Here is a 144,179-nt window from a genome sequence, read left to right on the forward strand (position 1 = left end):
AAGCCAAAGTCTAGCTTACAAGCTAGAGCACATCTAACCTCAGGCATGGAGAATTTACTGATGAGGAAAAACTCCTGGCCCCAAATCCTACAGTAATGTCTGTGCCCTGTGTAAATGACATTACAGACTCAACACAAGGTATTCCCCTAGCTCTGGGACTTCTCAGCCTGTCCAGTATGTTGATCATTATTATATGAGCAGAGTGATGTGGAATTCAGTCCATTCATACAGTCCACTGGGGAGTCGGTGACCTGTCTCCAGGGTATCTACTCTTCTGAGACGAGACCACTCTACCTCAGGTTACTATGTCATCTGACAACGCAGAGGGGTGCATTCTATTACAGGTGAGAATAAAATAGATTATTTTGAGAACAGACTGAGTCAGAGGGTGGATATTTATGGTTGGGTTCAAGGCATTAGCTATGCATTCTCAGGAGGGGGAGGACTTCATAAATACTATTTTCATTTAATATGTTATTTTCCATATCCAAGTTTTAATCGAAAGTCAGCTAAATGCAGCTGAAGCCCCCACTACAGTAGCTGTGCTCCCCGGCTCCGCTTCAATGTCGGTCTTCTCCCACAGCCCCTGCGTCATTCACAAAAATCATTCAAATGGCTTTGACCTCAAAGCCTTTTTCATTGAGAAATCTTTTTATAGCAGGAGCAGCAGAGACAGGCGGGAGTGAGTGAGAGCAGGAGGGTGAGAGTTGTGGAGGGAGGGGGTTCGCAGACTGTGCTGTCCTTACCTGACTAGCAATGTACTCTGAGCCACTGCTTCTGCTCCTCTCCATCTCTCAGAGGGGGAGCCATTGGCCGGCACATGTGTCTGTTTCATCTCGTGTGATGAGCTATTGGCCAAGATACAGATCTCTTCTGCTTCTGATAGTGAAAAATTGGCTGGAGCAAGCAACAGTCAGACTGTGCAACTATTGAACAGTAAACCATTGGCTGGAATATCCCTCTGGTTAGGGATTGGCTAGAGAAGGCTTTTGGCTCAAACTACAGCAGTGCAGACAGGTTTGAGTGAAACAGTGAGCTAGTCTTGGAAACAGGCAAAAATACTTCAGCTCCTTTGTTCATCTCCCAGTTTAGCAAGAATGCACAGCACACACACAGCCTACACACGCATGTAGAGCTCCGATTCCATTGGTTGGGTCATGGACATGTCTTCAATCATTGACGTTTTCCCAATTTCAAGAGGATGTCATTTTTTCAGCCATACTAATTGAATCTTAACATGATTCTACCCACTTTTTTCATTAAATGCATATTTCATATATTATCTTTCTTTTATATTCTTCATTCTATACTTCCTTTTTCAAAGCTATGGATAGTGTTCCAAGACTTATCATAAATATAATTTCCCTTTTCCAAGGTGACTCGACAGCGGGGATCCAGCATGCACGCCCAACCTCCACAAATAGCCTACCCCCCACCACCATACCATCTCCACTCAGCCCACTCAGGATTTCACATAATGGACAAAAGGTGTCTAATTATGGCTAATTAGAATGAATGCAAGCAGGTATCTCATTACTTGCCCAGATATTCTGTTGACTCACATTTTTAATTGGTACATTCAAAGAAACAGTACGCAAAGTCAGGGTGGAGTTAGGAGATGAATGTATTCATTTTGGTCTAGAATGAACAGCCCAAAGCTAATGCACAGAGCAGGTAACAGGAAGTGTTAAACATTATTTCATTGCCCCTCCCCATTGTAAATATAGCCAAACTTGTGGAAACACCTGGAAAAGTGTCAAATCGTTAATTAAGAAAGCAGATCCATTCATAGCTTTATCCTTTGTCTCCTGACAGAAAGGCGTATTCCAATATGGTCAAGGCTGTCAAATCGATTCCTATTTGAGACTTATAGTAAACAACCGAAGCATACACAGAGAAAAGGACTGGATTTCATTTTTTATTTGCATTCAGTTACAATTTTCCTCTGTAAATCCTTTCTCAGAAAACTGAGGTGAGTTAAGAAATCGGTTTTGTGAGTTTGTTCCTATGACAACTGACCCAATACACACCTTTTGTTAGTACATGGGGGACGGACGTGTGTAACTCGTCTGCACACTAAAAGACTTAGCCAGAAACAGGCTTCTGAGAACTGATTAACATCTTCCTGGTAGGTATTACTTATTACTTTGTAGTAATTCAATCCAAGGATTGATTCATGGCTGTTAATAACAGAGCAAGTTATCCCAACGACTGTTCACTTACGCCACTGTTTCCATGGTAATTGAGAACATACAAGCACAGGTCAGTCTCATTTACAACCACTGACATATCTGCTTTATGCTCAAGATTAACTCAATTGATGTTCACAATGTACAGTCGTGGCCAAAAGTTTTGAGAATGACACAAATATTAATTTTCACAAAGTCTGCTGCTTCAGTTTGTATGATGGCAATTTGCATATACTCCAGAATGTTATGAAGAGTGATCAAATGAATTGCAATTAATTGCCAAGTCCCTATTTGCCATGCAAATTAACTGAATCCACAAAAACAAACATTTCCACTGCATTTCAGCCCTGCCACAAAAGGACCAGCTGACATTGATTCTCTCGTTGATAATAACACAGGTGTAAGTGTTGACGAGGACAAGGCTGGAGTTTACTCTGTTATACTGATTGAGTTCGAATAACAGACTGGAAGCTTGAAAAGGAGGGTGGTGCTTGGAATCATTGTTCTTCCTCTGTCAACCATGGTTACCTGCAAGGAAACACGTGCCGTCGTCATTGCTTTGCACAAAAAGGGCTTCACAGGCAAGGATATTGTTGCCAGTAAGATTGCACCTAAATCAACCATTTATCAGATCATCAAGAAGTTCAAGGAGAGCGGTTCAATTGTTGTGAAGAAGGCTTCAGGGCGCCCAAGAAAGTCCAGCAAGTGCCAGGACTGTCTCTTAAAGTTGATTCAGCTGCGGGATAGGGGCACCACCAGTACAGAGCTTGCTCAGGAATGGCAGCAGGCAGGTGTGAGTGCATCTGAACGCACAGTGAGCCAAATATTTTTGGAGCATGGCCTGGTGTGAAGTACAGACTGATATTCTGCAAAAGGTACAGGGATTGGACTGCTGAGGACTGGGTTAAAGTCATTTTCTCTGATGAATCCCCTTGTCCGGAGAAGACAAGGTGAGCGCTACCATCAGTCCTATCTCATGCCAACAGTAAAGCATCCTGAGACCATTTCTGTGTGGGGTTGCTTCTCAGCCAAGGGACTGGGCTCACTTTTGCCTAAGAACATAGCCATGAATAAAGAATGGTACCAACACATCCTCTGAGAGCAACTTCTCCCAACCATCCAGGAACAGTTTGGTGACGAACAATGCCTTTTCCAGCATGATGGAGCACCTTGCCATAAGGCAAAAGTGAAAACTATGTGGTTCGGGGAACAAAACATAGATATTTTGGGTCCATGGCCAGGAAACTCCCCAGACCTTAATCCCATTGAGAACTTGTGGTCAATCCTCAAACGATGGGTGGACAAACAAAAACCCACAAATTCTGACAAACTCCAAGCATTGATTATGCAAGAATGGGCTTCCATCAGTCAGGATGTGGCCCAGAAGTTAATTGACAGTATGCCAGGGCGGATTGCAGAGGTCTTGAAAAAGAAGGGTCAACACTGCAAATATTGACTCTTTCCATCAACTTCATGTAATTGTCAATAAAAGCCTTTGACACTCATGAAAGGCTTGTAATTATACTTCAGTATTACATAGTAACATCTGACAAAAATATCTAAAGACACTGAAGCAGCAAACTTTGTGAAAATTAATATTTGTGTCATTCTCAAAACTTTTGGCCACAACTGTACGTTACAAGTCTTAATAAATCAGGATCCATAAACAAGAGCATGCAGTGTAAAACAGAGAAACCTGGCAACAATTTTTGACAGCTTTAGTTAATACAAAAGACTTGATAGATTTGAGTGTAAAGAAGAATGTGGAATTTGCTACGTGTTGAGGGTTCATTCCTAACTAGCAAAATACAAAAGTTGACAGGTTATGAGAAGTGGGTAGAAACAAAGCAAAGTTTGTTAAATTGGTTCAAGTTAGACAAACTTGGGAGAACTGAAGAAAGCTTTAATTTGGTCAGGTGGCAGAGAGGGTGTACAGGAAAGAAAAGGCAGATGATGTGTACAGGTGCTGACGGATATCTATAGAATAATTTATGGTTGGAATTGTCACCAGTTGCACGATTATGAGTCACAGTTATAGTGGTCATCAAAAGGGAGAGTCACATTTTTAGTTTTGAATTCAGATTCCAAACACCAGGTATTCCATGTCTGAATCATTCCTGATTAGATGGGAGAAATGGGGGTCTACAGAGTAAGGGGCTTAGAACCCTTGGACCATCCATTAAAGAACAGATCAAACAGGATTACCATTCTTATTTCAAATTGAATTCAAATAACCATGACGACTGTGTGACGTTGACTGACCTCAAAGAGGGGCGTCAAAATTCTACATACGGCATCGTTTCGCAGAAGATTAAAACAGAAAACACATTTAAACACAGTTAAATGTTACTTGTGCTGTTTAGTTTCCAAGGTAACAAGAAGTGTATATTTAGAGTGTACAGAACGAGGCAGAGGGGAAGAAAAGTGTTGAACCTCTTGATGGAGCAATTACAAATAGACAAAGTCCAATAGCACAGATCAAAACACCTCATCTGTTAACAGTTGGAGGAGAAGGCTCATGAACGAAACAGTCATCCGCTCATTCACCACCACTTGTGACACTTGAGTCACTTGGTATTTAAAGACATTACTGATTCATGCAGTGCAGTACACATTCGGCCAAAACTACCTAGGAAGTTGTTATCTCATTGCTGGAGTATACAGACATCAGTGAGGGAGGTTAGTGCCTACATCCGTTGATCTGGATACTCATCAGTCGGTTGGAGGCAACATTGTTCTGATGAATTAATCAGTCAAAAGAGCAAAGACATTATGGGTTCAGCCAATGGGGAGAACTGAGGAAACTCAGAATTCAAGACAGAACTGTTACTGTATGCAACGTTGTCAGCTCAGCCATAAAGTAATGCAGTACAAATTGAGTGAGTGAGTGAGAGACTTTTTGTCTTCCGTGTCTCTGGCTTCAGCCTAGGTTGAAGATACCCAGATTAGAATATTTCTAAAAATAAACAGATTCATGGGATCAGCGCCGTTGCTAACTAGCATAGCTGGCCCCTTTGTTTTCTGATTATTTCTCATTTATGCAAATAGTTATGGGATATTAGAATCCTTATCTTAACCTTTGTTATCTTCAACTTAGGCTTCAGCACAATTGTATTTCCTATACTTCAAAAATGGTACACAAATCACTTAAACTAAATGAAATAAAAACTCTGTGCCAACACACAGTATACTACGAACTAAAGAGCACATGCCTACATGGATTGTTGACTGTTAGTGCATGGCAGTTAAATACCAGTCAGCCTCAGTGTTCCACCATTAACAAGGCACTTGTTCTGTATGTCACCCAACCGACACCAGTGAGACTGTGCCTGGATATGATCAGTATGGTCGTGTCTGACGAAGACCAGCCTGGTGGTTCTGTAGTCTAGTTAAAAACAAGGAGGATTTAATTGGTGCAGGTTGAGGCCATGTTCCAGAGGGTTATTGTTTGAATGCTGCCCTGAGTTTGGCTGAGCGTCCCCGTGGATTCTCCAGTACGTCTTCTGCCTGTGGCATCAGCACCCCTCTCTGCAGGTCAACCCAGTGACCACTGTCCTTTTCCCCACCCTTCTCTTCTTCCTCCTCCTCTTCCTCCCATCGCTGGACTCTCTGACGGACACTCCGGCGGGGTGGGGCACCTACATCCTCTCCATGGAGAAAACGCTTTACCAAGCGGTCCTCTAGTGAATGGAAGGTCAGCACACAGAGGCGGCCGCCAGGTTTAAGCACTGTCTGAGCAGTGCAGAGTCCAGCATGCAGTTCATTCAGCTCATCATTGACAAACATACGCAGCGCCTGAAATGTCTTGGTGGCAACGTGTGAGGGTCGCTGAAGCCGATCTTTGCGGGCATAGAGAGCGCTGGCAGCAAAAGATCCTAGAGACAAAGAAATGCTTTTATTTTAAATAAATCAAACAGTTGACATGAAGCATTTATATAGCGCAGGAAGCATGTTATTCGTCTTGAGAGCAGCATACCTGAAATGTTTCACATTCTATCCAGGAGACACGTGGTTCTCAGCAACAGACCAAAAGACTCTCAGCTCTCTAATGACGCTTAGTTTTTAACCTAACTCGCAGTCTGAATAAGCCCCAATCATAGCCACATTTTCCCATATCTTGTCCAGGCTGCAGCTTTAATATGTGATTGACAATGACAGTAAGTAAAACCTGTAAATAAACAGGTGCAGTGCCTTCCTGGCTGCTGAAGCGCTGCTCTGTTTCCTATCTGGAGCTTTGGTGTCCCATGTACAGAGTAATGCCAGCATTGACGTAGGACCCAGCCCATGTGTGTACGTGAGAGGAGAAGACCTGGAGGGCGGGAGAGAGAGCGCGGGGGGAGGAGAGGAGAGAAGAGAGAGAGCAAGAGATAAAGCAAGAGAGAAAGCAAGAGAGAGGGGGAGAGAGCAGTGTGGCATTTCTCTCCTCCTGCGTTAGACAGCACTGACTGTGAGTCACCCAGCAATCAATAGAAAACCTGCGCTGCGGCCGTGGCCCAACCTCACCAAGTTGTTCTCTCTCTAATTCATCTTTCAAGGGTCCCACAGCTAGAGTGCATGAGGGAAAAAAGCAAAGATGCCACAAACAGGCAGACTGGGAAAGCTAACACAAATCTAGCTTTATCCAAACAATCTCATTGATCAACTGAACAGGCTGAACAAATAGCATTGCCAAACAGACACCAAATCCTCCAGACCTGTTGGAGGCAGTGGAGTTCTGAAACCCCTCTGGAATGTGGTGGTTATTCCCATTTTATAAGACCAATCACTTTGTCTTCATCGCTAATGGATAAATAATCATCTAAAAATATGTTTGTCTAATGTTATTTGCTACAACCCTGACATAAAATCTGGAAGAATTACAAAAAAGCTTAATTATTAACAAATAATTTAGTCTAAGAAACATAAGAATGCTCTTGTTTAAATACATTTCTTAATAATAATAATAATAATATAATAATATATAAATACATTTCTTCTCCAGGTGATGTTACCCCTGGTGATTGTCTGGTCCGAAGGCTGACGTGATGGACTCTGTCTTGCTATGAAATGAAAGGGTATCGCTGAACTGTATGTTATTTTCCATCTCATTTGTTTCTATAAAGAGGGTCAGGGAAAGGCATTCACTTCACAATAATATTACAGCAATTACTTCTCAATAAGGACAGTACTGCACTGTGGAACAACACACCACTAAAGATAAGGGATCCAAAGTACATGGCTTCATTTGGAGTCCTGGAAGAACCATTCCTAGGCAGCCATACGCTGCCTGTTTATGTACAAGAGTATTTCAGACTGATGCTTGATTATTAGTTCATAAATCCTGTGTTCTATAAAGCAGTGAGGCACTTGAGGATGTATTACATCATTAATATTGTCAGGGCTTGAGGCATGAGTGCAACGGACTGCTCGTGAACTCTCCATGGAGCTTGGGCTTGTGCCGTGGTGATGATTCGTTTCTGTGAGCTGAAACCACCGCCTCATTCACAGTCTGTGGTTAGTGAAACACCACCGCCAAATGTCACCAAGTTGCAGACACCATGACGAGGATAGAAAACATTCTCTCAAATTGACTTAGAATTCACATTAGAATGTTATTCTTTTGAGGTTGTTTAACCCTGGAAAAGTGTGATTTAGAAATCAACACAGCGTTGCAATTCTAAGGGCGGTTCATTTGTAATGGAAGAAAACTAGGGTGTCCATTTAGCTGGGCAAACTTCACACTGACACAATGCATTTATTGAGAGGCAAACAACCATTACTAACCGCATCCGTCACGTGAGTGAATGTTGAGTTGAAAGGCCACACACTCCTACAACCAGTTTCGTTATCCTCACTAGCTGTGTCCATCACCATATCAAGGATGTGCCTGTTCACTCTGCTGCGTTAACTCTCAACACCGTGAGTCCATTTGAGATGCATTAGTGGTTGGATGCACCACTCTGACCCAGTGAATAACAGAGCCTTTATGGCAGGGGTAGACAACTAGATTCATCCGCGGGCCTATTTTTGTCGGAACGGATGGTCAGGGAGCCGGAACATAATTAGAATAATTTTACACTGCAAATTGACCACACCTTAACCTAAAAAGAGATTGTTATTTTCAAATACAATCATTTCATACCTTGATTACATTGAGCCATGACATATATATATATATATATATATATATATAAAACTTTTTGTTGTTGTTGAGAATTAAACACATTTTTAGCTGAATTCCTGGATATTACGGTCTGATTTGACAAAATAATGTATTGCTGACCCCTGCTATATGGGCTAAATGGATTGCTCTCCATAATAATATGTTAGGAGTTCTTTAAAAAAATATATGAAAACATTTTATGGGCCTCAGTCAGCCACAGCTGTGTGGGTTTACACAAAAGAAGGAAGAGAGAGACAAGGGGATGTATGGAGGGAGGGAGGGAGTGAGTGGGGGGAGCAAAAGGCTCTCAAGGTACCTGTCATTATGGTGTCTCAACACCTTCAACATTCCAACCACCACTGCTTAATTTGTAACAAAATAGATGCTGGGGTGCAAGGGATAGGGGGTAGGGAGGACTCATTAGGCATTACTGTTGACTCTGGCAGGGAAGGGGTTGGGCGACAATCGGCTTAGAATTAATATATTGGAGCCATAACTGAAGCAAAACTGCATGATTGTGTTATGCAAATGTATGTAAGCTAAACACACACAATTAATTATAATAGTCTAATATTTGATTTGTTAGTGGATTGTAGATTTTGTTCATCATACCCCGAAAATATTTAGTTGTATTCATATCAATTTTTATAACCTATGGGTTGGTTAAGTCATATTTATTTGACTGGTTTGTCTATATCTGTTGTGTTTTTCTCCTCATGAAATCAGATCCATGTCCTTTAGCTAGCTCTGCTAAAGAGGTTAATAAACAGATGAATCAAATTCAAATTTCGGAATTACGTTCAGTACAATTAACTCTGAATGGCTCTATTGAGGCAGGAACTATTTGAATTAGTACGTCACTACATTTTCATAATACAGGTGAATGGAAAGGAAATGTAGAAGGCAGGTCTACTACTCCTTATAGAAGAGCTGCAGGGCTACTACTCCTTATAGAAGGGCTGCAGGGCTACTACTCCTTATAGAAGGGCTGCAGGGCTACTACTCCTTATAGAAGGGCTGCAGGGCTACTACTCCTTATATAAGGGCTGCAGGGCTACTACTCCTTATAGAAGGGCTGCAGGGCTACTACTCCTTATAGAAGAGCTGCAGGGCTACTACTCCTTATAGAAGGGCTGCAGGGCTACTACTCCTTATAGAAGAGCTGCAGGGCTACTACTCCTTATAGAAGGGCTGCAGGGCTACTACTCCTTATAGAAGGGCTGCAGGGCTACTACTCCTTATAGAAGGGCTGCAGGGCTACTACTCCTTATAGAAGGGCTGCAGGGCTACTACTCCTTATAGAAGAGCTGCAGGGCTACTACTCCTTATAGAATAGCTGCAGGGCTACTACTCCTTATAGAAGAGCTGCAGGGCTACTACTCCTTATAAAAGAGCTGCAGGGCTACTACTCCTTATAGAAGAGCTGCAGGGCTACTACTCCTTACAGAAGAGCTGCAGGGCTACTACTCCTTACAGAAGAGCTGCAGGGCTACAGGTAGCAAACACATTGTTGAGCCCTGGCTCAAAACAAGCTCTTCACCCCAACATGGACAAACAGTCTGGAAGGCTTCCTGTCACTGTAGTCTATGAGGCTTAAGAGATCTGCCTTCTGATCTAAGTGTGCCTGCAAAAAGGTAGAGAGATGGAGAGAGAAAAAGAAAGACCCGTCCAATAAATCTATAGCACACTATCATTTCGGTCCTGAACACCCCCAACCATTGCGCTACAAAGTGTGCCCCCTTACACAAATACAACCTCCCCTCCCCTCCGCCCACATGGCATTCTTCCCTAGGCAACGGTGTCACCAGCAGCCTAGCTGACCCCTGGGACCCGCACGAGTCAGGACCTCTTGGATTGATTGGAATAAAGATTGCTGGTGACTCGCTCTGCTCTTCAAGAGATCAAACAGCTGTCCTCCCTCACACCTGTTCTCCCTGTGTGACGCACGTAGCGCCTAGCTCCGTAACAGCCATTGAGAAGACCTCTCTTTCTAGCTCTCAGAGGGAAGCAAAAAATATATATTTTTAAATGCATTAAAAAATGATGATACATCCTCAATGTGTGCATGAGTGTGTGTGCATGTGTGTGAACGAGACGGGCTGCGGGGATGGGCATAAAATAAGACAGGGTGGGAAACGAAATCAAAAGCAACAAATGGGAGGAGGAAGATGGGAGTAAGGGAAGGGAGAATGGGGGCTCGTGTGAAAAAGAGAGGTAGTCACTCTCTCTTGTCAGAGCGGCAGCCGCACCCTACGCATCTCACCGCCTTATTACTAGTAATCTCATCAGGAAAGGGGTGCGAGAGGCATCCAAAATCCAGACAGGAGAGGATGATGCTTGAGATTAGAGCCATCGTGATTTTCCCCTAGACAAATAGGTCCCACAGGGAGACGGGGGCTTAATATTTCCCTACCGTTTCTGCACTGAGCCTCTAAGACGATGTAGGGAATTAATGAGGGTACCTGCCACCACGCTGGCCAGCTGCTGTGTCCGGGTGATGGGGTAGACACTGCGTGCCTCCACCATGGCAGAGGCTATTTTCCTGGCATGCCTCTCCTCCCCATAGGCAGTGAGGATGGACGCAAGCGCCTGTTGATCTAAGGCGTTCACAACGTCAGCGGCGCAGGGCATGTCGGGGTACCTACGCACAAAGAAGAGCCCAATTAGGCTGCTTGACGTCACGTCCTTGCTGACAGCGGCGAAGTCCGACATATCTCAGACACAGCTGAAAACCTCTGTGGCTAACAAAGGAGATGTAGCCAGTGGCAGAGCCATATGTCTATATTTGCCAGTTCATTTGTCTCCATTTACTCATCGACAGGTTCTCGGTACATCTCGTTAGAGAAACATACTTAATGTGGATAAAAATACACCAAAGTGTTTGGAGGGAAAGACATTTAAAGCTTTAGATTAATAACGTGCCAATGATCATACATATCATGTGTTGTTTTAGTTTGTGCTGGAAAACATGCAAAAGGTTATGTCAGAGGAAAAATCAACGCTGACCTCTGCATATTAAAATTCCACATACGCCTCAACAGATTGGAATGCATAGAAAAGGAGCAGGCACACAAACATCACCTGTACAGTAGATCTTGAAATAGACAGTGTAGACTACTTTCTACAGTCGGAAGTTTACATAGACCTTCGCCAAATACATTTAAACTCAGTTTTTCACAATTCCTGACATTTAATCTTAGTAAAAATTTCCCGTCTTATGTCAGTTAGGATCACCACTTTATTTTAAGAATGTGAAATGTCAGAATAATAGTAGAGAGAAACATATATTTCAGCTTTTATTTCTGTCATCACATTTCCAGTGGGTCAGAAGTTTACATACACTCAATTAGTATTTGGTAGCATTGCCTTTAAATTGTTTAACTTGGGTCAAACATTTCATGTAGCCTTCCAAAAGCTTCCCACAATAAGTTGGGTGAATTTTGGCCCATTCCACCTGACAAAGCTGTTGTACCCGAGTCAGGTTTATAGGTCTCCTTGCTCGCACAAGCTTTCTCAGTTCTGCACACAGATTTTCTATATGACTGAAGTCAGGGCTTTGTGATGGCCACTCCAATACCTTGACTTTGTTGTCCTTAAGCCATTTTGCCAGAACTTTGGAAGTATGCTTGGGGTCATTGTCCATTTGGAAGACCCATTTGCAACCAAGCTTGAACTTCCTGACTGATGTCTTGAGATGTTGCTTCAATGTATCCACATAATTCTCCGCTCTCATGATGCCATCAATTTTGGGAAGTGCACCAGTCCCACCTGCTGCAAAGCACCCCCACAACATGATGCTGCCACCCCCGTGCTTCAGTTGGAATGGTGTTCTTCGGCTTGCAAGCATCCCCCCTTTTCCTCCAAACATAACGATGGTCATTATGGCCAAACGGTTCTATTTCGGTTTCATCCGACCAGAGGACATTTCTCCAAAAAGTACAATCTTTGTCCCCATGTGCAGTTGCAAACTGTAGTCTGGCTTTTTAATGGCAGTTTTGGAGCAGTGGCTTCTTCCTTGCTGAGTGGCCTTTCAGGTTATGTCGATATAGGACTGGTTTTACTGTGGATATAGATACTTTTGTACCCGTTTCCTCCAGCATCTTCACAAGGTCTTTCGCTGTTGTTCTGGGATTGATTTGCACTTTTGGCACCAAAGTATGTTCATCTCTAGGAGACAGAACGCGTCTCCTTCCTGAGAGGTATGACGGCTGCGTGGTCCCATGGTGTTTATACTTGCGTACTATTGTTTGTACAGATGAACGTGGTACCTTCAGGCGTTTGGAAATTGCTCCCAAGGATGAACCAGACTTGTGGAGGTCTCCAAGTCTTGGCTGATTTCATTAAATTTTCCCATGATGTCAAGCAAAGAGGCACTGCGTTTGAAGGTAGGCCTTGAAATACATCCACAGGTACACATCCAATTGATTCAAATGTTGTCAATTAGCCAATCAGAAGTTTCTAAAGCCATAAAATCATTTTCTAGAATTTTCCAAGCTGTTTGAAGGCACAGTCAACTGAGTTTATGTAAACTTCTGACCCACTAGAATTGTGATACAGTGAATTAAGTGAAATAATCTGTCTGTAAACAATTGTTGGAAAAATTACTTGTGTCATGTACAAAGTAGATGTCCTAACCAACTTGCCAAAACTATAGTTTTAATGACTCCAACCTAAGTGTATGTAAACTTCCGACTTCAACTGTATAAACTTGAGATCTGCCATATGAACAATTATTGAAAGAGGTTCATTGGTCATTTCAACTCGGGTAACAGAACAAGGGTAATATAATAAATATTTTTTTAAAGGAATATTAATGACAATAAAATGCTTTATTGAACTTAGTACAATTGTCATACCTTATCATAACCTAAAAACAAAGGATGTTTTGCTCCCTGTCTGTTTATACTATCATAAGAGACAAAAATATGTAGCTTCAAATAGTGTTTAAAATACATTACCTTTGAGGTTCCTCAAATGGGGTAAAAATAAACCACATAATTGACCGAGATGGGTTTTTACAGTGTAAATGGGTGGTAAAGATAAAGAACAGATGCAAGCCCTAATATATTGTTCATCTACAACAGCAAGAGTGACTCATTCATTCATCAAACACTAACATGATATACTAGTTCATGAACCACTCTGCTTTGCTACTGTGAGCTGTATCGATCATTTTGCTGCTGTAAGGGTTGGCTGATGCGGCGGAATCCTACCGATTATACAATAACAATTGCTGTTCCTCTCCGCAGAAACATAATACCTGTCAATTTGAAAAGCTCATGTCAAATCACTGTCCTCGGAGGCAAGGATAGATTGATAGACTACAAATTCCAATGTGCATATATATATATATACACACACACACACACAGTGGGGCAAAAAAGTATTTAGTCAGCCACCAATTGTGCAAGTTCTCCCACTTAAAAAGATGAGTGAGGCCTGTAATTTTCATCATAGGTACACTTCAACTATAACAGACAAAATGAGAATCCAGAAAATCACATTGTAGGATTTTTAATGAATGTATTTGCAACTTATGGTGGAAAATAAGTATTTGGACAATAACAAATGTTTCTCAATACTTTGTTATATACCCTTTGTTGGCAATGACAGAGGTTAAAAATGTTCTGTAAGTCTTCACAAGGTTTTCACACACTGTTGCTGGTATTTTGGCCCATTCCTCCATGCAGATCTCCTCAAGAGCAGTGATGTTTTGGGGCTGTTGCTGGGCAACACGGACTTTCAACTCCCTCCAAAGATTTTCTATGGGGTTGAGATCTGGAGACTGGCTAGGCCACTCCAGGACCTTGAAAAGCTTCTTACGAAGCCACTCCTTCTTTGCCCGGGCGGTGTGTTTGGGATCATTGTCATGCTGAAAGACCCAGCCACGTTTCATCTTCAATGCCCTTGCTGATGGAAGGAGGTTTTCACTCAAAATCTCACAATACATGGCCCCATTCACTCTATCCTTTACACAGATCAGTCGTCCTGGTCCCTTTGCAGAAAAACGGCCCCAAAGAATGATGTTTCCGCCCCCATGCTTCACAGTAGGTATGGTGTTCTTTGGATGCAACTCAGTATTCTTTGTCCTCCAAACACGACGAGTTGAGTTTTTACCAAAAAGTTCTATTTTGGTTTCATCTGACCATATGACATTCTTCCAATCTTCTTCTGGATCATCCAAATGCTCTCTAGCAAACTGCAGACGGCCTGGACATGTACTGGCTTAAGCAGGGGGACACGTCTGGCACTGCAGGATTTGAGTCCCTGGCGGCGTAGTGTGCTTTGTTACTTTGGTCGCAGCTCTCTGCAGGTCATTCACTAGGTCCCCCTGTGTGGTTCTGGGATTTTTGCCTACCGTTCTTGTGATCATTTTGACCCCACGGGGTGAGATCTTGCGTGGAGCCCCAGATCGAGGGAGATTATCAGTGGTCTTGTATGCCTTCCATTCCCTAATAATTGCTCCCTAATAATTGCTCCCACAGTTGATTTCTTCAAACCAAGCGGTGCAGGTCTACAATTTTGTTTCTGGTGTCCTTTGACAGCTCTTTGGTCCTGGCCATAGTGGAATTTGGAGTGTGACTGTTTGAGGTTGTGGACAGGTGTCTTTTATACTGATAACAAGTTCAAACAGGTGCCATTAATACAGGTAACGAGTGGAGAACAGAGGAGCCTCTTAAAGAAGATGTCTGTGAGAGCCAGAAATCTTGCTTGTTTGTAGGTGACCAAATACTTATTTTCCACCATCATTTGCAAATAAATTCAATAAAAATCCTACAATGTGATTTTCTGGATTTTTTTCTCTCATTTTGTCTGTCATAGTTGAAGTGTACCTATGATGAAAATTACAGGCCTCTCTCATCTTTTTAAGTGGGAGAACTTGCACAATTGGTGGCTGACTAAATACTTTTTTGCCCCACTGTATATACAAATAAACATAATATATATATATATATATAAATATATATATATATATATATATAAATATATAAATATATAAATATATAAATATATATAGATATATAAATATATATAGATATATAAATATATATAAATATATATATAAATATATATATAAATATATATATAAATATAAATATATATATAAATATAAATATATATATATAAATATATAAATATATAAATATATAAATATATAAATATATATATAAATATATATAAATATAAATATATATAAATATATATAAATATAAATATATATAAATATATATAAATATAAATATATATAAATATATATAAATATAAATATAAATATATAAATATATATATATATATAAATATAAATATATATAAATATATATATAAATATATATATATATATATAAATATATATATAAATATAAATATATATAAATAATATATAAATATATACACACACACACATACCTATGGGAATAAATTGTTGACCCAAATGACTTTCCTCTCATGCCAGTGACAGAAGCAGGGAAATAAAATTTCCCAGCATGATGTAGGAAGGAGATGCCGTATGTGTGTTGAGGAACACATACTATGTTAGAGTAACCTGGGCTGGAGGTAGTTCAATGTATCCTCCAGACACACAGGCCTATATCATTACTATTCACTGATACTACCCTATAATACATAGTGATGGACATCAAATGACAATAATGCTTTGTGCAACTTGTGGCGAAATCGTGCACTGAGCCTTCACCGTGCACTGCCACTTTAAGAGCGCATCAGCAGTGTAGGGGTGATTATGCGTGGTCCCACCTGTCTGCATCCATCCTCATGTCCAGAGGGCCATCCTTACTGAGGGAGAATCCTCTCTTGGGACAGTCCATCTGCATGGAGGAGCAGCCAGCATCCAGAAGAACAGCATCCACACTACCTGACTGCAACCTCAGTCCAGACAGCAGGGCTCCCAGCTCACTGAAACGCCCCAGTAACGGGTGCACCCGGCCACTGGGGGAGGGAGGGAGGGGGGGGGACCTTTCATCAGATAATTAAATGTCAGGAAAGAGACATGGAGAAATGGGTACAGATTATGTAAACACATTCAACACAGGTCAGAAATACTGTACAAGAATTTGTACAAAAACTCCTGTTGACTCTTCCTGTTTGTTATGAATGCTAATGAGACAAATAAAAAGCACTATAAAAACCTTTAAAGCAAAAGGGGTGGACAGAAAAAGTCACCCTTTCCTTGCTGTTCAACACCTGTTTCCTCTGGACCCCATCCCCATGCAAATCCTTCCTGTACAACACACAGCCCTGTACAAGACACAGCCTCCTGCCTCAACACACACACAGCCCTGTACAAGATACAGCCTCCTGCCTCAACACACAGACAGTCCTGTACAAGACACAACCTCCTGCCTCAACACACAGACAACCCTGTACAAGACACAGACTCCTGCCACACACACACAGCCCTGTACAAGACACAGCCTCCTGCCTCAACACAGACAGCCCTGTACAAGACACAGCCTCCTGCCTCAACAGACAGCCCTGTACAAGACACAGCCTCCTGCCTCAACACACACAGCCCTGTACAAGACACAGCCTCCTGCCTCAACACACAGACAGCCCTGTACAAGACACAGACTCCTGCCACACACACAGGTAGTGGGATCTTCCAATCACGGTCATGCATTTTTCATGTGACCTTTTCAGATAGTCAGCAGAGATGATGGCTGGTGTGAGCTAGAGGGGCAGCCATAAATCAGCCTGAGGGGTCACCCAACACTGGCAGACAGAAAGGGAGAGACAGAGGTGAGGTCTTACGACACCACACCAACCTGACATATAACGTCTTCCACATCTCAGCACCGCAGACAATTGCAATCCCTCCGCATCTAACATCCACTAATCTCCTCTCAATAGTCTTGTAGAAATAAAAGAAAAGACCCCCATTGCGGCAATAAAGATATAATAGCAGTGGCCATCTCGATAAGGTCTCTCCCACTAACGGCTTAGCAAGGGGCGTTACCAAGCAGCCCTTGGGGTCCTTGTGTTTATACACCCACTGACGCTTGAGAGACCAAAGGTTGAGTGCAGCATCTCGCCCGCGCTGTCAGGCCAGGGCTTTTCCTTATCATGCTCTAGAAGTTTTCCATTCTTCGCTGCAGTCATTAATATGCTGTAAAATCTATAGCAAGGCATTCTCCACACCCACGTGCTTCACAGACCCGTCCACCCCCTCCCGGTCCCATCTCAACAGAGCAGTGCCCCCAGACAGAGCAACCATGCCTACTGTGTACCAACACAGTATACAGTAAGACCTTATGTCAATATGCTGAGAATTTATGGTTTCTGCAGCTCAATGGTTTAAGACCATTTTTATCAATCAGGACTCTTGATGCATTTCACTCCCTTCAGAGACTGAAGTCCCCTAAAAAGTTACATTGAGTATAAAATGTAATAAAGTGTAGGAAAAATGAAGGGATATCATATTATCCATACATTGTTTCATGGACATAAAATCTAAAATGTACAAACCTTTGTAATCCCCCTAATTCAATTAAACTTGGTTACCATAGTAAACAACACAGTGTGTGGAGATACATTTAATTTCATCCAGGTAGTTGACTTGTTCAAATGCATCGTAAGGTTTAATCATAAACTTGATTTGGTACAGATGGTGTCGTGTCAACTCTTCTAGCCTCCTCCACAAATCTTACATTGTCTTCAGCAATAAGGCAGGCAGGCAAGGAGAGGAGGTGGATTAAGTAATGAAGAGACAAAGACCCTAACAAACTGTTCTTGTAGTAGTTATGGCTAAAAACGTGTTGAACTACAAAAATTATGATAGAGCTTTCTTAGTAAGGGATTTTAATCTATGGGCTTTATTAATTGATAATTGCAAGAGATGAGACACTGACCAAGTGGGCAATTTCCTTATCATTAGTAACCATTTTCAGTTACTATATTTAAGATCCTGGTTCTTTTTTTCTACACACCCTCAGCTATGCCGGTTGAACTCCCCAACACACTGAGGAGGCTCCGATGCTCTGTTTCTGTGAGTCACAGGAGGATTTAAGAATATGCAAAACAGTTATAATGTTTTTTATTGATTAACTTCTTTATGTGGCTTAGACACATGGTTGGATATATAAATGCCTTATGTAAGGTGTTATATTATTAAACATGCCCAGTTTCAGAAGTGTGTGTGTGTGTGTGTGTGTGTGTGTGTGTGTGTGTGTGTGTGTGTGTGTGTGTGTGTGTGTGTGTGTGTGTGGTCCAAGTATAGGCTTATAATTGCTTTAGAGAACTGATCTATATGTAATTGTGCAACCCACAACATTGACATCATTCTTAACTTAGAACTGAATAAAAGGTTGTTGTTGTTTTAAATGCCATCTCCCCTGGCCCACCTACAACATGTTAAATGATTGAAGAGAAGGCCACATTGGGGCATATGGTGGATTGAATGACCTTAAGTAATGCTGGACAATGCCCTGCCCTGCTGAGTGAGGTAACAGGGCTCCAGGCAGGGCAACCTTGTTAAAAAAATTAAATGATTAACTGTTTATTGTTACAACCACTCTCCTTCACGTGCATGTGTCAAACTATGGCACTCTTCCCTCTGGACAAGGTAGGCCCCAATGCCCCAGGGAGGTGACTGGGGTTACTGTCCTGCAAAGAGCGCCATTCGTCAGATGAGATGTTAACACTGAGGCTCTGACTGTCTGTAGTCACTACAACTTCCATGTCACATATCACATTAAAAGGTGTTTTGGGAACTGCTTCCATTTAAGTTCATTAGGGTCTTCAGGACGTGTGAAGATTGGCCATTAAACGGCAAAACTTCTGTCTTTCTTAATCAACACCCTGTTCCAATTTCTGTCAAGGTTCTCCACAAGTGCTCAGCTTGCATCTATTTTTGCTACTTGCCCCAGAAAATGTCCCCAGTTGTCCACAAATGTTATAAAGAAATCCCTTCCCCTGTCTGTGTACTGTAGGCCAAGTATTGGTGGTAGTATTGGTGCCCTATAGCAGGACCTTAATAAAGGAACAGAGCTTTGAGCTGCTGCAGTCTTCTTCATATGAGTGTCTGTCACCTGGTTATCTGGGTTTGAAGTAGAGCAGATAAGGGTTTGCCTACACATATTCTGTCATTGTAAATAAGAATTTGTTCTTTACTGACTTGCCTAGTTAAATAAAGGTTCAATTAAAAAATCATTAATAATACAATTCCTTTGTTGGTTTGTTTAATCTTTGAAGCACTTCCTCTGACGGATGACAGATGTACAGTACGGATGTACTGTGTAAAGATTGTGTCCCTTGTTTTCCATTTTCATGACTGTAACCTGAACACATTACACAAAAATGCACTATTTTCAGCAGCACTTGAAAACACACATCCCAACGCCCCATCTTGAGGTAAAAGTGCCTGGAGTCCTCACCTTTGAGTGCTAAGCGTGTGTGTGTGTGTGTCCAACGTGACGCGCTGCTTCTCCACAAATCAAGTCTGAAATATTCCCCAGTGCTGACCTGCTCAGCTCCTCTATCTGCGTCACTAAGGCCTAAGACAAGATGCTGATTGATTGCTTTCAGCAGGGGAGCAGTGATGAAAATATCTACAGGACATGAAAAAAGAACACACAAAGTACCACCGGCGAAAGATGCTTGTGTTTGGTTTGGAATGTGAACTTAAGCAACCTCAACTCTAGAAGTTTAAACTAAACTTGAAAATAAACAAATTTAGCATGAAGTGTTTAAGATGTAAGCCTAAGACTAAAGAGAGTTAGAGCTACGTAGATTCTCAGTAGAGTGCCACAACTCATGTCGTTTCCCCTTTCTTCTCCCTGGTAGGCCTGTTCACTAGATGTAACCCTAGGAGAGTGGAATGGTGTCTAAAGTAAACATGATAAATCAGGTTATTTACTAAATGCTAATCACCCCATGCAAATCACTGACACACAGACACCAATCACTAGTAACTGACTTTCTCTTTTCCCCCCCAGATGTGGCTTTTGTCAATTTTCCACCTAAAAGTTCCACACACATAAAGTACGTAAGTAACAGCAATAAGAAAGATATCGCTGGTAATAGACTAGTGCGTAGAATCTCCACAATATTGTCACACTCAGAATAGAGAATTAAGTCTCAACATTAGGGCCTGGACAATAACAGTATCAATACTCAGTGTCGTGGCAAGGAAACAAAACACAAAGCGGATTTACCTTCTTTAGGAAAACCGCCCTAACTGTGGAAACAAACAACACAATGTCATTCAGAGTTACATGTATTGATTTTCCAAGCTCAAGCACACACTATTTCACATACAGCAGGTTTATAAAGGACCAAAGACTTTGATCTGCTTCGCGTTTCCATTTTTGGCAAGGAAAAAAATATTGCGATACTGGTATCGTCTCAGGCCTTCTTTCATTTTGATTTTGGCACAAATGAAAATGTGCAACTGATTTGCCCATTGCTTGATGTTTCAGCATTGTCTCAATGAAGAGTTCAGCATTCAACTAGCCATGTGTGACATGTACGCACAGTTACAAGCCTGATAGAGTTTGCGGCAGGCTTCATACCATAGTAATACAGATGAAGCCTGAGTTGGAATCTGAAGCTAATTGAAGCTGGTTAGCTTTAGAAAACCCTGAGTAGATCCAGCTTCCTTCGTAGGATACCCCTCAGACCACTGCAACCAATGTGAAAGTTGTCAGGGCGTCTACTACGCTAGAAAATCGAACTCTTCCTCTGGGCACTAATCTAAGCAATTACATAAGTGCAGATTCACATCGCTCTTCAATAGTTTGCATCAAGGCTGTACTTTTTGCAAGGCAAAAGAGAAGTGAAATCAGTGAGGATAGAAATACGAGAGAGAGAAGAGAATGCTCTCCAGCCCTGTTGTGTGGAGGCATTACGTGGGCTGCAAGGGTCTTTTATACAGGCTTCCAATAATATTAGCTAATTGCTAGATTTCTCTGGCTTCTCTCAAATCGTGAGTGGAAGGGTTTATAGCTGGGGTATATTGCTGCTGACAGAATGGCGTACTCTGATTTTCTCTCTTCCGTCACATCCCCCTCTCATAGTCACGTTGGTGTAGCAGACATTCCCCCCCGAGAGAGGTTTCCCCGGAATCTACGTAAAAGGATTCCTACCCACGCCATGGTCTTAGGAACATCTCATTTTCATCCTCCCTCATGCACTCTCGCTTGCTCTCGCACACACTCTCTCCCTCATTATTAAACACAGTGGCCCGGTGTCTCCCTCCTCTCTCTTCGAAGTTTGCTGGGCTCTCCTCTCTCTTTACCTCCCACTCACCGCTGACGGAACCTCAGTGGGAGGCAGCATCTCCCTCACACTGGGGCCGTGGGCCTCTGTTCTGACAAATGAGACACCAGGCCCACCAGCTAAGCGTGGGGGGACTGGGTTTAAGTCTCCCTGACACAATGGATGTGGATGGTTTGTGAAACGAGGGGCTTTAGCAGCAGTTACTCAATGATTTGCTTTCTTTCAGGGTTTGAAGGTTGGCAGGGAGGTGGAGAGGGTTGGGAGCTGGGATGCAAAAGGCTGTATCATGATCTAGCTAACCTTCAATCAAAACTATGATCCATAAATTGTTGACTGTATAACTTTGAGGGAAAATAACCCACATAACAGCATTAACAATGCAAGCACATACCAATCACATTCGGCAGTAGAGATATTGTGAATCAGACTTCATTAGAGTGTCTATTCTGTTTTGTAGTCTCACTTCAAATAACTGCCTCTAAAGCATGTATATATTAATCATAATGTAAGCAGGTACAGTGAAATTAATTGCATTGTAGGTAGCCTACACAATTTACAATGACTTTTATGTTACTGCATATTAAGATGTGTTAAAGGGATCCTTTGGGATTTTGGCAATGAGACCCTTTATCTACTTTCCCAGTCAGATGAAGTCGTGTATACCATTTTTATTTATTTGTGTCTAACGTTAGCACAATTTGTAACTAGTTAGCAACTTCCTTCATACTGCACGCAGAGACATAAAAATGGTACCCATAAGTTCATCTGACTCTGGGGAAGAAGAAATGGCCTCGTTGCCAAAATCCCAAAGGATCCCTTCATGTTCATTGACATTTCTACATGCAGATTACATTTGCAAACAAATGTATTTTGACTTGCAAATCTGTGAAATATGTGACTTAAGTACAATGTATAGCAATATTATACATACCACTGTAATTATTATAAAAAAGGCAATCACCTGTGTTCCTTGGCCAGCTGTTGAGCTAAGCTGAATGCTGTGGGGTCTCGGTCTAGGGCCACGACTGTCACCTCAGGAGATGCCCTCAGGATGGCTTTGGTGTGACCTCCACCTCCAAAAGTCATGTCCAGAACAACCTATGGACACAGACAATAGGTAGTCTGATGTCAAGGACAGTGCTTTCAGAGGCCTTACAATGACAACACTCTATCAATTAGCCTATACATGGTCCTCATTTCTAAGGTGATTGCTCAGAGAATGATTAGTTAGCATACCTCAATTCCTAATGCACTATTACACTATGAAAGACTAAATAATCATGAAATGTCCAATAATATAATTGCAATTATATTATATATTATTGCCATTGTATTAATTGCTATCATGCACTTAAACATAGTTGTGAACATTTGAAGAACCTTTTAACCAACCGTACTGTTTGAGTCTCTTTTAGTTGTCACAAAACACACAACAGCTATCTAGATAGACAGTTCTCCAATCGCATCAAAAAGTCAATTGTTTGGTCATCCTTGCCCCTCTTGAAAGATCTTTGTCAACTCAGCCTGCCGTCCAAGCTACACCCCAGCCCCAAATTCCCTGGACGATCTAAGCTACACCCACACATCACACAATATGTGTCCTGATAAATAAAAATGCCACTGAAAAATAAAGACTTACCCCCAATAGCACCTTGTGAAAAATGTACAATTAGTTTGACTGCCAATCTCTTTCTGGAGTTATAAACTCAGCCCCTGCACATACTTTATCACGAGCCTTCTCGGGTCTCTACTCCTCCCGTTACGGGGTCTGAGACGCCGAAGCCTCTCACCATTAGCTCTGACAAATTGAAAACCCTAGTCATTGGCGACTCCATTACCCACAGTATCAGACTTCAAATGAATCATCCAGCGATCATAGACTGTTTACCAGGGGGCAGGGCTACCGACGTTAAGGCTAATCTGAAGATGGTGCTGGCTAAAGCTAAAACTGTCGAGTGTAGAGAGTAGAGGTCGGACGATTATGATTTTTCAACGCCAATAGCGATTATTGGAGGACCAAAAAAGCCGATACCGATTAATCGGACAATTTTTTAAATTAAATTTGTAATAATGATAATTACAGCAATACTGAATGAACACTTATTTTAACTTAATATAATACATCAATAAAAATCCATTTAGCCTCAAATAAATAATGAAACATGTTCAATTTGGTTTAAATAATGCAAAAACAAAGTGTTGGAGAATAAAGTAATAGTGCAATATGTGCCATGTAAAAAAGCTAACGTTTAAGCTCCTTGCTCAGAACATGAGAACATATGAAAGTTGGTGGTTCTTTTTAACATGAGACTTCAATATTCCCAGGTAAGAGGATTTAGGTTGTAGTTAATATAGTATTTATAGGACTATTTCACTCTATACCATTTGTATTTCATATACCTTTGACTATTTGATGTTCTTATAGGCACTTTAGTATTTCCAGTGTAACAGTATAGCTTCCATCCCTCTCCTCGCCCCTACCTGGGCTCGACAACAGCCACCCTCGAAGCATCGTTACCCATCGCTCCACAAAATCCGCAGCCCATGCAGAGCAAGGGGAACAACCACTCCAAGTCTCAGAGCGAGTGACATTTGAAACGCTATTAGCGCGCACCCCGCTAACTAGCTAGCCATTTCAAATCGGTTACACCAGCCAGTTGATAGGCTTAAAGTAATAAACAGCTCAATGCTTGAAGCACAGTGACGAGCTGCTGGCAAAACGCACGGAAGTGCCATTTGAATGTATGCTTACGAGCCTGCTGGTGCCTACCATCGCTCAGTCAGACTGCTCTATCAAATCATAGACTTAATTATAACATAATAACACATAGAAATACGAGCCTTTGGTCATTAATATGGTCGAATCCGGAAACTATCATCTCGAAAACAAAACGTTTATTATTTCAGTGAAATACGGAACCGTTCCGCATTTTATCTAACGGATGGCATCCATAAGTCTAAATATTCCTGTTACTTTGCACAAACCTTCAATGTTATGTCATAATTATGTAAAATTCTGGCAAATTAGTTAGCAACGAGCTAGCCGGCCCAAACTGTTGCATATACCCTGACTCTGTGTGCAATGAACGCAAGAGAAGTGACACAATTTCACCTGGTTAATATTGCCTGCTATCCTGGATTTATTTTAGCTAAATATGCAGGTTTAAAAATATATACTTCTGTGTATTGATTTTAAGAAAAGCATTGGTGTTTATGGTTAGGTACAGCCGTGCAACGATTGTGCTTTTTTCGCAAATGCGCTTTTGTTAAATCATCCCCCTGCGTTGCATCAATTATATGCAACGCAGGACACACTAGATAAACTAGTAATACCATCAACCATGTGTAGTTAACTAGTGATTATGATTCATTGATTGTTTTTTATAAAGATAAGTTTAATGCTAGATAGCAACTTAACTTGGCTTGTACTGCATTCGCGTAACAGGCAGGCTCCACGTGGAGTGCAATGAGAGGCAGGTGGTTAGCGCTGTAAGGTTGCAAGATTGAATCTTGGCCTGTTGAGGAGTGACGGACTTCATCCTAGCAGGAGGGGTGCTCTCATCTTATCTACGAATAGAGACAGGGCTCTAACTCCCCTAGCTCCACAATGAGATAGGGTGCAGGCCAGGCAGCCAGGTCGGCCAGGCAGGCCAGGCAGCTGGCAGGCTGTTAGCCAGCCTGCCAGCTTAGTGGAGTCTGCCACTAGCACAGTCAGTGTAGTGAGCTCAGCTATCCCCATTGAGACCGTGTTGGTGCCTCGACCTGGGTTGGGCAAAACTAAACATGGCGTTGTTCGCCTTAGCAATCTCACTGGAATAAAGACCTCCTCCATTCCTGCCATTATTGAAAGAGATTGTGATACATCTCAAAATAGGGCTCCTTAATGTTAGATCCCTCACTTCCAATGCAGTTATAGTCAATGAACTAATCACTGATCATAATCTGGATGTGATTGGCCTGACTGAAACATGGCTTAAGCCTGATGAATTCACTGTGTTAAATGAGGCCTCCCCTCCTGGCTACACTAGTGACCATATCCCCCGCGCATCCCGCAGAGGTGTTGCTAACATTTACAATAGCACATTTCAATTTACAAAAAAAGTTTTCATCTTTTGAGCTTACATTCATTAAATCTATGCAGCCTACTCAATCACTTTTTATAGCTACTGTTTACAGGCCTCATGGGCCATATACAGCATATCTCACTGAGTTCCCTGAATTCCTATAGGACCTTGAAGTCATGGTAGATAATATTCAAATTTTTGGTGACTTTAATATTCACATGGACCCACTCCAAAAGGCTTTCAGAGCCATCATCGACTCAGTGGGTTTTGTCCAACATGTCTCCGGACCTACTCACTGCCACAGTCATACTCTGGACCTAGTTTTGTCCTGTGGAATAAATGTTGTGGATCTTAATGTTATCCCTCCTGGACTATCGGACCACCATTTCATTACGTTTGCAATCGCAACAAATAATCTGCTCAGACCCCCAACCAAGGATCATCAAAAGTTGTGCTGTAAATTCTCGGACAACCCAAAGAATCCTAGATGCCCTTCCAGACTCCCTCCACCTACCCAAGGACGTCAGAGTACAAAACTCAGTTAACCACCTAACTGAGGAACTCAATTTAACCTTGTGCAATACCCTAGATGCAGTCGCAACCCTAAAAACAAAAAACATTTGTCATAAGAAACTAGATCCCTGGTATACAGAAAATTACCCGAGCACTAAAGCAAGCTTCCAGAAAATTTGAACAGAAATGGCGCTACACCAAACTGGAAGTCTTCCGACTAGCTTGGAAAGACGTACCGTGCAGTATCGAAGAGCCCTCACTGCTGCTCGATCATCCTATTTTTCCAACTTAATTAAGGAAAATAACAATCCCCTCCAAAAAATTGATACTGTCGCAAAGCTAACTAAAAAGCAGCATTCCCCACGAGAGGATGGTTTTCACTTAAGCAGTGATAAAATCATGAAATTCTTTGAGAAAAATATAATATAAATATACGTTTCGGACACCTCTTTAAATCTGCGTATTCCTCTAAAGCTCAGTTGTCCTGAGTCTGCACAACTCTACCAGGACCTAGGATCAAGGGAGACAATCACGTTTTTTAGTATTTTATCTCGACACATTAATGGAAATAATCATGGCCTCTAAACCTTCAAGCTGCATACTGGACCCTATTCCAACTAAACTATTGAGAGGAGCTGCTTACTGTGCTTGGCCCTCCTATGTTGAACATAATAAACGGCTCTCTAGCCACCGGGTGTGTACCAAACTCACTAAAAGTGGCAGTAATAAAGCCTCTCTTGAAAAAGCCAAACCTTGACCCAGAAAATATAAAAAACTATTGGCCTGTATCAAGTCTCCCATTCCTCTCAACATTTTTAGAAAAAGCTGTTGCGCAGCAACTCACTGCCTTCCTGAAGACAAACAATGTATACAAAACGTTTCAGTCTGGTTTTAGACCCCATCATAATGGCGTCAGACCGAGGCTATGCATCTGTCCTCGTGCTCCTAGACCTTAGTGCTGCTTTTGATACCATCGATCACCACATTCATTTGGAGAGATTGGAAACCCAAATTGGCCTACGAACAAGTTCTGGCCTGGTTTAGATCTTCTCTGTCAGAAAGATATCAGTTTGTCTCTGTGAATGGTTTTTGCTCTGACAAATCAACTGTAAATGTCGGTGTTCCTCAAGGCTCCGTTTTAGGACCACTATTTTCACTATATATTTTACCGAATGATGTCATTCGGAAACACAATGTAAACTTTCACTGCTGTACATTTCAATGAAACATGGTGAAGCCCCAAAATTGCTCTCCCTGGAAGGCTGTGTTTCAGACATAAGGAAGTGGATGGCGGCAAATGTTCTACTTTTAAACTCGGACAAAGCAGAGATGCTTGTTCTAGATCCCAAGAAACAAAGAGATCTTCTGTTGAATCGGACAATTAATCTTGATTGTTGTACAGTCGTCTCAAATAAACCTTGGCTTTACTCTGGACCCTGATCTCTCTTTTAAATGAACATATCAAGACTGTTTCAAGGACCGCTTTTTTTCATCTACGTAACATTGCAAAAATCAGATACTTTCTGTCCAAAAATTATGCAGAAAAATGTATCCATTCTTTTGCCACTTTTAGGTTAGACTACTGCAATGCTCTACTTTCTGGCTAAAGCACTAAATAAACTTCAGTTAGTGCTAAACACGGCTGCTAAAATCTTGACAAGAACCAAAAAATTTGATCATATTACTCCAGTGCTAGCCTCTACACAGGCTTCCGGTTAAGGCAAGGGCTGATTTCAAGGTTTTACTGCTAACCTACAAAGCATTACATGGGCTTGCTTCTACCTATCTTTCTAATTTGGTCCTGCCGTACATACCTACACGTATGCTACGGTGTCGTGGCAGAATCAGAATTCTTTAGGTAACATTTATAAATAAGATGTTTTCTTAATATTTATAAGCATGCTTATGTGGGAAAAGTTACTTGGGGCCCAGAGAGGGGAGAGGTCAGGTTAGTCTTATCTGTGAATGTGTCTGTAAACTATTCCTAAACCATGTGAAGGGATGGTGTGATTAATGGGGAACCAGTTAGGTGGCTCCACAATGTCTGTGTGCCAGTCACATCTCTCTGTAAGCTTGTCCAGGAGGGGGTGTATTTGATATATGCCAATGGTTGAGGTAATGTTTTTGGTTCTAAGTGGTACAAAGAACGAGATAAGAGCTTTTGTTTAGGAGACCAAACTGAACGATAATTTATAGCTAATTCTATAAATTATGGGATACTCCTTTTTCTGGTAAAAGGTTATTTCCTAAGATCTGTTATTTGTCATGCGAGTTTTGATTGGTGTGTCTTGGCTATAAATGATACTAAGGACTGTTTTGTAAGCACTCTCAGAGAATACATTTATAGACACTGAATTGATCTGAGAGTCACAGGGCTATGGTGAAGCTCATATAATTAAAAATTGACTTTATGATAACTCTGACTTGTGTGTGGTTTGCTCTCTCATGATTTGGTAATACAGGAAATTTCCACAACAACGTTCACAAGACACAGGCCTCCTTAATGTCCCTAGAATTTCTAAGCAAACAGCTGGAGGCAGGGCTTTCTCCTATAGTGCTCCATTTTTATGGAATGGTCTGCCTATCCATGTGAGTGAGTGAGTGAGTGAGTGAGTGAGTGAGTGAGTGAGTCAGGAGCGGTAGAGATATTCTGGATGATCGGCTATGAAAAGCTAACTGACATTTACTCCTGATGTACCTGTTGCACCCTTGACAACCACTGTGATTATCATTACTTGACCCTGCTGGTCATCTATGAACATCTGAACATCTTGGCCTTGTTCTGTTATAATCTCCACTCAGCACAGCCAGAAGAGGACTGGCTCCTCTCTAGGTTTCTTCCTAGGTTTTGGCCTTTCTGGGAGTTTTTCCTAGCCATCGTGCTTCTACACCTGCATTGCTTGCTGTTTGGGGTTTTCGGCTGGGTTTCTGTACAGAACTTTGTGACATCAGCTGATGTAAGAAGGGCTTTATAAATACATTTGAATGATTGATTGATCACTCTCTGCATCATCACTGTGAATGGGGATTGTGGAAAATGGCTGTCTGTGAAAGAGCATTCAAACAAATGGTAAAATTGTTGAACATAGTAAATAATATTGATGACATTTGTCAAAAGTATTTGTCTGAGAAAATCACTACATAGTTTTGTAGAAATTACCCATTGATTATTTTCTGAGAAAATCACTACATAGCTGTTTCTCTACTACCTAGCAGTCTCTCTCTTTTACTTCAGTGGTTTGTAAAATAATTGAGTCATCCAGACATCTTTTTAAAACACCTACAGAGCTGTTCTCTTCCAGTGAACAAAACACAATGAGCATAAACAAGTTAAGATATAACCTGTTAATCAAGGTAATTTGCTTATAGATCAGTCTATGTAAAGTCTATTCACTCCCCGACTGTTTTGGCTCACAGCTACGGTTTCCAGCTTGAATTGAAGACTCTCGGGTATCGGGTTACATATCCACATCCATTGGATGACCACGCTGGTCAGACTGTCGGTACGTTTTTGGTGGAAGGATAGGTCGCACCCTCATATGCAGCACAGAGTTGGAAAACTAAGAACCTTCCATATAGATAGCATCTAGTTGTTCTACGATAAACAAATGGTTTTATAAATTATATATTTTTAAATGAACAATTTGTAGACAGTCATTATTCATACTTCATTACAGCAGGACAACAAGTATAGGAGACGAAGGCTGAGATCTTAATTTCGTAGAGTCACTAACCAACTCTGTGAGATGTACAGGAGGGGAGGAAAGAATGAATCAAGGCAGTACTGCAGGAAATAAGGATACTTTTCCAACCACTAGTTATAGGATTAATTATTACAGTAAAAAGGCAGCTGAACTCTTACAGGATGTAATTTATGAAGTTTATAGTAAATATACAGTACAAGTCAAAAGTTTGGAAACCTACTCATTCAAGAGTCATGTAGTAATCATGTAGTAACCACAAAATTGTTACACAAATCAAAATATATTTTAGATTTTAGATTCTTGAAAGTAGCCACCCTTTGCCTTGATGACCGCTTTGCACACTCTTGGCATTCTCTTAACCAGCTTCATGAAGTAGTCACCTGGAATGCATTTCAATTAACAGGTGTGCCTTGTTAAAAGTTAATTTGTGGAATTTCTTTCTTTCTTAATGCTTCTGAGCCAATCAGTTGTGTTGTAACAAGGTAGGGTTGGTATACAGTGAAAGAACTGACGCTGGATTCGAGAAGCAGGTATGGGGAGTAGAACATTTAAATAAGGAACTGACAAAGAACAAGACAGGAACTGCGTCAGCACACGAGTACACAATTACAATCAACAATCAATGCAGCAGCAGGTAACAGAGATGGGGAACTGACAAATATAAGGGAGGTAATAAAAACCGGTGATTGAGTCCCGGTGAGTCCAATAATACGCTGATGCGAGTGACGGGGAAAGGCAGGTGTGTGTACTGATGGTGGCAGGAGTGCATAATGCTGGGGAGCGTGGCATCTTCGAGCTCCAGGGAGAGGGAGCAGGCACAGGCATTACAGTACCCCCCCCCACCACCGCAAGCCTGATGGGCCGGCCGAGGAATGGGCGCTGGACAAGCCAGCTGGGTATGAAATCCCGACAAAGCGGCAAAGGCGTGAGAGCCTGACGATCCGGCTGAGGCATGAAGGCCTGTCGATCGCGCTGATGTGTGGGAGCCCGATGATCCGGCGGAGGCGTAGCAGCCTGACGAGCTGGCTCGGCTTCATACGAAGCACTCCCTGATGCTTCATATGAAGGCTTCTGCATTGATTGTCTTATATCCTTGTGCTGACGCTGTTCCTGTCTTGTTTTATGTCTGTTCCTGATTGAATGTTTGACTCCCCGTACCTGCTTCTCATCCCCGGCGTTGGTCCTTACAGAATGCAGAAGCCTTCATACAAAGCATCGGGGAGTGCTGATGTTCCAGTTGTTGGTGACATCTTCATTTGAGATTTTTGGTTCCAACCGCCCTATCTTTGTGAGACGCAGAGTAGGTGAACGGATGATCTCCGCAAGTGCGATTCCCACCGTGAAGCATGAAGGTGTAATAGTGCTTTGCTTGTGACAGTTTCTGATTTATTTAGAATTTAAGGCACACTTAACCAGCATGACAAGTTAAGGAGAGTGATGGAGTGCTGCATCTGATGACCTGGCCTCCACAATCACTCGACCTCAACCCAATTGAGATGGTTTGGGATGAGTTGGACCGCAGAGTGAAGGAGAGAATACCAAGAGTGTGAAAAGCTGTCATCAAGGCAATGGGTGGCTACTTTGAAAAATATATTTTGATTTGTTTAACACTTGTTTGGTTACTACATGATTCCATATGTGTTATTTCATAGTTTTGATGTCTTCACTATTATTTTACAATGTAGAAAATAGTCAAAATAAAGAATAAGTAGGAGTGAGTTGGTATCCAAACTTTTGACTGGGACTGTATATTTTTACACCCCTCAAAAATATCTCTCTACATTTTGGAACGGAAACAATTTGCCAACTTTTGTGTCTTATTTGGGACAGAAGACTAAGGTTGTCGGCAAGGTTGAGCGACCATAAAATTCTAGTCTTGTCACCTCTAACTGGTTCAGTCATGATCCACTCCATTGCCATAAGGAAGAACAGGGGGGCAGGGGTTGACCAGGGGGTTAAATATCACTAGGTATGTTTTTTTATTTGATCCTGTCACAGAGACAGAGCTTTTCCCTGTCAGGACATGCTTTCCTTTTTTTGTGTGGCTGTCAAACAGAAGGTGGGGACCAAGTTATCCACACAGATTCTGTGACAAAATGTTACTTTACTGCTTTTCCATTCATTTTCTTTTTCTACTATAAAGAATGTTATGTAAAAATGATTGAGGGTGTGCACAAATGCCCAATTACAGAGCAGCCTACAGTACAATTATCTACATTGCACTTGCATCCAATTACAGCAGATGTGGTCATATTGTTATGCTCCCAGTGTAATGGGGCATGGCTTTGGAAAAAATGTATGACGGAAGAAAGAAAACGGCAAGCATCACATTTTTTGATTAGACCACAAATCATTTTGAATAGAATTTGTTTTGATAACAGTTTGTGTAGATTCTTACCAATGTATTCAGCTCATCTGGATGAGGTGGTTCATGGTGGTTTTGTGAAGAATAACTTTGCCTGAAGACTTGTGTTAGCTCCCAGAGTGTATGGCTAGGCTTTAGCTCATCGGGATAACAGTCTTGTGGCATGCGAGACAGCCGGGTTTGAACCTATTTGTTGACATTGGTGCCATGCCTCAGATCGGTCTTTGCAAGAAGATCCTCAAAAGTGGGTAAAGTTGAATGAAGATGGTTTGGTAAGACATGCTTGTGCAATGCCTGAGAGTTGAGGACTTGTGATACATCCCGAGCTAATGACTACGATTCAGCTCAGTGAGCTAACACAGTCTTGTGGTGTGCAGGAAACCCGGGTTCCAACTCAGTCGGTCACATGTACATAACCATAAGTATTCAGTAAACACAAAGTTTAGCCATACTGTACTTTCAATATCTTATTTTTTTCTTTCTGTGCCTTTACAACCATATGCCTATTTATTTTGGGTTGGAAGGGAAATTGTTCTCAGCGTCTCTTAACAGTGGATGCTCCCTAACCATTGCATTTTTTAAGAAAGTGAAAGGAAAACATTGCAGTCAAGTTGTCTGTGGCTTATGACTTCTGCCTTTTGTCACATTGCATCAACAAAAAGGGCTTTTTGGTGGCCAACAGATGGAAAATGACAATGGGAAATGTCTTCCGTTCCCCACAGAAACATTAAACATGCCGATCGATAGTGACATCGGAGGTGGGGTGTGTGCGTGCATGTGAGAGAAGAGGTGATCAATGGCGTTTCCCTCTCCCATCTAAAGCACAGCAGCAGATGGGGAGGAGGTGTGGGCTAGTGGGATGAGTCACACGCATAATGAACTCGCCTGTTGTGCCATTCAATACAAAAAAAAGAAAAAAACAACAAAAATACAAGTCTGCTGGCCTTTAACCAACATGTTAAATAAGACAACATCTTATGGCACAATAGGAACTGTGAAATGACACACACAAACACTATCATACACAATCTACACACGCCTTCTTTAGTTGTATTATTTGTATATTGTTGTATTTAACATTTGTGTGACTGTTCTCGTCGTGTTTTGGTTTGTTTTTGTGTGGACCCCAGGAAGAATAGTTGCTGCTTCGGCAAAAGCTAATGGGGATCCGAATAAACCAAACGTTTCAAAACCAAAAGGGTAAGTATATGCTACTAAAAGGCAAACTAGTTATTAGCCTAAACAAAAATTCACAAATTCTACAGCACAACACCAGAGTCATGTCTTAAGTGTAAAACTAACATAAACTGTGGTTCGAGCCCTGAATGCTGATTGGCTGACAACCGTGGTATATCAAACCATATACCACGGGTATGACAAAACATTTTTTTCCACTGCTCTAATTACATTGGTAACCAGTTTATAATAGCAGTAAGGCACCTCAGGGATTTGTGGTATATGGACAATATACCACAGCTAAGTGCTGTATCCAGGCACTCTGCGTTGCGTCGTGCTTAAGAACAGCTCTTGGCTATGGTATATTGGTCATATACCACACCCCCTCAGGCCTTATTGCTTAAAAATCCAAAAGTTATGGGCGGAGTTAGAAAGTTGGCAGTCAGAAGTATTACAATGTAAATGTACTTTTAATCTGTTTGTCTGCATATGTCAAGACATTGCATTTGAGGGTGCAGTAAGATACCCAATGGGTTGGGCAATACTTTCATCAATCATCTTGAAAAAACATGTACTTAAAAACTGGAAATCAGCCAATCCTGCATCATTAACACAATGGAAAGGTCAAATGCTCTATTATCTACATTTTTTAAGTGTGTGGGCGACGGAGAGAAACAAAATGGTGCCGTTTGAGGCCATGTGGCAGAGAGTGATACGGGCGCGTGAGCAGGTGGGTCTGGGCAGGGTGATGTTGTGGATGTTTGTGTGAGTTTGTATGTTGTCGTTTGTAAATTGATGTTTTGTATTGTTAAAAATAAAATCGTACAACAACAAAAAATGGAAAACTAGTCTTCTATTGGGGCAAGCAGGGGATCCAATCTCATCAACTCCACCTCAGCTCAGCTCAAGCCTCCTAAATCTTTAGAACTGTGGCCATAGAAGCAACAATGCTGATCCTGCCTAGGTGATGTGGATTGCTAAAGTAGTAAGTCGAAAGTGATAATAAACAGTGTAGGCTTACTAGGCTATGTGGCAGTATTGGAATCAGAGGTAGATAAGGAGGAATCCACCAATGAGCATCAACTAATAAAAACGTTTTTTTTTAAATGCCTTCTAATACAGTATTAACCTGAAGCTAGTAAACCTGTTAATGTAATCACAGCACAACCCACTCCAGTCTAGACAATCCTCATGATGTCTCCTAGCCCAGTCTAGGATAACAAGGACTGCCTCTGGGCATGAACAGATAATCTATTACATTTTTAATCCATGTGTTAGATGTATGATGGGAAGATCACCACCACCATGACTGCTCATTGAGGATTAGGCGTGTGAACACATGGGACCTTTCAAGCTTCGGGCACCAAATACACCCCACAGTCCAATTTTTGGGAGAATGGTAAAACGTTTTCAGTGTACACTACATCGACTAAAACCAGATATACACTACGTAGAAAATAAGATTGACCTATATATTTTTTAATAAGATCATCTTTGAGAACTATCAATCACCAACAACAAAAAAGGCACAGTCAAGGAGAATCAAAAATGTATACATTCAGGAGTATTTTTATCATGGCAGGATTTGGTTGTTTGAGTTTCTCAGATAGCATAAGCCATGCCAAAATGTGTAGAATTTCAGGAAACTGGATTTTAAAAATGCAATTAATTCTCCATGCTCCATTGCAAAATTTGTAGAACTAAAAAAAATTGGCTTAAAAAAAGCAACATTTTGTCTCTGTGGCCAAGAGAAGTGTCGCAAAAAAATCTGGTCGGCGGCGCACCAATGGCCAAGCCCATTGTCACCCCCCACATACCTAAGACCCATTTTGATCCAGAAAAAAACCCTGCCTATGTGTTAAACCTCATGTGACAAATGGAAATATATCCTACTACGGGAAGGAGCACGCAATGCAACAAGTCTACCAGATCCAGCAGTGTCATTGGAGGGTATTTTCATTTGTTTACCCACAACTCTCCTCTGTGATGTATTTTTAGAACACGACGTCTGTTTTGAAAAAGAAAAAGAGAAAAAGCCTCAAATAAGAATGCCTTGTGTAACATCTACAGAGGCCATCATTTTATGTGATCCTTCCCCTTTAAACAACCTGCCATCTCGGCAACCAGACGGACCAAACAACTCCCTGAAGGATTTGGCTATAATGGGCTTGGCATTTGCAATGACGATTGACACTGAAGTTGGATCAAATCATTTGCATACATACAGAGGGGTGTCTGTAGTGCTCTAGCCAAGTCTGCCTGGACCAAGACATGCTGGATCAGGCAGGAGGGGATAGATATAAAGAAGCTGATTAAACTGCATGATCATTACACAGCTGCACCAAGTGATGGGGCCAATAAAAGGCCACTCTAAAATGTGCAGTTTTGTCACACAACACAATGCCACAGATGTCTCAAGTTTTGAGGGAGCGTGCAATTGGCATGCTGACTGCAGGAATGTCTACCAGAGCTGTTGCCAGATACAATTATGTTCTTTTCTCTACCATAAGCTGCTTTCAATGTCATTTTAGGGAAATTGGAAGTCTGTCCAACCGGCCTCACAAACACAGACCACGTGCGTGGCATAGTGTGAGTGAGCGGATTGTTCCCTACGGTGGTGGTGGGGTTATAGTATAGGCAAGCATAATCTACAGACAACACAATTGCATTTTATTGATGGCAATTTGAATGCACAGAGATACCGTGACAAGATCCTGAGGCCCATTGTCATGCCATTCATTCAGCATGATAATGCACAACCCCATGTTGCAAGGATCGGACACAATTCCGTGAAGTTGAAAATGTCCCAATTCTTCCATGGCCTGCATACTCACCAGACATGGGATGCACTGGATCGACATGTACGACAAAGTGTTCCAGTTCCCGCCAATATCCAGCAACTTCGCACAGCCATTGAAGAGGAGTGGGACACCGTTCCACAGGCCACAAGCAACAGCCTGATCAACTCTATGCGAAGGAGACGTGTCAAACTGCACGAGGCAAATGGTGGTCACACCAGATACTGACTGGTTTTCTGATCCATGCCCCTACCTTTTTTAAAGGTATCTGTGACCAACAGATGCATATCTGTATTCCTAGTCATGTGAAATCCATAGATAAAGGCATAATGACTGATTTCCTTATATGAACTGCAACTCAGTAACATTTTTGAAATTGTTGTGAGTTTATATTTTTGTTCAGTATACTTTAAAATGACTAAAACCAAATCATGATGTGTAGAAATGATAATGGACCTACATTTAAACAGTTTCTTGACTGTCCAGCTCACTAATAATCACCGGAATTAAAGCTGCACAGTCGAAGAGTATAGAAATGTTAAAAAACTATGCAAGTTTTGACGGCGAGGAAATATAACCAATATTCAGTGCGGCGCCCCCAAAGACCCAGGTTAAAGATTGAAGACGGCCACCGAGACAAAATTAGTTTGACACCCCTGTCTTAGATGAACATATGTTAATGATGAGGTTGTAATCTGATTTGACAAGGCAGGAGGAAAGGTAAAGCAATCATAACAGGTGAGACATACATCTTGAACCTTAGCCTTGTGAATGATCATCAATATACAGTTGCATGCATGTCCACTAATTAAGGGATGTAATATCTGCCTTTTCCAGCAGAGGGAACAGGAGAGTCAGGAGCGCACCAAGTGTCGCAGTTGGGCATTGAACCTACAAGGCAGTGGTAGTTTGCAGGGCAGTTGGGCATTGAACCTACAAGGCAGTGGTAGTTTGCAGGGCAGTTGGGCATTGAACCTACAAGGCAGTGGTAGTTTGCAGGGCAGTTGGGCATTTAACCTACAAGGCAGTGGTAGTTTGCAGGGTAGTTGGGCATTTAACCTACAAGGCAGTGGTAGTTTGCAGGGCAGTTGGGCATTGAACCTACAAGGCAGTGGTAGTTTGCAGGGCAGTTGGGCATTGAACCTACAAGGCAGTGGTAGTTTGCAGGGTAGTTGGGCATTGAACCTACAAGGCAGTGGTAGTTTGCAGGGCAGTTGGGCATAGAAACTACAAGGCAGTGGTAGTTTGCTGGGCAGTTGTGCATTGAAACTACAAGGCAGTGGTAGTTTGTAGGGTAGTTGGGAATTGAAACTACAAGACATTGGTACTGTAGCTTGCAGAGCAGTTGGGCATTGAAACTACAAGGCAGTGGTACTGTAGCTTGCAGAGCAGTTGGGCATTGAAACTACAAGGCAGTGGTACTGTAGCTTGCAGAGCAGTTGGGCATTGAAACTACAAGGCATTGGTACTGTAGTTTGCAGAGCAGTTGGGCACAGTCACCTCACTGCATTCCTCTAAACACCTTCTGTGCTCAACATCCTAAAAGAAACAGGGGAGAAAAGTTAGATACTGCTAAAGGGTAAAGTTACACAATAGCCTATATGAAAATCCTTCAGGGATGCCCTTGCATTTTATAAAATGGTTTTACATATCGAGTTCATTAGTGATTTAGTTCATGCAGACATATGACAGTCTGGCTATATGGAAAAAAGGCCACATCTCGATAATCTCCCTCTTCAGTTCATTAGGAAAAGGGGACAGGAACATGAGAGATGGCAGAGGACTCACGAAAATCCTACTTGTGACTCCCCAGCCCGGGTCAGTTACAATGAGGGATCTAAAATGTCATTGAGGGGAGTTTTTAAATATCTTGTTACACTAACAGACAGACCATTAGGGAGACCGATCCACTGGTACAGGATCGCTTTCCTTGTCACATCTGTTGCCATGACAGGGATGGGGGAGTGGGTTTGCATTTCCTCCGTCACTCAAAGTTCAGAGCAAGATTAAGTATACATAAATTTGTCAATCTTGTGATGGAGTGTTTGTATTTTATGTAGGGCACTCAGTGTCTTCAATGGCTAATAAAGGTGCAGAATGTGATGGGGGTGAGGGCAGTTGTCATCGACTGGATGGCTTTATGGTTGAGAAGCAGAAGTGTCTCCTGTATAGCCATTGCCCATGGAGTCACTCAATTGCACGGAAGGCAGGCAGCCAACTGGCACTTACTGGTTAAGGCTATTAAGAAGCTGTAAAGAACTGTTAAACATCTACATTTACACTGAATCTTAAAGACTGGTGATACAATCTTGGAATAAGGTCAATGTGCTTTACAGAAGGAGATGTTTTGTTTATTAGGGTCAACATTTCCCTCTCATCACAGACACGTGCAGATCTCACAAAAGAAAAAACATCTTAGTGCTAAATCAGTATTTCTCGCTGCACACCTGTTCAGGAATTATAATAAGTCTGGGCCGAACACAGGGAGGGAATAAAACATCATACCGAAAAAAAATATGTACAGTATCTGGACAAGCCAATTGGCAGGTAGCCTGGCAGGTATGGGCCAGTAACCAAAAGGTTGCTGGATCGAATCCCAGAACCAACAAGGTAAAAATTGGTTGTTTTGCCCCTGAGCAAGGCAGTCAACCCCCAACAACAACTGCTCCCTGGGCAGCAATGATGTGGATGTCGATTAAGGCAGCACGCCATACCTCTCTGATACAGGAGGGCTGGGTTAAATGCAGAAGACACATTTCAGTTGTACAACTGACTAGGTATCCCACTTTCCCTTTACTTTAAACCAAGTTCTGTTGCTCCAAGTGCACATATAATTTAGAGTGAAACAGAGTTCACACTTCATTTAAAATAGGTCTGCTTCAGAACAGGCAAGCCAGAGCCACGCTGAAGAACTTGCACTAATATACCGTATGGACCTTTGTAGCACAAGATGTATCAGTAGTTCACATTATTAATCAAGGTCAGACTCATTCCCACTAGGATAACTTACTATATAAAAAAACATGTCACAGAAACGGAATCCAATACAAACCAAGTGGAAGTTTAAAATGTTACAGAAAAGAAATAGCAAGCTACATCATAAAACAAATAATTGTCTAGGCATCATACACCAAGGCTTGAACAGCAGCAACACAAAAGGCAAATGAGGGGTGAATATCTCACGGACAAGAAAACTTCTAGCAATTACTCTGTCAAGACTGAGGTTATTATGTTGATCGGCTTCATTGCTGTTCGTGGCCAAGACACATGTGGTCTCTTGCCTCAACTGTCTCTACAGGCTTTGAATAGACCTACCTGAAAAACTTCCCTCTGTGTGTGTGTGTGTGTGTGTGTCACCTGACAAAAAAATGAGATGGCAAGAGGGCCGTCTTCGACTACCTTGCTGTATGTAGAGGTAATCTCCCTTTTGTTAATGGAATGCAGTAGAGTTACAACAAATACAAATATTCTTTGTCCATTCAGACCTCTAGAGATTTTAAGTAAAGATTTATTTTGGAGAAAGCTTTTAAGCTAGCAAGGACAAGACAGAACTGCATGAGCCAAAACATTTGTTACTATAACCACCCTGTCTGAGTAGGTTTAGGGAATATTTCCTAAACAAATGAAAACATTAGCAGCTGAATTCCATCAGGAAAAAGATTCAGAGGCCCAGAGCACACAGTCTTTAGTACCCTAACATAACCCCTCTGTGGAGAGTCCGGCCAATGGCTGCCATACTAGAGATCTGACCCATCCTAACCTCGGAACCCATTAGCACATTTTTCACCAGGTAGCTAGTTAACTCTATCTTCATATTTATATGAATGTCTGTTACGAGAGAGTAGACCCATCACGATGTTCACAAAATCGTAACTGCCTTTTGTAGACCAAGACAGATTTTTCAGTCCAACAAGTCAGCATGTAAAAAAACAATTTCATGCAAATCAATTGCAAAACTACAATAACATTTTTTTTTGTGATTTTCCAGAAATGTACTTAAACCGATAATCACTTAGGCTTCTCCCTTCAGTTTATACATCTTATACACATTTTACAGACAGACAATCTATTTTTACAATAGTTATATTTAGTTTGTTTTTACTCCTTCCTCTATTTCTGATGTCCATCCAGTTGGATTTCTATTTGTAACTGTGCTATTTCACAAAAGTTCTGAACCTATATACATTTGACAGACCCCGTATGTTTTACATGGTTTATCTTGCCATTAGTTCCACCCTTCAGCTCCATTCAACCTCTCCCATCTATCTCTCAACATCATCCATTTTGGATTTCTATTTGCCATATATTGTTCAACTCTGCAGTGATGCTTCACAAAAGTATTGAACCTTTCTATTTGCATAGCTTCTACAGATTGTAAATTAAAAATATATATTTTTTGCTAAAATAATGATTATATTATTGATTGATTAACTATGGCTTTTCAAATCACCCAGTATTGCCATCTGCAGCGTTAGTTCTAGGCAAATGTTGCAATTCTTCAGCCATTCCTGGACCTGTGACCAAAAACGAGCTACATATGGACAATAGCCAACTAAATGATCTAATGACTCAAAAAAGTATTTAGTCAGCCACCAATTGTGCAAGATCTCACACTTAAAAAGATGAGAGGCCTGTAATTTTCATCATAGGTACACTACAACTATGGCAGATAAAATGAGAAAAAAAAATCCAGAAAATCACATTGTAGGATTTTTTATTAATTAATTTGCAAATTATGGTGGAAAATAAATATTTGGTCACCTACAAACAAGTAAGATTTCTGGCTCTCACAGACCTATAAATTCTTCTTTAAGAGGCTCCTCTGTCCTCCACTCGTTACCTGTATTAATGGCACCTGTTTGAACTTGTTATCAGTATAAAAGACACCTGTCCACAACCTCAAACAGTCACACTCCAAATTCCACTATGGCCAGGACCAAAGAGCTGTCAAAGGACACCAGAAACAAAATGTTAGACCTGCACCAGGCTGGGAAGACTGAATCTGCAATAGGTAAGCAGCTTGGTTTGAAGAAATCAACTGTGGTAGCAATTATTAGGAAATGGAAGACATACAAGACCACTGATAATCTCTCTCGATCTGGGGCTCCACGCAAGATCTCACCCCGTGGGGTCAAAATGATCACAAGAACGATGAGCAAAAATCCCAGAACCACACGAGGGGACCAAGTGAATGACCTGCAGAGAGCTGGGACCAAAGTAACAAAGCCTACCATCAGTAACACACTACGCCGCCAGGGACTCAAATCCTGCAGTGCCAGACGTGTCCCCCTGCTTAAGCCAGTACATATCCAGGCCGTCTGCAGTTTGCTAGAGAGCATTTGGATGATCCAGAAGAAGATTGGGAGAATGTCATATGGTCAGATTAAACCAAAATATAACGTTTTGGTAAAAACTCAACGTGTCATGTTTGGAGGACAAAGAATGCTGAGTTGCATCCAAAGAACACCATACCTACTGTGAAGCATGTGGTTGGAAACATCATGCTTTGGGGCTGTTTTTCTGCAAAGGGACCAGGACGACTGATCCGTGTAAAGGAAAGAATGAATGGGGCCATGTATTGTGAGATTTTGAGTGAAAACCTCCTTTCATCAGCAAGGGCATTGTAGATGAAACGTGGCTGGGTCTTTCAGCATGACAATGATCCCAAACACACCGCACGGGCAACGAAGGAGTGGCTTCATAAGAAGCATTTCAAGGTCCTGGAGTGGTCTAGCCAGTCTCCAGATCTCAACCCCATAGAAAATCTTTGGAGGGAGTTGAAAGTCCGTGTTGCCCAGCAATAGCCCCAAAACATCACTGTTCTTGAGGAGATCTACATGGAGGAATGGGCCAAAATACCAGCAACAGTGTGTGAAAACCTTGTGAAGACTTACAGAAAACGTTTGACCTCTGTCATTGCCAACAAAGGGTATATAACAAAGTATTGAGAAACTTTTGTTATTGACCAAATACTTTTTTTCCACCATAATTTGCAAATAAATTCATTTAAAATCCTACAATGTGATTTTCTGGATTTTTTTCTCTCATTTTGTCTGTCATAGTTGAAGTGTACCTATGATGAAAATTACAGGCCTCTCTCATCTTTTTAAGTGGGAGAACTTGCACAATTGGAGGCTGACTAAATACTTTTTTGCCCCACTGTGTGACATTCTATTGGAAGCAAGAATTTTGTATAGTAATTTAAATTGAAAAACTCGAAGTTTTGAATCCGGCGTTGTTTTGCGTATGAATTCATAAACTATGTGCCATGGAATGGGTACATCGCAAATCTCTTCCCAACTACTTTGCAATCTATATGGCACAGCTGTCAGTTTTTTGGTGCTTAAATTAAATTGGTATATGTTTTTATTTATCATACTTTTCTTAAAACATTTATGTTCTTTAATACAGAGCCGACATACAAGTTCCTTACTTGTTTCCCCTTCTACTTGCCTCTTCCATTTTTGTGGCAATGCTGCAATTAATTGGAAGAAAGAAATGGACTTAGTGTGCAAGAGGAACTGTCCCCGGGACCCAGAGGTGAAATTAGCTGTCCAATGTTTCAGTCAGTTCTACCTAGCACACACAGTCAGTGGACGAGCTCTACCTTCTTTCGCCCTTTGCTAGCAAGGAAAATAGCTACCACATAGGCTATTCAAGCTGCATTAAAAAATATATATATTTGCACTTAATAATTTTCTCATTATTAGATGGACTCAACATAATCAAATACATCCATATTAATTCCTTTAGGGCTTAGGGTGAGGGATCTAGTGTATTTTAAACTAATTTCCATTCCCTTAAATCTAGCCTAACATCAAACCACATTGGCCTACATCATCATTCTCTGAATCACAGGACATTGGGTGAGAACAAACAAAGGATTCCGTTTTTTTTATGGCAACCAATTCTGTCATAAATTCATGGCTTATTAATTGTCTCATTCGGGTGATCAACTCTTTAATGATCCTACAATCACTTGCTGTTTTACAGATCATGAGGCTACCACGTCGTGTCCCCAAGCCACACTGAGTGGAGGAGGACAGAGGGAATTGGGAGATAAATCTTCTCTCTCCATCAACGCCCCCAAAGATGTTTCTAGATGTTACAAATGCCATCGACAACTCCTGTCCGAGCATCCTCTTCATAAAGCCCCTGTCAACCCTGCCTCCCACGGTAGGTGCCCTGAGACTGCCTTAACAGATACAGTGGTGGATGGAAAAATAAGGAGGAGTCTGTATATGAAGCCCTTAATTCTACCGTTAAAATAGACTGCAATGAATCACATACTGAACTTGTCAGCAAAATACATTGCTAGACAAATGTCTGAGCTATATCTGATGTGAAGAGTACTTTTTTCCTCTGTCAAATACAAGCCAAAATGTTTCACAGGTAAAAGTCCAATATGGTGGCAATCTAGTCTGGAGGCAATGAATGGCAGCAGGTAATGAGTTATTTGAATGTTCCAGGTTAAGGAGAAGGAACAAACTCTTCTAAGTGTGTGCATGAGTCATCACCCCGTACCCAGAATTCTAGACAGATTTTGCCCTGTAGGTTAGTGATTCACCAGCACCTCTTATTTCCAAATAAATTTGGACTTACTCATTTATATCATCACCATCAAATAATATGCAGATAGATAAAACATTTAAGATAAAACATTTAAGATAAAAAGGCTTGTGAAAAAGTGTCGACAGATGTGCGCAGACATCACTCCACTGAAGGAAGTGTTGATTTGAAGAAAAAAAAGAAAGTCTAACGAGAGTGAAATTTGATGAGTAGGCTGAATCCAAGCCATAGCTTTGAGGTACAGAAAGGATGTTAGTCATGCCTGCTGTCTCTGGGAGGGGGTGGAACTGAGAATAACAAAAAAAATATTATAAAACTTGAACTAGGGGCGTAGCTTAATATTGCACCAAAATATTTTGATTGCCATTCATTTGAAATATTTCTTCCCACTACAGAGATGAGAAAAGCTCCAGAGGTTGGGGGATGAGGGGAAGGATTTAAAAGAAAAGGCAATGCCAAAAAGCTCTTCTTAATTCATTTCAACAAGAACAAAACAAAAACAGGGTCAAACATGATACAGCGGATCCTTTCAAAATGACTATGCGGTCAGTTGGTGCCCATTTTAAAAGACTCCACTTTGTCAAATGGATGAGAGAGTGTAACTGTATTGTCAACACGGCGTGCAAAGGAAACAACGCAAACTATTTATAGCCCAAATGAAACCAAATTGAAATGAGGGGGTTCGGGGTGGAATCCTGTAACTACTGTATATTCACAAAATGTAAAGAAGCAGAAGGAGAAATGGCTTCCCTCCCGAAGGTGAATTTTATGGTACTAAAGGAAGACAAAAGAAGAACAGGGTCATGTCCATTAGTATGTGTCAAGTGTGGCATCAAGCTAAATGAAGACCTCCCAGTGAAAGAGTACTCAAAGAAGAAAAAAAATCTAGAGGCATATGAAGAGATGCTTCTGGTAGTTGAAGGCTGCTTTCACAATAACCGATGAAAGAAATAGAATTGGGGGCAGGGAGTGTTGGATGGGTTGAGAAACTGTGCCGTCCTTCATCATGTACTGCAACGGTTTAAAGATTTCCTGATAAAGTGGATGCCCCAGGCAATTTGAAGACAGGAATTATCATCAGTCCAAAACTAGCTATTTTGTATACATCTAGCTGTTAGAAAGGGGGTGGTGTGTAGCCTACACAGCTTTTCTAGTTCAACCTCTCAGACACTATCGAAACACAAGAGAATTTTCACTTTTTAAGCCTTAGAAACCCCTGAAAGTCATTAAGGCACCAAAACATCCTCAGATTTTAATCTATTATCTTTGTTTTGCGTTGTATATGTTTTGTATGGTACAGTTGTAAATGGCACATAATTCAATGTTGGCAATAATATGCAGAGGTTGGCATTCCTGGACGTGCTATGGGACTGGGCAGAATAATCAAGGATGAGGAGTAGGACGGAAAAGAGTGTTGTGGGCCTGATCTGTTAAAGCCACAAAGCAAGCATTGATCCACAGTAAACAGCCTTCGTAGTGAAGCTCCTTTGAACAATAGATGGGCAGTTGAACTTGACAATTTTCATCAGCGCACTCATACTGAAAAATAAAATAAAACGCAACAATCAACAACTTCAAAGATTTTACTGCGTTACAGTTTATATAAGGAAATCAGTCAAATCAAAATAAATGAATTAGGCCCTCATCTATGGATTTCACATTACTTGGAATACAGATTGCTCACAGATACCTGCGTTGTCCCACTCACTTCAACGGCTGTTTGAAGTTTCTGGATATTGGCAGGAACTGGAACATGATGTCGTACATGTCGATCCAGAACACCCCAAACATGCTCAATGTGTGACATGTCTGGTGAGTATGCAGGCCATGGAAGAGCTCGGACACTTTCAGCTTCCAGAAATTGTGTACACCTCCTTGCGACATGGAGCCGTGCAATATCATACTGAAACATGGTAATGCCGGAGGATTAATGGCCTGGAAATGGGCCTCAGGATATCATTGCAGTATCTCTGTGCGTTCAAATTGCCATAGATAAAATGCAATTGCGCTCATTGTCTGTAGTTTATGCCTGCCCATACCATAACCCCACCACCACCATGGAGCACTCTGTTCACAACATTGACATCAGCAAACTGCTCGCCCACACAACACCATACCAGTGGTCTGTGTTTGTGAGGCCGGTTGGACAGACTGCCAAATTCTCTAAACCAACTTTGGAGGCAGGTTATGGTAGAGACATTAACATTAAATTATCTGACAACAGTTCTAGTGGACATTCCTGCAGTCAGCATACCAATTGCATGCTCCCTCAAAACCTGAGACATCTGTGGCATTGTGTTGTGTGACAAAACTGCACATTTTAGAGTGGCATTTTATTGTCCCCAGCACAAGGTGCAGCTGTGTAATGATCATGCTGTTTAATCAGCCGATATGCTAAACCTGTCAGGTGAATGGATTATTTTGGCAAAGGAGAAATGCTCACTAACAGGGATGTAAACCAATTTGTGCAAAAAAAATTACACTGCTGCTACTCTCTGTTTATCATCTATGCATAGTCACTTTAACTATGCCTACCTGTACATATTAACTCTGTACCGGTACCACCTGTATATAGCCTTGCTACTGTTATTTTCACTGTTTTCTTTTTATTTTGTATTTCTTTACTTATCTATTGCTTACCTAATACCTATTTTTAACTTAAAAATTGCACTATTGGTTAGGGCTTGTAAGAAAGCATTTCACTTTAAGGTCTACACCTGTTGTATTCGGAGCACGTGACAAATAAACTTTGATTTGATTTGAAATACGCTTTTTGGGCGTCTGGAAAATGTCTGGGATCTTTTATTTCAGCTCATGAAACATGGGACCAACAGTTAACATGTTGCGTTTATATTTTTGTTCAGTATAGTTTCTGGAGCAAGCACTAACCCCAATATAACTGTAGTATAATTACTTTGCAAGGAAAACAAGCTGTAGTCTAGGTGTTGTACTAAATACGCTTTCCAAAGTTGTACCAAAGAAAACCATTGGAAAAGCTGAGTAATCTAATGAGTAAACAAATATTAATGAGGCTGTTTATATCGGAGTTTGATAAATGACAAACAAAATATATGCCTCTGCTGCCATAAAAACAGAAGACACGGTGTCAAGGTATGAATGAACGTTTGAAAAATACATCTGAAAAACGTAGGCAACTTATCATCAAGATTATACTACTTAGTATCAGTATTATTAAGGGATAAACTGTTCAAGACCCAATCAAGAAGCAGGTTTAGGTCTAAGCTATGTGCACAGGGGGAGAGTGGGGGAGAGTGCATGTGTTCAGATACCTGGTCGTCCCCTCCAAGGCTCTTATTTGTTTGTTTGTGTGGGAGCAGTGAATTGGTCTAGCTCCAATTAAGGAAACGGAAAGGGGGATACCTAGTCAGTTGCACAACCGAATACATTCAACCGGCATGTGTCTTTCACATTAAACCCAACCCCTTAATCGACGTCATTGGCGCCCGGGGAGCAGTTGGTTACTGGCCTTAACCGCTGCGCTACCTGCCTCCCTTCCAGGCTAGTGCTTTAAGGGTTATTGGACAACTAAAAATACAAAAAAAACATCTCAGAAAATATTATTGTGACAGATTCTGGGTATTCCATCTTACAGGCATGTTTGAATATGAATTTCCTTTGAAACAGACTTGAAGTTGTCAAAACATATCAAACCATATTACAATTATAGTACAAATGTAGATTTCTAATACTTAGCTGGCAGGCACATCCAATCAAATGTTATTTTTCACATGCTCAGAATACAATACAAAAACCTTCCCGTGAAATGCTTACTTACAACCTTAACCGATAATGCAGTTCAAGAAATAGAGTTAAGAAAATATTTACTAAATAAACTCAAGTAAAAAAAAGTATAAAAAGTAACAATAAAATAATAATGAGGATATATACAGGGGGTACCGGTACTGAGTCAATGTGCGGGTGTACAGGTAATCAAGGTCATTTGTATATGTAGGTAGGGATAAAGTGACTATGCATGAAATCAGACTGAAGACTGCTTGTTGAAAGTGTTAAAAGCCCTGCTGCACCTACTCTTCACTACCCCATACCAATGTTTCCCCAATAACAATAACAGCAGAATCATCCTGGGAATGACAGAGCCAACTCAACCCTACCTGCAAGCCAAATATGTGGCACTTCACTTCCCTTCACTAGCCCAGTGTTTATTCTGGGGCTGTTTGAGCCGCATTGAGTGTGCTTGTACTATGACACAGATACAATGCAAACAGATGACCTACCCAACTAACAATAAGCAACAATCCCAGTGCATACAGGGAGCTCTATGAGCCTGTTTCGTACAAGCTAAGGCAATATGTGTGTAGAGTACACCATTCATAACTGGTACTAGTCTGGTTGCCCCAATTTCTGTTAGACAACAATATATGCTAACTGAGAGATTACTCGTTTGTCACTTTGAGCCTTGAACATTTACAATGTTGGAAACCCAAAATGTTCTAATTTGGCTTGGGCAGTCCTAGATTTTGCAGCTATATCTGCATTTCAAATCTCACATCTTTCATGACGCAACCATTTGGGTTTGTGGGACATCATTTATGAGGACTAACTTCTGCTGGTGAAGACTGCTTAACCACATATCCTTTCATTCTGGTTTTGCCAGGGTGAGAATATATATATATATATATATTAGATTTTTTTTCCACAGCTGACTAGTTGCAGGTGTAATTCAGCACCACAAGGAGTAATGCATCCTACCCCACCTGAACCCTGGGCCACTAAGCAGCCTGAGCAGGAACCAACACCGCAGTATAATCCTACTTTCAATGGGCTCAGTGTAGAACATTTACAGCACTGGAAAACCATTATTTAACTTCACACAATCATGTGCATAGTGAATGCATATGACCTTATGAGTTCGTAGATAAATTCAACATATTAAATTGTTGCCGTTAGTATCGATACTGTATCGTATCGTATCGTTGTGTGGCTATGAGGTTTTACAAGCCTTGGATTGAGCTCCTACTTGATATTGAATTTGTATCAGAAACATTGTGTTTGTACTGCAGATAAAATATTGTTAACATATTGGTATATTAACGCCCAATGCAGATTGACCAAATCCCTGCTATAATCTTTTCAGGGGGTTTTATTGAATGTGAAACATTCATGTTTATAAAAATTCACCTTCAGCAGTACTTTTTAACATTGCTAAGTGAAATGTCTTTTCTCTCAGGAAATGGTCTCCCTGGTCATCATGAAATTTACAAATGTTTTCTTATATAACTAACAGTGGAGTGATTCCTTATTTTTCCCGGACCCTATTTTTAGCTATATTTTACATAAATAAATTAGTCATGTATTCAATTAATCAATTAGTTCATTCCCATGAGATAGTGAGTTGTGTGGCTGCTGATGGCTGATGCTTAGAGAACTAACAAGACACAAGTACAGGAAAATTCTGATAAATAGGCAAGAGTGATGTACGTTGATCAAACACTCAACCATCATTCAAGTACTATCCATTAACTCAGTAGACAGTCACGTAGAAGTGTTTCCCAACTCCAGTACCCATGACACAACACATTTTTATTGTAGCCCTGGACAAGCACACCCGATACAACTGGTCAACTAATCATCAAGCCCCAGATGAGCTGAAAGAGGTGCGTTTGTCCGGGCTAAAACAAAAATGTGTACTGTTGGGGTACTTGAGGACCAGAGTTGGCAAACACTGATTTAGATGGCATGGGCTGCATTTAGACAGGTAGCTCAATTGTGATATTTTGTTTCACTAAATTGGTCTTTGAACCAATCAAATCAGCTCTGAAAAAGATCTGCTGTGATTGGTCAAAGGAACAAAATAAAATATTTGAATTGGGCTACCTGTGTAAATGAGACAAAGTCAGTCTGGTCTAAAGTATGCTATACATATCACTGTAGACTGAAGGTCATGCCAAAATGACTACATGTCAACAATCAGTCAACAATCAGTTCAACTGGATTTGCTGGCAAATTCATGAAATGTTTTACATCAGTGATGAGTTTAAAATGTTGAATTGTACATCAATAACAAATGATGATTACCCTGCCACAATGTTTGACATGTCCTGTATGATAGGAAAATGACAGCACAGTGTTAGGGAGGGTCACAAAACGAAACAAGACAAAATGACAGGCTTCTCAACTCGCCCCCTCTGAACTTGCCTCAGACAAGAGAACTAGTTTAATTTCCAGCGCTGTATTACAAAGCACTACAATTGTTCCATATGCCTACCAAACCTCTATGACCGGTGTATGCAATATACACAGGCCCCATTACTTATGAATGCATTTATTGGATCGATGCATTGTTAGCTGCCCCCCCCCACACGGCTGTCAAAAATAAACACAAAACCACTAGGGGGGATCCATGGTGGCATGAGCATACTTGCAATAATAAATGAATAGGGGTACATCAGGTGATGGGCTAACAACTGCACTTCAATTAAATCTGAGGCTGTTTCCCATTAGTTCAAATTAATATATACACTGATTGTTTAAAGCAAAACCTGAACAATCCAAAATAAAGTCTATTGTAAGCCCCGTTCAGCAGGTATAGCCAGATGAAAGTTGTGTCTCGGTTACTGATATTGCCTGGGGTTGTTGGGCATGCAAAAATACTTGTAGCTCAATGACAATTACATGCAGTTCGACACTGAAGTAGACACATCAGTTATCACAAAAGATGAGAGGTATTTCAGAAGGTAGAAAGAAACACAATTCTGACTGGTCTGACTGATGCATGCTACATTTGGATCGGTTTGGGGTCCGCAGACCGATGCACTTCTATCTTAAACATTTGAATTGGGGACCGATGCGTATCAGTAAATAGTTACATCCCTAATATTAACCCCCAAAATAATTCATCTGCCGTAACTTTACTGTATCATAGCTAACAATTATTACATACATCTATTCATAGGGGTGGCTCAGAAATAGATATGGGACAGATACAATGTTTCGTCCTCTTATGGCATCTGTGAGAGCATGGTCAGATGAATTGAGGCCATCACCATTTTGAAGTAGTACATTTTCTTCTTCTACTACTATTTTATGAGTTGGTAAACAAACTGAAAGGGTCCATACGGCCACCTGCAGTGTGTTATTTGTACAGGTATGAAGCCACGGTTGGCAATTTACTGCCACCTGCATGGAATGTGGAATGTTTGCTCACGTGTATAATTCATTGGCTGATCCCTTCTGGTGACCTGGATGGAATTATGTGATCCTTCCTTAACCCATAGGAAGTCCCAACCAATTGACTACTTCAGAATGGTGAAAGTCCTCAATGGCACTGCCTAATCTAAAACATGCTTTTGGGTACTAGAGTCCTCTATCCATCTCTATGGGTTGCCTACACTTCCAGGATTACAAGCTAGCTAGCATCAGATCGTCTGAGAAACCTTGAAGGTTCTGATGAGAATATGAGGAAGATATGTAACTTCTTATAACTTGTCAATCTGATCTTAAAAGCACGTCTCGGCAGAATTTTTTTATTATAATAAATACATTTATATATGTTTTTTAATGTGCAGTTGGGCAATGATTTGGCAGCGGTCGTGCGCCGGAAATATTAGTGGACATAATGATAACATTAAATTCACAAACATAGCTGGAGATGTACTTTTTCAGGAAACGGTTTCATTATGGAGATCTACTGTAATACATTTAAGATAAATCCTCATTCAAATAATGCAGTTTTTGAGCCCTCATTCAAACCCCAATCAAGGACATGTTGCAGGGATGAGTCATCATCTCAATCCAGCTGTCCACGGGGCATACATCTGATTAGCATACCCACGCTCACACACCAGGCGCAAATGTAAATATTGTAATAAAACCCTCTGTAATAACATTGCTCTCGTGTCTTGGAAAGGCTTTGCTTTGTTTATTTTTCCCACTTTCAGCAATATTGTATGACTGTGAGCAAGTACGCAAATAATAGTTATTAAAACTGGATTTCAGGTGCAGCTTTCTGAGATCCTTCTACAGGCAGCCTCCTCTCTATTCTGTTCCTTATGCTCTCTCTCCTGACATTTTTATCATTAGTATAAATATCATCCTCATTATTGACAATATGAGTAACCATCAAGGCAGATATTCAACTGTACATTTTGATCTCAAGATATCAATAACTGAAGTCAAATTCATGGAACCTGTTGACAAACAAGCACCTTCTGCACACAGTAATGTTCTCATTTGTAATGTAAGCAACTAAACAAACTGGCACAAGGATACGTTTGGGTGTGATGATAAAAACGGCTATATTCACACATTATGGACTTGTGCCACTAATAGTTTGCATGTACAGTACATTGATGTACATGTATCTAAATGAAACTAAAGCCGCAGACTGTGTAAGATGAAAGGGTTAAAGTAGCTCAACATGACAGTCCGGTGGAGCACCCACAAGGGGGTTGTCTGCTCAGCAATGCTGAACCACCTGCTGCTCTATAGACTCAGGCACCCCATTTCACTAATGAAGTCCCAGACTCTCTTTCACACCACGCCCCCATCACCACTATGAAATGGTCTACTCATGAAAGTAATGAGCCAGGGAGGGAGAGAGACTCTGCTGGCCACTGATAACCTCAGACTAAACTTGCAACCTTACGAGACAAGGGCTTAATATCTGGCCGTCAATCAGCCCCGGCGTCCCTAGCTGGAGTGTTTAATTACAAGGATCAATTATTCACCCGCCTCCTCTTTCACTACACTGTGCTCTGAAAAACAATGGAGGAGTGAGAAAAAAAAACATTGGCCGTGGCCCACAGGGGGCCCCAATTTTACCCTTGGGGGACAGTTAACCCCCTGCTCTTGTACATACACAGAGTGTACAAAACATTATGAACACCTGCTCTTTCCATGACATCGACTAACTGATCAGGGGAACCCAGCTGAAAGCTATGATCCCTTATTGATGTCACCTGTTAAAGCCACGTCAATCGGTGTAGATGAAGGGGAGGAGACAGGTTAAAGAAGGATTTTTAATCCTTGAGACAATTGAGAAATGGATTGGGTGTGTGCGCTATAGAGAGGGTGAATGAGCAAGACAAAATATTGAAGTACTTTTGAACGGGGTATGGTAGTAGATGCCAGGCGCATTGGTTTGTGTCAAGAACTGCAACGCTGCTGGATTTTTCACACTCAGTTTCCCGTGTGTCAAGAATGGTCCACCACCCAAAGGACATCCTTTGTCTATGGGAAGCATTGGAACCCTTTTGACACCTTGTACAAAACATCAACAAATTGAGGCTGTTCTAAGGGAAAGGGGAAGGTGTTCCTAATATTGAGGTCCTTCTACTTCAAAAAGCACAAGAAAGAAGATTGACTCCCAACATCTCAGATTGTTCTGAAATTGTTTCTGTTGTTAGAAACTGATAAGATTCTGTATACTGGTTGTTAGGGTGGGATTGGCGTGGGGTGCAGGGGGTCCGTGGGTGGCTTTTGACTATTTATTTGGATTCCTTGTTACCCCCTGTTAGAAAAAAGTTTGGTTCAAATCAGATGTTAGGAATTTATTGAATAGTATATGAATCCTATAAATTAAAAATTGCCAATTTGGGAGCACTTTAATTAGCTTAATTTATCAGAGATCAAATTATATTTCAACAGAATAATGTTGCAGGAATGTACAAGGAATGTATTATCTGTTTCTAACTACGGAAACTATTTCAGAACAATCCGAGATGGTAGGTGTCATGTCATGAAATGACCCACTTCCAAAACTGTCATTGGCATGGTTTTAAAGTCAGTTTTAAAGCTAGTTTCCTGCAATTTTACATATTTTGCCATAGCATGAGTACACAGCAAAAGCCATCTGAGTGACTCAAACATTATAACAAAATCAATGTGGGCCTCATGCCATGACATTTTTTGATTCTACATGATTCTCCACCATAATTTGCAAATAAATTCATTAAAAATCCTACAATGTGATTTTCTGGATTTTTTTTCTTCTCATTTTGCCTGTCATAGTTAAAGTGTACCTATGATGAAAATTACAGGCCTCTCTCATCTTTTTAAGTGGGAGAACTTGCACAATTGGTATCTGACTAAATACTTTTTTTGCCCCACTGTATAGCGCCATTATCTTTTCTACATACTTTATATATGATTTAGTCGTTTAAGTTTACACTGAAACATGTAAACAAATATGTATGTTTTATCATATTTTTTGGAGTGGAGGCAACGATTTAGCAGCGGTAGCCTTTATGTAAATGGAGCTATTTATGTAAATGCATAGGCAACCACAAACAGTTGCAAAAGTCTCTGGATAAGAGCCAGTTAGGTCATCCATTTCTTCACTTATTTATTTAACAGATTGAACTATAGATTTAAAAAACTATTTATGCTGAGTAAGTTGAATCTCTGCAGTTCAGCACATACACTTTCCTGTCTCCCTGTTTTTCAGACAGCAGAAAGTATAAAGGTGCTTTGATTTCCTAAAAGTTATTTCATTATTTGGCTAACAAATATCGTTGGAACTAAAACAAAAGGACATTGTACTTGTTATGTATTTAAATTCAGGTAAGGAGAAGGTGTAATACGGGAGGCCATTTTAATTCCACAAGGGGGAGTGTGGTGAGACTGCAGTGGCCACCTCGTTTTCCCTGCTAAAGCAGTAGTGAATCTTTCCCTGGACACCCAGTTGACGGCTCATTAATCTGCCCTGGCGGAGGTCCCCAATCCTGGCACCAGAGAAAAGGATTCCCCACACCTTGTCCTCACTCTCACCTGCCTGGGCAAACCACTGAGGTAAGGAGAGGACGAGAGCCACAACAACAAGACGGGGGATTCCTGACAGCATAAAAACAAAGAAATCACTTCCTGCACGTGGAGCCACCGGGATGTCATCTGTGAGGGGGCGTGTGAAAGTGGGGTGGGACCACACATACGGAGAAACACTCACCCACTATCATCTGTGGGCTTGTAATGAGGGATGCTGGAGGAGAAAATCTATTGCAGTGGTCGTGGGTGGACCTGACAAAAACAAAACACTCAACAATATTGAGTTCCGGGGCTGGGCGACAGGCTTTTAGTTCATACATTTTGAAAAGATGTCTCTTTTCCTTATAGTGATTGGGGAGGTCGTGAATGGGGGCTGTATAAATGGTTCAACTTGCTGAGAAAAGTTCAAACTTATTCTTTCTTTTTAAATATTGTATAAAAGCTATGTTCTACACTTGCAGAGAACACTTGTGCAAGACAGTTTTCTTCATTGTTTCATTCAAACAATTAGGTTACAACAAAGGGAGTGTCAGGGATGATGCAGGGGGTTTCATCAAGGCTATTAACTTAGCCCGATTAAAAAAGATGAATTGTATCATCAGCCAGGGTATACCACAGTGATTTATGATTACTGACTGATGGGCTAGGAACACAGAGATACTGACGGAGCAGCCCTGACATTATGTGGTGATGCTGACTGACACTACCTTCTCTAGTGTATTATGATCAGTCATTAAACTAATGACTTGCAAGTATCACAAGGAGTGACAGAGTAGGGGATACCGTACATCAGGTGGACTTTTAAAATATGGCCATCCTATTCATCCATTTCAAAATCTTAGTGGCACTTTGTTAGTGTTAGTCATCTTCTGACACCTTCTTACTTTGATTCAATTGGATTTATTGGAGTCATTTTCATAGCAATAAGCAGCCAGAAATCTTGTTCCTCCACGTAAATAAAATACCCTATCCTCCAGCTCCTCCTGTCTTGAGTAAAGTAATAACCTCCAGGTCAGGAAAAGCCTGATTCTGCCCTGAGAAAGGATATCCTTCTCCAAGCCCCCGACCGCCGTCTCCCACATCACATTTAACATTTACATTTAAGTCATTTAGCAGACGCTCTTATCCAGAGCGACTTACAAATTGGTGCATTCACCTTATGACATCCAGTAGAACAGTCACTTTACAATAGTGCATCTAAATCTTAAAGGGGGGTGAGAAGGATTACTTATCCTATCCTAGGTATTCCTTTACCTTTAGGCCTCACACTGCCCATTATTCAATTAGCCAAATGCTACAATTGCATCAAGATGATGAAGAAAATTAGGTTAAAATGGTTATCCGGCTGGCTAAGAGCATTCATGTTCAAGGTGAATAGAAAAATATTAAATTGTACAAACTGTAATCTTTTGAGAGCTAATTTGGTGGTTAATGAGGCCAATCTAGTTTGGGTAATTTATGGTTGATGGGCAGGGAAGGAAGGCCAGCAGGAGAGCAACACTGTGGCTGCTTGAGATAAAGCTCATTTCTGGAGTATAAAAAGGTTTTACAAGGTCCATCTCTATCAACTATCTCTAGACTGATCCGCACAATTAAGACCTAAGCCCACAACCTTATCGTCATTTCTGTAAGTAGTACAATCACCTTTCATTTTAAGGGCTGTGCATGTGCATCACTACTAGCCCTGACAGTGTGAGAGAAATGTGGGGAAATATCACAGTCCACCTGTGTAGATATCTGCGCTGGACTTCATGCGTGGGAAGCGGCGGGGCATGAAAGGCTACATTGCCATTTACCCACTTTGGTGTAATTACAGCATTTGCTCTCAGATACCCATCATCTCCCTAAGTGCTCCATTCATACACACTATGCTTAGCCTGACAAGAGCAACTACGCAGGGTTGATTGCTTTACAATAGCAGATCAAAATATTAATCTGACTCAGTTTAGTGATTTAAGTGAGTATTTGGCTAACATGGAACGTGGGTTTCCTCCCAGTCATTGACTTGTCAGTGAAACCCCCACTTAAACAAACAGGGTCTGTGATTACACTATCTAGCTGCTCTACAGGACAGCTGATGAAAACAGAGTGCAGACACCTGATTGCCTGACTGGTTCATTAACAGAAATGGTGGGGAATTTCACATGGAGAATCTCTACCATAAGAAGTTCTACTGTAAGACTGCTTCAGTGTTTACATGGGCTGGTAGCTGTTTATTTACATGTATACATTGACCAAGGCTGCTATTACATATAGCCTAATAGACCACATGAATGAAAAAACATTTATTAAGCGCATGTTTGTGAGGTCTTATATTAGAGTTTATAAATAGTTGCCATTGTCGTTACAATGTTTCAGCGAGCAGTCTGAACATGACGCATTTGAATTCTCCATCAAAGAGAAATTACAGTAAGAGCTGGATTCAATCAAACATGCCAAATTAGGCTTAGTGTTTATGTAGTTTCTATTTACACAGCTAGCCTACTTCCTGCACACACAAGTGTCTCAGTCTGAAAGTTAAAACGGTAAGATGGGTGTGCAGTAACCCAAAACATTCTGCTAATGTATTTGAGTAAGGGGGAGTGGACTGAGTATGCCAATGTGTATATACTGGAATGCTGGTTTGACAATGTTGCTACGAGTGTAATTACAGCATCATACACAAGTAAGCACAACTTAAAGGGGCAATCTGTGACTACCACATCCCACATGGACTTCTAAATGAATTATGTATACCCACTGGTTCTTGAAGAATACCTTATAAATTCCTCAAGAGCTTAGTTCAACTGTCGTACCCCATCAGAAACCAAAATATTGGCTAAACTGGTTTGTAATTATAAAACACTATGGTTAAAACTCAAAATGTTGCATCATGGATAGTCAGTCCATTTTTTTTATTTTTATTTCACCTTTATTTAACCAGGTAGGCTCGTTGAGAACAGGTTCTCATTTGCAACTGCGACCTGGCCAAGATAAAGCATAGCAGTGTGAACAGACAACACAGAGTTACACATGGAGTAAACAATTAACAAGTCAAGAACACAGAGAAAAAAGGGGAGTCTATATACAATGTGTGCAAAAGGCATGAGGAGGTAGGCGAATAATTACAATATTGCAGATTAACACTGGAGTGATAAATGATCAGATGATCATGTACAGGTAGCAATATTGGTGTGCAAAAGAGCAGAAAAGCAAATAAATAAAAACTGTGGGGATGAGGTAGGTGAAAATGGGTGTGCTATTTACCAATAGATTATGTACAGCTGCAGCGATCGGTTAGCTGCTCAGCTAGCTGATGTTTGAAGTTGGTGAGGGAAATAAAAGTCTCCAACTTCAGCGATTTTTGCAATTCGTTCCAGTCACAGGCAGCAGAGTACTGGAACGAAAGGCGGCCGAATGAGGTGTTGGCTTTAGGGATGATCAATGAGATACACCTGCTGGAGCGCGTGCTACGGATGGGTGTTGCCATCGTGACCAGTGAGCTGAGATAAGGCGGAGCTTTGCCTAGCATGGCCTTGTAGATGACCTGAAGCCAGTGGGTCTGGCGACGAATATGTAGCGAGGGCCAGCCGACTAGAGCATACAAGTCGCAGTGGTGGGTAGTATAAGGTGCTTTAGTGACAAAACGGATGGCACTGTGATAAACTGCATCCAGTTTGCTGAGTAGAGTGTTGGACGCAATTTTGTAGATGACGTCGCCGAAGTCGAGGATCGGTAGGATAGTCAGTTTTACTAGGGTAAGCTTGGCAGCGTGAGTGAAGGAGGCTTTGTTGCGGAATAGAAAGCCGATTCTTGATTTGATTTTCGATTGGAGATGTTTGATATGGGTCTGGAAGGAGAGTTTGCAGTCTAGCCAGACACCTAGGTACTTATAGGTGTCCACATATTCAAGGTCGGAACCATCCAGTGTGGTGATGCTAGTCGGGCATGCGGGTGCAGGCAGCGATCGGTTGAAAAGCATGCATTTGGTTTTACTAGCGTTTAAGAGCAGTTGGAGGCCACGGAAGGAGTGTTGTATGGCATTGAAGCTCGATTGGAGGTTAGATAGCACAGTGTCCAATGACGGGCCGAAAGTGTATACAATGGTGTCGTCTGCGTAGAGGTGGATCAGGGAATCGCCCGCAGCAAGAGCAACATCATTGATATACACAGAGAAAAGAGTCGGCCCGAGAATTGAACCCTGTGGCACCCCCATAGAGACTGCCAGAGGACCGAACAACATGCCCTCCGATTTGACACACTGAACTCTGTCTGCAAAGTAATTGGTGAACCAGGCAAGGCAGTCATCCGAAAAACCGAGGCTACTGAGTCTGCCGATAAGAATATGGTGATTGACAGAGTCGAAAGCCTTGGCAAGGTCGATGAAGACAGCTGCACAGTACTGTCTTTTATCGATGGCGGTTATGATGTCGTTTAGTACCTTGAGTGTGGCTGAGGTGCACCCGTGACCGGCTCGGAAACCAGATTGCATAGCGGAGAAGGTACGGTGGGATTCGAGATGGTCAGTGACCTGTTTGTTGACTTGGCTTTCGAAGACCTTAGATAGGCAGGGCAGGATGGATATAGGTCTGTAACCGTTTGGGTCCAGGGTGTCTCCCCCTTTGAAGAGGGGGATGACTGCGGCAGCTTTCCAATCCTTGGGGATCTCGGACGATATGAAAGAGAGGTTGAATAGGCTGGTAATAGGGGTTGCGACAATGACGGCGGATAATTTCAGAAATAGAGGGTCCAGATTGTCAAGCCCAGCTGATTTATACGGGTCCAGGTTTTGCAGCTCTTTCAGAACATCTGCTATCTGGATTTGGGTAAAGGAGAACCTGGAGAGGCTTGGGCGAGGAGCTGCGGGGGGGCCGGAGCTGTTGGCCGAGGTAGGAGTAGCCAGGCGGAAGGCATGGCCAGCCGTTGAGAAATGCTTGTTGAAGTTTTCGATAATCATGGATTTGTCGGTGGTGACCGTGTTCCCTAGCCTCAGTGCAGTGGGCAGCTGGGAGGAGGTGCTCTTGTTCTCCATGGACTTCACAGTGTCCCAGAACTTTTTGGAGTTGGAGCTACAGGATGCAAACTTCTGCCTGAAGAAGCTGGCCTTAGCTTTCCTGACTGACTGCGTGTATTGGTTCCTGACTTCCATGAACACTTGCATATCGCGGGGACTGTTCGATGCTATTGCAGTCCGCCACAGCATGTTTTTGTGCTGGTCGAGGGCAGTCAGGTCTGGAGTGAACCAAGGGCTGTATCTGTTCTTAGTTCTGCATTTTTTGAACGGAGCATGCTTATCTAAAATGGTGAGGAAGTTACTCTTAAAGAATGACCAGGCATCCTCAACTGACGGGATGAGGTCAATGTCCTTCCAGGATACCCGGGCCAGGTCGATTAGAAAGGCCTGCTCACAGAAGTGTTTTAGGGAGCGTTTGACAGTGATGAGGGGTGGTCGTTTGACTGCGGCACCGTAGCGGATACAGGCAATGAGGCAGTGGTCGCTGAGATCCTGGTTGAAGACAGCGGAGGTGTATTTGGAGGGCCAGTTGGTCAGGATGACGTCTATGAGGGTGCCCTTGCTTACAGAGTTAGGGTTGTACCTGGTGGGTTCCTTGATGATTTGTGTGAGATTGAGGGCATCTAGCTTAGATTGTAGGACTGCCGGGGTGTTAAGCATATCCCAGTTTAGGTCACCTAACAGAACAAACTCTGAAGCTAGATGGGGGGCAATCAATACATAGCTCTGTCTATGAATATGAAAGTGGTTACATTTCTCAAACCCCATCCCTCAGCATTTTACCAAAACAGTGGCAGGGTGTACTTTATTATTGTTTAAACAGCAGATTGCTGCTTTAATGTAAAGTATTACAGCTTTTAATTACTGTTCTACGTTGCCGGTCTTCCAGCTTTTAATATGTTTTATTTCAGCATTTGGGGTTGAAGCACAAACTGTATCAAGCAATACCGTAATATATATGCAACTAGGCTACATCCTAGATAGGGCCTTTCAATGTGCAGTGACTAGAATTACATTTAAAAAATCCATGTAACACTTGTTTTTAATGGCAAGCTCTTGGCAAGCTTTATTGGGACAGTTGGCCAATGGGCGGACATTGAAGGAGTTACAGTAAGAGGTGCTAAAGTTCAGGCAGGAGTGTTGCAGACAGCACTCTATGTCCTGCCAACAGCCTTACGGTGGCACAATGCCTGACTAAGATGTTGACCCATGGCCCCCACCTGCCCTGTCCGTTCAGCATCTCTCAGCCACCCAGGGGGCCCATCAAGTCTCCATCAGCACTGCCCACGAGAAACAGAAGGCCTTTGACTCATGTCCATCTGTCCTGGTAGTATGTATGGGAAAGCAAAGGTAGTGGGATCCTGGTGACTTAATGTGCCCTCTCAAGAGAAGTAGCTCATCTTATGAACTGAGAAACGAAGTTAGGCCACGAACAATCTTTCAAAGAAAGCAGATTTCCATATCATTCTTCATTGGGGTAAAACAGGCAAAATGCACAACAAACCTTACCTGCTGTTCCATAGAATATTTAACCATCAAGGGCTCAATAAGAAAAGGTGGGTTGACACACACTTACAGCGTATTAGAGAAGACTTACCTGGCCAGGTTGAATATCTAAACATCGGAGCACTTCTTTAAGCATGACAGGTGTGTGCAGTGTCTGTTCAGCCAAGATGGTGGAGTCATCTTTAAGTCTGTCCTGGTGACCAGGCTCCATGGGAGCAAAGCCAGAGTAGGACAACCTACTCCCCTTCCATGGCTGGCTGACTCTACAAGCAGCATCAAGAGCCACTCTCCATGATGATCTCAAGGAGGGACAAGCAGACACATGCTGGCATGCCATGGTCTGAAGAGAATTGGGAGGGGACAGACATATGATGAAAGTGACATGACAAACACACAGCAACTTTGTAAGATAATATTCTAGCTAGTGGCTAATGCAATAAATGCCACTAATTATGGATGGCATAAAGAATGGCATTAGAGAGCTACAATATGTAGCTAACATTTCTAGCTAAGCTAGCTAGGTATCAGAACATATAAAGCATTGATCCGTTATTTCTATCTAGTTATCCAGCTACAGTAAACAGCTAGCTACTTAGCCAACTACACAGTAAATCAAATCAAAGTGGGCTCCAGGGCACCTTTTACAGTAGAGTACAGTACTCAGTAGAAGAAACCACGTTGAAGAGTTGTCAAATTCCAAAGTGCAGAACTGCGAAACAATTATTTGTGTAGCTAACTTGGAAGGTACTAGCGTAAGACAGCTACGAGCTAGCTATTCTCAGGTGCATCTTCATAAAAAAACTCTCGGGGAAAAGTGTTCGGATATGTGAGTTCCGTTCAGCTGTCGTAGCTAGGGTTACAACACCTTGAATAGCTTGCAACTGGACGATGCAAATCGTACTTAGGACATTGGTATTGACGCAATATTATACTTACTTTGTTATGTTAGCTATGTGTCATAATGGTTTCAATTACATTATTTTAAAATTTAAAATGCTAGATAATAGCTGGCATACGAACAGATTTTAAAACCACTTCCTACACCAATACTGCAATCAAATGACGGCAACACCAAGCTCACCAACGTCACTCAAGGTGCATAGCCAATCAGCTGTTGCGAAGGAAGAGGGGGCTTGTTTTTGAAAAGACGCGCTCGTCTTGGGAGAAAAAGTAGCGGTGGCTTAACGTTACTTGCTAACAAGCCGCAATTGCAAATGTGAGACAATTAGAGTCTAAGGTAAGCTGTGGGTGTATTATCCTTCGCTCCAGAGCAAAAGTAATCTTTACGATGTATTTTACAACTCGCAGCACTTGCTGTTTTCGCTCGGAGGTGAGCTTATATGGCTCTTTGTTGACTGCTAATGTTAGCTAGCCACAACAAGGCACTACGGGCGACGAATACACGAGACATTCAAGTCGCCCTGTTCTTTATGTAACAACATATTTGTATATGTTCACTGCTTAAAATGTAATGTTGTCGAATGCAAGTAGCTAGCTATGTTATTACATCTGGCCACGCCCAATTCCATAAAGCCTGGCCTCTGCGCCATTCCATTGGAGTATATCAGAAACATCTTTCACCTTGGAGTTTAGTCAGCTAAAGCATCTTCCTTTTGATCTCTCAACTAGATCAATACACAATAAGAAGAGTCATGGACGTGTGCAGCCATGTCAAAGTGGTTGTTCGTGTTCGGCCAACTAACGACAATGAGAAGTGCGAGAACTTCAGGAATGTGGTCCAAGTTGTGGACAACCACATGCTAATATTTGACCCCAAGGAACAGCAAATGACATCTTTCGGGGGACCAAGAGTTCGAAACAGAGATGTCAACAAGAGAGCCAATAAGGACCTGAAATTTGTCTTTGATCATGTTTTTGGGGAGGATTCTTCTCAGGTGGATATCTTTGAGAACACCACTAAAAGGATACTTGATGGAGTGTTGAATGGCTTTAACTGTACAGGTAATACAATAGGCCTAAGCTTACTAATCTTTACAGGACTACACCGTTTGATTAGTAGGCCTATGGCTATGTGCACATTGAGACGGACTTTGTGTAAACAGTGTTTCAAATAGCTCAATTTAAATGAATGTCATAGTACAGAGGCCCATTTTAGAAATAGTAATTAGTATGCTACAGTAGCCTATATCTTTGTACTCTATTTAGCAGTTAAATTCCAATACATTTAGTGTTACATTTAAACCTACCAAAATCTGATTTATTTTAATTTGGGTGGAAGTTTTGATCATGTTTAATTACTAATCCTTCTCTGAAATGTTGCAGTCTTTGCTTATGGCGCAACAGGAGCAGGCAAGACACACACCATGTTGGGCTCAAGCAATGACCCGGGTGTGATGTATCGCACCATGACGGAGCTCTTTAACCGAATGGATCAAGTCAAGGAAGAGAAAATATTTGATGTAGCATTTTCTTATCTTGAGGTAACTCTTTGATTTTGTCTGTCTGATTTTTCAATTAATACATTTACACATAATTCAAGGAAATATCTTCCTGGGAATTAAAGAAACAGATTTTATTAATGAACAATCAGGATTTAAATTGTCAATAGAAATCAGTCAAGTTTTTGTCATAACTGGTATGCAGGTCTATAATGAGCAGATCCGGGACCTCTTGGCTAATGTGGGCCCTCTTGCAGTGAGGGAGGACCCCTCGAAAGGAGTGGTTATCCAAGGCCTTACTCTGCACCAGGTTAGTGATCAACAGGTTATTTGTTGTGTCTGTCAGGTGTGTTGTAGTTTTTCTTTTTTACATCTCTTTTTGATTTATGTGTTCTTGTTTTATTTGTTTAAAAGTATTCATGTGACCTCTTTTGTAGCCTAAGTCTGCTGAGCACATCCTTGAAGCTTTGGATTATGGCAATCGGAATAGAACGCAGCACCCCACTGACATGAATGCCACCTCGTCACGGTCCCATGCTGTATTTCAGGTAGACTATTTCAATGGAGTGGCGTCATCTACCTTTCCTCCTTTACCAGACGTTGTGTCTTTCAGGTTTACCCACTGCAGTCACTGGACAGGTGAAGATGAAATTGTTGGTGTTCTTGTCCCACTAGATTTACTTGAAGCAACAGGACAGGACGGCTAGCCTTAATCCAAATGTCCGTGTGGCCAAAATGAGCCTGATTGACCTCGCTGGCTCCGAGCGAGCAAGTGCCACCAATGCAAAGGGAGCACGTCAACGGGAAGGAGCTAACATCAACCGTTCACTCCTTGCCCTGGGAAATGTCATCAACGCTCTGGCTGACCCTAAGGTATGTGTAAAGCATCTTGATGCATGTTTCTCATTGAATAGGACCTTAAATTATTCAAAGGAAATGTTTCTGCTCATAGAATACAATATAATTCATAATGCTGGTTGATCTTTTGACAATAAAACCCAGGGGCATTTCTGTGTGACTCGTAAACAATGTTTAGCAGGCCTTGGTGCTGCTTCCTCACCACTGAGAATACACAAACTTATGTCTAGATTTAACACTATGACCGGTGTGTCAAACTAATTTTGTCCTGGGGGCTGCATTCGGTGTTCAAAGTCCAGAGGGATGCACTGAAACTTCTATTTCCTTGCCATCAAAATTGGCTAAAGATAGATAGATGGAGCACTATCATTTTTGGAATTTTCAATGCTCCCAGATTGTCTGGCTTTCATTTTTGGGATTTTAAGCGAGCTGGACACAGTCAAGAAACCGCATGAATGTAGGATCATTATCTTTTCTACACAGTTTCCATTTGGTTTAGTCATTTTAAACTATTGAATTCATTCCCCCACACACACACTTTTATCCAAAGCAACTTAGTCACGTGTGCATACATTTTATTTGTGGGTGGTCCCGGTAATTGAACCCACTACCCTGGTGTTACAACTGATTTCTTATGTTTATCCCGCCAGTGAATGGTGTTAGGGTTATACCTTGCTGTCATTCATTTTCTCTGCCAGTTGATTTCTGTGGTCACACTGCATTTTTTAAGATAATGTTTTTTCTTGTTGTCGATATTTAGGTCGGTCTAGTCTAATTTATTCTGTCTTCATTTTGTTTAATTGATTGCAATTTTACATCCTACTGGCAGCAATACTCCCCTGCTCAATCGTTGCCAGAAAAAAGTGAGCAGCTCCCTGTGATTCAAGGAGCATTGCTGGGTCTGTTAGCAAGCCAAGTATTTGGGAAAATATTTCATTCAAGTTGCATACATTAACCTGTCACTGAGTCGTAATGTAATGTAAATGTAATGTAAATGAGTCGTCTCTGTTTACCACTGTCTCTGGGGATTCCACAAGCAGGCCACTTGCATTTAGGAAATGCTGCACAAACATGCCACCTCTGTACTGACATTTTTTGTTTTGTTTATTTTTATGGCACCGTTGTTCGTTTTAGGGAATGGCACCTTGATGTCCCAGCTTGGACTGGTCCCATGGCCATGAATTGCAGTTGCATATTTAGCCTTTGTGGTTTTCTCCATTGGCCCATTTCCTCTCTCTCAGGCTGTTACTCTATACATTGTAAATCCTGCTCTGGCGAAAATACTCACTCTGCTTAATTGGGACAACCTCCTTTAAGCTTCAAACTTTAGGCTCCCATAGGATCAGCTGGAAATATAAGGGTTTCCTGGTTCCAGATGTAGGTTTCGGCCAGGGAGAACAGCTGGGCAGCCCCCAGCCCATTGCAGATCACTTTTCCTCTGCAAGTTCCTGGTAATTCCTGCCATTTGAATCTCCATGCGACTGTGACTCACCTGAACAGATGTAATGTACTCAAGACGCATCTGTGCCATTAGTGAAGCCAGGCTGAATTCAGACATGTCACATTCACACCAGCAGAAGATAATGTGCTTGGGCGTTTTTATGGAAACAAATAGTTACCGTCTGCCAATAAGAATGTGTATATACAAAACATTAAGAATACCGTCCTAATATATGCACCCCCCATTTTGCTCTCAGAACAGCCTCAATTTGTCAGGGCATGGACTCCACAAGGTGTCGAAAGCGTTCCACGGGGATGCTGGCCCATGTTGACTCCAATGCTTCCCACAGTTGCTGGATGTTCTTTGGGTGGTGGACCATTCTTGATACACACTGGAAACTGTTGCGCATGTAAAACCCTGCCGTGTTGCAATTCTTGACACAAACTGGTGTGCCTGGCACCTTCTACCATACCTCGTTCAAAGGCACCTAAATATTTTGCCTTGCCCAGTCACCCTTTGAATGGCACACATACACAATCCATCTCTCAATTGTCTCAAAGCTTAAAAATAATTATTTAACCTGTCTCATCACCTTCATCTACGCTGATTTGAAGTGGATTTAACAAGTGACATCAATAAGGGATAATAGCTTTCACCTAGATTCACCTGGTCAGTCAGTCATGGAAAGAGCAGGTGTTCTTAATGTTTTGTACATTCAGTGTATTTGACTATTCTAAAATGCCCCCCTATACAGCCTTATTTGTGTGTTGTCACTGGGCATTTTCTGTATGCCTTGAGTCCCAAAGGGTCATAGGACTGTGGTCAATTCCATTTTAACGCAAGCAAGTTGGAATTAATTTATATAAATAAATAAAAGTGTTAATGTCCAGTGAGGTTTTTCAGACCTTTCCCCACCTCAAACCTGAATGTGTAGGCATAACCATTTCCTGTTTTGCACTTTTACTCTTCTCGGCTAATGTTGTTTTTTCTTTATTTATTTTAGCAGAGTAAGAAAGCCCACATACCATACAGGGACAGCAAGCTAACACGACTCCTTAAAGATTCTCTTGGCGGGAACTGCAGGACGGTCATGATCGCCAACATTAGCCCCTCCTCCAAATCTTATGACGACACCCACAACACACTGAAATACGCCAACAGGGCCAAAGAGATCAAGTCATCGGTCAGTAAACTACTCACCCATCCCAACAATGTTATAGGATTTACTTAGGCCTCTTTGGCCGTGCTCTCCTTAGTGTACCTTCGTTTGTAATAAACTCTGTTTTTAAAAACCAAAAATAAGTTCAGAGGTGGTTTTGACAGTGAAACTTGTACTACATTGCATTTCTTACAATATTTCTGTTTGTAATGCCTCTCTTTCTCCCTCCATGCATTTGTACATGCATCTACCTGTCCTTTAGCTCAAGAGGAATGTTGTCAGCTTGGACAGTCACATCGGCCAGTATGCAGTGATATGTGAGAGGCAGCAAGAAGAGGTAATATAAGATGAAGCACCCATCTCTACTACACAGACTGGAGGCCTTTATGGTCAGAAAAGGTGTGGACATAAAATGTGAAATGTATCAATGGTTTATGCCATTTCAGATCGTTCAATTGAAGAAGAAGTTGAAAGAATATGAGGAGAGGAAGATGGACCCTCTTGTTCCTGGAGGCTCTAATGCCATCTCCAGTCAGAACCAAACAGAAATTCACAAGTAAGCACTTATTTCTTGTGCCAATGTGCATGCAACAACCAAAAGGCAAAACTTGTATTTATATAGTAATACAAGTTCTGTTATGCATAATATGCACCACACTTGAGTGTTGTTCTTTAAACTTGTAGACTTTAATTGAAATCCATAGATAATTTATAATGTTGAGGGAAAAGTACAAAGCCCAAGGACCTGGTGGGTGGAGAGTTTGCTCTGCATTTTTGATAGGGGCAGCTGTGAGCCACGTAAATTAAGCTACACAATATATCGATATTAGCTAAAAATGTCCTTCCTTCAGTCCCCTCTAAGGGCTGCAGTGGCATCTGTTTAAAAAGGGAGAGAGGGAAGGGGGGCGGGGGGGTGGAAAGCTGAATGAGTCTCATTCCCACGCATTTCATTCACCGGCATCAGAATTCACAACTCGCACAATGTGAGGCTCTGAAGAGAGGCAGCATGCTTCTCACACAATAAAAAATTCATCAGTCTGGCAAGGCCACGGCGGCTCCTACGTCACAGGGGTTACATTGGAGATTGCAGTCACATCTCAGCGGCTGCTCTCCACTGTCTGTTTATTTATTTACCTGCATACCGCTCTTCCTTTACTATAATGAGACATTGTTGCAAGGCCTCTGCCTTGGTGATCCAGGGCAACTGCCTGATTTGAACACTGTTCAACCTGTTGAGTTGTACAATAACATGACATTGGATTTTTACTTGAGGACGGGCAAACACTGAAACCTTTTTAATTTTTATAAATATTTGCCCTCCATTATTAAGCAAAGACTCCATTTAACAATAACTGGCTTGTTGCCCCTTTTTCTGGACAGGGTGTCAGAGTCCCTACAGAGCATTTTCTCCAGCCGTACTCGGATCAGGAGGGAGCACCTTGTTCTGGAGCGCCAGCTGAAGGAGAACGAGTTACGTCAGCGCCACAGCGAGGAGTGCAACCAGCAGGCCCAGCTCTTCAGTGCCAAAGACAAGACTGAGAAGGTCTGAAAAAGGCCCTGCTTATCACCATGTTGTTTTAGCCAGAAAATGGTCCCAGAAGGAGCATGTCTTTTATGATGTACCAGTGATAGATGGATGTTTTAAAGTGCATACACTCCGTTGTCGTATCCCAATCTGACAGGCTCTGTTGTTGAATAGGCCACCTGCAAACATGAGCGCAAGCTGGCTTCCCTGCTCACACAGCAGCAGCACATCCGCAAGAGGCTGGAGGAGGCTGAGCTGCGCTTCCTTGAGAACAACGGCTTGCTGCACCGCGTGGAGAATGACATGAAGCTACTGGGACAGGACTCCCAGCCACCAGTGGTGAGGCAACTGCTGGAGGGGTCAGGAGATATGGAATCACTTGACCCAGGGGTGGTATTAGTGGTGTGATATATGGGTTATTTTGTTCATGTACTGGTAGGGGAAATGTAGAGGAAGATGGTCTCTCCGGGATTCCGTGATCGTATTTTTTGTTGTTGTTGCTAAATCAACAATTCCCTGCATATTATGTGAGGGCTTGCAAATTTGACAAATCACTGCACTATTTCTGCATAAAACAGTAAAAACATTGCAATGTTATCACAAAGCTGACCCATCACCGCAGTACAAAAAGAGGGCTCACAATTTGATTTGAACTGCATTTGTCATATCCACTGAATACAACAGGTGTAGTCCTTACTGTGAAGTGCTTACTTACAAGCCCTTAACCAACAATGCGGTTCAAGAAAGATTTATTGAATAAAATAAAAAAGTAACACAATAAAATAACATTAAATAGGCTATATACGGGGCGGCAGGGTAGCCTAGTGGTTAGAATGTTGGACTGGTAACCGGAAGGTTGCAAGTTCAAATCCCCGAGCTGACAAGGCAAAAATGTGTCGTTCTGCCCCTGAACAGGCAGTTAACCCACTGTTCCTAGGCCGTCATTGAAAATAAGAAAATAAGAATTAGTTCTTAACTGACTTGCCTAGTTATATATATATATATATATATATATATACACATATACGTGCAGGGGCAAAGGTTAGTCCAGCTAATTTGTCCATGTAGGTAGGGGGAAAGTGACTGCATACAGTAGGAAATAGACAGTGAGTAGCAGCAGTGTAAAAACAAAAGGATGGGGGCAGGGGTCAGTCAATGTAAATAGTCCAAATCAAATCAAATTTTATTTGTCACATACACATGGTTAGCAGATGTTAATGCGAGTGTAGCGAAATGCTTGTGCTTCTAGTTCCGACAATGCAGTGATAACCAACAAGTAATCTAACTAACAATTCCAAAACTACTGTCTTATACACAGTGTAAGGGGATAAGGAATATGTACATAAGGATATATGAATGAGTGATGTTACAGAGCAGCATACAGTAGATGGTATCGAGTACAGTATATACATATGAGATGAGTATGTAGACAAAGTAAACAAAGTTAAAGTGGCTAGTGATACATGTATTACATAAGGATGCAGTCGATGATGTAGAGTACAGTATATACGTATGCATATGAGATGAATAATGTAGGGTAAGTAACATTATATAAGGTAGCATTGTTTAAAGTGGCTAGTGATATATTTACATCATTTCCCATCAATTCCCATTATTAAATGGCTGAGTTGGGTCATTGTCAATGACAGTGTGTTGGCAGCAGCCACTCAATGTTAGTGGTGGCTGTTTAACAGTCTGATGGCCTTGAGATAGAAGCTGTTTTTCAGTCTCTCGGTCCCAGCTTTGATGCACCTGTACTGACCTCGCCTTCTGGATGATAGCGGGGTGAACAGGCAGTGGTTCGGGTGGTTGATGTCCTTGATGATCTTTATGGCCTTCCTGTAACATCGGGTGGTGTAGGTGTCCTGGAGGGCAGGTAGTTTGCCCCCGGTGATGCGTTGTGCAGACCTCACTACCCTCTGGAGAGCCTTACGGTTGAGGGCGGAGCAGTTGCCGTACCAGGCGGTGATACAGCCCGCCAGGATGCTCTCGATTGTGCATCTGTAGAAGTTTGTGAGTGCTTTTGGTGACAGGCTGAATTTCTTCAGCCTCCTGAGGTTGAAGAGGCGCTGCTGTGCCTTCTTCACGACGCTGTCAGTGTGAGTGGACCAATTCAGTTTGTCTGTGATGTGTATGCCGAACTTAAAAACTTGCTACCCTCTCCACTACTGTTCCATCGATGTGGATAGGGGGGTGTTCCCTCTGCTGTTTCCTGAAGTCCACAATCATCTCCTTAGTTTTGTTGACGTTGAGTGTGAGGTTATTTTCCTGACACCACACTCCGAGGGCCCTCACCTCCTCCCTGTAGGCCGTCTCGTCGTTGTTGGTAATCAAGCCTACCACTGTTGTGTCGTCCGCAAACTTGATGATTGAGTTGGAGGCGTGCGTGGCCACGCAGTCGTGGGTGAACAGAGAGTACAGGAGAGGGCTCAGAACGCACCCTTGTGGGGCCCCCGTGTTGAGGATCAGCGGGGAGGAGATGTTGTTGCCTACCCTCACCACCTGGGGGCGGCCCGTCAGGAAGTCCAGTACCCAGTTGCACAGGGCGGGGTCGAGACCCAGGGTCTCGAGCTTGATGACGAGCTTGGAGGGTACTATGGTGTTAAATGCCGAGCTGTAGTCGATGAACAGCATTCTCACAGGTATTCCTCTTGTCCAGGTGGGTTAGGGCAGTATGCAGTGTGGTTGAGATTGCATCGTCTGTGGACCTGTTTGGGCGGTAAGCAAATTGGAGTGGGTCTAGGGTGTCAGGTAGGGTGGAGGTGATATGGTCCTTGACTAGTCTCTCAAAGCACTTCATGATGACGGAAGTGAGTGCTACGGGGCGGTAGTCGTTTAGCTCAGTTACCTTAGCTTTCTTGGGAACATGAACAATGGTGGCCCTCTTGAAGCATGTGGGAACAGCAGACTGGTATAGGGATTGATTGAATATGTCCGTAAACACACCGGCCAGCTGGTCTCTGCGCATGCTCTGAGGGCGCGGCTGGGGATGCTGTCTGGGCCTGCAGCCTTGCGAGGGTTAACACGTTTAAATGTCTTACTCACCTCGGCTGCAGTGAAGGAGAGACTGCATGTTTTCGTTGCAGGCCGTGTCAGTGGCACTGTACTGTCCTCAAAGCGGGCAAAAAAGTTATTTAGTCTGCCTGGGAGCAAGACATCCTGGTCCGTGACTGGGCTGGGTTTCTTCTTGTAGTCCGTGATTGACTGTAGACCCTGCCACATGCCTCTTGTGTCTGAGCCATTGAAGGTGGCCATTTGCTGAAATGTTGAGCAGTCTTATGGCTTGGGGGTAGAAGCTGTTAAGGAGTCTTTTGGACCAAGACGTGGAGCTCCGGTACTGCTTGCTGTGCAATAGCAGAGAGAACAGTCTTGACTTTGGTGACTGGAGTCTTGGACAATTTTTTTTTTGGGGGGGGGGGGCCTTCCTCTGACACTGCCTAATATATGGGTCCTGGATGGCAGGAAGCTTGGCCCCAGTGATGTACTGGGCCATGCTCACTACCCTCTGTAGCGCCTTCGGTCGGATGCCATGCAGCTCTCGATGGTGCAGCTGTAGAACTTTTTGAGGATCTGGGGACCCATGCCAACTCATTCTGTCTCCCGATGGGGAAAAGGCATTGTCGTGCCCTCTTTATGACTTTCTTGGTGTGTTTGGATCATGATAGTTTGTTGTGATTGCGGACACCAAGGAACTTGATACTCTTGACCAGATCCAATATAGCCCCGTCGATGTGAATGGGGTCCTGTTCGCCCTTCCTTTTCCTGTAGTCCACGATCAGCTACTTTGTCTTGCTCACGTTGAGGGAGAGGTGCTTGTCCTGGCACCACACTGCCATGTCTCTGACCTCCCTTTAGGCTGGCCATCGTTGTAGTGATCTACCACTGTTGTGTTGTCAGAACTTAATGATGGTGTTGGAGTCATGCTTGGTCACGCAGTCGTAGGTGAACAGGAGGGGACTAAGCACGCACCCCTGAGGGGCCCCAGTGTTGAGGATCAGCTTGGCAGATGTGTTGTTGCCTATCCTTACCACCTGGGGGCGGCCCATTCGGAAGTCCAGGATCCAGTTGCAGAGGGAGATCTTTAGGCCATTGGGGTAAATTGTGGCCCATTTCTCCTGACAAAGCCGGTGTAACTGAGTTGGGTTTGTAGGCCTCCTTGCTCGCACGTGCTTTTTTAGTTCTGCCCAGAAATGTTCTATAGGATTGAGGTCAGGGCTTTGTGATGGCCACTCCAATACCTTGACTTTGTTGTCCTTAAGCCATTTTGCCACAACTTTGGAAGTATGCTTGGGGTCATTGTGCATTTGGAAGAATCATTTGTGACCCAGCTTTAACTTTCTGACTGATATTGGTTCAATGTATCCACATAATTTCCCTGCCTCATGGTGCCATCTATTTTGTGACGTGCACCAGTCCCTCCTGCAGAAAAGCACCCCCACAGCATGATGCTGCCACCCCCTTGCTTCACGGTTTGGATGGTGTTCTTCGGCTTGCAAGCCTCCCCCTTTTTCCTACAAACATAACCATGGTCATTCTGGCCAAACTGTTCTATTTTTGTTTCATCAGACCAGACTACATTTTCCAAAAAGTACGATCTTTGTCCCCTTGTGTAGTTGCAAACCGTAGTGTGGCTTTTTTGTGACGGTTTTGGAGCAGTGCTCCTTGCTGAGCAGCCTTTCAGGTTATGTCGATATAGGACTTGTTTTTACTGTGGATATAGATACTTTAGTACCTGTTTCCTCCAGCATCTTCACAAGGTCCCTTGCTGTTGTTCTAGGATTGATTTGCACTTTTTGCACCAAGTATGTTCGTCTCTAGGAGACAAAACGCGTCTCCTTCCTGAGTGGTATGATGGCTGCGTGGTCCCATGGTGTTTATACTTGCATATTATTGTTTGTACAGATGAACGTGGTACCTTCAGGCGTTTGGAAATTGATCCCAAGGATGAACCAGACTGGTGGAGGTTTACAATTTATTTTCTGGGGTCTTGGCTGATTTCTTTTAATTTTCCCATGATGTCAACCAAAGAGGCACTGAGTTTGAAGGTAGGCCTTGAAATACATCCACAGGTAGCTTCTAAAGCCATGACACAATTTTATGGAATTTTCCAAGCTGTTTAAAGGCACAGTCAACTTAGTGTATGCAGACCCACTGGAATTGTGATACAGTGAAATAACCTGTCTGTAAACAATTGTTGGAAAAATTACTTGTCATCCACAAAGTAAATGTCCTAACCGACTTGCCAAAACTATACTTTGTTAAGAAATTTGTGGAGTGGTTGAGAAACTATTTTTAATGACTCCAACCTAGGTGTATGTAACCTTCTGACTTCAACTGTAGGTGTAGGTCAATTTTAAACAATCATGCACATTTATATGGTTCAATCAAGCCACACGTCTCAACACATTTTTTTCCTTGTCAGTGCATTGTTTCCCGCAAATATCACAGAAAATCCTCACAAAATCCAGGAGGGATTGTGAAGATTTATTGACAATGCTGCTTAATTGTAAGCTACCTAAACTATAAGCCTTCTTTTTGGTTGCTGAATCTCTGGATAAGATCCATATAATAAACTAATTGCTAGTTATACATAGAAATGGTTCTACTTATAGTTAAGGTGAACTATCCCTTTTTAATGTCATTTTTTCATCTCCCAGAGAGAATTGGGAAAGCATCACAGGAAGTTAACTCTATGCTACTTTAAAAGTATGTATATATATATATATATATATATACTGCTCAAAAAAATAAAGGGAACACTTAAACAACACAATGTAACTCCAAGTCGATCACACTTCTGTGAAATCAAACTGTCCACTTGGGAAGCAACACTGATTGACAATGAATTTCACATGCTGTTGTGCAAATGAAATAGACAACAGGTGGAAATTATAGGCAATTAGCAAGACACCCCCAATAAAGGAGTGGTTCTGCAGGTGGTGACCACAGACCACTTCTCAGTTCCTATGCTTCCTGGCTGATGTTTTGGTCACTTTTGAACGCTGGCGGTGCTTTCACTCTAGTGGTAGCATGAGACGGAGTCTCAACCCACACAAGTGGCTCAGGTAGTGCAGCTCATCCAGGATAGCACATCAATGCGAGCTGTGGCAAGAAGGTTTGCTGTGTCTGTCAGCGTAGTGTCCAGAGCATGGAGGCGCTACCAGGAGACAGGCCAGTACACCAGGCGACATGGAGGAGGCCGTAGGAGGGCAACAACCCAGCAGCAGGACCGCTACCTCCGCCTTTGTGCAAGGAGGAGCACTGCCAGAGCCCTGCAAAATGACATCCAGCAGGCCACAAATGTGCATGTTTCTGACCGTTTCAGCAGACAGACTCCATGAGGGCCCGACGTCCACAGTTGGGGGTTGTGCTTACAGCCCAACACCGTGCAGGACGTTTGGCATTTGCCAGAGAATCCCAAGATTGGCAAATTCTCCACTGTGCTCTTCACAGATGAAAGCAGGTAAACACTGAGCACATGTGACAGTCTGGAGATGCTGTGGAGAATGTTCTGCTGCCTGCAACATCCTCCAGCATGACCGGTTTGGAGGTGGGTCAGTCATGGTGTGGGGTGGCATTTCTTTGGGGGGCCGCACAGCCCTCCATGTGCTCACCTGAGGTAGCCTGACTGCCATTAGGTACCAAGATGAGATCCTCAGACCCCTTGTGAGACTATATGTTGGTGCGGTTGGCCCTGGGTTCCTCCTAATGCAAGACAATGCTAGACATCATGTGGCTGGAGTGTGTCAGCAGTTCCTGCAAGAGGAAGGCATTGATGCTATGGACTGGCCCGCCTGTTCCCCAGACCTGAATCCAATTGAGCACATCTGGGACATCATGTCTCGCTCCATCCACCAACGCCACGTTGCACCACAGACTGTCCAGGAGTTGGTGGATGCTTTAGTCCAAGTCTGGGAGGAGATCCCTCAGGAGACCATCCGCCACCTCATCAGGAGCATGCCCAGGCGTTGTAGGGAGGTCATACAGGCACGTGGAGGCCACACACACTACTGAGCCTCATTTTGACTTGTTTTAAGGACATTACATCAAAGTTGGATCAGCCTGTAGTGTGGTTTTCCACTTTAATTTTGAGTGTGACTCCAAATCAATATCAACCTCCGTGGGTTGATAAATTTGATTTCCGTTGATAATTTGTGTGATTTTGTTGTCAGCACATTCAACTATCTAAAGAAAAAAAGTATTTAATAAGAATATTTCATTCAGATCTAGGATGTGTTATTTTAGTGTTCCCTTTAGTTTTTTGAGCTGTGTGTGTGTGTGTGTGTGTGTGTGTGTGTGTGTGTGTGTGTGTATTTATTTTTTGCAAATACGTCCAAAGTTGTGACAGTTTATTTTCTTCCATCTGTTCTCAGGGTAATTAGAACTGTGCTTATTTTATTGCTCTTGTACACTGGTGGATGACTGAGGTGAATGGATCAATGATCTTTATGCGTCCCTCACACAGCCAGTTACCTAAAACCATGTAGATGTTTATTTTCGCTTTATCATCCCTCTTCTAGGAAGTAGCACAGAACAATGATTAATCCGCTTGTCAAATGTTCTCTCTGCTGTCGTTTCGTATACTCTTTTACGTCAGAGTTGGATGACAGCTTTTTCTTTTTTACCCAGAAGACAGGTTCTCAGAGATGAAGCATGGCACAAAATAAACCCCTCAAGACTCATTGTCTTGTGCGTCACTGATGACTCCCTGCCAGCTTGTTCTCTAGCTGTGGTCAGGGTTACTCAATATGTTCCCTCATGGTCATTTCACCAGCTCTTCCACTTTCCCCTTTCCTGTCCAGGTACTCCAGAAGGACCTTCGCTGCCACAGGCTCCAGCTACAGGTCGAGGACCTCAAGCAGCACATTGAGCAAATGACCCACCTCATCGGCATCCAGGACCAGGAGAACAAACAGACTAAAAAGTAGGTCATTTTTCTTTTTTAGTATGAAACACGTAATGTTGTCACCATACCAAAACTTGGACTTCCATACCGATATTCATTGTTGTATTTGTTACTCTTCACCCCAGTGATACCACAGTGGAAAAATACCTCACTTACTGTGTAAAACATGTGGCCAAGCCAACGCTCCAGCTGGAAGCTACTGGATGTGCAGGCTTTTGTTCCTGTTGAGCAGCTGATTGCGGGAGTCTGGTATACTACAGCAGGACTGGAACAAAAGCCTGGCATTGCGTGTCAGAGTTGAATCATCCACCTGTATCCACTGAAGACAGAGAGTAGAAATGCAGTGATATTACTATAAGATAGTCTTAAAGGGGTTTGTCATACTTTTCAGACCTGTCAAGTAGACTTAAGTCAATCTGAGCCAATACTCCACAACATCTGTTGTACAGATATTGCTACATGTTTTAGAAGGAATCTTCAGGCCTCAATCCTACATGAACGGGTAAATATGGTCAGGTAGATACAGACATATTAAGAAAATTGGAGTCATGTGACTCACACTACTATGTGAGTATGAATGGCTGTGTGCCATCCATACCGGTGTCATACATTATCTCCAGAGAATATACAGTGTCGTTATCGCTTACTTATATGAATTAGTGAATAGAGACTATTAGTCTTTTGAATTATACTATACTAGGTGTTGCATACATGTGCAACAAAATTCACTTTGGCAACATTACACTATAGATTGTGATACTGACTCAACAGAACATCTTTTAAGCCTGAGTTTCATGCTTTCTTCTGTTCAGAATGGTGCACATGCTGCTGCCTGCCTACAGCAGACAATACTGGACGCTGAGGGGGTCGGGCCTGGTCACAGCTGCCGACGAGGCTGAGAACCAGGACCTGGAGCACCTGGTCCTCAGGGAGAGGGGTGTGGTGTGGGCCGATCAGGAGAAGGCCGGGGAGCAGAAGGACGAGGAGACCCAGGCTGAGGGTTCCAGGCTTAGGCCAGAGCTCGTACCTATCCTGTCATTTTCACACCTCATCTGTCCCCATCAAAACAGTCCCTGCAGTAGTAAGTCATGACTTCACATCTTATGTTGTTTAAAAAAAACGCAGGCTTAGCTTCAACTCCCAGTGACAACGATGACATGTCATTTCCCCCTGAGGGGTAAACTACAAAGCTATTGACTTACTGCTTCATTAAGAAAGCTGAAGTTCAATATGTGTTTTTGGTTGATGATTTAATTAGACCATGCCCATTCTTTCTAGAAAATCTAAATATATTTTGGCAAGTTAGCTGGCCATTGATCTTGCTTTGTAGTATACCCCCCTGGTTGACTGTTTAATCCTCTGTTGTAGTGCTTTATTTTCAGGTGACCAGTGGCCATACAGAAATATCTGGTGGCCCTGGGCTATTGGGCTCTATTTACTGTTGATCATGGGAAACTACACACACGGGAGGCACCATTCTCCAGGTCCTATCACACCCTGTATAACCCAGCACCAGTGCGCCATCAGGCCTCCTTTCATGACATTCAGCCCCTAGGAGACAATGGAGCGTGAACCAAAGCTGGCCAGCAATACTTAATTACTATGTTGCTGTCCATCATATGTTAGCAGGTGCACCCCGCACCTGTCCCCCTGCACCCGTCACATGCTTGTTTCTCTGTGTCTTTTATTTAGTATTTTTGGCCCTGTCCACTTGTGCTTGTAGTTGAGTGATATCCTGTAATTTGACCCTCCTTTCACAAGCGTATGATACCAGATCTCAATAGGTCCTGTCTGTTTGTTCTATTCCCTCTGTTTTCACCTTGCAATGACTATCCTGAAGACTACTGTTATTATATATTTAAAGCTACATTTAGTTAAATGCCCAGTGCAATCAACCTGATTTCCTGCATTTTATATATATATATTTACACTATGAAATTGTAAAGATTATGATGCTGCCCATTTTTAGTTTAAGAAAAGACCGTCTAAAATGTCTGTCTGTTTTGGTGGGGTGGCATTTTGGCCTGCCTGGTGACATCACCAAGTGGTAAATGAGTTAATTAGAAAACGTTCCAAACCTCTGCCAATAACAGCTAGTTTTCCCTTCTCCATTCAGACCACTCCCAGACAGTCCTAGAAAACTTCTTGCTTGAGAAATTGCGCTTTGCTAAGAAGCAATATTTGTTTCTTTTTGACCATTTTTAATTGAAAACAATCACAGTAAGGTACTTTACATTACATTTTACATTTAAGTCATTTAGCAGACGCTCTTATCCAGAGCGACTTACAAATTGGTGCATTCACCTTATGACATCCAGTGGAACAGCCACTTTACAATACTTAATTGTTACCCAGAAATGATTTAATATTTTGATTAAAAATGGCTGCATTGAACCTTTAACCCCTTACACTTGTGGGAATTGGATAGGGAAAGAGCTAAATTGAAATGTTTCTTAAAGAAAAAATATGGAAATGTATAATCATGGTAGAAATTAGAAGGGAACAGTTTGGAGATTATGGAGAAATTATTAGACTAAAGGTGAGGCCAACCGTTCAGCTGACACAAGACTGAATCCAAACATTACACTGTTGATTTTATGATCATTTTGAAATTTATGTTTTGTTTTTTTAACAATCTGGGACAAGTGGGTGAAATTTGAGCGCTTGTTCTATTGCCAACATGACTAGCAAAAATGATCAAATGAGATCTTAGTGTTAGGCTTTCACAAAGCAATTCAGAGAAACAGATTGTAATTTTGATGCGCACGGAATGGATTCATGAGTAAATCCAAATGCCTGGTTCGCGGCAAATTTTCTTCACAATACAACAAACAGGCTAATTTGTTTCGGACAACTCCGGGTATAACATGGTGTTATCTTGTAACTGTACATCAAACATAGTAATCATAAATGTTGAGAATGTATATTACATAAGTTTTATGATATGGAAATGTGAAGTGCACATTAGGACTCATGGGTGTTGGGCTTGCTTGTATGCCATCAAAGCAGTATTTATTATAATCCTTAGTGTCACATCTTTCAAAATACATAGAGTCCTTGTAATTTACAGCATTTCCCTCACCCAGGCAAAACATTTTCTAAAGTTGCCCAATTAAGCAGGAGGGATTGGGGCAACTTCTTGTCGTGTGCGTCAAATCCCATACAGAGCTGTGAAGTGCAGAGCCTGAGTTCTGACGTCACGTATAGCATGTTACTGTACTGTTCCAATTTAAGAGCTTATCAATGTCCAAAGCTGACATTTTCAACCCATATACGGATGGATACAAGTGTAAAGGGCTATCCATTTTTTTTAACCAGGCAAGTGTACAATCGCAGACGTTGCTACACAGTTCATGATGATTATTCACATTTACCACAGCCAAATGCTGAGGCACGATTGTGTCTGTTCTATTGATAACTGTGCAGGCTGAGCTGTGATGCTAGTCATGCTGTGTGTTGTGCTGATAACTGCGGGGGTGGCATGGTATTCATGAAGGAGGCGGTGTTGTTGAACATACTGTTGTCTGTCACTCAGGTGCTGAGAAACATAAGAGGAGAGTCTCTCTGCGCCTTCAACCCAATCCATCATCGAAAGGTAAACCTGTCTTTACTCTCCCTCAGGCCTGCTAACCTGGTCATTAATCTAACAGCTTGCCACATGGAATCCTTCATAGTGACAATCCGAGGGGATCAAATATGTCCATCAAAGTCATCACTCCTGTGGTAAAAGCTCTGTTTCAGCTGTTAATTGTTCATCAGCAATTTCAGTTGTGATAAAACTGGTTTCAGGATTCACTAGTGTAAACATGGGATGTTAACAGAGAAGGCTTGTTTCAGAAGACCACAAGAACTGAAATGGTTAAAATAATGAACTGACAATATTAAACATCCCCTCCAGTGCTCAAACTGAAGTGAGAAATTAGTAATATTGATTTGTGGATAAACAGTGGTTTTTGTTTTATTCCCACTGATCACTGGTATTTAGTGTAACAACTTCATTTCCCTTCTGCCATCCTCGAGATGATGGGATATCAATTGGCACTTCAACTGATTCTTAAACGAGGAAAAATAAAATAGGCAAACTGTTACAGAAACTTCAAAAAGTATTCCGACATGAAATAGAATGTGATTTCCAGTTGTGCAGCACTGCAGACTTTCTGGTCTGGAACTAAAGATATTTTGTGAAAATGAAATAACACTTGAGACCCCTTTAGAGAAAGAAAAGGACTGGGAAAACCTTTAGGGAAGTACAATAAGGAAGTATGTGAAATATGGCCGTCCAAATAGTCTGTAATGATATTTTCTGCTGAACAGATGTTCTACACTTGATTGAAACACATTGTGGGAAACGTTGGCTACATTTTTAAAGAAAACAACACCAGACGACCACAGCGCAACAGGAAATGGCTTTAAAAACACTTTACTAGGGCTGGCACAATTACTGTTTAACCATCATGAAAATAAAATAACCCTCGTAAGTTGTAACTTTTTTTTTGTGGAACGGCTGGCTGAAGACAGGACGGCCAGACATTCGAACGGTTGACTCTGTTTCAATGTGAGAACTTTACTCCTTGCTGAAACAAGCAAGGTGTTGTAGCAAACAGGCAGCAGCACATGCAGTCAGGAGCAGAGCAGAAGAGATGTGTGTATTTTATTTTGCTATTTGAGCTGTAATAACGGTGACCACGGTCATTTGGCTGACCAATAACCGTCATCCAAAATTCCAGCCCTTTTTTTATTTTTTTGCGTGTCTTATCTACTTCAGAGTGGCTTTTTGTGATTGTGCATTACATGAATGGCCTTAAGGGTTTATCATAGTCCAAAACCAGTACACATTTGCACTGTAGTGTTCTAGAATATTGGACCGTTGGCTTACCTACTTTTCTCATTCTGAGCGCACCTCAAGCATTTTCGCCAACTGTGAAATCTTTCAAATGAGTAGAGGACGCGTACCAGACCAGAAAGTTGGTTGGGAATTGTGGGGCGGTGTGCGTTCGGGCTTTGTGTCCCCAGCAGATGGTCTCAGATCCAGGTAGCTATGTCACAATGGGACGCTGGACTATCGCTTCTGTGTCTGTGGACTATGATTTACACTTTAGATATGAAATAAGATCTTGTCCAAGTCATGTTACCTGTGTAGTGTGAAATCCTTGTTTTATTATGTGTTTGTGCAACTAGTATCAGCGCTTGATGATGATTGAGTATGGAGATCCTCCCTCTTCCAACCTTCTCATTATAGCACAATCTCTAAGTGGATACGAGGGCAGGTCACCACACATGACCCTCTCAATAGGGTTCTGCACCCCACCAGTCCAATGCCTTGCACCCATCAGCACAGGATGGCCCACACAATTTCAATCACTCTTCTCTCTCTCTCTCAACCTCATTATGTGCCAGTCTTACTTTTTCCTGCTCGATCACTCTCTCCCTCCTTGCCCCCCTCCCCTCCATATTTTGTACTCAGTCAATCCAGCATCCAGCCCTCCCAACCCAGGCTGCTCAAACCTCATTCATGAAAATGCAAATTCACTGCGGGGAAAATAAGGTAGGCAAGGCAAGCGTAAACGCCCCTTCCCCGTCAGCGATAAAGAGGGAGGCAGCAGCCAAGCGACCCTAATACGGTGCTGTCTCCACCAGAAATAGCACCTCATGCATGTATTAATCCTACAAGCCAAAAATATGTGATTGAAAGAACTTGGCTGCCATTTATTGCCGGGCCAGATCTCCATCAGAAACGCTACCATTTATCACTGTCCCCTCATCCTGCCTTGCTATCTGAGCTGTGACTCAAATTTCCTAAATATTGCTTTCTGCTCTTCGTATGAATAAATAGGTCCATTAATCTTCCATATCCGCCCTCCCTTTTATGATACACAAGTATGTTGTTAAAAAATGTGAGCATTGTCACTTAAAAGCTTCTACATTAAACAATTTAGTTGGTTGTTCTATTTTGTCTGTGCGGGGGTGGGTAGGGAAATTGATATGTCAAATCCACCACCACACAGCTCACATTTCTGGGAATTGCCTCCTCCTCAGTAAAATGTAGTAGGTAGGAAGCGGCGTCACAGGGCTGTGGTCAGCAGCATGTAAATGATGCAGCCGCAGTGTCTCACTGCAACAAGTGAGTCTGCCTCCTCGTGCTCTGATGCAACATGCTCTCCACTTTACTCTTACACACCAGCTTTTATACTCGAACAACCCTACTTACGTATGTTCTTTAGGTGACAATCATCATTCTCAGCCAGGTTTTATCATAGTCTTCCTATTCTCGTAAAACATATTTATTCATGTTAATACGTTTTAAGCTCTTATTACAGAATGAAATTCCAAAGTTCTATTCATAACATTTTGGTCGGTTAACGGAAGACACGTTTTCTATTAAAACGACTTTGGTGTATATTAAAAATGTATTGTGTAGCCTATATCAATTATTCCCATTTAATCAGTTGTATGTAAAGTTAGTTGTATCTTAGTCTTGATCAAATGACCAATAATTAACAGTATGTTGTGTGTATGACTCATCCTCACTGATGACTAATATGGTGATCCATTCAGTGTAGCTGTATCCTTTATACGACAGGTTGCTAAGCGTGTGAGTCATCAATTATGGCTAGTGATTGTGAACCACTTATACCATGAAATAACTTATCCTATGTCCACTCCTGCTTTGTCGGCCATAAGTTGTTTTCCCTCATTCCTTGCTTTGTGTTCCATAAGGATTTTATGTGGCCTTGTTATGTTTCCTTGATTGGTTAAAGTTCAAATGCAACCGATTTTATCTCTGTATCAAATAATTTCTGGATAACGATTAAGTCATCTTACTGTGATTGTATTCCATAAATGTCAAAAAGAAGCAAAAATAGCTTCTTAGCAAAGAGTCATTTCTCAAGCAAGAATTGTTCTAGGAGTGGTCTGAGTGGGGAGGGGAAAACTAGCTGTTATTGGCAGAGTGGTTTGGAACTCTTATTGGTCCATTGACTAGTTTACCGCCTGGCGACGTCACAGGGCAGGCCAAAACTCCATCCCACTAAAACAGGCTTCAATTTTTGTCTTTTCAAACAGCTGTTATTAAACAGTTATTCCAACCTCGTGGTGTGGAAATATACACTGAGTTTACAAAACCTAATGAACACTGACCAGACTGACTAGGTGAATCCAGGTGAAAGCTATAGTCCCTTATTGAATCCACTTCAATCACTGTAGATGAATGGGATTAGACCGGTTAAATAAGTATTTGAGACAATTGAGACATGGCTTGTATATCTGTGCCATTGGGGGTGAATAGGCCAGATAAAAGATTTAAGTGCCTTTAAACAGGGTACGTTAGTAGGTGCCAGGCACGCCGGTTTGTGTCAAGAACTGCAACGCTGCTGGGTTTTTCACACTCAAGTTTCCTGTGTGTATCAAGAATGGTCCACCACCCAAAGGACATCAAGCCAACTTGACACAACTGTGGGAAGCATTGGAGTCAACATGGGCCAGCATCCCTGTGGAACGCATTCAGCACCTTGTGGAGTCTGTGCCCTGACTAATTGAGGCAGTTCTGAGGGCTTTAAGTCTTGGTTTCTTTGAAACATCGAAATATATTCTTATTTTGCCTCATTTGATTCCTTTTCTTCTTTCTCCTACTTAGCCATCTTCCATGTCACAGTAGCAGGGCTTGTCGGGACTGGTGAAACTCAATTTGTGAGCATGAATGTGCCCCGGCCCTTTCTCCCTTACACCTGATTAATGTCTGCACTGTGTAAAGGTCACCAGGTTCACTTTCTTTGGCTACCTCTACACTTCTCCAACTGCCAAAAGATGAGAACCCTTATTAGGCCTACTGCAGACATGGACTTCTCCTTTCAGTATTTTACAAAGAGGTTATTCCTTCATCTTTCAATGGTGGTGATACTGTCTTTTTATACCGGTGCCACCTAAGATCTATTCAGATGTGATTTATTTTCTTAAAATATGAGTATGGTACTTCAACACAGATGGTAAGGCCATACAGGGGTTAAAGTTCTCCAGGAGGGTGACTATTTGGGGTGTTAAAATAAAAACACTCCAGACCATACTTGAATGTCTAAGACTAGATAGAACGTATGTGAAAAATTGTAATGGACATATCTATTTTCAAATAACTGCCTTTTTTCATGACTGCAAATCTATTTTTGACAAACATATCGGTCATAAAGAAATCTGTGTAGCACTCTGAATTTCGACATCCCAATGTGGACCTCGAGGCAAAACGTTTTCCTGCCAATCTAAGATAGACTCCAGTCATGGGATATAAAATCAACTTTCATCCCTGGGCCATGTATGACATTTCTATGTCAAACTACTGCCATGTTGTTAGTGAATACCCACATGCTGAAGCCGACAGCCTATTGAGATTTAGACTGGATAATGCATTCTTATCTTGCACTTGAGCTCAAACTAGTAAACCAAGTAGCAAGACCTCACCAACCACTAACAAAGTGTTCTGGCTGAACAGGATGAACCCTGAACCCTCTTCAGGAAGAAGCCTATAGAACACCCCCATATAAATGTGTGTAGAACAGATGTGACTGTCAAGTAAAACATGGAACCCTTTACGTTTTTATAACCGCAACATTCCAAAGGTCTTACCTCACTGAATACTTCCATGTAAGTGCTTGGTGGTGGATGTTAGATTTTTTTTTTCAATTTCAATTCCATTGTGATTTGTAGAGTTAGGCCAGAATTGAAAAAAATCCCCTTGTCAATATGCAGTACATGGATTGGACTATATAGAAATGGAATTGACCTTGAAGTGTGTTGTGTAACTTGATAGCAATTTATTTGATCATGTATAGGCTTAAATTTCTTTGGCTTCTTCATAAAAAAAAAAGAAATCCTATTTATGTTGTTTTCTAGGCCCAGCGGCCCAGGTGACAGTGATGGAACCAATTCCCAAGAAACCTACCAGGAGGAAGCTGGCAGTGTCTCCACCAAACCCTGGGAGTGTTGTCTCCGCCTCAGCGCAGGTTCCCATGGTCCTCCAGGAGGTTTTAAGACAGGAGGGGATGTTTCCACTGCTCTACACTCCAGAGGCCAGCAGTACACTCAACAGGCCTTCACTCCTGCCTCTCCAGCACTCTGCAGTCAATGACCCCAACATGACATTTGACATTGAAGATGGAGACAATGAAGCAGCTCTTGCCAACGCTACTGCCATCCTTTACCAATGTAGCCCCAATCATCAGGCTGAGACTTCGTGCCCCTTGAGTCCAAGCCAACAGCAGGCTCCCCGAGCCAATGACATGAGCAAACCCCCCAAAAGGTGTCAAAGATGGTCATCATACTCCGGCATTTCAACAGTCCAGTTTAATATTAGCTGCTGAACAACGTAAAACAGTGCACACATTCATATATTTTCAGAGAAAGTCTTAATCTCTTCTTTTTTTTTTGCCTCTTACTATTACAACGATTCATAATTTTATTTTACACATTTTGTCCCAGGAGACAGACTGGCAGAAATTGTATTCGGGTTCGAGCCCGTCCAAGTACTTATTTCTAAACGTTGAGCTGCCTTGTCTTTTAAGTTTTAGGTACGAGCAAGTGGCAGTGAGAGAGCTCAGCATTGTCTAATGTAACAGAGTGCACTACTCATTCCAGTCTGTTTATATGTTTTGGTCACATGTCAGAGACTGTTCAAATATTGAGAAGGAAAGTGACATTGCCTGACTTGTTGTATCCCGCAGACTGGAGATACCATCTCTGTTAGACATCCGACGTGGCAAGACCTACATGGCCATGACTTCGGCTGCGCAGGGCAAACGCAAAATAAACTGGTAGGTGTGGTTGACATACTCAACATAAATTGTTCTTAGTGAAGGATCAGGGAAGGAAGTGTTGTGCTGCTCAGATATTAACACATTTCATCTCTTGTGTTTCCATCTCCCCCTGTAGCAGCAGCAGAGAGCAGGAAATCATTTCAGCACCCAAGCGCACAAAGCAGGACCCCACAGTAGTAGCAAGCAGACCACTAAGAGTGCGTCGTTTTGCTGGTGAGTGCAACAATACCAGTCTTTCTCCCCTGAAGTGACCGAGGGAAACAGTGTAGTTTGCTTTCATTCACTATTTATAAAATATATTCATGTGTGGCTTTTCCCCCCTCTAAAATCCCCATGTTCATTTCAATTAGTGGTGCTTACACGCAGAGCTTATGCCTACATCTGTCAGCTGCAACAAAGTTCAGGGCAGGGCCAGAATATGCTTTTTTATATGCCTGTTATGAAGGACACAAGCTTTTAGAAAACCAAGCTGTTTTTAAATCTACAATGAAGGCGCTTGTCTGCCTGTTACGTATGGCATGTATTTTATGTTGAAGGGTTTTGTTTGGCTTTTGGACAACTGCAGAATTTGGTTTCTCATCAGATTGCATGCTTTTGATGTGATGTGTTTTAGACAGCAATTTGTTTTATTATTCCATTTGTCATTTAAAATAAACAACTTTTTTATGATGGGATTTTTCACACTGCAAAGGAAAAACATTTCATTTGAAGCTCTCCATAGAGACGGGCTCTATCTAAGCATTGTGTTTCTCCTTAGGGTCAGAGGAGAACGAGCCCAGAAGAGTTATGAGGAGTGTTTCTGAGGGGAATCTCCACCTCGTGGATGTTCAGAGGAAAAAGTCCATATTCTATAAGACCTCCCAGAAATTCAAGAGTGTGACAAAGAGGATGTGAGACCTGCTTTTGACCAGATGTTGCTGATGTCGTGTAGATATTGGGGAATTGTGTAGCTATGGAGAGAGAAATTAAGTCCTATGGATTTCTTGAATCGTTTTTGCTTGAATTGTATGATTCTGAAGTTGTTCTTTGTTTTATTTTTGGTTGTAGAATTAATGTTTTTACATTTATTTCCTACATTAACATTTGTTGTACCAATAATTTGTTATTTAGTAATAAAATGTTTAACTAATGTGGATGGTTTTTACCATGAATAATTCAACTTCCAATCTTTTTTTTTCTCAAATGGTTCATTTCTGAGCTTTTCCCTGTTTACTGTACATATATTTCCTTTCAATGTAAAATTGAACGGAAGGGGTAGATTGAGTTATCAGACATGCTCTTTTACTGTCAAGTCATGTGGCCATGCATGTGAATGCTGTTGACATGGAGACTTGTGATGTTCGTTCATTCTGCTTGTAACCCATCTGTATAGGGAAACTCATTCACCTGTGGAACTTTTTTCTCTGTTCTATATCAGGCTACACATAAACAAATGAAGGCTCATAAAATATTGTTAAAGTTGAACAGTTAAGAATTCCTACTCACAGAGCTGTATTGAGCCCCATCTAGTTGCCACTCTAAAGTAAATACATGTTGTTTTCTACCAGCTCTAACAATAGGTGTTGTACATGCACTTTGATACCAGCTCCCTTTTGTAATGGCTGTATATATCTTCAGAGAGAAACAGACTTACATTATGTCTGGAAAGAAGCCAACTCATCACTTTGAATTCAGTCTTTCTGTTGCACAGCATCCAATGTTGATCTTTATTTTTAGCCAGGGAGCTCAATGCCAGGTGCGCAGCCCCCCCACCCCACACACACCACTTTTTCTGTAACTGGTCTACACACAATTCCCCATAATGTCAAAAAGGAATTATGTTTACAAATTATTTAATGAAAAGCTTATGGTAAGCCTAAATAAGTTAAGGAGTAAAAATGTGCTCAATAAGTTGCATGGACTCTGTGCAATAAGTGTTTTTAACATTTTTAATTGAGTACCACATCTCTGACCCACACACAATTCTCTGTAAGATCCCTCAGTCGAGCAGTGAATTTCAAGCACAAAAAAGAGGAAGGTTTTCCAATGGTTCACCAAGAAGGGCACCTAGTGGTAGATGGGTAAAAAAAAAACTGACATGAATATCCGTTTGAGCATGTTGAAGTTATTAATTACACTTTGGATGGTATATCAATACACCCAGTCACTACAAAGATGCATGCACCCTTCCTAACTCAGATGCTGGAGAGGAATGAAACAACAGAGATTTCACCATGAGGCCAATGGTGATTTTAAAACGGTTTAATGGCTGTGATAGAAGATGACTGAGGATGGCGCAACAACATTAGTTACCCCACAATACTAACATAAATGAGAATGAATAGAATACAAAAATTCCCAAACTTGCAGCCTGTTTGCAATAAGCCAATAAAATACTGCAAAGTAATTAACTCCTGAATACAAAGTGTTATGTTTGGGTTAAATCCATCACCTCAGAGTACCACTTCATATGTTCAATTATGATGGTGTCTGCATCATGTTATGGGTATGCTTGTCTTCGGCAAAGACTAGGGAGTTTGTGATATAAGAAATAGAATAGAGCTAAGCACAGGCAAAACCCTAGTGTAAAACTTGGTTCAATCTACTTTCCAACAGATACTGGGAGACAAATTAACCTTTCAGCAGGACAATTACCTAAAACAGAATGTCAAATATACACAAGTTGCTTACCAAGACAACATTGAATGTTCCTGAGTGGCCTAGTTAGTTTTGACTTAAATTGGCTTGAAAATATCTGTCTAGCAAATATCAACAACCAACTTGACAGAGCTTGAATTTTTTTTTAGATAAGGGATAATGGGCAAATATTGCACAATGCAGGTGTGATTCTAACATGTATTTTGGAAAAAGTCAAGGGATGTGAATACTTTCTGAAGGCACTGTATATTGTCTTGTAAAGTTGCTCTGAACCCACTGCTCGCAAGTCGTCATGACGTCAAGATAGCCAGTTGGTTTGCGCTGTACAGAGCTCGGCGCGCCCGGGTTGTGCCTGTTTTCAAGTCTGCGCTGTATGGAGATTACGCACGCCGGGTATCCAAACTTGCATTGATTGAGATGCGGTCACTGGTCAAGTGTGTGTTGCAAGCTACCACAGCAGCATAACATTTCATTAACACACGATAATACTTGATTTACGTCATCAATACTCGGTCTGGTTGGCTGATACGCGCAGCACAGAGGCAGAAAGACAAAGAAGAGCGCCTGAATCAACGACCCTCTGCCTCGACTCCATCCCTTCTTCAGTTGGAAGTTGCACGTGTCAGGGCAGCAGCAACACAGGGAGTCTAGACTAGCTAACCACCACTCAAATATCTACACGAGCCACTAGTCTGCCAGCCATATATCATGAGTTGGAAGATCATAAATATATTAAGTTATTATTTTAAAACGTTTAATTTTGAGCACCCCTGAAATGTCTGCACTGTGCTGCTCAATGCAAATATCCACACTCTGCTGCGCAAGTACTGACACCTCTTATTCACAAGAAACTCTTATTTTTTATTTTTTCTCCAGGAGAGGCAGGTCTTGACTAAAGTTTATTAACTTCCTCTGAGCCAATGAGGTGACGACTGCGTTTTACCCACTGACCAATGGGACAGATTGAGAGATTGTAGGTGGATGTTGCTTAGCAACTGCAGGTAGAATCTAGGATCATGTTGGTATCATTCTCTTATCTCACCTCCCAGAGAGACAATACATGTTATGTGTTGTGACTTTTGAAGATGACATCTCTTTAAATGCGTAAAATAATTTGAAGTTAAGTATTTTTTTATACTTAAACTAAAACCTTATTTCCTTTTATAACGTCACTGCACAATGTCCCTTTAAGTCAGACCACTTTTAATTTAATACAATAAATACCCAAAGCCTATACTGAGTGTACAAAACATTATGAACACCTGCTCTTTCCATGAAATAAACTGACCAGGTGAATCCAGGTGCAAGCTATGATCCCTTATTGATGTCACCTTAAATCCACTTCAATCACTGTAGATGAAGGGGAGGAGTCAAATTAAAGATGGATTTTTAAGCCCTGAGACAATTGAGACATGAATTGTGTGTGTGTGCCATTCAGAGGGTGAATGGGCAAGACAAAAGATGTAAGTTCTTTTGAACAGGGTATGGTACAGTGGAGGCTGCTGAGGGGAGAATGTCTCAATAATGGCTGGAACGGAGCAAATGGAATGGCACCCAACACCTAGAAACCATGTGTTTGATGTATTTGATTACATTCCACTGATTCCGCTCCAGTGATTACTGTTCTTTCCAATTAAGGTGCCACCAACCTCCTGTGGCATGGTAGTAAGTGCTAGGTGCACCGGTTTGTGTCAAGAACGGCATCTCCGCTGTTTTTTTTAAAGATCAACAGTTTCCTGTGTGTATCAAGAATGAACCACCAGCCAAAGGACATCCAGCCAACTTGACATAACTGTGGGAAGCATTGGAGTCAACATGGGCTGGCATCCCTGTGGAACCTTGTAGTCCATGCCCCAACGAATTGAGGCTGTTCTGGGAGCAGAAGGTGTTCCTAATGTTTGGTATACTGAGTGTATACTGCCAACCCATTGGAAAATGCCTTCCTTAATTGAGACGTAAATGTGTTATAGTACTTAATCAACGGACAGATTTTCTACTGTAGAATAATGGGGCAGGCCTACTATTATCAAATGAATACTGCTAACTGTTATAGTTATAGTTGTACTATTAAAAAACAGTGATATGACAGAATGAAGTATTCCCATACATTCCTAGATCCTATGTTTTTTATTGTCAGGTTGCATCTTGTATAATTTTCCAGCTGAGGTGAGTTTGGCTGGACTTTTAAGGGCGGCTACTATTGATAAAGCTGAGCGCGCGAGAGAACATGGTTTGGGGGGTAGATGCTGAAGTTTTAGACAGATTGCAGCTTTCTGTTTCCATGACTGGTAAGCAGGAAAATAAGCACAGACTCCCACACAAACATACGCACTCCCCTCCTACAATGCTGCCGTCTCCCACAAGGCAGCGCGTCACAGCTGTGATCCTTTAGTCTCCTGACTAATTAGAGAAACTGAAGACTTAAGACTTCTTCTTGAGTGAAGAGTTGCTTTTTATTGTTTCAGTCACCCCCCTTCTTTCTTCCAGTAGTTTTTCAGCTTTTACTTAACTACACTTTTCTCTGTGGCGTGTCTTGGTTCGGTTTATCTTTGTAGGTGGCTGTGTTTCTGTAAGTCTGTTTCTCAACCCAAATCCAAAAAGGATATATTAAATGTAGAGATCACGGAAGGTGATATAATACTACGTGTATGAAAGACATTATCACCCAAAAATATTACAGAAAATAAGGGTGGCGAAAACCTCTTAAGATTCACCACTTCATCCTCAGGAGGGTCCAGTACAAGTATAAAAATAAGTAATAACAATCATTATAAACCACAAAACAAGAGCATGTCAACAGAACACAAACTCACCAACAGACAAATAGAAGTCAAGTTCTTCAATGCACCTTGTGGAAACATCATCTAGTCATAAATGCTACTATATAATACTAAATTACTCTTTGCTTCCATACACTTAAATACATTAAGACTCTGGTTACCATCCAAGCTACTGTAAACCACTCTGCAGAATAGCATTGTATCGGCAGTGTAGAAATGAACAATGCTATTTTTCTAAAGTGATTGTGAAGGTAGGAATGAATTCTGTTCCTGGTAATCAGGGAGGGAAAACAGACAAAATAGTATCAAGCTTTTCTCTTGCAAGCTTTAAATCTATTTTGAGCAGGGTTTTTTTTATCAGTAAACTTATTTTCTCCTGAGCCTAAATAAACGTTTTACACTGAATCCTGTCTGCTGGCATTAGCTCTATCCCAGCATCAGCACCAAGCAAACAGCTTTGAGCCATCCCTGCCAAGTAGGGGGCCTGCCATCCTCCCTTACGGTCTCAACAACCCCACACAACTGTGATGCAGGGTTTTTGTTAATCTCTTCAACTGTGGAGAGATTGGAACTGTTCACATTTGAAATTCAATTGCCTGCACTTAACTCTGGCTTCTCTATAGCCTACTGAGTTGGCATTTGGTCTCTGATGCTCATTAACCCTGTGTGACCCAACATTGTAAAAATACCAGACAAGTCACCCGTGATACAAGTCAGTATTTGACGTCCATCCATGTCTGAGGATGTCGGGAGAGGACATGGAAACTGGCCACTAGGGGAAATAGTGAGAGCTGTTACCTTCAAGAAGGTATTGGGGACGGGGATAGTGGATGGGTGTAAGCAACTGCCTCTGATTCCTAAGGTTGCAAGTTTGAATCCAGCAATAGAAAGTTAACCCTTACCTTAAGCATTTGGAATGAATGCCTAACCTTAAGAATGTGGAGTTAATGCCTGAACTTAAGCCTAAACTTAAGAATGCGGAGTTAATGCCTAATTTGTCGTTTGGAACAACTTTGAAATTTGACTTTTGAGAGACATGGATGAACATCTAATTCTGATGTGAGACCGTGAGAGCTGGAAGCAGCATACAGTGTTTTCTTAATTGCATCCTGCAATCATGTCAAACACTGCATAGTGCATCTCCGTAGATGTATCTTACAATAATATTTGTTCAGTGTCAGTATGATTACTGTAGCATCAGTAGCCTCTGGAAAATGTGAAAACTGTCCACTCATCTAACACCACACTGGCCCCTACACAAGCATATGTTGTAGGTCATCCATGCAAGTACATGACATGAAATATGTTTTCCTGTCTTTTATAAGATGTAGTGATTATGTACAAAAAAATGTAAATCGAGAAACAAACATTCTGAATCAGAGCGAGAGGCAGTTTTGTAAGTGTTGCAAAAAAGATAAATTGGGTTTAAAGGGTTGACACACTGATAGAACCACTTAGAAAAATGGTGCTTTCTAGAGCTTAAAGGTTTTTTTTGGCTGATCCATAGGAGAACCCTTTGAAGAACCCTTATGGGTTCCATGTAGAACCCTTTCCACAGAGGGTTCTACTTGGAACCCAAAAGGGCTCTACCCGGAACTAAAAAAAAGTTCTACATGGAACCAAAACGAGTTCTCCTATGGGGACAGCTGAAGAACCCTTTTGGAACCCTTTTTTCTAAGAGTGTAAGGCCACAATCATATTTTGATAGACAAGTTTCCTTTACAAATTCTGCAAATATGGACAACCAAATACTTCAAGAGTAACTTTGATGCCTTCTCTACACATCTAAATAACAAAACTGTATGTCTTTTTTATGTGGTTTATGAGGTCAGAATAGTGCTGTTGACGACCATTCATTTAATGGTAGAGAAGTTCCATTGAAAGTTCTCTACAATTGAAGATAGAAAGGACAATAAGATATTACTCAAATTAAGTTATATGTTCTCCATACACAGAACATTTAAAAAATAGTGTGTACTTTAAAACATATAAACATTTGGATTGTTCAAGTTGATCAATTTGGCTATTTCAGACTAAATATAACTTCATTTTAAATGTATATACCATTAGACAATATTTTTCATTACATGTAAATGCTTAGGATCCATTTTGATGTGATTTTAATATCATTTATGACCACAAATTGTTGCTACCATTGAAACTTTATGACATAAATAAATGCATTTGAAAGGATGATGAGGAAGCTGCGGGTATAAACTGAAGTCAAAAGTTGTAGTAAGTTGGAGGAGAGTAATACAGTATGATGATGTTTTATTACCATGTTTTAATTATCATTATCAATCCAGTGAAACTGGCTTTTTATAAAGAGTAGCTTTGGTCTCTGTCCCATGTTGCTAAATTTAAATATTTAAAAAGGGTTTATGGAAATTTCTGTCATGCACCCTGGATTTGAAATGTAAAGCAGGGCAGTAGAAGATGGTTGCTGGGACCCACTCCCTACCAACAGAACAGGACAGAACCCTGGCATTACATTGATTTGGGGTTCTGATATATTATTTTCTGGATCTGGGCCTGCACTAGGACATACTGCAGTCCATAGGCTGTTGCCTGACAAGTGACACCTACTTTAGCTACAGAATAAGGTAAGCTTTGCTGCACAGATTCCTTTATGCTTGGATTGCACAGGTAGAATAGCACCACAGGATTGTCTTTCACCATATTTTATGCCTCAAATCTTTCCATGGTTTCCTTTCAAACTTGATAACCTCAATGGAGATGTTAGTGTCTCATTTTCAACTGGCCTCATAAGTACAGTACATGTGGATGACCTTAGATCTGCTTTGTCAAACAAGGTGAGTGATCTAAAGCAAGCTATACAGGTAACTGCCAAGATAAATACCAAGATAAATACCAACATAAAGTGTCCTAATAGATTGTTGGGCCATTATGAGCCAGAACAGATTCAATGCACTTTGGCATGGATTCTACAATGTCCAGAACTCAATTGGAGTTCCATAATTTTGTGTTTTATTGATGGTGGTGGAAAACACTGTATCAGGCACCACTCCAGAATCTCCCATAATTGTTCAATTGGGTTTAGATCTGGTGACTGAGATGGACATGGCGTATGGTTTACATCATTTTCATGCTCACCAAACCATTCAGTGACCACTCGTGCCCTGTGGATGGAGGGATTGTCATCCTATGGGGGCATAGCCATGGTAGCCAAAATAATGGCCTGCCCAGCATTTTTATACATGACCCTAAGCACTTCTTAATGTTAATTGCTTAATTAACTCAGGAACCACACCTGTGTTTAAGCACCTGCTTTCAATATACTATTCCTCATTTACTCAAGTGGAGTGTTTCCATTATTTTGGTTTCCTGTAGCTATCAGTAACATTATTGGTCTGATAGGTCATATACGATATTCCAGACAGCTGTACATTAGCTTGTTAGGTCTTGTCAGTTTCTACTCTATATATTTATATTATGGTGCATGATTTCATTAGAATGATTCATTTCATTAGATTGAATTCATTTCATTTTGATTTGAAACTCCTATTTGGTATCATCAGGTTTGTTTTGTGGGAACAACCCCAAACCTAGTTGTGTGACTTGCTTCTGCTATCCAAGATTGTACATTTTTCAACAATGAGCTTCTTCAAATAATTTCACGTCTCTACCATGGATGGCACAGTAGCACAGTAGCTTCCTGTCCTCATCAATGGACAATGGTGCTTGCCTACGGAGCTGTGAGGGGAACGGCACCTCAGTACCTCCAGGCTCTGATCAGGCCCTACACCCAAACAAGGGCACTGCGTTCATCCACCTCTGGCCTGCTCGCCTCCCTACCACTGAGGAAGTACAGTTCCCGCTCAGCCCAGTCAAAACTGTTCGCTACACTGGCTCCCCAATGGTGGAACAAACTCCCTCACGACGCCAGGACAGCGGAGTCAATCACCACCTTCCGGAGACACCTGAAACCCCACCTCTTTAAGGAATACCTAGGATAGGATAAAGTAATCCTTCCCCCCCCTTAAAAGATTTAGATGCACTATTGTAAAGTGGCTGTTCCACTGGATGTCATAAGGTGAATGCACCAATATGTAAGTCGCTCTGGATAAGAGCGTCTGCTAAATGACTTAAATGTAAATGTAAATCAGGTACCATGAATCTGCCTTGATTTATTAGTGGCTAATTTGCAGAGAGATCTTAGCAGGGTGTCTAGCTAGGAGATTGACAACACAAGTATTCAAATATAATATATATGCAGAATCGTTGGTTAGTTTGTTAGAATGGTTATAAGAAGGATAATCCTAATGCATATATTCAGTGTTTGTCCATATACTGTATTCTGGTCCTGGAACCATTGCTTAAAGGAATAATCCACTCAAAAGTATACATTTTTTTCATTAGTCCACTGTTGATAGAGTCCCAACATGTGTTGCATGACAGCAATCAAGTTTTCAAGAGATAAAACTTTTCAAAAAGCAAGTTGTTGCCACATCATCATGATTCATGAAGAATGGGGAGGGGGGGGGGCGGGGTACAAATAATCTCTTTACCAGGTAATGTCTGCTGTTGTGAAATAAAGTGACATAAAATCACTATATAGCTGTGATGGCTCAGCAGTATGCTCAGCCCTGCTACCTCTACTCAGGAACTCAGCCAAAACACACCCAAAATGTATAGAGCTTGTGATGACTCACCCTCAGGGGAATGTGTTGTATTGTGCATGTAGCCTTGCATTTCAGCACTACAGCTTTACCCCAGCTTTGCCACGGTGTTGTTCACCATCTGAATCGTGCCGTCTGAGTATGAATTTCAGATTGATAAGCGTTTAGGTTTTGAGTAAGGGATCTTCAAAAAGACATGCTAGACAAAATAGACTGAATGCTATGTAGATGATGTCTATATTCGGCCATTTTTATTTGAAAATGAACTATTTCACCCGGTAAAGAGGTCCTTTGTGAAAGGAAAACAGAATCTGAAGCTGTAATGACAGTATGTATATGTGCCACAAACAGTATATTGTATGGTTTCTACCTCAAGGGTTGTTTGACGCAGAGATTACGAACTGATTACTGTTCAGAGACGGTTTCTCAACCTCAACATTCAACCTTTCCTTAATCAAATAGTGTAAAAACAAACACACCTGACCTTCTCTATCCAATTACACAGCATTTACTAAATTAACATGTAACAACATGGTAATACAATGTTGTTGCTATTAATTACTGCTTTACTACACAAGAATAAGTGTAACTTAATGTGAAGTGTTACCAAGAACCTAGATATCCAAAAGGAACAAAATAGGCTGACATTAGTCAATTGTATTGTAACAGGGCAATACGTATTTTTATTTAATCCACATTTTTTCGTAAAGCATGCACATTTGGAAAGGTGAACTGCTGTTGTGCATGGACATAGTCTATCAAAACAGGTTAACCTTGATCAAATCAAAGTTTATTTGTCACGTGTGCCGAATACATCCTTACAGTGAAATGCTTACTTACAGGCTCTAGTCAATAGTGCAAAAAAGGTTTTAGGTGAACAATGGGTAAGTAAAGAAATAAAACAACAGTAAAAAGACACGCTACATACAGTAGCGAGGCTATAAAAGTAGCGAGGCTATATACAGACCCCCGGTTAGTCAGGCTGATTGAGGTAGTATGTACATGTAGATATGGTTAAAGTGACTATGCATATATGATGCACAGAGAGGTGCAGTAGCGTAAAAGAGGGTTTGGCGGGTGGTGGGTGGGACACAATGCAGATAGCCCGGTTAGCCAATGTGCGGGAGCACTGGTTGGTCGGCCCAATTGAGGTAGTATGTACATGAATGTATAGTTAAAGTGACTATGCATATATGATAAACAGAGAGTAGCAGCAGCGTAAAAAGAGGGTTTGGGGGATTGGGGGGGCACACAATGCAAATAGTCCGGGGTGCCATTTGATTACCTGTTCAGGAGTCTTATTGGTTGAGGGTAAAAACTGTTGAGAAGCCTTTTTGTTCTAGACTTGGCACTCCGGTACCGCTTGCCATGCGATAGTAGAGAGAACAGTCTATGACTGGGGTGGCTGATGTTGGCCAGCACAGGCCAAAGGTTTCTCTCAAAGACATGGCGCAGTGCCAACACTGTGTATTAACTCTTCGTGTTAAGGTCATGATTGGAGTAGAGAAAGCTGATCCGAGAACAACGCTTCCAGTCCTATCAATCATTCCATAATATACACATCATGTTACTCTATGCTCCAATTATGCCCTTAGTATTATACTTCCTTTTATACTTCCCTGTTTATTGAGACCCCTCACACATGGAAAAAAGCAACTGTTCCTAACATTCCCTTTAGTAGGAGTGATCATTTGTTGTTATAGAAGTTGGATTGAGGTAGTCTATCTGTACGATTTTAGTAATGAAGCTAATGTTAGCCATCTTGGACTTTCGTTATGGAAACGTATGGTCTCATCCCTCTAGGGTAAGAATATACTTCATGCAGTTACAAATTTGAGTGAACTATCACTTTAAGTCTCATCGATGTCGGGGGATGAACGTAGAGTTACCTATTGTGTTGCCATGGCAGCCATATCAAATCATGGCTACACTAGTATTATTGGTGTTAAAAGGTCCTTATGTTTGACAGAACAAGAGAAGAATCTTTTCTCCATTACTTTTTGTCCTTGCATTGGCAAGGCTTTTTATGTGTACTTAGAATTGTGAAGGGAGAAGATGTCCGTTGGAGTTCCTTTGGTTACATAGACATCTGGGTAGCTCATGTCTTCATCAGGAGAAGCAGATATTTGTAATTGTTGACATTCATCTGCATTTGCAACATCTTACTGGCGTTGCAAATCCCTTCTTGTTTGGACAAATATAGCTCTTAAATAATAAAAACAAATATCCAGCTTATATCTATCTGCAAGTTAGTGAGACACCCACACTCATTTACAGCGATAGGCAAATGACCTTAACGATGACTCATACCATTCGCTTAAAGACTTTTTTAAAGCACATTAAAAATCCTTTCATTCCAAGCCCAGGCGCCCCTGAGAAAGAAGAATGGTGTAAAGCTTTGCTGTGAACAGCGACCATGGGGCCATGGTTATTGTCAAAAATGCCCTCCCAAGTAAATTCCCCTCATCTTCTAGTGCACAACAAACATATCAGTCATGTTTATAGAAGTGCAAATCATAAAGCCTGCATAAATAATGAGTCATTTCACAAACATAACATCTTCGTAAATCATTCATAAGCTTGTGTCATACTTGGGTGACATAGCTCATACTGGGGTGACATAGCTCATACTGGGGTGACATAGCTCATACTTGGGTGACATAGCTCATACTGGGGTGACATAGCTCATACTGGGGTGACATAGCTCATACTGGGGTGACATAGCTCATACTGGGGTGACATAGCTCATACTGGGGTGGCTACAATGGCATTACCACATGGCAAAACACATGATCTACACAGCATATTACATGTTACAGTTCTACAGTATGTCATTCTTTAAAATAGTAATTCATGTCAAATTACCTGTATGTTATACCACGGTTAATTATGCGGTGCTATAGCATAATAATACTAATTCAACCAAGAAGTACATGCTGGAAATAATTTAATAATTACATTTTAAATGTAACCTTTATTTAACTAGGCAAGTCAATTACAATGATGGCCTATCATAAATATGCTGTGTATGGAATAGATAAAATAGCGAGTTTATCTGTAAAACCTCTGAAGTAAAAGCATATTCTTATGATAGTGAATGAGGTAATTGGTGTGGCGCTGCAGGCCAGTTTACTGTGGGTGAGCATGCATCTAACATAGGTTTTCAGGATGGGACAACAAAAAAAGAGGACTGAGCTTCCCTGCCAGCTGCCACAACAATGTATATTTGTCCAATCCGATCAGATCTGAGAGTATCTCCTTCCTAAAACCAGTAAGAACCTGACACTCATTTTAGGCCTCAGGCCTTAGGGGTGCAAGTGTTAACAGTCCCTGTCTTATCTGGCTGCATCAAATTTACTTTGTTGTAAAAAAATAAAAATAAAAAAGTTGTGTAATTGGAGTCTTTAACAGGTTGTAAAAGGGACTGAAAGGATTCTGATGCAGTGATATGATATATCTGTCCTGGTCAGGGGAGACAAAAGCACACAGCAAACTGCCAGAGCAAAGCATGTCATCTGAATGGTAAGTCTTCTTTGCAGTGTATTACATCCAAAGGCTTTGTGTCCCTGAATTTGGCTGGTAGAATGCACAAAGGAAGCAGTTTGTTCGCCCCTGACAAGTGTGCTTTTATTTTCCGCGGCCCTTTGATGTATATCGAGAAACTTTGGCTGTGATATCCCTCGTGGACAAATGCAGGAGAAATCCCACTCCTTCGTATCATCCTTAACAATTCCTCACCATTCACTGGAGAGCCTTTATTCACTTTAAGACCTTAACTTTTAACCTTTGTGCCTACCGTCTGTTTCTCAAGTGTAATGAGGAATTTTGTATGACTTTATTGTTGGGGGTGGATAGTCGGTTGAAGTGAGGGACATGTTAGGAATCGTTGAGTAATGCTACAGAAGCATCACATCACAAACACATTAGCCCTGTGTTGATGCTTCATTAGCTGTCCTTTGGTGACATTCATCTTTGCACCTGCTGCATTTAAAATGACTTCCAAATTTTGAGACAAATATTCTTCGTCAATTATATTCAACATCAGTAGCAAATTGCTCACACCGGTGAAACAAAGAAAACATGTTGATAGATTAAAAAATATTTGTTTGTAAATCCAATGGATTTAAACACAGCAGCTGCATGGGTCTGGTCATGTTCTTAGGTATAAGTTGATCATATAAAAATGCTTAGTATCTGAATGGAGCCAGAGAAGTGTGAGATTTACACAAGGCCCCAACACTGTAATTGGGTGTTGACTTTGTGTTGACTGACAGCTTTGTTCTGACTGTATGCTTGAATAAAAGTTCTCTAATCTCAGCTGCCTTCTGTGAACAATATTATTAATAGAGCCCAACCGATCATGACCCCTAAACTGCTTTTCCCATAGCATAGACAAAAGTATAGATATGAGTCCTACTCCAGTGAATAGAGTGAGGGCTTAAGATGGCGTAACAGATAGCTTTTAGGGGTGTGAAAGTTGGGTGCTGAAAAGAGGATGGTATGACCAGTATTTCTCTCTCACTTATTTGTAATGGGAGTAGTTAGCTTGGGCCCCAGCAGAAACTTCCATGAGTATGGAAGACAGTGTCTCTGACTACTGGACTAATATCATTATACTGTAAGAATTGAGGGTCAATCTATTGCACTTCAGGTAGTTATTTTTTTCTATTAGTGTAATGGACTGTGTGGGTTGTCAGGCTAGTCATAAATGCAAATGATCAGGTCAGCACTCCTCGGAAGCCTGCAATGCCTTTGGCCTGGCTAAGGAACAGTATGCAAATGTACTTATTCAAATGTACACCTACCTCTTTGTACACATACATGGGCCAATGAACTACTGCTTATGGACTGAGCAATACCATCACTGTATCTGTCTGTATATGGTGTTTATTAAGAGGAGCAATTCTTACCCTAGTGAAATGGGTGTGTTCATTCTTACCCTCAGCTCAGGGAGAGGGCAAGCAGCTATACAGACGTGCAAAAGCCCCAAAAGTAATAGCAACATGCATATTTAATTTCTTTAGAAATGTACATGGTTGGTTCCGAAATGTTGCTATTTAGTGATGAGCTCAGGCAAACCTGACAGCGTATGATTTATGACAAACTCAGAGCTGTCAGCATGCAACAGGCCCTTGCAGAGCCATGAACAAACACATATCACCCCACTGGGAAAAAAATGGTTGAATCAACGTTGTTTACACATAATTTCAACAACAACAACAACAAAAATATGATGTTGAAATCAATGTTGAAAACTGATTGGATTTGCAAAAAGTACTTTTTTTCACCCAACTTTTTACCTAAATCCAATGTCATGGTGACATTTTTTGTTGATTTGATACTTGATGACTCAAGTATGACACTAGCAGGTAGACTGGGGAGGGGACATGTAATCTGATAAACCTATATTGATTCTGATGTTGCAGTGCAGCATGACAGAGAAGAACTACAAAGAGTTCAGCACACCGTGATGAGAAGATAAATAGGTTTTGCTAGTGTTCTCTTCCTAAAGGGCAGTCAAAATACAAGAGGGGTGTCTGCGTTACAAAAGCATCATTTAAAGCAATTCTCTCTTTTGTCTCTGTCCTTTTGTGACAGAAAAATACTTACTCTTTCTGCATATTGGATTATTAAATGGTAAATAAAAAGGGAGTGAAACAGTTTCACTGTCATACTAGTAATTGTGCAAATCCATGTGCTCAGTATGCACTCATCTGTAGAGGCTAACATCCTGTAAACAGAGACATGGGGAGAGAAGTTGAAGAGATGGACTGGGATCTGAGGGTTAGAGATATCCCGCCATCAGTATGCACTCATCTGTAGAGCCTAACATCCTGTAAACAGAGACATGGAGAGAGAAGTTGAAGAGATGGACTGGGATCTGAGGGTTAGAGATATCCCGCCATCAGTATGCACTCATCTGTAGAGGCTAACATCCTGTAAACAGAGACACGGGGAGAGAAGTTGAAGAGATGGACTGGGATCTGAGGGTTAGAGATATCCCGCCATCAGTATGCACTCATCTGTAGAGCCTAACATCCTGTAAACAGAGACATGAGGAGAGAAGTTGAAGAGATGGACTGGGATCTGAGGGTTAGAGATATCCCACCATCAGTATGCACTCATCTGTAGAGCCTAACATCCTGTAAACAGAGACATGAGGAGAGAAGTTGAAGAGATGGACTGGGATCTGAGGGTTAGAGATATCCCGCCATCAGTATGCACTCATCTGTAGAGGCTAACATCCTGTAAACAGAGACATGGAGAGAGAAGTTGAAGAGATGGACTGGGATCTGAGGGTTAGAGATATCCCGCCATCAGTATGCACTCATCTGTAGAGCCTAACATCCTGTAAACAGAGACATGAGGAGAGAAGTTGAAGAGATGGACTGGGATCTGAGGGTTAGAGATATCCCGCCATCAGTATGCACTCATCTGTAGAGCCTAACATCCTGTAAACAGAGACATGGGGAGAGAAGTTGAAGAGATGGACTGGGATCTGAGGGTTAGAGATATCCCGCCATCAGTATGTACTCATCTGTAGAGCCTAACATCCTGTAAACAGAGACATGGGGAGAGAAGTTGAAGAGATGGACTGGGATCTGAGGGTTAGAGATATCCCGCCATCAGTATGTACTCATCTGTAGAGCCTAACATCCTGTAAACAGAGACATGGAGAGAGAAGTTGAAGAGATGGACTGGGATCTGAGGGTTAGAGATATCCCACCATCAGTATGCACTCATCTGTAGAGCCTAACATCCTGTAAACAGAGACATGAGGAGAGAAGTTGAAGAGATGGACTGGGATCTGAGGGTTAGAGATATCCCGCCATCAGTATGCACTCATCTGTAGAGGCTAACATCCTGTAAACAGAGACATGGAGAGAGAAGTTGAAGAGATGGACTGGGATCTGAGGGTTAGAGATATCCCGCCATCAGTATGCACTCATCTGTAGAGCCTAACATCCTGTAAACAGAGACATGGGAGAGAAGTTGAAGAGATGGACTGGGATCTGAGGGTTAGAGATATCCCGCCATCAGTATGTACTCATCTGTAGAGCCTAACATCCTGTAAACAGAGACATGGGGAGAGAAGTTGAAGAGATGGACTGGGATCTGAGGGTTAGAGATATCCCGCCATCAGTATGTACTCATCTGTAGAGCCTAACATCCTGTAAACAGAGACATGGGGAGAGAAGTTGACGAGATGGACTGGGATCTGAGGGTTAGAGATATCCCGCCATCAGTATGCACTCATCTGTAGAGGCTAACATCCTGTAAACAGAGACATGGGGAGAGAAGTTGAAGAGATGGACTGGGATCTGAGGGTTAGAGATATCCCGCCATCAGTATGTACTCATCTGTAGAGCCTAACATCCTGTAAACAGAGACATGGGGAGAGAAGTTGAAGAGATGGACTGGGATCTGAGGGTTAGAGATATCCCGCCATCAGTATGCACTCATCTGTAGAGGCTAACATCCTGTAAACAGAGACATGGGGAGAGGAGTTGACGAGATGGACTGGGATCTGAGGGTTAGAGATATCCCGCCATCAGTATGCACTCATCTGTAGAGGCTAACATCCTGTAAACAGAGACACGGGGAGAGAAGTTGAAGAGATGGACTGGGATCTGAGGGTTAGAGATATCCCGCCATCAGTATGCACTCATCTGTAGAGGCTAACATCCTGTAAACAGAGACATGGGGAGAGAAGTTGACGAGATGGACTGGGATCTGAGGGTTAAGATATCCCGCCATCAGTATGTACTCATCTGTAGAGGCTAACATCCTGTAAACAGAGACATGGGGAGAGAAGTTGAAGAGATGGACTGGGATCTGAGGGTTAGAGATATCCCGCCATCAGTATGTACTCATCAGGCTAACATCCTGTAAACAGAGACATGGGAGAGAAGTTGAAGAGATGGACTGGGATCTGAGGGTTAGAGATATCCCGCCATCAGTATGTACTCATCTGTAGAGCTAACATCCTGTAAACAGAGACATGGGGAGAGAGTTGAAGAGATGGACTGGGATCTGAGGGTTAGAGATATCCCGCCATCAGTATGTACTCATCTGTAGAGGCTAACATCCTGTAAACAGAGACATGGGGAGAGAAGTTGAAGAGATGGACTGGGATCTGAGGGTTAGAGATATCCCGCCATCAGTATGTACTCATCTGTAGAGGCTAACATCCTGTAAACAGAGACATGGGGAGAGAAGTTGAAGAGATGGACTGGGATCTGAGGGTTCAATAGCCATCAGTATGTAAACAAGTACTAGTAACTGGGATCTGAGGGTTGTATATTTATGGAACAAAGATTGAGCATTTTGGACCAAGCTCTTAGGACCCATACCCAAACACTATTTCAGGCTGTTGGCTGATGGAGAAAAAAATGGACTGGGCACTCTGACATTTAGATGATTCCCAATGTAATCAAATGTAATGTAAACAAGACATGGGGATGAGTTGAACAGATGGAATCTATTGAGAACATTATCTAAATCAAAGCTACAAAACAATAAAAAAATATATTTTCCAAGCTGCATTGAATTTACCTGTTGGAGACTGGGATCTGAGGGAGATGTAATCACACATCTTAAGGATTATCAGAGAATAATGCATGAGGAAATGAGGATTATCTTACAAACCCACCTCAAAACTATATTTTGTACTTGAACTTTGCTATCTAAAATGAACAAAATCAGGGTAAAAATGATATTGCACCTCAAAACTATGTACTGTTGCTATAAAATGAACAAAAAACTAAACCCTTCGTGATTATTGTATGATACGAGAGAATCCTGGATAGAGAACCTACAGGTAGTTAGTTGATGATGCTGCAGGTGAAGAGTTGCTCAACCCCTGCAGAAACAGACTGGCCATGGGGCATTTTGGGCAAATGCCATATTGTCTGGTCCATCTTTAGCAGTGGGCAGGTCTAAATAGGGGGTTTTGTACAGAATTATCATTATTTGGCTAATAATGAGCCTCAGGGGTAAAATGGGCCGGTGCATTAGAAATCCCTTGGCCAATTTCAGGTCCCAGTCTGTCCCTGACCCCCACCATAATGGTGGGACCTGTGAGTACTTCTCACAGGAGTAGGTCTAGTTTCTGTTTGTTGAGGATTCAGGAACTGGAAATGTATCATATCAATGTGTTGACTAGGAGTAACAAATTCTCATATGTTTGTCACAATGTTTTTTGCTCATACTGAGTTTTTGTCCTGACTGAAATGTAGTTCCTTTTTGTGTGCGTAGTGAATATGCTGTAATGGAACATTGTCGGATTGGTTTTCATTCCTTTGGGACTTTTGTTTCAAGATTGCTAATATGTACGGTCCCCGCTGTTAACTGACCTGTTTTGCTTTAAACATTAAGTTATGGTACATGGCCCCATTGTAGGAATCACTTCCTGGAATGGTCTTGGTGTTGATCAGTCTTGGATCTGTCCAATCACAGCTTGGAAAGATAAGAAGATAATAATACTAACAAACCAGTTCATCTACAACACTTAAAGTCATGTGCATGTTTTGTAGACAAGAGGTGACTGATATTGTTGGGGAGGACACATGGCATAGGGGAGAATGGCATGCCAACTTACATGTAGTCCAGGAATCAAGTGATCAATTGGTGACCTCGGAGTGAGCCATAAGATATTGTGGTGCAGAGTGCGGGGGAGGGCATGGATAGTGGAAAAGGGGCGAGCATGAGTCAGTGGAAGAGTGTGTGAAAGCTGTGGGAGCAGAAGAAGCGTTAACAACATGACAAGTAGATGTAAGTCAAGTTGCCATGTTATGAGGAGGACTAAGGAGGACAGAGTAGGATGACGGTAGAAGATAGAGAGGTGACGGGTGAAGTACCACCTTCTAGAGAGCTGTGCTTTGTGCTTGTGGGAGGGCTACTACTAATCAAACGTAGTGATCTAATAATGTGTGGTTCATCCACAGTTTGCCTTAATTTAGCACGGAGCTGATTGGAGTCTAAAATAAGTGAGAATTAAACTAAAGAAAATGTAGTATCCATTGCCATAGAGGGAGACAGATTTATTTTTGTGTGCTGTTATTTTTGCCAAACCAAAACAGTCTTAGGGAACAGCCTTGCTGTAGAACAGGTATGGAAACTACATCCACGTTTAGTTGACATGTGATGAGCTATGTAAAAAAATACATGTTTTTACATAGCTAAACAATAGGCTATATGATTGTGCACAAGTGATGTTTTTGAGGGTATCAAGTTGGTTTCAGGGACCTCTATAGTCTTGCACAGCCCTCTTGACTTCCATAACCCACCCCAAACACACACACAGTAACACACAAATGCACAAACACACACACACACAGGTTGATGGAATTTATGTATGTTTACCTGGGGAATGCTATCTCTCTTTACTCTAGAAGATGTCTCTTGGACTGGAAATTAAAATAGACATACAGTATGCACAGAATCAGAATTAGGGGAGGTTTACCATGCATGCAAGTGTCAGTGGCATCGTGTTTTCGGGTGCAGCCCTCTGATTGAGTGATGTGTTACATTGTTAAACCTAGGTGTCTAATTAGTCCAACGGTCCACGTATCCTATGTGGTGCGTGCAGTGTGCATATGCTAGAGATCTAATGTAGCCATAGGCTACCATTCCTACAGTATTTGCCATGAGCGACGAATTATTAATACCATTCTGTTTCACTTATTTTACAACTCCCTAGATAGTTCGAATCCTGGTTCAAAGTTGTGCAAATATCTCCTATTACTCATGTTACTTACCAGTACATTTGTAGAGCATATAGAAGTGTCACAGGTGTGACGAATACCCCAAGCATAGCGCTTCGTCACTGCATAACAATTCGATGGTTCAGTGTTCGCGGTGCCACTGATGGAATTTTACTGAAAACAGATATCGCGTTTGAACTTGGAATTAATGGTTGTAAACTGAAACATTTAGGATTTAAACCATTGAGGTGTAGGCTACAACAAAATACCTAAACATATCTAGAAGTTTAGGGCATAGCTTAGGCTACTTGAAGACGTGGATTCACTTCAGATTTTTCTAGGCATTTGAAAACGAAGCAAATAACAGTATATTGCAAATGTAAGTATATGAGTCTGGCTCTGTTTCGTCCACAACGCTAGTTTATTTTTTTAGCAGCAACAAGTTCTCAAAGAACATCATCTCACTAGCGAGAGGGACGATAAAAGATTGAGAATTGTTTGTCTTATCGGGTATCATCCCACCTCTGATTGAAAAAAATCGAAATGTTAAAAGTTGTGCCGGCTTTGCGTAATATTGCTTGAGTGGTAACAATAGACAGGCAGCAAAAGCTATAACCTAGGCTACTTCGTGCATATGTCTTATATTGTACAACTGTTAGGGGTCTGAACATTATTGTGCAAACATAGCCTAATTTAAATAATTGAGATTGTATTCATTGAGTGGTCAGTTAGGGTCCCTCATAAACTTGACTGCCTTCGTTTATTTCAATCACGCAAGACCTCTAATGGCGTTGTCCGGGGGAGGGTATTGCGTATATCTGTCTTTCTATCTATACAAGCTTTTGTGAAAATCGCGGCTGGTTGTTGTTTGTCCTGACTGTAGAGCCACCAAGGTGTTACAGACTATAAACACGCGGAGATTGCAAAGGGTTATTAGATTGATAAGTCACCGAAGTGGTGGGCGATCTACTGAGCACAGCAGAAGTTCTCATATGATGACTTCAAACAAGACACATTACCTACCAGCATCTGTTGGAGTGAGTGGATATTAAGACACTTCTATCTCCAGGACAGCGTTGAGGAAAATGGTAAGTAACATGGAAATACAATCGAAACGGGAATGGTATCCAAGAAATAGCAATGCTTGCGATTTAATCCGGGAATTAATATAGGCTAGCTATATAGCTGGATGATGGGATGGACTCTGTGGGCTACTTAAGAAACTCTCAACAGAGACCCATGTGTATGTTAAGAATGATGATTTCGGCAAAGCTTGCGTACAAATATTGGAAGACATTTCTAAGCTCAAGAAATGCAGGTAAACTATGTATTGGGATATATTGTATCATCTGTGCGCGCAATGAGCGAGTGTGCTGTATTGTCTTTGAGGGCTTTAAGGTTGTGTATATTGCCAACCAGGGTTTTACGGTATGTATTGAATATTTTTTTTCAAGTGTGGTGCCAATGAAAAGCAACATGTGTGTCGTCCTGCCCTATACATGACTTGAAGAGTGCGACAAAAACCCAGCAGGATCAGCATTGTTAGGTGTACAGATATTTGGAGATGCTATTTGATTGAGCCTTTGTGGTGACTAGAGGCTTTTGGTATAGCTGCTGCTTTTCTTAAGGTCCGGCCAACATGTGATCAAATATTAACAGGACGGGCTTGGGGAGAAAAACGTTCACGTGACAAGGCGTTGGAAAGCAGTAGAGTAAAGCAGTATCAAATGGCACTTAACAAAACTATAGATTTTTTTTGCCCCCTTAGTTACCCTCGCTGTGTTATGCTTTCAGCACGTTGGACAGAGGCACCGGAGTCGTTGCATGGACTAAAACACCAGGTGGACATCAACTCTCTTTTGCTGTTCCCTTACCAAAGCTGGGGAATTTTTTTCAACTTTTGGTAAGAGTATGCTGAGGGAGCCCTCTGATCTAAAACGGAAAATAGGACAAATGCGGGTATCAATGAAGGGCTTGCGCTTTGAGATTGGTCTCGCCACTTAGAGCATGTGAAAGTTGAAATCTTAGAGCCGCTGTATAGGGCGTGCGTTCTTTTCAAGCTCCAGTCTTGGTATACAGCTTTAACTTTGGGAAATGCAAGTCTTGGTCTTGGAGATCTAACCACTGATAGTGGTTGTCAGCCCTTAAAAAGGTAAGAGTTCACACCATTGTGATTCATTGTTATTCATTTGCAATCCTTGTCATTATCGTCTATATTGTTTTATGGTTTCAAATTGAACTTGGATCCTATCAAATGCACCGTCATGATATTGTGCATTGATTTGCGTGAAATTATATCCAGCTAATTATTTTCCAATTTGAATTACTATTTTGATTTGATTTGATTGATAACAGTCAGCGTTTATGGATTTATGCAGGGTGCTATTTGACCTCATCAAAGTTTCGTTTGAAGGATGTATATTTGTATACAGATTACAATATTTATCATTACTATGAGTACATGATGGAGCCTTAAATTAAACACGCAAAGCACTCGTTTAGGTTTATGTTGTAGTCATTTAGCAAACGCTCTTGTTCAGAGTGACTTACCAAGGCTATGCACGAAGGGAAGCTTAATAAAACTCGTAAACAAAACCTTTAGAATCACTCAAATATTTTTTTAAACATTTACTGCAACACAATCTAGGCTACGGGATCCTGTCTCCCAATCGAAATGGAACTTTGGAATGCGCAATTCATGAATCATTCTACCCGACACTAAGCAGAATAATGGTGCATGTCCTAAATAAAATATTAGCCTCAGCCCAGGCTACCTTCTCACTGACTCGCTTCATATTAGGGCATATCTATCTATCTATCTAGGCCTATATGTATTTTTCATATCAAACTATTTTATTCCTCTCTCGACCCTAAGCGGCAAAAAATAGCCTACTCTTATCTGCTTAACATCTTTACCATCCTCCGTCATCGCGATCAAATCACTTGTGTTTTTACTACGGCCGCTCCTCGGTTTCATTCATACTGCGCTTTCACTCTAGCACTAGCATCACCTGCTACCCCTCTTTGTCCGCGCGCAAGTCTGTGTAGCCCACATTCGACCTGTCGAAGACAACTTCCACCTTTACAATAAATAGCAAAACCACAAATTACACAATGATTTAATGAAATATGAATAACACAAACATTACCGAGAAATCCTCGCATAGAAATCAGATGAATTTCAAAGATGCAATCAGAGATATGAAATTACAAGAAAGATAGGCGTGGTCAAACTGCCTATTGACAGATGTTAGGCTATGGCTGGCTAAAGGTGGTGCGAGATAAGATGGCTTGATAAGAAATTGTCTGAAAGCAGTGTGTTTTTAAGACAGTAGAAAATCAGACATGCAAGATTGCGATGATCTTCAAATTGATTTGAACAATGTTTTTGCTGATTTAACACCCAACGGACTTTAGCAATTCGTCTTGTGTGCCAGCGAAGAAACTGCAGGATATTGTCTGTATTCAATCTATCTCTTTGTACGGCTTCAGTTCAAATATTCTGATTTCAGGACGATGCTATTGAATGGCAAACAGCTGCGCGAGAAACCCTGAGATATCAACGCCCACAAGCGCTCGCAGCCCTGTTTTAATCAAGAGGCTTCCAGTGGGGTTACATTTCAATGCATTATTGATGCATTATCCTCATTTATAGGCTACGTCTGAATTATTACAGCTTCGTTGTGTTTTTAAATGACATGTTTAAGTTAAATTCTAGCTTGCTTTAGATAACCAAATAAGGCTATTTAAAACAGTCCATGCGTGACTCATTATTTAATTAAATAATGTACTTAATAATTTAACGAAATTAGTATACTTATTAGGCTATTGCCTATAGGAAAGCAGGAGACCCGTTAGCTAGGATGACGCTGTATGTTGTAACATATATCACAACTGTAATAATAAGAACAAGAGGAAGCATGTTAATATTATTAATAAAATGTTTTATATAATAAGATTATGATTACTAGGGCTATGCTCAACGAATCGATCGCCTAAAACGTTTTCGTTTTATTTGTAGCAGTGGGTTTATGAATGAGTAGACCAGCGACAATATGACAAATTGGCTGCATACAAAGCAGCGTGTATATTGTTATTTATTAGATTTTCAGATTATCTGTTATATTTCTTAATTTGGTCAGCTTTTTCTTTTAACAAATTTCTCAGGAATAACGTATTTTCTTCAGGAAAGTCGTAGCGAGAGGAGAAGTGGGTTTATGAGTAGGCGTGCGGAGGGAGGGAAGAGTGGAGGCGGGGTAGGTGGGGGTCTGTGGGGTGGCACGACACACTTTGTATGTATGAAGTTTTTTTTTAGAACTTTCTGCAATGTACGTCATCGGATCAGTCCATAAATGGGGATGTGTTATCTTACTGAGAATCTCCCTCAACCCGCCCCCCTCTCCGCACTCTTAGCGCAGCAGAGTTGGGGTGGGCGTCAATAACAAATCTGAGGATGGTAGGTTTCATTCCAAATAACATTAAATGCTATTGTGGCATCATATTTGACAGAATATGCGTGTTTCATTCTTTATAGATGACTCACAGGGGCGATGAGAGATATTTCTGTTTGCGTTCCTATAAAGGTGTTTAGTTTTCCGAGTCAACCTTTCATGAACTTTAAATGGCGAGGGCTATGAATATGTATAGCTGTAGCTATAGCCTATAGCTCTCGGAAGTATTTTATTATTTTACATGGTAGGATCTGAAGTAGGCTAACAGTTGATAACACTCCAGTTGGAACTCCGACTCTCAACACAACGTTTTTACAAAACAAAAATCAGTTTCCATCCTTATCGTGCGTAATTGGATAGGGGATAGTTTAACATTTCCATAACAGTAAAAAACAAAACCAACAAAAGGCTAATGATTATCATAATATTAATTGGCTAATGATAATAATATTATAATAATCGGATTATAATCGGCGGCGGTGTGGTCATCATTTTCATCATCAGCACCTCCATCCATCTAGTTATCATGTCATCATAATGAGTTATGGCGGGTCGAAACGTTTGAATCCAGCTATTTATCTATTCAACGATGCCGAGACACATCTTGGTTAGTTTAAATCATGGGAATATACGATTACAATAGCTGATCGAACACAATATGTCGAGGTTGTTGTTTCCAAAACAAATACCTTGCTGTGCTGCTTGTCCAGTAATTGTAACCAACGAGACAAGAGACTGACTGGCTGCTGGCATGACGCCACTGCAGGACAATTCGGTGTGTGTGTGGGTGTGTATGTGTGTGTGTGTGTCTTTGTGTGTGTGGAACAATGAGGTCCGATGAATTGCGTCTGTTCAGAAAATTATATTTACAATCAACTCAATTCCGTTCTTACATGTAATTGATTAAAGAGAGTGCATTGTACTGAATGTGCTCAGAAAAATATATGTAATTGTAAAAATGAGGTCCGATGAATTATGTCTGTGTCAGAAAACAGTAGCCTAATTAATTTTGTATTCAGCATAACTCAATTCCTTATTGGTAATTGATTCAAGGGAGTGCATTGTACTGAATGTGCTCAGAAAAATATATGTAATTGTAAAAGCACTTTTGATGTGCATGCATAGTTGCGCATATGCCTCTGTCTGGACAGGGTAGCGACTCATTTATCTTTATTGAAATAACTTTGAGATGTCTTGCTCGGTAAGAGCTCAGCTCAGGATCCTGCCAGACATGTTTGCAAATATTTGGGGTCTGTAGCATTTCATTTGGTTGAGTTTTCTGCACTCTTTTGATATTGACAAAGTTGCATGCCTGTGTGTGTGGTGTGTGTGTGTGTGACTCATTTGTGTGTGTGTGTGTGACTGTTTGTGTGTACCTGTGTATTTTTGTTCTGTTGTGTGTGTGTGTGTGTGTGTGTGTGTGTGAGAGAAAGATATATGAGACTTCATGCATATTCCCCCGAACTGAGCTTGTTATGCCTTATGCATTTTCTCATCCAGGTGTTCCCACAGAGTTCAAACTTACCATTGGTTCTTCATTATTATGTTTCATGGGAAGCAGAGAAAGGGTTAATTGTACCCTGAAGTGTGAATTTTGATATAGAGTAGCTAATTCTCAGCAGATATGCTTATGATGCCCAATTTGATGCTGCCACAGAGCCGTATTATTCTATTGTCTGATTACTTCCAAGAGGTATCTTCTGAAGGTGTCTTAATTGAATGTTCATGTCACAGTGTGGATCTTGGCATCGCTGACTTGTCAGAATTATGTCACATTTGGCAAGAGAAGATGTGAAAAGATGTATGCCTGTGTGTAGTGTCATCAGTGTTGTTTTGGGCATCTGGTCAGTGAAGAGTAGGTATAGGGTGCCACAGTGTGTGCTTCTTGTGTTCGCTAAGTGAAGACTATCATGTTGTCTTTAACTTCAAAACGTTATTCAATATTTCTAAATGATTTGTTTATTGACTTCAGAACCATCTGTTTAAAATGTTATGTCTGTTTTAGTTTTTACAAGTTTAGTTCACCCAAAATACAAAATTAAGTTCAATGTTCGCTCACATTGAAAATGGTGTAAAAGCTGGAGAGAGTGTATATTCCATGCTTCAGATTTCTGGTTACTGCCACCATCCCCTAAGTTAACCTATGGGAGTGAACAGGGCTCCATCACCATGCTCTAAATTGCATGCTCAAACCACCTCATAGTACCCTTCAAGTAGCCTAACTTTACGTGTTTATATAAGAAAAAATCTAATTGATCATGCTGCCCATTTCTGAGTAGAAAATAGTTCAGTGGGTAATAGAAACATGAGTATGCCGCTTCTGTCCAAGGATTGTAATGTTATGAAACACGTGAAACAAGGAAATGTTGGCTTGCCACACCATTCATGGTAAAGTACCCATCACTCTTGAGAACTCCTTTTATCATAGCAATGACACTTTTTGACAAAGATAACCCTAGTGGGAGATGTCCCACACCTCAAGAATTATGTCTATTTTCTGAAAAAGGATTGGTGATTGTCTGAAATCTTTTATTCTGAAAGTGGCATGCTGAAAGCCAGTTTGGTTCACTGCTCAACACAACATAAGGGTCTTATGTTAGCATGAGTGAGTGTGTCTGAGTTTTAGTTTAGGGGCAGCAAGTTCTGATCTGTGTACTGTGTACTGTAGGTGCAAGGGCTGATCATTAGCACTGACACGTATAGTATAGCATAGGACAGCATTGCATAGCATAGCACAGCATGGTACTCGGTATTGGCTAGCTCTTTCTGACTTTGCTTAGGCGTGCATTTTAAATTCAGTTGCGATGCACTATTTCAGACACGCTAAACTTCATTTTGAAGTTCTACACAAAATGCAAAATAATCTCCTCAAACAAACTCTCTTGGGTAACAAGTATCCTGAATTTACCACTACTTAGAACGCCACCTTGCATTGTGCTGTATTTGCAGATATGAGAGAGACCATGTTGTTGTTCTTCTAATGAGATGCCAAGTGATTTATTTATGAATTACCTTGTTGGAACAGCCCCCGTGCAAGCTTCTTTTTTTTGGAGTCATGTCGCTCAGCGATTGCTGATGCAACTCTTTGTCATCCAGAGTTTGCCCTCGCCTACTGTGATCCTTCGGGGAGGGCTATATTAATCTTGGCATGTCCCCGGGTGTGTTGGAGGTGGAGTGAATCACAAAACAGGTGTGAGCATTCAATCCCATACTGCTATATGCCAAGTAAGAACCATCCACCTCATTAACTTGTACAGAGAAGAATCACGATGGCCATATAGCAAACACATCACAATAAATATTTCATTGGAGGAGGTCCAAGCCACAAGGACAATGAGCTGTTTCCTTCATTTGACTGAGGTTGAGCCCACAACCTTTTCTCTTCATCACTTGACTTCTCTAAACACCCACTGGATGCTAAAGTTAAAAGCTTTATTAATTTAAGTGAGACATTTTTTTTCCTTTTCCAAGTTTATTGATTCAAGCCTTATTGAACACTGCTGGGATCTTCAGAATAACGTGTACATTTTATTGAGTATATATCTTTAATATTGAGAAGCCTTGTATTTAATGATAAGACTTTTGCTTTCTTATGATTAAGTTATGTTTTATGTGAAGTTTACAATTTTATGTTAGGGGAAAAGGGAATGGAGACAATTGGTATCATGGCAAAACGTGTCTACCAGTAGGCTTTCCGCCTGCATAGATCCCAACAACTAGGGCATCGAATATTCTCATTATATAGGTTGCCTGGATGCGGCGCTGTTCAGTAACTCTAGTTCGCAATCAGCGATCAGTCATTCACTTCGCGCAAATCGTGGTGCTGTCCGCGTTTCTGAATGTTTAGTATGCGGCGCGTTGAAAGAGGCGCTGTCCGTGGTGCTGAATGTTTAGTTCGTGGGCGCGCTGACCACAACACTGACAATGGTGTTGTTGTTTTCTCGAGCTGATCGCGGCGCTGTCCATGTTGCTGAATATTTGTGCACTGGTATAATGGCACAACGAGGGATTCCCACAGATAAGTTAAATGTGCACGCATGATTATATGTCAAGTTGGATAAAGGCGTCTGGTAAATGGCTATTTTGTATTGAATCTGCGGCTTCTTCAATTTAAGTTACAACAATTTCGAGAGCTAGCCTATTCAAATGCTTCTTTGTCTTAACTTTGGACATTCCCTGAGATGGTTATATCTACTTGTAACCCATAGTTTCGTTGGTATAACATACATGGCATAGCCTACCTATGGGATCTGACGATAAACCATTTCTAGCTAGGCAGGCTTACCTTTTGCATTTATAACACATCTTCTGGTTTATACAGGAGCATTTCAATGTATCCACTGCTAGTCGTAAGTGTTCTGTAGACTTAATCAATCCCATACAGAATATACACTTAGTTATAACACGTTCATGAAATAATTATGTAGCAGTGAATGTGTGATTCTGTCCAATTTCACAACTAAAGTAACAGTGCTCTCTAAATAAATGTCATATTGCTGGTAAAATGCATGGAATAAGAATCTCTATTTTTGGGTAGGGTATTGGTTTTCTTATTTTCATTATTTATTTTGGATTTTTTTTTTAAAGACCAACACACACACACACACACACACACACACACACACACACACACACACACACACACACACACACACACACACACACACACAACCAGGTATATAATATATATATATATATATATATATATATATATATACAGGCTATAAGCCTCGGACATCTTATCACATCTTTCATTGACACGCAATGTAGCCACATGGCACAGAATCAAATGCGTTATTATTTTTTTATGAACAGTACAGCAACAAAAATATCACATCTGATGTCAGTGAAACACGGAAGAAAGATCCATGGCCAATCCCTTCTTTATCCCACTCCCATCTGTCGACCAAAGGCGTATAAAAAGCATGATGAGAGCTAGGCCTGCTTTAGGACTCTGGTAACCGTGTTTGGTGGCAAGCAACCAGTCAGCCAGCGGAGAGTCACATGCTGCAACGTCATTATGTAGTAAGTTACTGTAATTGCAAGGGATACAGGCGTCATTTCAAGCTCAAGAGGTCTCTCATCGCGTAGTGCCGTCGCGGTGCGGCGTATAGCATGCAACCCCTTCGGTTTTAAGCGATCTCCAAAGGAGCCGTGCAGCCATGGGAGTCCATTACCTCAACCATGCAATTTCCACCATCAATAATTTAATCTATTTGCTCCAAAGCTGAAGAGATATCCTGAAGCTGTCGGACAGTACAGGGAAAATATAGCTTAAGTAATTACACAGGGGGTTGTCCAAAACATCCCAGATGACACTGTCCTGTTGAATGGTCTCCTTTACGATTGGGCAATAAAAGGTATGTTTTTCTAAACTTTTTTGATCATATTCGCTCTGCTGTGTCGATGCTCGCTCGTTTTGTAAGTGGGGAGATGTTTTAAAAGTATTGTAATCAAGTTGGCGATCATGCAGGCGCACCGACTTTGTCGCAGTTTGAGAGAGGATACGTGTAACTCTATCCTCTTGTTCATTAATAAAAAAACGGCGTTATTATGCTGATTGAATTTCTAATAGGGACCACGAAAGAGGTCAGTGGAGGTAATCATTTAGTTTTCTGATGTCTTTAGCTGGTTAATTAATGCGAAGGGTTGTACATTTAGCCATGTTGGCTATTGCCACTGTAAGAAATAGGCGAGTAGGCTACATTGCCTACCAACATGGGCTGTAGGCCTATTGTAGATTATTCCTTTAAACCTACAATCCATAAATGCTAAATAATATAGCATCGTAATTCAGATAACATATATTTTTAACAATCTGTAAATTGACTATATTTTCTAAAAATAAAAAAAGACAGGTTTGTAAGCAAATTATGAAAACAAAAGTTTGATGTAGTCATTAAGACTTTATAGGAAACTTGAGACCTATGCTCAGCTATACCCTGCAGTGTTGGTCTCTCTTAATCCGGATAACCTCACAAGGAAAGGCGAGGATGAATATACGGATTTTAAAACGAATCCCTACATGGAGCAGTCGCGCAATTATCAAGGAATACGCGTAAAATCCACAGTTATGACATTTTATACGCTCTAGGTCGAGAACAACCCAACAGCAACAGCGCCGCGATACTGCTGTTTACCAAGTAAACCTGGTTAATGTTTGGTGTAGAGATTTTTGTTTGCTTTCTGTCTGAGATTGTTGCTGTTTTGTAGTGTAGGCTAGTTTGTCTCGGGACATTGCATCAAATAGCTCTGAAAGTAGGCTCCAAATTTGGCACAGACTTGGAAAACTAACTAAATGTGAATTAATGCCATTCGGTTAACACGATTTTCATCTTGTTTAGTAACCTTTTGCTTTTTCAGTCTACAAGTGTTCATGTTTTCCTTTTTGACTTTGTCATCGCCTTAAAGTAAGTAAGTGTGTGTGTGGTGTGTGCGTGTGTGTGTGTGTGTGAGAGAGAGAGAGAGAGAGAGAGAGAGAGAGAGAGAGAGAGAGAGAGAGAGAGAGAGAGAGAGAGAGAGAGAGAGAGAGAGAGAGAGAGAGAGAGAGCGAGAGAGGATGTGTCTTAAGAACATTTCGTGGTCTAATACGCCACCTAGCGCAAATATATGGAAACATCTTGACATCCGTTTTAAAGTAGGACTAGGTCTAGGTCTAATGTGCTGCTGTTGCCCCTTTATCTTACGATTGTTCGTATACACCAATTGCAATCAAATTCCAATCAACATCGTTATGTGCATATGTGCAGTAGGCTAATAAGCTAAATTGAGCACTGTTGATGAAAGTCATTATCTTCAAGACATGTCTTTCATCACGTTGCTAAATGTAATTATCCTAAGGGTCTATAAGGGCTATTTAATGGTTGTAAAAATCCCAAAGAGAGCACAGAGTACTGGGCTTGTTGACTTATGTGGGGACACTGTCTGGCCATGTCAATAAATTAATTTGCATGTAATGTAGACCTTATGTTTGTTAATGAATTAAGATGGCCTACACTGGTGTTACAGGCTAGCAATTGGCAACTTGTAATTTTGACAGCCAATGTACACAGAATAAAATATTGTTAGGCTGTGGTTTTGGAGCAGTTATCATTTTACCTGTGTGACCTGGTTGGCAGTCACTTTGACAAGCTAGCATGTTGCACCACTAATTAGTAAATGCAACTTATGGATAGACATGCCGGAAATGTTGCACTTATTAGAGTACTAAGTTTATCAGGAGGTGGCTTAAGTATGAAGTGGGTAACCTTTGAATATTATGATATTGTTATATATTGGACCTGTCTTTTGTAAACTGCCACATTAATGACACTCACTGGTTCTTTCCAGATGAAGTGGTGGAGGACAACGCCCACATTGTCTGTCAATGGAAAAGATGCCACTTGGGCCTTCATGATCTACTGGAACATATTCCAACAGTCTTAACATGTCTTGTTTTAAGTGGTCATTACATTTATTTTATGATTCTTATCCATTTCAATATGCTATTTGCAAGTGTCAGATAGGGAGCAGATCTCTCAAAACAGGCTTCCACGTTGTTTCTTGGTTGCATCTGTTACTGCATCTGCAGCTATTACTAGGGGGAAAAAGGATAATGGCGTTACATTTGTATATTGTGACTGAGTCCTCTAGCATGTTTCCAAAATATATAGTTCATATAAATGAAGCATTATCTTTTTGGTAGGTTTATTTGGAGCACATCCAAAGGTCATATCTTAATGGACTGGATAGGAAAACATGTTGATTGGTGTAGCTACAGCACAAGCTGATGTACAGGGATCTTGGATCATCTGGAGACTGGGTATTGTCCCCCTCGTCGTGACTTACTTGACAATGTGTTTTCAAAGTGAAAACGTAAAAAAAGAGAGTTGTGTTAAGACAAGAATCGTGAGAAAAAAATTACTCTTTGAAAAAGAAAGTTAGTATGTATTGCCACAGAAATGTTACCCACATACATGACTGTAAGTTAAGTGTAAGTGAAACATGAAGTCATAATGTGCTGAGTTGTGTACATGGTTGAAACACCATTGTGTTTGTGAATCCACTCCAGCATCTGTCAAAGGGAGATTTTTCATTATAATCCCCACCTGACACGAAGAGCAAACACTGCAAGGCACCATGCTTTCTCTAAACACAACCGTATAGCTGTGCCTGCCTCTCTCACAACAATTGAACAGGTGCTCATCTGAATGTGTCATCGCAAAGCCCTGCCACTATGTGGAAATCCATCAACTTTTATCTATGAACGTTCTGAATGCACCAAATGCAACTGTAAAGGACTGATTTTATTGATGGAATATTGATATTACGGAATACATGTTATGGCTGGATAGAGTGTGGAAGTTTGCTTGTTCTCTTCCACACCCATACTGTACTTATTCAGTACATGATCATTAAATAACACTGCACTGATTACCTGGAGATAAAAAAAATCTTGACTGTAAAATTCAATTCAGAGCTGAAGATATTCTCAAATCTAATAGTAAATGAGAACATACCAGCCATGGTGAGAATCACTTTTACTTTGGTTTGAATTAGATAGGTCTCAGAGAGTACTGTTATTCTGAGCCAGTCCCACAGCAATGAAGTGATTCATCGGCTAGATTGCATTTTAACAGGATGTTGATTGAGAGCATAAGCCATATTGATTTTCCTGATGGAAACAGGAAATAGCCGAGTTAGAAATAAAATTATTTGTTGTTCCCGGTGTGAGGAGGCCCAGAGGACTGGCAGGCAATTGCACACTGATGAGTGGCACTGCCCCCAAAACACCTCCCCTCCATCCTGTCCCCTATGGAGACCTGGGAGAGACGTCATCTGTGGTTGTTATGCTGCAAAATGACGCCTGCACTGACTCCCCACCCCCTGTTACTGCAACTTAGCCCCAGTGATCCATCAGAGAAGAAGGACTACTACATCTGCTGCAGCATCTTCTACATGAAGATGGACCCCCAATCAGTTCATGTATCAGTAAGCAGTGTGATGGGATTTCAGTCCATGTATTTGTTTTCCTAGATCATTGGGGCAGCCTAATGATTGGATTTGACAGGTCACAGGAACACTTTATAGGATGATAAAGGATTACCTCATATGAATGATTATTTTCAAATTACAATATTGAGAAAAGGTTGGAATGATTTCCTGCTCATCTATGTTTGCTTGGCTGCGTTTTGTCTCCAAGGTTGTTTTGTCGGTAAGAGGAAAGATGCCCCCATCCCCCTGCAAACACGTACAAACCAAGTCCTCCCATCCTCTCCTCCTCCATCCCCTCCCTTCCCTCTAACACACACTCACACTCTGGAGAAACACGTCACTGAGCTTGGGGACTCAGCGGCTCATTAAGGAGAAGGATGTGATATTCTCAATCGAGACTGTGAGACTCCCAGCACGCCTATTTATAGATGCAATATCTCTATGGCAGTCACCGTGGCGTTGGCTAATCGCAGCCGTGGCCCCAGACACCAATTAAGAATGAAACAAATGCTTTTTAGGTGGGGTCTGCCCCTCCCTTCTGCTAAGGTCCTTCCGTCCGCCACATTGCCTGGTGGGGGAGCGGATCTGCTTGGAGCGTATTCCTGCATCAGGTTGGGACACAAGGAGGGCGGCATGCAGAGTGCAGTCAAAGCCCTGCCATGGCTATTTTTAAATGCCCCCCTCTGGAGAGCAAGAGCTAGGTTTCTTATATTGTGGTTGTTTTCATATGTTTGACTCTGGGTCTGGGATGTCCGTGGATATGTTGAATTGCTTTGACTCATAGGGCATAAAGGTAAGAGATGCTATTGTGAGCTAGGGGTAAAGGATGAGGATGCGGGTGTGTTTGTATATTCATATATTTTGGCTCTGTTGGGCCCTTTTGGCATTCTTTCCCTTGTAATGTCTGTGTACCAAATTTATGTGAGCAGCTGTACAGAGTATTCATCTGATAGAAGGGGTACGTGAGTGTGTCAGGATGCAACCACATTACCTCTCTTCACTTTTCTAACCAGTACTTTACTGACTCTCTCTCAGTCTCTGCTAGCGCTACTGCTCACTCTCAGCATTCCTTTATTTAAACATCTCTATGTCCCCTAATAAATCCTGCCCCCAATTTGACCCTATCAAGTTTAGTATATTAATGGTAATATTACAACAAATATTGGTTGCCTTTTACAAAATGACACAAAATAAACAGTCACTTATCTGAACCTAGTCAGAAACATTCATGTATTTAACCAATCAATCGATCAATTACTCCAAATGTGGTGTGAAGTCAGGCTAACACATGAAACGTGTTAGGCTACAATACATGACATTGGATTGGAAACATGATATAACGTGCCTGTTCAATAGCTAAACTGAAAAAAAGTATTCAGGTCACATAGCGTTTATGATACAGTACATGCCATCCAGGGATTACAACATCAAAATATGAGAAAAAATAATTATGATGATTATGGTGATGATTATGATGAATCCATACTGTAGTTTCCTTATCCGTTTAATGTAATTGTTTAAAAAAAAAATTTGTTATTTGTCGTTGTTGAAGAAGAGAAAATAATGATATATTGGGTTGCACTTCCTAGTAGGATGGCCCATTAGGAGATAAATAGCTAATGCTCTGGCATTTAAATCATGATGCCTAGCCACTCCACTCCCAGTCTGAAAGAACCTAGCCTCAGTTGAAAACGTTGGTGTCAGCAGCCCTTAATAATGCTTCTGGGGCCTTTGTGGGAAATATTGTATGGGAAATATTGTATGGGTAATGAGGAAACAGAAAAAATCACAAGAACAGCACAATCGCTTACATGCGCAATTAATTCAACTTGGTCTAGGTTGTTATTTTTAAAGAGGTCCAATCCAGAAAAAAATATCCAATCATGTATGGTAATTACTTATACCTTTATTTTCAAGTTGGCCAAATAGTAGTGGGCACTCACGGTGGTGTCAGACTGCTGGCTTTCTTTGCAGCTGGAGGAGAGATGTGATACTCTGGGAGTAATGGGGGGAGATGGTAGGCGTGCATCACCTAATGGTGCTTAGTAATAGCTGAAAGGAACACAATTAGATTGTGATCCAACCTTGAGATATTATGGAATACTGTAATAATGAGTGTATTATGTACAGTATTTTGTATAAGCACACAACTCTGATAACTCAATGGAAGAAAAGTGTTGATATATTATATAATACATAATATAGCTACATATGATTATATACATATAAGTTGCACTAACATTTCATCCTCTCTCCCCTCTCACCCCTCTCTCTCCACTCTCTCTTTCTCTCTCTCTCTCTAGTTCCACCAGGTTAGAAGAGTGATGACCATCCTGTTCCTTACTATGGTTATTTCATACTTCAGTTGCATGAGAGCTGCTCCCATGAGAGACACCCCAGGTATGCGGGGCCACCGAACGGAAGGCTACTTGGGTGCTGCAGTGACAGCCGGCCGGGGCCACGGGACTCCACAGAGCAGGGGTGGGCCGGGCCAGCATGGGGGACTGCCCTCGCTCACAGACACGTTTGAGCAGGTGATTGAGGAGCTCTTGGAGGTGGATGGAGAAGCAGCTCAGCTGGGGCCTGGGGCTGACAAGGGCCAGGGAGGAGGGGGTCCTTCCTCTGTGGTCACCACGGAGACCAAGGATGTCGACCTGTATGCATCGCGGGTGATGATCAGCAACCAAGTGCCTTTAGAGCCACCGCTGCTTTTTCTCCTGGAGGAATACAAAAACTACCTGGACGCCGCTAACATGTCCATGAGGGTACGGCGGCATTCTGACCCATCGCGGCGTGGCGAGCTGAGTGTGTGTGATAGTATTAGCCAGTGGGTGACAGCTGTGGACAAAAAGACAGCCATAGACATGTCTGGGCAGACCGTTACCGTCCTGGAAAAGGTCCCTGTCCCCAATGGCCAACTGAAGCAATACTTTTATGAGACCAAATGTAACCCTATGGGGTACACAAAGGAGGGCTGCCGTGGAATAGACAAGAGGCATTATAACTCCCAATGCAGGACAACCCAGTCCTACGTGCGAGCGCTCACCATGGATAGCAAAAAGAAGATTGGCTGGCGGTTTATAAGGATAGACACATCATGTGTATGCACATTGACCATTAAAAGAGGAAGATAGTGTATATAATGTATAGATTTTATTGAGAGTTTAAAAAAAGAGAGTAAAGAGAAAATATCTATTTGTATATATACATAACAGGGTAAATTATTCCGTCAAATGAAAATTTTATGGACTGCATGTAAAAAAAGATGAAGTTTATACAGTAAAAGTGATACTACAGTCTATTTATTGAACATATTCATGACCTTGTAAACAATTAAAAAAAGATCTGATCAGTCATTTGCGCCCAGTTTAAATTACTATATCACATTCCTCAAGACATTGTGGTTTGTTTACGTTGCCAAGAATGTGAGAAAGAAGGAAAAGAGCGATGAGGATGAGGGACAGGGTGAGGACGAGTTCCATTTAAAAAAGCTTGCATGCTGCTTCAATTGTGAATTGAGAATTTGTCCACCTAAGAAAAAAGGATATGATACCGACCAAAACATTCCGTTTACATACTCAACAGTAAAAGGGTTTTCCTCCTCAGTACTTTATCTGTTTACTGTTCTAAACTTCTCAAGGTAATGTTGGAATTACATACTATGTCAAGGTGCTGTTGTCAAAGCTTTGCTGTTTATTTTTTTATCCCCACCAGAGGACAAAATATAAGAATATATATATATATATATATATATATATATATATATATATATATATATATATATATATATATATATATAAAAATTTATTCATTGACATATGTTTCTGGATTAATATAATTCATTTTGTATGTTGTGAAGTTGTTTGCAATATTAAATTGAAATATTTGAAGAAATAAAAATGACTATAGGCAACTGAAAAACAAAACCAATGTCAATAAAGTTTGAACCCTACATTTCTAGTTACACTGCATAAACATTATGAACATCCATGAAAACATGGACAGATGGACGGCCAGACAGATACATAAATACCTACCTTCCTACATGCATACCTACCTACGTACCTGCCTGTCTGCCTGCATGCATGCAGACCAGAGGAGGCTGGTGAGAAGAGCTAGAGGAGGACAGGCTCATTGTAATGGCTGGAATGGAATAAATGGAATGATATCAAAACATATGGAAACCGCATGTTTGACTATGTTCCATTTATACCATTATGGGTCCAAAATGGGTCAATAGTCTATGTCCTCAGTTTTGCCGTTATGATAAGGTAACACAGTTTAATACATATTAATGAGTACTAGGCCTATTACAATGAGCCCATCCTCCTATAGGAGACAGACAGACAAACAAACAGACAAACAAATAGACCAGACAGATTTGAATTTCACCAGCTTTAGCTTGGCTATAAAAGCCTCAATATATACTGAACCAACAACACAAAGAATCAGAACATATAGTAGGGCCATAAGTCCACGTTGTATATCCTAGGCTACAAGCTGATCCTTGATGACCTCTGAGAGCTTGATGATGAGTACATTCAAAAGTTTTTAACCCTGAAGACAGGATCCTTGACTGGTGAATTCCTTGGATGGGCCATCTCAACCCTGTCCCATCGACACAGGTAGGTGTCCCATGCCTAGAAATGGATGTACAACATTCTCTCACAAAGGATACCAAAACATGCCTAATTGTGATAATAAGAGATAACAATAAAAGTGCATTCAAGGTATATTCCGCAGGATTTGCACACACAAATAGCACTTAAATTATTGCATATATATCTATAGTACTCAGAAAATTGCATTTTATGATAGAAAAATTACTTTTCTAAACATCATTTGAGGGATCCTACCAACGTATAGGCCTACATAATGTGTTTACAAGTTTCCTATCACAACAAAAACATAAACATTGGGTCAGCAGTCTATGTCCTCAGTTTCGCCGTAATGATAAGGTAACACAGTTTAATACATAGTAATGAGCCTATGTAGTGTTTCAGCTCTCAGAAGGCAAATTCCTCATTGCTGTGAGAAGTGGAAATTAATCCATAGAAATGCATACATTATGCAAGCACTGACAGAGATCAAAATTATGGCTTAAACATATTGAATCGACATTGTCGGTTTACAAAGACATTTACAAACAATTAATTTTGGGTTATGAATAATGAGCAGATAAGACATTTGAATAACTATACGTTAAAATCTATCATTTAGATAATCATTGAAAAACTGTAAATATTGCAGGTTATACATTTAGGATACCACATTTTCAAAAATAGATATGACTTCTCAGTTTCTCCCCCATCTTGGATTGGGCACATTGACCGTATATTGCGCCGATTGCGTGTCCTTGACGCAACAACAATCCCCGTCAATACAGCTCAAATCTGTTTATCGCGGAGTGGATATTTTGCTAGCCTGATAATTTCTCACAAACAGTGCCGGATTTGGGCTATTATGGCGTCTTTGGGGGAACCTGTTCGACTGGAAAGAGGTAAAACGTCAAACAACACAGATCGCTTGATCAATAATAATGGTTAAAATTATGAAAATACACACGAGCCAAACAGATGGCTAGCTAGATAACGGTAGCTAATCTGGAATTTAATTTAGTTAGCCATTTAATTTTGAAATAACTAGCCAAAAGTACAATCATCTCTCAAAAGTCGAAAGAAAAATAGATTATTCCAATATAATCGCTTTAGTTTTAAGAAAGACAGATGGGCTGAGTTGCTAATGTTGTAGCCAGCTAACGTTAGCTGATTTAGATAGCTATCCTCTAAGGCTGGTAGTTTGCAGTGGTGTAAAGTACTTATTTAAAAAAAATATATATATATATTTCACCTTTATTTAACCAGGTAGGCTAGTTGAGAACAAGTTCTCATTTGCAACTGCGACCTGGGCAAGATAAAGCAAAGCAGTGTGAACAGACAACACAGAGTTACACATGGAGTAAACAATTAGCAAGTCAATAACACAGTAGAAAAAAATGGGCAGTCTATATACAATGTGTGCAAAAGGCATGAGGAGGTAGGCGAATAATACACTTTTTGCAGATTAACACTGGAGTGATAAATGATCAGATGGGCATGTACAGGTAGAGATATTGGTGTGCAAAAGAGCAGAAAAGTAAATAAATAAAAACAGTATAAAAACAGTATGGGAATGAGGTAGGTGAAAATGGGTGAGCTATTTACCTATAGACTATGTACAGCTGCAGCGATCGGTTAGCTGCTCGGATAGCTGATGTTTGAAGTTGGTGAGGGAGATAAAAGTCTCCAACTTCAGCGATTTTTTGCAATTCGTTCCAGTCACAGGCAGCAGAGTACTGGAACGAAAGACGGCCAAATGAGGTGTTGGCTTTAGGGATGATCAGTGAGATACACCTGCTGGAGCGCCTGCTACGGATGGGTGTTGCCATCGTGACCAGTGAACTGAGATAAGGCGGAGCTTTACCTAGCATGGACTTGTAGATGACCTGGAGCCAGTGGGTCTGGCGACGAATATGTAGTGAGGGCCAGCCGACTAGAGCATACAAGTCGCAGTGGTGGGTGGTATAAGGTGCTTTAGTGACAAAACGGATGGCACTGTGATAGACTGCATCCAGTTTGCTGAGTAGAGTGTTGGAAGCCATTTTGTAGATGACATCGCCGAAGTCGAGGATCGGTAGGATAGTCAGTTTTACTAGGGTAAGCTTGGCAGCGTGAGTGAAGGAGGCTTTGTTGCGGAATAGAAAGCCGACTCTGGATTTGATTTTTGATTGGAGATGTTTGATGTGAGTCTGGAAGGAGAGTTTGCAGTCTAGCCAGACACCTAGGTACTTATAGATGTCCACATATTCAAGGTCGGAACCATCCAGGGTGGTGATGCTAGTCGGGCATGCGGGTGCAGGCAGCGATCGGTTGAAAAGCATGCATTTGGTTTTACTCGCGTTTAAGAGCAGTTGGAGGCCACGGAAGGAGTGCTGTATGGCATTGAAGCTCGTTTGGAGGTTTGATAGCACAGTGTCCAATGACGGGCCGAAAGTATATAGAATGGTGTCGTCTGCGTAGAGGTGGATCAGGGAATCGCCCGCAGCAAGAGCAACATCATTGATATATACAGAGAAAAGAGTCGGCCCGAGAATTGAACCCTGTGGCACCCCCATAGAGACTGCCAGAGGACCGGACAGCATGCCCTCTCTGATTTGACACACTGAACTCTGTCTGCAAAGTAATTGGTGAACCAGGCAAGGCAGTCATCCGAAAAACCGAGGCTGTTGAGTCTGCCGATAAGAATTTGGTGATTGACAGAGTCGAAAGCCTTGGCGAGGTCGATGAAGACGGCTGCACAGTACTGTCTTTTATCGATGGCGGTTATGATATCATTTAGTACCTTGAGTGTGGCTGAGGTGCACCCGTGACCGGCTCGGAAACCAGATTGCACAGCGGAGAAGGTACGGTGGGATTCGAGATGAACAAATACTTTAAGGTACAACTTAAATCGTTTTGGGGGGTATCTGTACTTTACTATTTATATTTTTGCCAACTTTTACTTCACTACCTATCTAAAGAAAATAATGTACTTTTTACTCCATACATTTCCCTGACACCCAAAAGTACTGGTTACATTTTGACAGGAAAATGGTTCAATTCACACACTTATCAAGAGAACATACCCTGGTCATCCCTACTGCCTCTAATCTGGCACACTCACTAAACACAAATGCTTTGTTTGTAAATTAATGTCTGAGTGTTGTATTGTGCTCCTGGCTATCCATACATTAAAAAAATGGTGCTGTATGGTTTGCATAATGTAAGGAATTTGAAATGATTAATACGTTTACTTTTGATACTTAAGTATATTTAAAACCAAATACCAAAACCAATAGACTTTTACTCAAGTAGTATTTTACTGGGTGACTTTTACTTGAGTTGTTTTCTATTAAGGTATCTTTACTTTTACTCAAGTGTGACAAATGGGTACTTTGTAGCTTCCTAATAATGTTAGCAGTTGCACCCAAACAAAAGTTCAGAGTCCAGTATGTAGCTAGCTGTAGCTCAGTAGCTAGCTAGGTTAGTTTGAAAATGTTGCACCCGAAAGCCCCGGACTATGTTACTTGCAGTCCTGATGACACAAGTCCCTGTCCATTGAATTCTACCACAAGCATTGTGATGAAGATTTGGTAATGATCAGTTATGCCTGCATCATAATACCCTGTGCATGGACAGATTTACTTCATCAATCTACAAAATCAAAAACCAACAGACTCCATTACTCTTGTGCTGAAGTGTTAGATTCTCTGCCTCAAGCAATTATTTCCCAAACCAAAGTCTTTAAATCGATGTCAATTATTGGTAAGATCTCTGACGGTGGGTGGTCTCCATGTTTTCTCCCCACAGACATTTCTCGGGCCATTGAATTGCTTGACAAGCTCCAGAGGACGGGGGAAGTGCCACCCCAGAAACTGCAGGCACTGCAAAGGGTCTTGCAGAGCGAGTTCTGTAATGCTGTGCGAGAGGTGAGCTGTGACAATGCCATTAAATGCCCATCACACCCTTCAAAGTTCAACTCAAATTATGTAGCCAAATCTGGACCTCTTACTGGACCTCTCTCGACTTACAAATTGGTGCATTCACCTTATGACATCCAGTGGAACAGTCACTTTACAATAGTGCATCTAAATCTTAAAAGGGGGGTGAGAAGGATTACTTATCCTATCCTAGGTATTCCTTAAAGAGGTGGGGTTTCAGGTGTCTCCGGAAGGTGGTGATTGACTCCGCTGTCCTGGCGTCGTGAGGGAGTTTGTTCCACCATTGGGGGGCCAGAGCAGCGAACAGTTTTGACTGGGCTGAGCGGGAACTGTACTTCCTCAGTGGTAGGGAGGCAGATGTTAATGCGAGTGTAGCAAAATGCTTGTGCTTCTAGTTCCGACAATGCAGTGATAACCAACAAGTAATCTAACTAACAATTCCAAAACTACTGTCTTATACACAGTGTAAGGGGATAAAGAATATGTACATAAGGATATATGAATGAGTGATGGTACAGAGCAGCATACAGTAGATGGTATCGAGTACAGTATATACATATGAGATGAGTATGTAGACAAAGTAAACAAAGTGGCATAGTTAAAGTGGCTAGTGATACATGTATTACATAAGGATGCAGTCGATGATGTAGAGTACAGTATATACGTATGCATATGAGATTAATAATGTAGGGTAAGTAACATTATATAAGGTAGCATTGTTTAAAGTGGCTAGTGATATATTTACATCATTTCCCATCAATTCCCATTATTAAAGTGGCTGGAGTTGGGTCAGTGTCAATGACAGTGTGTTGGCAGCAGCCACTCAATGTTAGTGGTGGCTGTTTAACAGTCTGATGGCCTTGAGATAGAAGCTGTTTTTCAGTCTCTTGGTCCCAGCTTTGATGCACCTGTACTGACCTCGCCTTCTGGATGATAGCGGGGTGAACAGGCAGTGGTTCGGGTGGTTGATGTCCTTGATGATCTTTATGGCCTTCCTGTAACATCGGGTGGTGTAGGTGTCCTGGAGGGCAGGTAGTTTGCCCCCGGTGATGCGTTGTGCAGACCTCACTACCCTCTGGAGAGCCTTACGGTTGAGGGCGGAGCAGTTGCCGTACCAGGCGGTGATACAGCCCGCCAGGATGCTCTCGATTGTGCATCTGTAGAAGTTTGTGAGTGCTTTTGGTGATAAGCCGAATTTCTTCAGCCTCCTGAGGTTGAAGAGGCGCTGCTGCGCCTTCTTCACAACGCTGTCAGTGTGAGTGGACCAATTCAGTTTGTCTGTGATGTGTATACCGAGGAACTTAAAACTTGCTACCCTCTCCACTACTGTTCCATCAATGTGGATAGGGGGGTGTTCCCTCTGCTGTTTCCTGAAGTCCACAATCATCTCCTTAGTTTTGTTGACGTTGAGTGTGAGGTTATTTTCCTGACACCACACTCCGAGGGCCCTCACCTCCTCCCTGTAGGCCGTCTCGTCGTTGTTGGTAATCAAGCCTACCACTGTTGTGTCGTCCGCAAACTTGATGATTGAGTTGGAGGCGTGCGTGGCCACGCAGTCGTGGGTGAACAGGGAGTACAGGAGAGGGCTCAGAACGCACCCTTGTGGGGCCCCCGTGTTGAGGATCAGCGGGGAGGAGATGTTGTTGCCTACCCTCACCACCTGGGGGCGGCCCGTCAGGAAGTCCAGTACCCAGTTGCACAGGGCGGGGTCGAGACCCAGGGTCTCGAGCTTGATGACGAGCTTGGAGGGTACTATGGTGTTGAATGCCGAGCTGTAGTCGATGAACAGCATTCTCACATAGGTATTCCTCTTGTCCAGGTGGGTTAGGGCAGTGTGCAGTGTGGTTGAGATTGCATCGTCAATGGACCTATTTGGGCGGTAAGCAAATTGGAGTGGGTCTAGGGTGTCAGGTAGGGTGGAGGTGATATGGTCCTTGACTAGTCTCTCAAAGCACTTCATGATGACGGAAGTGAGTGCTACGGGGCGGTAGTCGTTTAGCTCAGTTACCTTAGCTTTCTTGGGAACAGGAACAATGGTGGCCCTTTTGAAGCATGTGGGAACAGCAGACTGGTATAGGGATTGATTGAATATGTCCGTAAACACACCGGCCAGCTGGTCTGCGCATGCTCTGAGGGCGCGGCTGGGGATGCCGTCTGGGCCTGCAGCCTTGCGAGGGTTAACACGTTTAAATGTCTTGCTCACCTCGGCTGCAGTGAAGGAGAGACCGCATGTTTTCGTTGCAGGCCGTGTCAGTGGCACTGTATTGTCCTCAAAGCGGGCAAAAAGTTATTTAGTCTGCCTGGGAGCAAGACATCCTGGTCCGTGACTGGGCTGGGTTTCTTCTTGTAGTCCGTGATTGACTGTAGACCCTGCCACATGCCTCTTGTGTCTGAGCCATTGAATTGAGATTCCACTTTGTCTCTGTACTGACGCTTAGCTTGTTTAATAGCCTTGCGGAGGGAATAGCTGCATTGTTTATATTCGGACATGTTACCAGACACCTTGCCCTGATTAAAAGCAGTGGTTCGCGCTTTCAGTTTCACGCGAATGCTGCCATCAATCCACGGTTTCTGGTTAGGGAATGTTTTTATCATTGCTATGGGAACGACATCTTCGACGCACGTTCTAATGAACTCGCACACCGAATCAGCGTATTCGTCAATATTTTTATCTGACGCAATACGAAACTTGTCCCAGTCCACGTGATGGAAGCAGTCTTGGAGTGTGGAGTCAGCTTGGTCTGACCAGCGTTGGACAGACCTCAGCGTGGGAGCCTCTTGTTTTAGTTTCTGCCTGTAGGCAGGGATCAGCAAAATGGAGTCGTGGTCAGCTTTTCCGAAAGGGGGGCGGGGCAGGGCCTTATATGCGTCGCGGAAGTTAGAGTAACAATGATCCAAGGTTTTACCACCCCTGGTTGCGCAATCGATATGCTAATAAAATTTAGGGAGTCTTGTTTTCAGATTAGCTTTGTTAAAATCCCCAGCTACAATGAATGCAGCCTCCGGATAAATGGTTTCCAGTTTGCAAAGAGTTAAATAAAGTTTGTTCAGAGCCATCGATGTGTCTGCTTGGGGGATATATACGGCTGTGATTATAATCGAAGAGAATTATCTTGGAAGATAATGCGGTCTACATTTGATTGTGAGGAATTCTAAATCAGGTGAACAGAAGGATTTGAGTTCCTGTATGTTTCCTTCATCACACCATGTCTCGTTAGTCATGAGGCATACGCCCCCGCCACTCTTCTTACCAGAAAGATGTTTGTTTCTGTCAGCGCGATGCGTGGAGAAACCCGTTGGCTGCACCGCATCGGATAGCGTCTCTCCAGTGAGCCATGTTTCCGTGAAGCAGAGAACGTTGCAGTCTCTGATGTCCCTCTGGAATGCCACCCTTGCTCGGATTTCGTCAACCTTGTTGTCAAGAGACTGGACATTGGCAAGAAGAATGCTAGGTAGTGGTGCGCGATGTGCCCTTGTTCGGAGTCTGACCAGAAGACCGCCTCGTTTCCCTCTTTTTCGGAGTCGTTTTCTTGGGTCGCTGCATGCGATCCATTCCGTTGTCCTGTTTGTAAGGCAGAACACAGGATCCGCGTCGCGGAAAACATATTCTTGGTCGTACTGATGGTGAGTTGACGCTGATCTTATATTCAGTAGTTCTTCTCGACTGTATGTAATGAAACCTAAGATGACCTGGGGTACTAATGTAAGAAATAACACGTAAAAAAACAAAAAACTGCATAGTTTCCTAGGAACGCGAAGCGAGGCGGCCATCTCTGTCGGTGCCGGAAGTAAAGAGTAGTTATTTGATTTCAGATATAAGATTTGTCATTCCTTCAATGTCAGTGTATAGTGTTGTGATTACGAAATAAGCTATCCAGTTTGAGGATGAATTAATAGCTTGGAACCCTGGACAGCAAGAACTACCAGGATCTCCATTTTTAACATGTCAGACCTTTTGACGGAAGTAATTCAGCTTTGCAGTTTGCATTCGACTAACCTTCTTTCTGCCTTTTCTAAACAACTCTGTAGGTGTATGAACATGTGTATGAGACAGTGGACATTAACAGTAGCCCAGAAGTCAGGGCAAATGCCACAGCCAAGGTATGTCAAAACAACAACAACCAATATTAAACAACTCTGTAGGAAACTCTGGGTTAACAACCTCTCTTGTCTTGTAGGCCACTGTTGCAGCGTTTGCAGCCAGTGAGGGGCACTCACACCCTCGCGTGGTGGAGCTGCCTAAGACTGAGGAAGGACTTGGCTTCAATATAATGGGAGGGAAGGAACAGAACTCTCCTATTTACATCTCACGCATCATTCCTGGGGGAATCGCCGACCGCCACGGGGGCCTCAAGAGAGGCGACCAGCTTCTTTCTGTCAATGGGGTGGTACGTCTTGTTTATGCAGTCTCTGGTTGTGTCCGAATACCCATACTTGCGTTCTAAATAGTAGGCATTTTGGGAAGGCGAAAAATAAAGTTTTGTAGAATGTGCAATTTCGAAAATTGAGTATGCTTTAAAAATTCCAGGATGTCATACTCATTTTGGCTTTTTGTTTAGTAGTATTTGCTGCACTTGAGGAAGAGTATTGTATTTCGAGGCCCACGTGTGTCTAACAACAGCTGAGGGGACAAGATGTACCAAAATAAATTAATGTAGGGAATCGAAACAATTGCCCATTGTAGGATGAGCCTAGTATGCTGTTATATTTTGCTTACTGCATTCGTTTTTACTAAACACAACGTTCTAAATAGTACAGTTGAAGTCGGAACTTTACATACACTTAGGTTGGAGTAATTCACTTGTTTTTCAACCACTCCACAAATTTCTTGTTAACAAACTATCGTTTTGGCAAGTCGGTTAGGACATTATTTGTACACCTCCTCAATTCTCATAGCATATGCTCTCATTATGATAAAACACTGGTTTAGTTAAACAGACAACAACAAAAAAGTGTCCCTTGTTTAGTGGTTTTACGCATCATCATGATGATGTGGCAACAACTTGCTTTTTGAAAAGTTCTATATCTTGAAAACTTGATTGCTGACATGCAACACATTTTGGGACTCTATCAACCAGTGGACTAATGAAAAAAAAATATACTTTTGAGTGGATTATTCCTTTAAGCAATGGTTCCAGGACCAGGATACAGTTGAAGTCAGAAGTTTACATACACTTAGGTTGGAGTCATTAAAACTCGTTTTTTCAACCACTCCACATTTTTTTTGTCAACAAACTATAGTTTTGGCAAGTCTGTTATGACATCTACTTTGTGCATGACACAAGTAATTTTTCCAACAATTGTTTACAGACTGATTATTTAACTTATAATTAATTCACTGTATCACAATTCCAGTGGGTCAGAAGTTTACATACAGTAAGTTGACTGTGCCTTTAACAGCTTGGACAGTTCCAGAAAATTATGTCATGGCTTTAGAAGCTTCTGATAGGCTGATTGACATCATTTGAGTCAATTGGAGGTTTACATGTGGATATATTTCAAGGCCTACCTTCAAACTCATTGCCTCTTTGCTTAACCTCATGGGAAAATCAAATCAGCCAAGACCTCAGAAAAAAAATGGTAGACCTCCACAAGTCTGGTTCATCCTTGGGAGCAATTTCCAAATGCCTGAACGCACCACGTTCATCTGTACAAACAATAGTATGCAAGTGTAAACACCATGGGAACACGCAGCCATCATACCGCTCAGGAAGGAGACGCATTCTGCCTCCTGGAGATGAACGTACTTTGGTGCGAAAAGTGCAAATCAATCCCAGAACAACAGCAAAGGACCTTGTGGAGATGTGAATGTATTTCAAGGCCTACCTTCAAACCTTCAAACTCAGTGCCTCTTTGCTTAACCTCATGGGAAAATCAAAAGAAATCAGCCAAGACCTTGGGAAAAAAATGGTAGACCTCCACAAGTCTGGTTCATCCTTGGGAGCAATTTACAAATGCCTGAACGTACCACGTTCATCTGTACAAACAATAGTACGCAAGTATAAACACCATGGGAACACGCAGCCATCATACCGCTCAGGAAGGAGACGCATTCTGCCTCCTGGAGATGAACGTACTTTGGTGCGAAAAGTGCAAATCAATCCCAGAACAACAGCAAAGGACCTTGTGGAGATGCTGTACAAAATTATCTATATCCACAGTAAAACGAGTCCTATAACCTGAAAGGCCGCTCAGCAAGGAAGAAGCCACTGCTCCTAAACTGCCATAAAAAAGCCAGACTACGGTTTGCAACTGCACATGGGGACAAATATCGTACTTTTTGGAGAAATATCCTCTGGTCTGATGAAACAAAAATAGAACTGTTTGGCCATAATGACAATCGTTACGTTTGGAGGAAAAAGGGGGAGGCTTGCAAGCCGAAGAGCCCCATCCCAACCGTGAAGCACGGTGTTGGCAGCATCATGTTGTGGGGGTGCTTTGCTGCAGGAGTGACTGGTGTACTTCACAAAATAGATGGCATTATGAGGCAGGAAAATTATGTGGATATATTGAAGCAACATCTCAAGACATCAGTCAGAAAGTTAAAGCAAATGGGTCTTCCAAATGGACAATGTACCCAAGCATCCTTCCAAAGTTGTGGCAAAATGGCTTAAGGACAACAAAGTCAAGGCATTGGAGTGTCCATCACAAAGCCCTGACGACAATCCTACAGAAAATGTGTGGGCAGAACTGAAAAAGTGTGTGTGAGCAAGGAGGCCTACAAACCTGACTCAGTTACCAGCTCTGTCAAGATGGAATGGGGCAAAAGTCACCCAATTTATTGTGGGAAGCTTGTAGAAGACTACCCAAAACGTTTGACCGAAGTTAAACAATTGAAAGGCAACACTACCAAATACTAATTGAGTATATGTTAACTTCTGAGCCCTGGGGATGTGATGAAAGAAATATAAGCTGAAATAAATCCTTCTTTCTGCTATTATTCTGACAGTTCACATTCTTAAAATAAAGTGGTGATCCTAAGTGACTTGTGAATTGAATTGTGAAAAACCTGAGTTTAAATGTATATGGCTAAGGTTTATGTAAACTTTGAACTTCAACTGTATGTATTATGATTAGTACACAGTATGCAGTTTAATTAAATAGCAGGCAAGCCAGATTTCGGACACGGCTACTATCAATATACATGTATCATATTCAGTCACCTAATTTCCTCCTAATCCTCTTTTTATCTCTTTCTTTCCAGAGTGTGGAGGGGGAGCACCATGAGAAAGCTGTGGAGCTTCTCAAAGCTGCCCAGGGCACTGTGAAGCTGGTGGTCAGGTACACTCCTAAAGTCCTTGAAGAAATGGAGTCCCGCTTTGAGAAGATGAGGTCTGCAAAGCGCCGGCAACAGAACAGCTATCCCCAATAGTGTTTTTTCATCACTGGCACGCAATTCCCTCATCTTTCACCCTCTTCCAGCCATCTGTCCCAGTCACAATTTTAACCTTCTTCTAAAACTTAGCACACTAAGTTTTTAGTTTGGATCCACATACAGTGGGGCAAAAAAGTATTTAGTCAGCCACCAATTGTGCATGTTCTCCCTCTTAAAAAGATGAGAGAGGCCTGTAATTTTCATCATAGGTACACTTCAACTATGACAGACAAAATTAGAAAAAAAAATCCAGAAAATCACATTGTAGGATTTTTTATGAATTTATTTGCAAATTATGGTGGAAAATAAGTATTTGGTCAATAACAAAAGTTTATCTCAATACTTTGTTATATAGCCTTTGTTGGCAATGACAGAGGTCAAATGTTTTCTGTAAGTCTTCACAAGGTTTTCACACACTGTTGCTGGTATTTTGGCCCATTCCTCCACGCAGATCTCCTCTAGAGCAGTGATGTTTTGGGGCTATTGCTGGGCAACACGGACTTTGAACTCCCTCCAAAGATTTTCTATGGGGCTGGACATGTACTGGCTTAAGCAGGGGGACATGTACTGGCACTGCAGGATTTGAGTCCCTGGTGGCGTAGTGTGTTGCTGATGGTAGGCTTTGTTACTTTGGTCCCAGCTCTCTGCAGGTCATTCACTAGGTATGTCTTCCATTCCCTAATAATTGCTCCCACAGTTGATTTCTTCAAACCAAGCTGCTTACCTATTGCAGATTCAGTCTTCCCAGCCTGGTGCAGGTCTACAATTTTGTTTCTGGTGTCCTTAGACAGCTCTTTGGTCCTGGCCATAGTGGAATTTGGAGTGTGACTGTTTGAGGTTGTGGACAGGTGTCTTTTATACTGATAACAAGTTCAAACAGGTGCCATTAATACAGGTAACGAGTGGAGGACAGAGGAACCTGTTAAAGAAGAAGTTACAGGTCTGTGAGACCCAGAACTCTTGCTTGTTTGTAGGTGACCAAATACTTATTTTCCACCATAATTTGCAAATAAATTCATTCAAAATCCTACAATGTGATTTGATGGATATTTTTTTTTCTCATTTTGTCTGTCATCGTTGAAGTGTACCTATGATGAAAATTACAGGCCTCTCTCATCTTTTTAAGTGGGAGGACATGCACAATTGGTGGCTGACTAAATACTTTTTTGCCCCACTATATATTATATTTCTACCTTTTCTACACCCTACCCCTGCGACTTCTGACACCACGACTCAAGACAAACACTAGATTTATCATATTTCTACAAGTAGTTGGTCATTCACGCTTTACATGTGCATTACATTTTGGGCTGACATATTGGATGCCTTTTGAGGACCTATGAGACCCACAACATAGGTTCATTGATTGAAGAGATGGTATTTATTTATTTTAGTACAGCCTTTATAATGTGTCTCAGGGCAATACAAATATATTTAAACTTGTACTGTCATACTGTCATTCAAATTACCCTCATTTTCATGTGGGTATAAAATTAGGCTCAGATGATTTAACACTTCAATGCTAGTTTACTAAGCATTTGCAGGAATGCAAACTTCACACCTGCTATTTTTGAAAGTGAAAAGAACTGGTAGTAATAGAATACATTTGGGATATAAGAGGTATAGAATATATAAATTCTCAAAGGAATTGTGTGTGAATTTATATAGAGATGTTGTGTTTACCAGTATATGAAGGCTAAATGGAGACGTTATGTTTCACCATGGTCTCTTTCTTGTTTTTTTCCCCTCCTGAAAATAACAGGTGTGAACGTTTTGGTAGATCTGTGTTTAGTATTCTAATCTTAAATTGTTAAGGAATTAAATAATACATTCTCTGAATTTATTTTTAACCTTGTGCTGATGTTTTTACTGTCTTACAAGCTTTAAAAAAAGATTTTGCTGTCTCGTAAAATATTCAGCAACTTCTAGCTTTTGCATCCCATGAATCATTTAGAGCCTTCACATGTGTAGGTTTTTAGTGGGCTGGGAGAAGGCTTACTAAGCACAGCATCTGTCTATTAAAATTCAGATAACCGTTTTCCCTTATGACAGTAAGGGGGGACAGTATACAATTTTGAGACCTGAGGCAAACCTGACATTTTAAATATTTAAAAAGAGCAATAAGTCAGAACCTTTCGAAACCACAGGGGTATTTCATGAACAGGGTCAGTGGATTTTGAGATTCCCCAAGAAAGCTGCATTCCCATAGCCATTTTTTTTTCATTTCTTTGAGTTATTTTGCTCTATTCACACATCAACAGTGTGGCCAACTCATTCAAAGTGGGTTTACAGTAGGTCAGCCAACTTGTCTCAGCGACGACACAAATGCCATTGTTATCCAACACAAACTGATGTTTCCAAAAAGCATAAACGAGAAAAAGACAATTGCACTACCACCAGCATGGTTGTTTGAAATAGGGTGCTACCTGTTATCTTTCAATGCGGGTAAACCCTTTATTGAATGGCATTCATCAAAAATGAATGTTATCTACTGGTATGTGAAACCCACCTTCATTAATACAGTTCAAAATAAAGACCAATAACGTTGCTATGCTGTTGCTAAGCTGTGGTTGAGTTAACAAAGCCATATTTTGGGTTGCTGACTTACAGGTTTGAATGATTACTTGTTGACCTATAAAATTAGGTACATGTCCCATTTGGGTGAACTATCCCTTTAAGATGTTAACTTAATTTGGCATCACTGATTTCAATTCCAGATATGTTATTTTTCACCCGAATAGTATAGTTTATTTTAATTTTATGGTCACTCGTGAATGTACTGTATAATTCCAGTTATATTGATAAAATAGATTTAACGTTTTTGCTGAATTTAATAAAATGTATTCATCTAAATCATGAAACATTTTGTATTTCATTCACAAGTTTTCTTCACTTCATAAAGAAAATATTCTATGTTCTATTCATACTTTTAAACAGATGTGTAAAATAAACAAAGGCTTAACAGATTTGGCACCCCATAGCAAGTTGGTTACATGTCGGCTTGCCCCTCAGTATGATTACTGAAATGTCCTTGTGACTGACATTAATGGTTTCAACAGAATGTTCAGGACAGTTACCATGCCAATTCCTAGAGCTTTGTGAAACACCCCTCAGGTTTCTACCCTCTTATATTTTGGAAGGGTCAATAAAATATTTTTCTAAGTGTTTTCTTTTGATATTTTTATTTTTTACAAGGGATTTTCATGAGAGAGAAAAATCCTGAAATGATTTGTATTCCTTTTCTGACTGTTATATTCTTGTTTTGAGTACCAAGACCAAACTTGAAACTTTTATGAGAACTATTTGATATCATGTTTAATGTTTGCTTGTTTTGGACTGTTCGGTCTACTTACAAAATATGCTGCTCTCAGTTTATTCTGTCCATTTGTATTGTGTCACATTGATGTGGATGTATAGAATATTTAGATCAAAATTATTTAGATCCAAAAACTGCACAAAATAAACGATACCATGAAAAATGTTTTCATTTGATTATTTTTATTCTCAATTTACTATTACCATCACTTTTATTGTGTATTTCCTTTAACAATTGTAGTTTTAACATCCTTTTTGTTTAGGAGGCCCACGTTTTTAGTTTGATACCAAATTTTGATGATGCCATATTATGTCATATTGCCAGAGGCAAGAATGGTACTATAGTAAGGGCTCTGTGCCGTTTCATAGAGTATGGCACTATGTTGGTACTAATGTAGTCCAAATTAGGTGTCTGTTCTAAGGTCACAGCACAGTCCCAGCTCCATCTGTCCCGTTATTGACCACTGAGAGTCAATGGCCCTTTGCTGGACTGAACAGTGGCCCAATCACTTACATGCGGCGTATCATTATCACCATGTAGTGATTCCAGTTTTTTTCTGACACTTTTCATTGGGTTGACGCCGCTCGGCCTCCGGACCATCTCCTCACTTCGCCTTGCAAATCAAGTCCACCCTGTTGGAATTTTCTCCTCCAATCAAAATTCATTCGATTTCCCCGCCCATCACGCGTTTTTCCGTTTCCCCCTGCCTTGGAACTTCCTTTCCGCCTGTGCAAATCTCGTCGTGAACACGCATCTCTGTCTTTTCCGTGTCAAGTGAGTGTCTTTTAAAGGCAATTTAGGATATACACACACAGTGAAAATAAGTCCAACACGGAACCATAACGTAGGCATTCCTTTCAAATATTTGTTTTACCCCTAACCTAAAATTGGACAGCAAATAATGTATTGGAGAGGAGCATGCTAGCCAGTTAGCTTGCTACCTAACAGCCATGACATGTCACCATGTGTACTCGCTCTCACTATTGCCTCAAAGAAACAAGGCCCAAAACTGTAGCTAGCTAAGTGATTGGTAACATTATTCACTAGGGTGTTTTTCAATGCCACATCTTTATATTCTGATTGAATAAATAAGTTATCAGTGACAACCTCACTAACTGGAACTTTGTGGACAGTGCGCTAGCATGCTCGACTAGATAGCTAATTTGCTAACCTCAGTTATCTAGCCAACGTTACCTAGTTAGCTAATCTATTAGATGTTTTGAGTAAGGCAATGAGTCCTAGTGTTTGGTTAAGATGCCCAACCAACGTGTTTTTTTCTCACTTAGATTCTGGAGAAGGTGTATAAATGTCACTCTTGAAACAAATGCAAAGTAGGCATGTATAGGCCTAGCTACTTGATGATCTGTGGGTATGACATGGACAATTGTTATAATTGTTTCTGCAGGTTATATGATTATACTGCGACGTTCCCTTTGAGACGCATGTTTAGTATTTGTCTAAAGTAACTTAACTGTATTGGATTTATTTTATTTTTATGCCTTGTTTTTTGTTGTCATATGATGTATAACTGCATCATGACCTGTATTGCAGAATGCGTTACGTTGCTGCATACCTGCTCTCTGCCCTTGGTGGTAATGCCAGCCCACAGGCTGCGGACATCAAGAAGATCCTGGAAAGTGTTGGCATTGAGGCTGACAAAACACGCATGGAGCAGGTATGCTTAATATCACATGTTTGACCTTATTTCAGTGTTGAGTAAAATAAACGCACAACATGTGTGTTCTGAAAGTTGAGCTCAAACAGAAAACATGCTTGCAATTTCTATGGACCACTAATTTATGACCCCTTTTTTTCCCCCTTCAGGTCGTCACTGAACTCGGTGGCAAAAATGTGGAAGAGGTGATTGCCCAAGGTGAGTTGCAGAACTGTCAATGCATAATCTAAAGTCACTGAGGACAAAACATCTTAGTCCATTCTGGACTAAGCACACTAGTGGTTTAATCTGCTAGACATTTGTTTTGAAACTCTAGCAAGGCTTATCTGCCACTGTATTAGTGTTATTAGTTATTGGTATATACAGCAATATAGTTGTAATTAAATCAGTTAACTGTAATTTCTCTCACAGGCTATGGTAAACTGGCCAGTATGCCAGCAGGTGGTGCTGTGGCAGTGGCCAGCTCAGGTGGAGCCGCTGCTGCTGGGGCAGCTGCCCCCACTGCAGGTGAGCATACATCAGAGCCCACATGAGTGTTCGAGATCCTTGTCAAGTTGACCTTTTGGATGTCTTATCATTTTTCATACCAAACTGGGCTCAATGCCTTCTAATGGGGTCCTATGTGGCTCAGTTGGTAGAGCATGGCGCTTGTAACGCCAGGGTAGTGGGTTCGATTCCCGGGACCACCCATACGTAGAATGTATGCACACATGACTGTAAGTCCCAAAGCGTCAGCTAAATGGCATATATTACTATATTATTATTATTATATATTCTAATGGGGTGTTAAGTTATAGATATTGATGTGTGGGTCAGCTCAATATCTATTGGGCACTTGGTCAGGCAAGCTAAAGCTTATTTGCCTTTACTATACATTGGAAATGTTATAGTAATGGCCAGAACTGTCTCAATACAAACAGCATTAAAACAGTTTCATTGCTAAATACATGGATTTTCTAATTGGCGGGGATCATTCTTTTTATACATCTGGTATACAGCTGGTAGAATGGGACCGTTTTAAAAGCAGCAGGTCCGTTTCAGATTAATAAATGGCTGATCAGCGCATTACTAGTTCATGAAGGGTAGTTTGTTTTGTTTATGAACATGTATTTTGGTAAACTGTTTATTATATTACTTTCACTATAACTAGCTTTGAATATCTCTGTTTTCAGACAATGTATTTGGTGAAGATGGTATTGTTAATTGATTACTGTGATCTCTTTACAGCTGAGGAGAAGAAGGAAGAGAAGGAGGAGTCTGAAGAGGGATCTGATGACGACATGGGATTCGGCCTGTTCGACTAAACTTGTTAAAAATCTGAAATAAACTTTGTAATTAAGGAGCAGGCTAAATGTTCCTTGTATTTTCTGCATTGGGTATTTTGCTTAATGAAAGTAAACTTTTTTTTCTTTCCGTCTGGACACAGTCAGTCGCTGAAGCATTTGGGTGCTGCATAGCCCTTGATCATGACTATTACATTACACAAGTAATTGGATGACTGCGTCTTCTGTACTGGGGAATTTTGTTAAGAGCCCTGGATGCTCAGTTTGAACATTACCACACATCACTTGCGGCAGTGTTTTGGAAGCAAAAGGACCTTGTCTTTCATATCAGATAGAAATATAATAAGAAATGATGTGTTCCCACACAAAAATACAGTATCTCCACGTTACAGTGTTTACAGAAAACAGATTGAAGTTAGTCTACTTACAACCTGTGCTAATTGGCCATCTGCATCTCCTAACGTGTGTAAATGGACCCTACAAAAGGGTTGTCACTGGAAAAATACTATTGGCTGCAACCTAACTGTACAGCAAGTGAATTTAGCATTTGTGAAATTATTTTGGAATATGAAAGTAGGGATTTATGTTTATAGAATTCTGCCGCAATTGAGAATCGATTCAGGTTTAGGTGGAGTATTTGGCTGTTTAGGCTTCCAGAGCCACATCTTTAAACAACATGTAAGGTCCCTGGACTATAAGGGGTACCGTAATGTACCTTTAATCAATTTTGGGGCTTGTTGCTGCAGTGCAGCCATGTGGAGGTGCAAGTAGTAATTTGCTTGCTATTGTACATTTTGAATCAAATTCTATTTTGGGAATTATAGTCAACGTGTGTGACTGGTATTGATTGTCGACTAATTTCACTGCTACTACACAATGATTTCGGTAGTTGCAAGTGTGGTAAAAGGTTAAATTCATGGGTGAAATAGTAGATGGTGCTATTTACCCTTCTGCTACTGGCCCTGTCCAGAAACAACCCCTCTCCCTAGGCACTTGTCTTGAATGGGTAGTATAACAAATGTTGGGCTCGTGTGTCTGCAGCTACTCTTCCTAAGGTACACATAAAACATCACAGGCTAATACATACATTAATAGACAAGGACAGACCTACATACACATTTCAAATTGTATTTGTCACATGCGCTGAATACAACAGGTATTACAGTGAAATGCTTACTTATAAGCCCTTAACCAACAATGCAGTTTTAAGAAAATACCAACAAAAGAAAGAGATAATAATAACAAATAATTAAAGAGCAGCAGTAAATAACAATAGCGGGGCTACATACAGGGGGTACCGGTGTTGAGGTAATCGAGGTCATATGTGCATGTAGGTAGAGTTATTAAAGTGACTATGCATAGATAATAACAGAGTAGCAGCAGCATGGAGGGGGGCAATGCAAATAGTCTGGGTAGCCATTTGATTAGCTGTTCAGGAGTTTTATGGCTTGGGGATAGAAGCTGTTTAGAAGCCTCTTGGGCCTAGACATGGCGCTCTGGTAGCATTTGCCGTGCGGTAGCAGAGAGAACAGTCTATGACTAGGGTGGCTGGAGTCTTTGAAAATATTTAGGCCCTTCCTCTGTCACCGCCTGGTATAGAGGTCCTGGATGGCAGGAAGCTTGGCCTCTGTGATGTACGCACTACCCTCTGTAGTGCCTTGCGGGCGGAGGCCGAGCAGCATACCAGGCACTGATGCAACCCGTCAGGATGCTCTCGATGGTGCAGCTGTAAAATGTTTTGAGGA

General features: G+C 41.4%; 5 protein-coding genes across 13 annotated transcripts; 4 read left to right on the forward strand and 1 right to left on the reverse strand.

Annotated features, from left to right (window-relative positions):
• Positions 1-1,898: 1,898 nt before the first annotated feature.
• mettl15 (methyltransferase like 15) lies at positions 1,899-62,041 on the reverse strand. Of its 2 annotated transcripts, none has more exons than XM_052483735.1 (6): positions 61,929-62,041; positions 61,084-61,332; positions 22,523-22,659; positions 16,084-16,275; positions 10,794-10,972; positions 1,899-6,064 (listed from the first exon to the last, which is right to left on the reverse strand). In XM_052483735.1, exons 2-6 carry the CDS (start codon positions 61,327-61,329, stop codon positions 5,631-5,633), a joined length of 1,188 nt encoding a protein of 395 aa, XP_052339695.1. In that variant the 5' UTR covers positions 61,330-61,332; positions 61,929-62,041; the 3' UTR covers positions 1,899-5,630. The 2 variants fall into 2 exon arrangements, with proteins under 2 accessions (XP_052339695.1, XP_035595361.2); XM_035739468.2 differs by lacking the exon at positions 61,929-62,041 and adding an exon at positions 61,631-61,912.
• Positions 62,042-62,072: 31 nt separating this feature from the next.
• Positions 62,073-87,239, forward strand: LOC118360198 (kinesin-like protein KIF18A). Of its 2 annotated transcripts, none has more exons than XM_035739456.2 (18): positions 62,073-62,229; positions 62,622-62,954; positions 63,276-63,433; positions 63,597-63,701; positions 63,829-63,939; positions 64,067-64,264; positions 66,697-66,873; positions 67,112-67,186; positions 67,296-67,405; positions 68,230-68,392; positions 68,549-68,713; positions 76,177-76,298; positions 77,093-77,361; positions 79,816-79,875; positions 85,161-85,566; positions 85,988-86,077; positions 86,196-86,293; positions 86,838-87,239. In XM_035739456.2, the coding sequence occupies exons 2-18, from the start codon at positions 62,645-62,647 to the stop codon at positions 86,972-86,974; spliced, it is 2,754 nt and encodes a 917-aa protein (XP_035595349.1). In that variant the 5' UTR covers positions 62,073-62,229; positions 62,622-62,644; the 3' UTR covers positions 86,975-87,239. The 2 variants fall into 2 exon arrangements, with proteins under 2 accessions (XP_035595349.1, XP_035595340.1); XM_035739447.2 differs by having other exon boundaries at positions 62,074-62,229; positions 66,694-66,873; positions 86,838-87,213.
• Positions 87,240-106,983: 19,744 nt separating this feature from the next.
• Positions 106,984-123,621, forward strand: LOC118362595 (brain-derived neurotrophic factor-like). Of its 6 annotated transcripts, XM_052483758.1 has the most exons (3): positions 107,320-107,931; positions 108,638-108,746; positions 122,571-123,621. In XM_052483758.1, exon 3 carries the CDS (start codon positions 122,592-122,594, stop codon positions 123,399-123,401), a length of 810 nt encoding a protein of 269 aa, XP_052339718.1. In that variant the 5' UTR covers positions 107,320-107,931; positions 108,638-108,746; positions 122,571-122,591; the 3' UTR covers positions 123,402-123,621. The 6 variants fall into 6 exon arrangements, with proteins under 6 accessions (XP_035598932.2, XP_052339718.1, XP_052339704.1 ...); XM_035743039.2 differs by lacking the exons at positions 107,320-107,931; positions 108,638-108,746 and adding an exon at positions 106,984-107,222; XM_052483744.1 differs by lacking the exon at positions 108,638-108,746.
• Positions 123,622-125,598: 1,977 nt separating this feature from the next.
• Positions 125,599-139,642, forward strand: LOC118360215 (protein lin-7 homolog C). The gene is made up of 5 exons (XM_035739481.2): positions 125,599-125,767; positions 128,655-128,773; positions 132,815-132,886; positions 132,964-133,173; positions 135,990-139,642. Exons 1-5 carry the CDS (start codon positions 125,731-125,733, stop codon positions 136,155-136,157), a joined length of 606 nt encoding a protein of 201 aa, XP_035595374.2. The 5' UTR covers positions 125,599-125,730; the 3' UTR covers positions 136,158-139,642.
• Positions 139,643-140,092: 450 nt separating this feature from the next.
• On the forward strand, positions 140,093-142,493 carry LOC118360218 (60S acidic ribosomal protein P2-like). Of its 2 annotated transcripts, none has more exons than XM_035739490.2 (5): positions 140,093-140,250; positions 141,028-141,151; positions 141,301-141,349; positions 141,563-141,658; positions 142,379-142,493. In XM_035739490.2, exons 2-5 carry the CDS (start codon positions 141,029-141,031, stop codon positions 142,453-142,455), a joined length of 345 nt encoding a protein of 114 aa, XP_035595383.1. In that variant the 5' UTR covers positions 140,093-140,250; position 141,028; the 3' UTR covers positions 142,456-142,493. The 2 variants fall into 2 exon arrangements, with proteins under 2 accessions (XP_035595383.1, XP_035595391.1); XM_035739498.2 differs by having other exon boundaries at positions 140,195-140,320.
• The last annotated feature ends 1,686 nt before the right edge of the window (positions 142,494-144,179 follow it).

The sequence above is a fragment of the Oncorhynchus keta genome, chromosome 2 (assembly GCF_023373465.1).
Source record: "Oncorhynchus keta strain PuntledgeMale-10-30-2019 chromosome 2, Oket_V2, whole genome shotgun sequence".
Lineage (NCBI taxonomy): Eukaryota > Metazoa > Chordata > Actinopteri > Salmoniformes > Salmonidae > Oncorhynchus > Oncorhynchus keta.

Bases quoted from the DNA above. Each gene is read 5' to 3' on its own strand.
- LOC118360215 (XM_035739481.2), top strand. From the start codon at position 125,731: ATGGCGTCTTTGGGGGAACCTGTTCGACTGGAAAGAG. The intron at 125,768-128,654 runs GTAAAACGTCAA...TTCTCCCCACAG, and splicing joins ACCTGTTCGACTGGAAAGAG to ACATTTCTCGGGCCATTGAA. The intron at 128,774-132,814 runs GTGAGCTGTGAC...ACAACTCTGTAG, and splicing joins TCTGTAATGCTGTGCGAGAG to GTGTATGAACATGTGTATGA.
- LOC118360198 (XM_035739447.2), top strand. From the start codon at position 62,645: ATGGACGTGTGCAGCCATGTCAAAGTGGTTGTTCGTGTTCGGCCAACT. The intron at 62,955-63,275 runs GTAATACAATAG...GAAATGTTGCAG, and splicing joins GAATGGCTTTAACTGTACAG to TCTTTGCTTATGGCGCAACA. The intron at 68,714-76,176 runs GTGAGGCAACTG...TTTCCTGTCCAG, and splicing joins AGGACTCCCAGCCACCAGTG to GTACTCCAGAAGGACCTTCG.
- mettl15 (XM_052483735.1), bottom strand. From the start codon at position 61,329: ATGGCATGCCAGCATGTGTCTGCTTGTCCCTCCTTGAGATCATCATGG. The intron at 16,276-22,522 runs GTGATTGCCTTT...TCCCTCCCCCAG, and splicing joins CAGCTGGCCAAGGAACACAG to TGGCCGGGTGCACCCGTTAC. The intron at 10,973-16,083 runs GTGGGACCACGC...CTTTGTGCGTAG, and splicing joins ATGAGGATGGATGCAGACAG to GTACCCCGACATGCCCTGCG.
- LOC118360218 (XM_035739490.2), top strand. From the start codon at position 141,029: ATGCGTTACGTTGCTGCATACCTGCTCTCTGCCCTTGGTGGTAATGCC. The intron at 141,152-141,300 runs GTATGCTTAATA...TTCCCCCTTCAG, and splicing joins ACAAAACACGCATGGAGCAG to GTCGTCACTGAACTCGGTGG. The intron at 141,350-141,562 runs GTGAGTTGCAGA...TTTCTCTCACAG, and splicing joins GGAAGAGGTGATTGCCCAAG to GCTATGGTAAACTGGCCAGT.